Genomic DNA, 121,896 nt, shown 5'->3' on the forward strand with positions numbered 1-121,896 from the left:
TCTAGTTCTATATCCTTTAATTCTAGAGTTAAAACTGATGAATGCCGCGTACAAATTTTTTTAACCATTTTGTTTTGTTTACTCGACGGCTCCTTCCTCGTTAGCTTACATATTGCGTTTTTCTAAATAAACTTACCGGCCTAAAGGTTAAGCATGGTTAGAATACTTAAGTCGTTTCGTTTAACAAATTAGAGTAGATCACTCAGCAGTTGTTGGCTTCAGAACAATAATTTTTGATATAGTTATTAAGAGTTTTTAAAGGGTTTCAAACGTTGTTTCTCATTCTATATCCTTTAATTCTAGAGTTAAAACTGATAAATGCCGCGTACGAATTTTTTTAACCATTTTGTTTTGTTTACTCGACGGCTCCTTCCTCGTTAGCTTACATATTGCGTTTTTCTAAATAAACTTACCAGTCTAAAGGTTAAGCATGGTTAGAATACTTAAGTCTTTTCGTTCCACAAATTTGAGTAGATCACTCAGCAGTTGTTGGCTTCAGAACAATAATTTTTGATATAGTTATTAAAAGTTTTTAGAGGGTTTCAAACGTTGTTTCTTGTTCTATATCCTTTAATTCTAGAGTTAAATCTGATAAATACCGCGTACGAATTTTTTTAACCATTTTGTTTTGTTTACTCGACGGCTCCTTCCTCGTTAGCTTACATATTGCGTTGTTTCTAGTTCTGTATCCTTTAATTCTAGAGTTAAAACTGATAAATGCCGCGTACGAAATTTTTTTAACCATTTTGTTTTCTTTACTCGACGGCTCCTTCCTCGTTAGCTTACATATTGCGTTTTTCTAAATAAACTTACCGGCCTAAAGGTTAAGCATGGTTAGAATACTTAAGTCGTTTCATTTAACAAATTAGAGTAGATCACTCAGCAGTTGTTGGCTTCAGAACAAAAATTTTTGATATAGTTATTAAGAGTTTTTAAAGGGTTTCAAACGTTGTTTCTCATTCTATATCCTTTAATTCTAGAGTTAAAACTGATAAATGCCGCGTACGAATTTTTTTAACCATTTTGTTTTGTTTACTCGACGGCTCCTTCCTCGTTAGCTTACATATTGCGTTTTTCTAAATAAACTAACCAGTCTAAAGGTTAAGCATGGTTAGAATACTTAAGTCTCTTCGTTCCACAAATTTGAGTAGATCACTCAGCAGTTGTTGGGTCAGAACAATAATTTTTGATATAGTTATTAAACGTTTTTAAAGGGTTTCAAACGTTGTGTCTCATTCTATATCCTATAATTCTAGAGTTAAAGCTGATAAATACCGCATACGAATTTTTTTAACCATTTTGTTTTGTTTACTCGACCGCTCCTTCCTCGTTAGCTTACATATTGCGTTTTTCTAAATAAACTTACCGGCCTAAAGGTTAAGCATGGTTAGAATACTTAAGTCGTTTCGTTTAACAAATTAGAGTAGATCACTCAGCAGTTGTTGGCTTCAGAACAATAAATTTTGATATAGTTATTAAGAGTTTTTAAAGGGTTTCAAACGTTGTTTTTCGTTCTATATCCTTTAGTTCTAGAGTTAAAACTGATAAATACCGCGTACGAATTTTTTTAACCATTTTGTTTTGTTTACTCGACGGCTCCTTCCTCGTTAGCTTACATATTGCGTTGTTTCTAGTTCTATATCCTTTAATTCTAGAGTTAAAACTGATAAATGCCGCGTACGAATTTTTTTAACCATTTTGTTTTCTTTACTCGACGGCTCCTTCCTCGTTAGCTTACATATTGCGTTTTTCTAAATAAACTTACCGGCCTAAAGGTTAAGCATGGTTAGAATACTTAAGTCGTTTCATTTAACAAATTAGAGTAGATCACTCAGCAGTTATTGGCTTCAGAACAATAATTTTTGATATAGCTATTAAGAGTTTTTAAAGGGTTTCAAACGTTGTTTCTCGTTCTATATCCTATAATTATAGAGCTAAAACTGATAAATACCGCGTACGAATTTTTTTAACCATTTTGTTTTGTTTACTCGACGGCTCCTTCCTCGTTAGCTTACATATTGCGTTGTTTCTAGTTCTATATCCTTTAATTCTAGAGTTAAAACTGATAAATGCCGCGTACGAATTTGTTTAACCATTTTGTTTTGTTTACTCGACGGCTCCTTCCTCGTTAGCTTACATATTGCGTTTTTCCAAATAAACTTACCGGCCTAAAGGTTAAGCATAGTTAGAATACTTAAGTCGTTTCGTTTAACAAATTAGAGTAGATCACTCAGCAGTTGTTGGCTTCAGAACAATAATTTTTGATATACTTATTAAGAGTTGTTAAAGGGTTTCAAACGTTGTTTCTCATTCTATATCCTTTAATTCTAGAGTTAAAACTGATGAATGCCGCGTACGAATTTTTTTAACCATTTTGTTTTGTTTACTCGACGGCTTCTTCCTCGTTAGCGTACATATTGCGTTTTTCTAAATAAACTTACCAGTCTAAAGGTTAAGCATGGTGAGAATACTTAAGTCTTTTCGTTCCACAAATTTGAGTAGATCACTCAGCAGTTGTTGGCTTCAGAACAATAATTTTTGATATAGTTATTAAACGTTTTTAAAGGGTTTCAAAGGTTGTGTCTCGTTCTATATCCTATAATTCTAGAGTTAAAACTGATAAATACCGCATACGAATATTTTTAACCATTTTGTTTTGTTTACTCGACCGCTCCTTCCTCGTTAGCTTACATATTGCGTTTTTCTAAATAAACTTACCTGCGTTTTTCTAAATAAACTTACCGGCCTAAAGGTTAAGCATGGTTAGAATACTTAAGTCGTTTCGTTCAACAAATTTGAGTAGCAGTTGTTGGCTTCAGAACAATAATTTTTGATATAGTTATTTAAAGTTTTTAAAGGGTTTCAAACGTTGTTTCTAGTTCTATATCCTTTAATTTTATAGTTAAATATGATAAATACCGCGTACGAATTTTTTAACCATTTTGTTTTGTTTACTCGACGGCTCCTTCCTCGTTAGCTTACATATTGCGTTTTTCTAAATAAACTTACCGGCCTAAAGGTTAAGAATGGTTAGAATACTTAAGTCGTTTCGTTCAACAAATTTGAGTAGATCACTCAGCAGTTGTTGGCTTCAGAACAATAATTTTTGATATAGTTATTTAAAGTTTTTAAAGGGTTTCAAACGTTGTTTCTAGTTCTATATCCTTTAATTCTAGAGTTAAATCTGATAAATACCGCGTACGAATTTTTTTAACCATTTTGTTTTGTTTACTGGACGGCTCCTTCCTCGTTAGCTCACATATTGCGTTTTTCTAAATATACTTACCGGCCTAAAGGTTAAGCATGGTTAGAATACTTAAGTCGTTTCGTTCAACAAATTTGAGTAGATCACTCAGCAGTTGTTGGCTTCAGAACAATAATTTTTGATATAGTTATTTAAAGTTTTTAAAGGGTTTCAAACGTTGTTTCTAGTTCTATATCCTTTAATTCTAGAGTTAAATCTGATATATACCGCGTACGAAATTTTTTAACCATTTTGTTTTGTTTACTCGACGGCTCCTTCTTCGTTAGCTTACATATTGCGTTTTTCTAAATATACTTACCGGCCTAAAGGTTAAGCATGGTTAGAATACTTAAGTCGTTTCGTTCAACAAATTTGAGTAGATCACTCAGCAGTTGTTGGCTTCAGAACAATAATTTCTGATGTAGTTATTAAAAGTTTTTAAAGGGTTTTAAACGTTGTTTCTCGTTCTATATCCTTTAATTCTAGAGTTAAAACTGATAAATGCCGCGTACGAATTTTTTTAACCATTTTGTTTTGTTTACTCGACGTTAGCTTACATATTGCGTTTTTCTAAATAAACTTACCGGCCTAAAGGTTAAGCATGGTTACAATACTTAAGTCTTTTCGTTCAACAAATTTGAGTAGATCACTCAGCAGTTGTTGGCTTCAGAACAATAATTTTTGATATAGTTACTAAAAGTTTTTAAAGGGTTTCAAACGTTGTTTCTCGTTCTATATCTTATAATTCTAGAGTTAAAACTGATAAATACCGCATACGAATTTTTTTAACCATTTTGTTTTGTTTACTCGACGGCTCGTTCCTCGTTAGCTTACATATTGCGTTTTTCTAAATAAACTTACCGGCCTAAAGGTTAAGCATAGTTAGAATACTTAAGTCGTTTCGTTTAACATATTTGAGTAGATCAAACAGCAGTTGTTGGCTTCAGAACAATAATTTTTGATATAGTTATTTAAAGTTTTTAAAGGGTTTCAAACGTTGTTTCTATTTCTATATCCTTTTAATTCTAGAGTTAAATATGATAAATACCGCGAAAATACATATTCACCACTCATACAGAAACACTACCTTGCGATAACAAAGCATCAGGGTTGCTTTTTGCGATATAATTCGTACTGGGCACGCGTCATTGGAACGTAAGTAATGTGTGTGTTGCATTTGCACGTTAAATTTCTATCCGTATCTGGTTCACGTACCATTAGAACACGAGGACAATTACGCGTTGAAATTCATTTCAGCCGTTTTCCACAAATCACCTATCCAGATTGCGCATTCACGAGTTCAAAATTGCTTCGTTTTGCGCATCTACTTCCAGTTGGCTGCATGAGCGAATGAAAGAAAGAGAGAAAAAACAAGAGCTTAAAGAAAATGACGTAAGAATTGCCCATAAAAAAGAGCAGATATAATGTTTATATGCGCAATGCACAATCTTCTTTTTTGCTTTGTGGGCGTTTTCTGCTTGTGGCTAGTTCCAGTACTAGTAGGAATGTGCTTTTCTGAACGGTTCAATTGATTGAATTATCGAACAATGACACTAGTCTTCATCCAATGAGTGCCATAATACCGAATTAAAATTCTTTCGATCACCTCTTTTTGAACTCGTGAATGTGCAATCTGGGTAGGTGATTTGTGGTCGAAGATCGAATTTGTCTCATAATAGGGGCCTCAGACTTTTCCAGGTTTTCATTCAGCAACAGTATACGCTCCGATGATTCCTTAACAGCAGCAGAAAGAGACGAAATTTCTTGGATCCGTATTGTGGGCTTTGTTCCATGTCGACAATTCTCAGAAAGATACTTTCGATCAGTATCTGTTCGAGGGAGCAGGAGACCTTGGGCTCGTCCGACGAGATCAATAAAAAAATCAAAAATGTGGTATTAGCTTTCACGTTATAATATTATTTATTTAATTAATTAAATATGCAAAATTGTTTAATTAATGTCAATATGATATTGTAATGTGTTTGCGTGTATATGTATATGCATATGTGTAGATTAATGAGTATATAATTTTATTGCTACTTACGTGAATCGTGGTGGCTGGAGTTTGCTGCTTATCCTTTCTGTGATCGCAAAAGAAGTGAAAGAGCCTTCTTTTGCATAAAATCCTCTAACTCGCGAAACGGTAAGATCGAACGATTATTGTAGTTAACTGTTTGACAAAAGTAGTCAAACAGTTGCTGTTAACATAAGATTAACAGAATGCATACCAAGGCTGCCGAAAAAATTTATGTTCCTAGGGCTGCCGCAAATATTTATGTTTTAGGCCGTAGGCATAAACATGCCGGCCCCCTTGCGACAAGCAATTTCCTAGCAGGACAACAGCCAGCCACCAAGATCCAAGTTTACGAGTTTCCAATGGTACACTGTTGGAAAGAAATTCAAAAAAGAAAGAAATGTATGGACGTGTATTAAAAATTTCAAATGCACTTGTTTATTACGAAATTCAATTGGTTAGCGTATAAAATGTATAAAATTGGATGTAGTATAAGTTCAGCACTTAATATATGTATGTATATAAATTCAAAAGTTGAATGTTTGAAAAATGAACAAAAAAAAATAACGACGTATGTGGTTTTAGCAGGCCCCAGATAGCACGAACCCAAAGACGGTGTCTTGGGCTAGTAGCGGACCAAGAGTGCCTGCTGGGATTGTGCCCCTGTATATTTTAGGGAACACGTCTGATCCTAGTACTAGGCGCACCGGGGCAGGACTATGAAACCACGCGTCGGCAAGCTTTAGGTTGGAGTACGCTCTGACGATTGCACTATCAACCTCATTAGCCGGTGATCGCCTGAAAAAGTTCCGCAGAACTATAGCATGCGTTGTTACTGTACTCGCATGCCCGTAGTTGCCTCGTAATTTGATAAACCAATCTTTTTGCTTATTTTTCGCCGTCGTAGATAGGTTTAAATCTTTTACAAGGCCGTCCGCGATAATTGAGGTACTGGCGCTTGGTTCAATCAGCGCATGAACTAACTGTAATCGCCCTCCGGATTCGACCTTGACGACTGCAGTCGGTGTAATCGCAGTGGTATACTGTATGCTCATTAACGCAGCAGGTTCCTGAACACCAGATCGAAAATTATTGCGAGCCAGAGGCTGGAAAGCGTAGGGTTCCACTCTCCTCCGGGGTTTGTTTTGGTTTTGGCGATGTGCTTAGGCATTTTGTTGTCGACGGTACGGCTTAATCGCTCGTGACGCATCTTGTTGCCTTTTTTTGTGATGCAACAACGGTCTAAATCGGCGGTTGGTCATATCGCTGCTTCGTGCGATTGGGAGTGCATCTAACTCCCTTTCCTCGTTGGTGTCTCTGCGGGAAGCACTAGTTCCCGCTTGCGAGACAGATATTTCACCTTCCTCCAACTCTACAGGAGCATTATTTTCAGCTTCGACCACTGATGCTTCTAACGAAATGATGTCGTCATCGTCATCGTCTTCGTGGCGTGAATACCTTGATGGTTTGTGCGTTGTTCTTCGCGGGTTGGCAGAGGTGTCAATATGGAGAAGAGTGTGGTGGTCGTCGTTGCATCGACGACATCTTCCCTCATTTGAGTAACTCTCTGTTCGATGAGTGCCAGCCAGGCAATTTGTGCAATAGCGGTGTATGAGCACCGCACGTAAACGATCTTCCGATTTTTTTGCCCGAAAGATTGGACAAAACCGAATCGGATGATATCGGGCGCAGAATTTGCACTTGAGGCTGTATTGTCCTCCGAACTCAATGCGTTTGCGCATAGCAGAATAACGGGTCATGTTGTGCTGTAATGACATTTTTCCGCGTTGAGGTAACAATGGTATAATGGAAAATGTCATGTATATATGCTGGCGAGCAATAATTCTACCAATTACCTCGACTAGAAACTGAGGTGGTTTAAGCGGCTTTAATAATAGCGGCTGCGACTTGTGGCTAAAGTGATTATTCTGGGTGGCAAGTATGTATTTTTACCCAGAAACCAAAATTTTGTAGCTTATTAGACTCGAGCATATACATGTGTATGTTGCTTTATTGAATATGCGATCCAAAAAGAAAACTACAAGATTTCGTACGACCAGTCTGCAAATAAGTAAATTAAATCTTCAGCATTAAGACTTGACTTATTTTGGAGCGATTTTTGTTAATCTGAAGCATTTAGTATCCTCCCCCCTTTAATTTTCATTAAATTTGCCTTTATACGGAATAAAATAGTAAATTTTACAACATTTTCATACATTTCATATCGATTCCGGGATCTTACATTCAGCCCACACAACTAGCTGCATGTTTGAACGCTGCATGATCACACCAGTCGATACCTTTGATGCACTTATCGAATTGAAAAAATGCATTCACCACGCATCATGATGGCCGGGAACAAAAGAACAAAATCAAAACAAAGTGCCGTTAAGTGGTAGATTTGTATGCAAGAAAAACAGGGTGCTAGAAAATGTACCCAAGTGGAATGGCCCAAGTTCAGAAATGCGATAATTTCTGAATTTTAATGTTATTTTAATAATAGGCGACGTGTTATGCTTATTTAACTGTGCAAATAAATTGGCAAAATCAAAATGAGCATTAGAGTGGGTTGGTGCCTTTGAACAAAAAATTTCTAGAAAAAAAATTTTTTTTTTTTTTTTTTGAAGTAACGTGATAATATTTTTCACAGATGGGTTTTTATTTTGGATGTGCATTAAAGGAGGTGTATAATCCGCTGAAAGCTGCTATGAGTTTGGAGTGTGTTTTGCCAAAAACAAAAAAATTCAATTTTTTTCTTTTTTGAACTTTTCGGTATTTTTGTGAAGTTCGATTAAATTTCAATGAATGCACAAATTACATAAATCAAAAGATACGCAAACGGGGAAAGTTTATATGGAAAAAAAATTAATTTTATGGGCAAATCCAATACCATTGGTAATTTGGATTACAGCATTATTGTTGAGAAAGATCTGGTAACTCTTCATCGTGAGTGACAAGCTATGAATGACGGATAAACTTGTGTCCTGCCAACGTGTCAAGCTGCGATTGACAAGTCAGCAGTAATGGATGAACGTCAAACTTCGTGCTTCTGTCAACGTGGCAATTTCTGCTTGGGCAATGAAAGGAGTGAGAAAATTGCAATTCATGACAGTTAATATACATACGAAAGACAAAATAGCGGAGTTTTTTGGCAACTTCAGACACAGGCAAGAGAAGACAAGTTTTTTAACGTCGCTGATAACTTAATACATTATTTTTCAATGTCTTATATGTATATTATTGTTTAAATAAAATTTGAATTCAGTTGTACCGCGCGTTCAAAGAAAGTCTTCTTTTATTCGCCTCAACATCTTAAAAAACTTTTTCTTGCACAAATGTCTGACGATAAGAAAAGCAGCGGCGCAAGCCTGAAAATCTATAGCTGTGGTCTTTGCAAAGCAGTAGACAATCCGCACATGGTTCGTTGCATGAAGTGCAGCCGAAAATACCACAAAAAGTGCGCTGAGGTCGACAGAAATGTGAGTAGACGGGAATGGGTGTGCAATACCTGCTCCACCCTCGAATCTCCTAGCCAGATCACTACAGCACCAGTCACACATGATTCTAAAGCGAATCCTACCAATGGCGCATCAGCAACTCAGCCGGGACATGCAGATACAAGTCTTTCACTTACCACTACAACTGAAACAGCAGCGCACATTGAAACAACGAAGTTGTTCATAGACAACCAACACTTGGAAAAATCGCTACATAAACAAGCTAGCTTGACACATGCAGCCTCATTGCCATTATTTCCCAGTCTACCAGCATTTCAGGGCCAGGCTTCTACAGCGACATCACCATTGCGAAGCCTACTAGCGCAAATGGAAGAGCTACGTCCTCCGAGCAGAACGAGATCCGTCCGATCAAATGCATCGCGTCCTTCATCAGCCGTCAAATGTCGTTTGCTCGAAGAAGAACAGATTTTAAAAGAAGAAGCTGACATTCTAAGGCAAAGGCAAGAACTTTTGAATAGACGAAAGGAAATTTTAGAGCAAAGAGAAGAAATAAGCTCCGATAGCGACTCCGACGACGACAACTTTGAGGGAGCATTCCAACAGGGTAGACCAAATGAAATATCCCAGCGGAACCAACCACGCCAGCTAAATAATCTGACACTACCTCCACAATGGGTACGAAATTTACTCCCACCAAACTGCGAACCAGCCGTAGCCAATATAAGCAGGACTGAACCACAACCAACTCAACATCGCCGGCTAACACGTAACCAACTAGCAGCGCGCACCAGTGTAGGTAAAGAGCTTCAAAAATTTACCGGGAAACCGGAAGAGTGGCCCTTATTTTTAGCAACATACAACCAGACTACAGAAATTTGTGGGTTTTCACAAGACGAGAACCTCCTACGTCTGAGAAAAGCCCTAGATGGTCCTGCACGGCAAGCAGTTAAAAATCTGTTATTGCACGTCCAATGCGTGCCACAAATAATTGAAATTTTAAAAATGAAATTCGGCAGACCCGAACTCATCATCCACGTTTTGCTACAGCAAATTAAAAACATGCGACCTCCAACGTCTGACAACTTAGAGACCCTTGTAAACTTTGCTTTAGAGGTACAAAACGTATGCGCAACCATGAAAGCATCTGGGCTACAGTCTCATCTGAATAACCTTGAAGTGGAACAAAGGTTGGTGGGCAAGCTGCCTAGCATCTTCCAAGCGTTCTGGGGAATGCACAAATTAACATTGAACGAAAGCAATTTGGAACATTTTAGCCAATGGTTGTTCCAATTGGCACAAGGAGCCAATACCGTTATCGTACCGAGTACCCTTCATGGTGACCGCATACGCAGCTCGGTAAATATACACTCTGAAGTTTCCATGGGTTCGAACACCGGAGAGAAAAATATGGTAAGATGTATCGTTTGCAAATCAGATTCTCACTCACTTCCTAATTGTTCTACACTATGCCGCCGGTGTTTACGACCGCACAGTAACTCCTGTAGGTTAACAACCCTTTGCGGAATTAATCAATGTAAGTTGGGCCATCATCCATTGCTCCATAGAACTAACCCTGAATCCGCGGAAAACTCAGTTAATACCCATATGAGCAAAAGCAGCACAGTTTTTTTCGCATCGTACCTGTAATATTACATGGTAATGGCACCCAAGTTTCCACATACGCGTTCCTCGACGACGGCTCATCGATCACGCTTATAGACGCTGATCTACAACGCGAGTTGGGTGTGTGTGGCAGAAAACAGCTACTTTGCTTACGGTGGACTGGGGATACCCATCGGTACGAAGATGATTCGGAAGTCTGCGATATAATATTATCTTCATCAAGCGGAAAAAATTTTACACTTAAAGACGTGCATTCTATACGTGATTTGGATTTGCCAAGCCAGTCGCTTGATGTCGCGTCCCTGAAGTCCGTTCACAAACATTTGAGAGATCTTCCGCTTTATTCATACCACAACATGAAACCGAAACTCTTGATCGGTGTTAACAACAGTGCGTTACTAGCAACCACAAAGAGTCGAATAGGAGCATTATCAGAGCCAGTAGCTGAGAAAACGCGTATTGGCTGGACAATTAAAGGGCAATTGGGAAAAAATGTTTCTACAGCCCATCATCATGTTTTTCACATATGTGACTGCGAAAGTTCCGCTTGTACAGAGTTACTCGACACGCTTAAGACTTATATTTGCATGGATAATCTGGGCGTTGCTGCCAAACCCGCAGCGAATATGTCAGAAGAAGACCAAAACGCATTATACCAGCTAGATAAAAACACCAAACGTATTGGAAATCATTTTGAAACTAGCCTGCTATGGAAATACGATGAAACCGACATAAGACTTCCCGACAGCTTTCCAATGGCTAAACGTAGAGCGCTTTGCTTGCGCAACAAAATACAAAAGGACCCTCTCTTGTCTCAAATATTACAGAATAAGATTATAGACTACGTGAATAAAGGATATGTACGGAAATTACTGCCGGAAGAAGAGAAATCACAAACATATTGGTACCTACCTATATTTCCGGTCATAAATCCCAACAAACCCAACAAGGTGCGTTTAGTTTGGGATGCTGCTGCTAAGGTGAATGGAATTTCATTGAATTCATTGCTCCTAAAGGGACCGGACCAATTAACGTCTCTACTGTCAATATTGTATCGGTTCCGACAACGACGAATTGCTATCGGTGGTGACATAGCCGAAATGTTCCACCAAGTGGGCATCAGACCAGAGGATCAAAGGTTCCAGCGGTTTCTATGGTATGACCATAACGACAAAGAGCCTACAACATATGTCATGAGGGTTATGACGTTTGGTGCCACCTGTTCCCCCAGCTGTGCGCAATATATTAAAAATAAGAATGCCGAACAATACAGAAATGAGTATCCTAGGGCCGTGCAGAGTATTATTGAGAACCATTACGTCGACGATATGCTCGACAGTGTAGACACCGAGGAAGATGCATTGCACTTAGTTAAAAGCGTGCAGCATATACATGCCAACGGTGGGTTTCTAATTCGAAATTGGGTGTCAAACTCTGCAACGGTACTAAAGGCTCTCGACGCCAATATCCAAGACAACATTAATCTCGACATTGAAAATGACATGAGTACAGAAAAGGTGCTAGGAATGTGGTGGTCGACCAGAGAAGACATGCTCACATTTAAAATGTCACAACGAATGAAAGATAGCGACATACTACGCAATAACCGGCGGCCAACAAAGAGAGAGGTTCTTAGTTTGATTATGACTATATATGACCCTTTAGGCCTTATTGGACACTACGTTATGTATGCAAAAGTAATAATGCAAGAGATATGGCGAAGTGGTTGCGCTTGGGTTGAACAAGTTGGTGATGACGTATACTCAAAATGGCTACGATGGATACAACATCTTCCGAAAATGGAGTCTCTTAAAATTCCAAGATGCTATGTACAGTCGATCTGTGTGTATCCGGAATTGGAGTTACATACGTTTGTAGAAGCCAGCGAAAATGGCTATGCAGCAGTAAGCTACTTTAGATATAGAAAAGAGAGTGTGGTCAGATGTACGCTTGTTGCCTCGAAGACTAGGGTATCCCCGATGAAAATGTTAACAATTCCTCGGTTAAAATTGCAAGCCGCAGTACTGGGTGTTCGGCTTGCAAATAATATTGTTGACTCTCATTCAGTTCGTGTAATGAAGCGCTACTTCTGGACCGATTCTCGTACAGTTCTTTCATGGATCCATAGCGATCACCGCCGCTATAAGCAGTTCGTCGCTTACCGCGTCAGCGAAATATTGGAAACCACAGACTTTTCTGATTGTCGCTGGATATCCACAGACGACAATGTTGCTGACGAAGCAACCAAGTGGAAGAAGATTCCTGGCATCAGCTCAGATACTCGCTGGTTTACTGGACCATCATTCTTGGGCTGTGATACGCAAGATTAGCCAACACCGACCACACCACTGAAGGTTGTGACTACGGAAGATTCTCGAGCACAGTATATAGGCGTCCACCATGCAAAAACATTGAACGCATTTACTATATTGGAACCAAATCGTTACTCATCTTGGCGGCGTCTTCTAGCAATAACAGCAGCGGTAGTATGTTGTGCCCGTATATGGTTAAGCCGGGTCAAACAACGCGCCACGTGCACCACATCAGATATAAGTTACACTGCGCCACAAACCGAGGACTTCCGATCTGCTCAAATAAATTTGTGGAGGCTAGCACAGGCTGATGCATTCAAAGACGAGATATTTTCACTGATGGATAATAGATATGTTGAAAAGTCCAGTTCACTCTACAAGTTAACCCCTTACCTAGATGATCACAAAGTTTTACGAATCAGCTCGCGGTTACCTTCGAATGGTGAATACGACGTAGTCATTCTCCCTAAAGATCACCAAATAACACGACTTATCATTGTTGACTTTCACGAAAAATACCATCATGGTAATATGGAAACAGTCGTGAATGAACTTCGTCAACAGTATTGGGTTCCACGGTTGAGAGTTGTTGTTAGAAAGATACAACGCCAGTGTCAATGGTGTAAAGTCAACAAAGCACGACCGCATCCCCCGAGAATGGGTCCTTTGCCCACGGCCAGGGCTGCCGCCTTCCATCGGCCCTTCTCATACGTTGGAGTAGACTACTTTGGACCACTGGCGGTATCCATTAGAAGAAGCCAAGAGAAGCGTTATGGTGTATTGTTTACGTGCCTCACGACAAGGGCAGTTCATATTGAAATCGCTCACAGCCTCTCAACTGATTCCTGTATAATCGCAATAAGGAATTTCATAGCACGACGAGGCAATCCAGTGGAGATTTATAGTGACAACGGCACCAATTTTAAAGGAGCAGAAAGGGAGCTACGTACCATATTCGATTTAATGGATAAAGATAAGATCATCAAGGAGTTTACTGGTCCGGCTATGAGTTGGAAATTCATCCCACCAGCATCGTCGCACATGGGTGGTGTATGGGAAAGGCTAGTGCGCTCCGTGAAAAATGCATTATACTACGTATTAAACGGGCGTGTAACAAACGACGAGCTATTGCGGGCAGCGCTAGCAGAGGCAGAAATGGTAATTAATGCTCGGCCTTTAACATACATGCCGATAACTCATGACGAAGACGAAGCCCTTACCCCGTATCACTTCCTCCTTGGTGGTCCAATCAGTGCCAAGCCTATGTCGGAACTCTTAGCAGATGGAACCACACTTCGCAGGGGATGGCAAGCATCTCAGCAGCTGGCAAATACCTTTTGGAAGCGGTGGCTCAAAGAATATCTTCCAGTTATTACACGGCGATCGAAATGGTTCGAGAATGTGAAACCCATAGAACCTGGGGACGTTGTCTATATTGTTGACTCTAACAGTCCACGCAACTGTTGGCCTAAAGGCAAAGTTACAAACGTTCGGCTGAGCAGCGATGGACAGGTAAGGAGTGCGACTGTTCAAACGATAACCGGGCTATATGAGAGACCGGCAACCAAGTTAGCAGTTATTGAGGTAAAGGAGTTGGTGGAACCTGGTCAGGTTACACCAGGGGAGAGTGTTGAGAAAGATCTGGTAACTCTTCATCGTGAGTGACAAGCTATGAATGACGGATAAACTTTTGTCCTGCCAACGTGTCAAGCTGCGATTGACAAGTCAGCAGTAATGGATGAACGTCAAACTTCGTGCTTCTGTCAACGTTGCAATTTCTGCTTGGGCAATGAAAGAAGTGAGAAAATTGCAATTCATGACAGTTAATATACATACGAAAGAAAAAATAGCGGAGTTTTTTGGCAACTTCAGACACAGGCAAGAGAAGACAAGTTTTTTAACGTCGCTGATAACTTAATAAATTATTTTTCAATGTCTTATATGTACATTATTGTTTAAATAAAATTTGAATTCAGTTGTACCGCGCGTTCAAAGAAAGTCTTCTTTTATTCGCCTCAACAATTATAATAAAACAAAATGTTGTATTTTTAGGGTAAAATGAACGATATGCGATGAGAAAAATAATATTTTGAACAACGAAAATGCGAACGAATGTCGAGGTGGTAGTTCTAAGTAAAGGGAAAGAATTTTTTTGTTAAAATTTGCCTAACAGCTACTTTGCTGATTAGGGTTTTTCCTAGATCTAGTTTCCCTTGAAGTAGGTTCCTCATTTTCAATGGTATCTGTTGGTAGTAGTACCAACTTCACTAACGGTCGTGTAACCTGACCATATTCTGTAATAAGGTCTACGACGCGAACTCGGTTATCGGAACCGGGATATAAATTGATCACTCTGCCCATTCTCCATTCGTTAGGTGGCAAATTATCCTCTTTGATGACGGCAGGATCTCCGACCTTGTTAGTTTGAGGTTGCTTCCACTTATTCCGTTTGTGTAGTTCAGCTAAATACTCGGATTTCCATCTTCGGCAAAATTTATGGTGTATAGTTTTTAGTTTCTGCCATCGATTAACAATCGAAGCAGGCTTCTCGTTCGTATCTAATTCTGGTGGGGCTAATAGATGTCCTCCTACTAAGAAATGACTCGGGGTAAGAGGTTCTAAGTCAGAAGGTTGGTTAGAAGCAGGGCTCAAAGGTCGCGAATTGAGACACGACTCTATTCGAGTGTTAAACTCCTCAAATGTATATTTCCCCACTAATGCAATCTTTTTGAAGTGTGCCTTAAAGCTTCTAACGCCCGCTTCCCAGAGGCTGCCCATATGCGGCGCAGATGGCGGTATGAAATGCCATTCAAGTAATTGATGTGCATACTTTGATAAAGTTCTATCACGCGCATCAGCGATAAAGGCCTTAAGTTCTTTTTTAAGAGCCCTTGAGGCTCCGACAAAATTCGTTCCGTTGTCTGAATAGATATTTTTTGGACATCCTCGTCTAGCAATGAACCAGTCAAAGGCTGCTAAAAAGGATGCGGTACTTAAGTCATTTGTGGCTTCTAAATGAATAGCTTTGGTAGCAAAGCAAACAAATAGACAAACGTAACCTTTTGAAATGCGACAACCACGGCCGCGATAACTTTTAATATCAAATGGTCCTGTAAAGTCAACCCCTGTATTGGTAAACGCTCGCGAAAAGGTAGTTCGCTCCTTCGGCAATGCACCCATAAGTTGGTTTTGCGATCGTTTCCGATAGATCGTGCAGGTCTTACAATTATGAATGACAGACCTAATCATTGTTTTCACTCTAGGGATCCAATATTGCATTCTGATAAGTCGCAACATTAGTAGGTTTTCACCATGAAGTGATATGTCATGGATAAATTGAACTATCAGACGTGATAACCTACAATTATAGGGGAGAATAATTGGACAACGTTCGTTGAAAGGTAAATCTTCAGATGCCTCATTACGCCCTTTCATCCGCAAAAGATTATCTTCGTGAATAAATGGATTGAGAGAAAGTATTTCACTCTTTGAATCTATTACTTCTCCTGCTTCGAGTTTTTTGATTTCAGTACCAAAGTGTTGCCTCTGTGCAATGATTATTAATCGAGTAATCGTTAATTTAATTTCGCCTGCTGCAACTGAGCAAGACGTTGGTTTAAATGAGGCTTTTGTTTTTGGATTTGTTCTCTGAGAAAACCTAAAAATATACGAAATCACTCTCAAAGCCCTGGGTAGGCTAGAAAATCTTTCAAGAATATCACTAACATTGCCTGTGGCTGTAGTATGTACTTTGACCCTTTTTTCCTCGCTATTAGTAGTATAGTCTATATTTTGTGGCGGCCATTTTTCTTTACCTTCTTGAAGCCAAGAAGGACCCTACCACCACAAGGAAATTTTAAGCAACTCGTGTGCTAATACACCCCTACTAGCTAAGTCTGCTGGGTTAGTTGCGGAATCTACATGAGACCAACTTGAATTTCCTACTTTATCTAGGATTTTAGTAATGCGATGGGCCACAAAGGTAGACCATGAGCATGGAGGTTTGCGTATCCATGCGAGAACTATCGTAGAATCGGTCCAAAGATGCAATTTCAAGTTACCGAAATCAAGATTATTGATAACCGATTCAATAATTTCTGCGAGTAGAACGGCCCCACAAAGCTCCAAGCGCGGCAGAGAAATAGTTTTAACTGGAGCAACTCTGGTTTTAGCTAAAAGTAAGTTGACGTGTATGCCGTCTTCCCTTTCCACACGTAGATATACAGCAGCAGCATATGCTTTCTCCGATGCATCGCAAAATCCATGAATCTCGACTTTGTCCTTTGGTGAAAATAGTAACCATCGTGGAATCCTTATTTGCTCGATTGCAATGTGATTTTGCGCGAAAATGTTCCATTGATCATGCGTGGCTGGTGAAACTGGTTCATCCCAATTAGTACCTTCTAACCAGATGTTTTGCATCAAAATTTTAGCAACTATAATAATTGGTGCCAGCCACCCTAATGGATCGAAAAGCTTGGCAATAGCCGAAAGTATTTCTCTCTTACTTAGAATTTGATTAGTTTCAATAGATTTGACTTTAAAATAGAAATGATCCGCATGAGCATACCATCTAATACCAAGTGCTTTAGCACTGCTCGTATCTTCGAATTCGAGAAAATCTTCATGAAAAAGATGCGCTTTTGGAATCCCGCCTAAAATTTCACTGAAATTCGAAATCCATTTTCGTAATGGAAAACCAGCTGATTTCAAAACCTTATTAACTTGATCTCGCGCTTTAATTGTCGATTCTATGGAATGACCCCCAGCAAGGACGTCATCGACGTACATATAATTTCTCAAAATATTCGATGCGATTGGGTATACGGGTTCCGAGTCATCAGCTAGCTGTAATAAAGTTCTAATTGCTAAGTTAGGAGCACAATTAACTCCGAAAGTCACAGTCTTCAATTCATAAAGACTGATAGGTTCATTCGGACTAGAACGAAAAACTATTATCTGATATTTGGTATGGTCGCTATTGACCAGAATCTGGCGATACATCTTCTCAATATCGCTGTTGAAGACGTATTTAAAAAGTCACCAACGTAATAACAACAATGTTAAATCAGACTGAAGCACCGGCCCTGGAAGGAGAACATCGTTAAGGCTTTTGCCATTTGCTGTTGCAGACGAGGCTTTAAAAACCACCATAACCTTTGTTGTTGTACTTTCCTCTTTGATTACCGCATGATGAGGCAAGTAATAATTGTCAGTAGCATTAGCTGACTGCATTCCAGGTAATTTGGACATGTGGCCCATGGATTCATATTCCATGACCACCCTATTATATTCCTGTCGTAACTTGGGCCTTTTTGCTAGTCGTGATTCGTTTGAATAAAATTGTGAACAGGCTTTACCTAGAGAAGGGCCTAAATTAATGTTATTTGGGAAATCTGATCGGAAAGGAAGTGAAACGATATATCTTCCCTGATCATTCCGCACTGTTGTACGTTTGAAGAGCTCTTCGCATTGTTGCTAATCTTGCGTATGAATTTTTGTTTTTGGTACATCTTCCAGTTCCCAAAAGCTTCCTAATTGTTTCACTAATGAAACTTCATTGAAATAGGATGCCCGATGGTTAGATGGTTAGATGGTTTTACTGCGTCCGCTTGACCAGTTAAAATCCACCCGAACACAGTTTCTTGGGCTAAAAGTGTATTAAGCACATTTTTCCTAATACACTCTAATATTATTTGTGGGTAAACGCCTCCTCCCAAAACAAGATCAACTTGCTCGTTGATGAAGAACCGCTTATCCGCCAAGATAAGATCTGGAAAAGCTTGTTGTGTCAACACCGAAATTTGGTATGTTGGCAAGTTCCCAGTTACTTGTGGCAAAAGAAGAACCATAGCCTCGATAGCAATCAGTGGGTCGACAGGTGACCGCAGTTGGATCATGCACGCTTCCTTTACCTGCGCAGAAACCGTATTATTGATGCCCGAAACTTGAGCATGCATTTTACGTGTTGGCAGGTTTATTCTGCGTCTGAGCCTCTCCGTAATGAAGAAACACTCTGATCCTGAATCTATAAGTGCTCTGGCAGAAAAGTTTTTACCATTGTGATGTATGTTAACCCGCGCCGTACCTAATAAAATCCCTTTGCTTGTATTAGCACGATGGGATTGTACATTGCTAGCAGATGGTTTGTTACTGCTAGTGGAGTCGCGCGTTTGTTGGGCTTGTGTAGAAGTGGACTGTATATTATCCTAAGGTTTCTGTGATTTGTTAGACGCTTTCGACCGTTGATTCTGTAAATGCAATAAAGAATGATGTCGAGAGTGGCAAGTGCCGCAATTGTATGGGCTAGTACATCTCGACACCGAATGTCCCGAAGAGAGGCAATTGAGGCAGCAGCCATTGGATTTAATAAAACTAATCCTTTTGCTAACCTCTAACCTTATGAAATTGGGACATCTATGAAGTTTGTGCTCTTTTGATTTGCACATCTTGCACGCATTATTGGCAACACTAGATTGGTGTGCGCCAAAGTTCTTTTGTGAAGGTTCGGGGGAGGATTTATGTGTACTATTCGATTTCTGAACCTTTGGTTTGGCCCCTCGGAGACCTGAAACGCTTTCCAAAGTCTGAAATCTATTAGTGAGGAACTTGTCCATGTCCTCCCACTTAGATATGTCCATCTTATTTTCGACCGACTGCTCCCAAAGCGATAGTGTTAGTTCAGGTAATTTTGTTGAACATAAGTAGGTGATAATTGCATCCCAGTTAGTAATGTCAATTTTGTGACATTTAAGGGCGGATATACAATTGTTGATATCCGTCTGCAATTTTTTAATAGACGTCCCGCACTCTGACTCTTTGAATCTAAATTGAAAAGAATTTTCATACATTGCCTTAAAATCGGCTTGCTGGATTTTCAGCGCATGGATTGTATGATTTTTTGCAGGTATTTCATTAAAATCTTTGTCGAAATCTACTACTTGCCACCACAGATGTAACACGCAAAAAAAAAAAATATTTCCAGCCAGAAAAATATATGTTTTTAGACAAAGAAACGCAAAAAACTGATATTTTTAATATTTTGGTAAAGTAGTTCCTTTGGGACAAGTTTCGTACCAGTATAAGGGTGGGTGGGTGAGAGCTTTGTAATGCTGTGCTAAGATAATCGTGGTTATGGTAACCAATTTATATGTTGCCTGTACAGCCCTAAGCTGTGTCGGATATTCCTTACCAGGGTAGGGGAAATAACCGATAGCAAAGAACTTTGTTGTACGAGGTCGAAATATTAACTTGTTAACTTTTCCTTATACAGCCCTAGGCTGTGTCGAATATTTCTTACCAGAATATGGGGAAAATATTCGATAGCAAAAGGCTTTGTCGTACAAGATAATTTTTTGTGGCACTGATTTTAACAATAACTAACACAACCAGACACCCTGTTTACATAAAACATATGTTTCAGCAATCAGATGACCGCTCGTTCCTAATTGCACATATGTACATACGTATATTTATGATTGTAAATATTCAAAGTGGTGTATTGCTCGCCAGCCAGCAAAATTTTAATAATTAAAAACAAGTGCAGTGATTTTGTAAAATAATTGAAGTGACATTTAAAACTATAATAATTTAAGTGATTTCGTGAAATGAACAATCGTTAAAGTTTCTATATATGTATGTGCACGGGCCAAGTGTTAAAAAGTGAGGTTAAAAGGAAAAGTGTGATACTCCTATTCTCTAGCCTTTTCCCTAGAGGTCACTGAGGTAGAAACCCTCGGCCAACCTCTGCAGTCGAATGGCGTCAAAACCTCCAGACGAATATACTCTAAGCGCAAATGAAGTCAGAAACCTTCAGGTGTGCTCTTGGTCGGATATAATAAAGCCTTCCGACTCATATGCCTGTCTCCTGAAACTTTAAAAGCAAATTAATTTAATGTAAAAATATTTTTGACTAATTAACAAAAAATTTACCGAAATCACAAAAAAATTATTTTAACACTCTTTTTGGCCTTTGCGTGCACTATTTATGAAATCAAGAAAAAGAATGTACGTACATATGTGCGTGGGTCACAAACAAAAACAATCCTTAATTTCAATTAATTTTCAAACCACTTTAAAACACTTTTAAATAATTCTTTTAATTTGATTCACTATATTCTTTAAGAAAAGTAACCAATATATTTTTTAAAAAGTGCACTGAAATTTTTCACACGTACCTTTTATTTAAAAATCGCAGATTAGCTGATGTATGATTGTATGGGGATGGCTGCTCCAATAAAGTTCGCTGGATTGCCAAAAAATGTAAAATTTTCCAACGCTGGATAACGAATAATTATTATTTTTTCCTTGCTGGATCACCAAAATAAAGTTGAGTGAAATTATCCTCCCAAAAATTTTATATGGAAATTTGGTCGCTGAAAATAAATTTGGTTCTCATTTAAAGGCGCTGAAGGACCATGTTCGAGGGAGCAGGAGACCTTGGGCTCGTCCGACGAGATCAATAAAAAAATCAAAAATGTGGTATTAGCTTTCACGTTATAATATTATTTATTTAATTAATTAAATATGCAAAATTGTTTAATTAATTACGATATGATATTGTAATGTGTTTGCATGTATATGTATATGCATATGTGTATATTAATAAGTATATAAATTTATTGTTACTTACGTGAATCGTGGTGGCTGGAGTTTGCTGCTTATCCTTTCTGTGATCGCAAAAGAAGTGAGAGCCTTCTTTTGCATAAAATCCTCTAACTCGCGAAACGGTAAGATCGAACGATTATTGTAGTTAACTGTTTGGCAAAGGAAGTCAAACAGTTGCTGTTAACATAAGATTAACAGAATGCATACCAAGGCTGCCGAAAACATTTATGTTCCTAGGGCTGCCGCACATATTTATGTTTTAGGCCGTAGGCATAAACAGTATCCGTAACTGAGCAAGCTGTTGCTACACCTTCTATTCTACTCCCTTCAGCGTATTACGCACGGCTGTTAAATTGACAAATGTACCCCCTTCAATTTTCATAGTTTCCGGTTTGGGTGAACCTTTGCTCAAGCGACGTTTCGGAGAGGGAGAAGGAGTAGTGTAAGGCATAATATTAATTGGGTGTGACAGTATTGTTACGAATATTAGCAACACAATCAGTTTTATTTCAGACGCTATCTGGCGAGCAATAGTAATGTTATTGTGAAGAAGTTTAATAAAGGCCATTTTGCATTATTTAATAGTGGAGTTATTTATTCAACAGTTTAGTGATTCGAACGTTAGCAGAAGATTGCAAATAAGAGGAGTTGCAGCAAATTCATTACAATTGGTGTCAGAAGAGGAATTGTTGAAAAAATTCCGAGTGCAAGAAGGACATGGCAAAGTGGCGTGAATTGAAGATCCAGCAACTGAAGAAGGAGTTGGAGAGCTGTTGATTGAATAAAACCGGCATTAAACTAGAACTTCAGGCATGACTACGAGAGGCAATGGAAGCAGAAGGAATTAACGTGGAAGAGTAGTCTTTCATATTAATGCTGACGAGACAACAACAAAAATTGAAGAGAAAAACGAAACATCGCACACAGTTACGACAATTACAGTTATCGAAGCACAAGAAACGCGTATTTCAGAAATGTCGTCGCAAATGTCAACTCAACAGGAAGAACAGAAGACATATATGACATTTCAGTTGGCTGAGCAGTTGAAAGCACAGGAAGCCCGCATATCCTCGCAGGTGGAGGCGCAGGAGGTAGGGGTATCATCGAAGTTGGAGGCACAAGATACAAAAATAATGCAGTTGTTTAAGATTCAGTTTGAGAAGACCACAACAGTGAACAATTGGAATGCTGAAGATAAAGTTGCAGCTCAATTCGTAGCATTGAAGGGGCCAGCAGCCGAAATCCTACAGACGATTCCCGAAGGAGAGCGGAACAATTATGAAGCATTGATGGCCGCTCTAGAACGACGATACGGAACTGAGCATAGGAGACAGATATACCAAATGGAGTTACTGAACCGCTTCCGGAGGCCTGGTGAAACATTGCAAGAGGTTGCGTCAGATGTTGAAAGGCTGGCACATTTAGCGAATGCGGACGCACCCGTGGAATACACTGAAAGGGTAAAGATTCAGAGCTTTATAAATGGCATATAGGATATCGAAACAAAGCGAGCTACATACGCAAACCCAAAGCCAACATTCGCAGAAATGGTGTCACAAGCTCCGATTAAGGAAACAGCGTCGTTTCTGTGTAAGCCAGTTTTCAAAGCACTCCGTGTTGAAGTAGAAAGGCCAGAGTGGACAGACGCAATATTGGAGGAGCTGAAAGGATCGCAAAAGCGGAGTGAAAGAGTTACCAAATGTTTCAAATGCGGGAAGCCCGGTCACATTGCACGTCATTGCAATCTCGGTCCTAATAGTTCCAACAATTTGGGTGGCCGTAAACGCAACGGTGGAGGAGCTGAGCAAGAGCGTGTCATATGTAAAGAACGAAAAATTGTCCAAGCTATTAAATGTCCTGTGATATCTGTGTCGCAAATTGGAAGAAAATCGAGCAGTCTTGCCGTCAAAGGAAAGCTGGATGGCAAAGAGCGTGTACTGACTGTAGATACGGGCGCACCCAATTCCTTTATCCGATCTGACTTGGCCAACAGGAGAGTAAAACCGTTACCTGGAGTAAGGTTGCGTACGGTCACTGGCGAGTATAACCAAGTCCAAGGAGAATTGGTGTGTGAGGTATTAATTGGAAAGGTCATGGTTCTACACAAATTCATTGTGGCGGAGATTATTGATGAAGTCATATTGCGAGTGGACTTCTAGTTGACCATGGCATCAGGATCGATATGCCGAGAAAGATTATGCGCTATAAGAACCAGGATGTGTCACTCAGCTTCAGTTTGGAAAAGGGGTTCAGCAGTAATCGAGTACTGGTGGAGAAGGGTCGACAAATACCACGAAAGTCAAATGTAAAAGTTGATGGAACGAATAGGCCAAACAAAACAAAATAAAAGATACCTGCGAGAGAAATACTGCCATCGACAAACCCGAAAGGACGCACTAAAACGAAGGAAAGAATTTTCCAGAAAGAATGCGAGGGTAGTTTCAAGCCGGGGCGTGGGAACGATACCGATTATGCGAACCCAATCCGTCAAGCACAAGCTCTACGAAGTAGTTCATTGGCCAAACAACAGTGTGTGAAGGAACGGCCCAGGGTAATGAGTAGTAAGATGAAACACAGGTACGACAAGGAGAATAATTCGGAAGGTTTCCGGGACGGAGATTTGGTACTGCTATACAACCCTCACCGGCGGAAAGGTGTTCCATCCAAATATCGGTGCAGTTGGAAAGGCCCGTACAGAGTTGTGAAGAGGATCAGTGATGTCATCTACCGCATACAAACAATTGGGAAACCACGAAATAGAAGGGTGGTTTATTTGGAGAAGCAAGCAGCGGTTATATCGAGAGATTTGTCTGATTGGAACGATCAGACTTAGGTGGAGGGCCGTGTTACGAATATTAGCAACACCAAGGGGTACTGTCATCTCTAAGCCGATGCTAAGCAGTTACGTGTATGCACATCAATAATTCAATAATTATGTCTACACATATGTATGTACACGCAGCGGAGAAGCAACGCACAAACACACGCGTATGAGCTGTGAGAGAAGCTATAAAAATTGTGCATATGTAGTTATAGCTGAGAAACTTATAGACTAGTAGATTCTAGAACAGAACCGCCTAGAAATGTCAACGAGGAAACCAAACACTATAAAATGCAGCAACAGTAGAGGCGCGACAATCAGTTTTATTTAAGACGTTATCTGGCGAGCAATAGTAGTGTTATTGTGAAGAACGTTAATAAAGGCCATTTTGCATTATTGAATAGTGGAGTTATTTGTTCAACAGTTTAGTGATTCGAACGTTAGCAGACGATTGCAAATAAGAGGAGTTGCAGTAAATTCGTTACAGTATGATATAAAAGAAAATTTGGGTGAGCCAATTCCGGTTCATATAATGAAAGCTAGGTGCTTCAGTGGTTTATAGTTTAACACGCTCCGTAGTGGTGTGAAAATAGAAAGTAAAAGAAGTTATCATAGTGGAAGGATTTAATAGTGCTCCAACGAACTTTTTTTTGTATGTTTTCAAATCGCTACTATTTTTTATATGACTTGGAAGTTCATTTAAATACTTTAAGCCTTTATGAAATATATTTTCCTTCTTCAATTCCGTTTAAAAAAAAAGGTAGTCTAAAATTATTATTTTCGCTAACTACGCAATCGCGGATTTCATTGACATCGGCAAGTTTATCGCTCAACTACTCCGGTAGTATACCAAGCTTCATATTGAATATAAACTTCTTAATGCAATAAAATATAGACTATTTTTCTTCGATCATGTTTTTTATTGGAGTGTCATATTCCAGCTTCAGGATAAATATCATGGCTTTACCTACTTGTATATCCCTAGCTATAAATTAAGATTGGCTCCCCTGATCTGGTCAGTAGACTAAATTTTGCTGTTCCTATTAGGACTTCTAGACACTTTGTGCTATTTCATTTACCTCTTTGTTGACAAAACTTTGCCAGAAATAGTCCTATGCGGATTTGGTGCTCACGACATAATGACCTGTACAACTGTATTAGCTTCGAATGTTCATTTGCTGCTTTACATACTTGTGTTTCGCCTGATATTTTAAACGAAGTAAATAAATAATTAACTATTAACCTCGTTGCATGCAGTTCGTGTGTTCCCCCTACTGGGCATCCGGCTCCTTTATGAGCACGTCGCATCAGCCCCTTATGGGCACCGATTTCCTTTCTGAGCAACTCGCGAAAGTTCCCTTCTGAGCTCCTCACGATGGCCCCCACTGGGCACACTAATATAAAATCCTTAAATAACATTGTTACTTTCTGTATATTATAATTGAAATTGTAATGCGAATAATTATATATAATTTACTTTAATTCTTGGCTTGAAAGTTTACGTACGTTCTTTTCTTGTAACTGAATCTGTTATTCTTAGCAGTCAACTATAATTTTAAATAAATAAATAAAAAATAAAAATAAAAAATAAATGTGTATCTGCGACTTCCTTAGAATATTAATTTACAACATGGTACAACTAACAGATAAAAGCATCACAGTTGCATTTTACATGTTTTTTCATTCAAGGCTGGTGATAGATTGTCAAACTTTGCTTATATTTACATTTTTTGTTAAAATTTAATATTTCGCAGTTTTTTTCAAACATTTTACTAATTAAAACAATAGAATTTCTTATTACACGGAAACAAGTTTTAGTTTCTTAAAAACATTTTGTGTGGAAGCTCAAAATTGATTACACAAACAAATCCGAAACAATGACTAAAACAAGGAAGAATTCACTGCTGCTTGCTGTGCTGTCCTTTGCCTACTGCGCATTATTAAATCGGTTTGTACGCATACAAGGAGAATAAAGAACAATTTGTTGCAACTTGGTTGTAACGCTTGCTTGTCGTCGCCTCACACTGCATAGGAACCTGAAAGGATAATGCGTCAGCGTAGTAGTAGGTGCAGCAGGAGAAATAATTGAATGGAAAACATATCCTGCTACATAGTTAGCTTGATTTTTTATTAATCATCACTTATCTTCATACTACAAGCATATTATATATATGTACATATTTTTGTTAGATTGAAATACATCGAATAATATGTCAAACACAATTTTATTTTAAAAAAAGTTACACACGTATGTGGCATCTATCCATATTTACATACGCCACACACAATTTTTTTTTTGGCACCAACACCTTATTGATTATATCAAACTTTTAGCGAAAAGTGGTAAACCTTGCAAAGGGAAGGGAAGTGCACCCACACAACTCTAAGGCAAGGTGCACACGAGGCTACGCGTCATAGACGCTGCAGGCGATATTTGTACGCTTTGATGCCGAACACATGTATTTGAATGGAGAGCTGCATACGAGGCGTCAGCTGCATGAAAGCGACAAAGCATGAAATTTTCGTGTAGCTAATACTAGGTTCAAACACACACCAAATTGGCAATTTATACTATTTGGGCAATTTATTACGCAATTTGTCATATAATAAATTGTAATAATAAATTGCCAATTTAAAAAAATTGCGTAATAAATTGTTTCAAACTGCAAATGCAACATTGTAAAGTGTGTTTCTTGAGTATACTTAAACGTCAGTTACGCATGGCTGAACTATATGGTTGGCTCATCTAATCAGCTGATTTTATGTCTTTCATTTCACTGGAGTACGGATTTCAAAAGAAGATGGCAAAATCAAAATGAAACCAAAACATTGAACACATTTTCGTACAACACACAAAAATTTCAAAGTTTTATGTTTTCATTCCATTTCATTCGCCTAATAATGTGCGTGTTCATTTTGACAGTCTGAACAAAGGTAGGTTCTTGCTGTAGAGATGAGCCAACCAGCTATCAAATTACTATTGTGTAAGCTAAATCGAGTTGTATGAACAGCACTCAATTCAAATCAAAATTTCCTCAATTTATTTTTCTGTTTGAACATAGTATAAGCGTACAGCAATGTTGTTCACTGAGCGTACGTACGCTTGAGAAAAAGGAAGAACAAGATGTTTGTTTACATTTTTTTGTATGCAAATTTGTGTAATTAGTTAAAAAATGTTACTTTAGTTAATAAAAGTGCGTGAAAGGTATATTACCAAAGCGAAAAAGAGTATTAAACACCACAACAGCTTGATTAGACATTGTTGAAGCGTTTAAAAGGCTAAAAAGTGTTGGAAATTAGAAATCACCCTTTTCTCTAGTCCGCAGTGGTGTAAAATTGCCCTTCATAATTTACAAAGGCACGGGCATGCAAAAAACGCTTAGTACCTATCTTCCTTTGGTTTCGGGGACGGATATAGCTGAAGAAATTAAAATTTTTATTTTTTAAATAATTGTTTGCTTTTTGCAGCGACGCTCGAAAGTAGCTTCGTGTGCAGATCTTGAGGCGTAGAGAAATTGTAGCTATATGAAATATCTTGTGCGCGTCTATGACGCGTAGCCTCGTGTGCACCTTGCCTAAGAGTATGCTTACACAGCCACCGATTTTGATCGCCCGATGCCGGTCGTAATCGGTTGATAAAAATAAACGAATTGTTGTCGGCCGTTGCCGTTTTTCACTGCCGATAAATTCGCGCGTGTTTAATTTTATCGTACGATAACTTGCAGGCATTTACTGTGAAAAATTAATTATTTGTGCGATGGACTGAAAAATTGATTAATTGTGTGCAAAATAGGTGCCCTTTATGGGATAAGCGCATAAAAGCATGAACGCAAGCGTATTTTTGCGATAAAGTAAAATGTAAGAAAAAAGCTGCCGGCCGATAATCGATTGCAATTTTAACACCAGCCCGGCCGATTTCATCAGCTGATTGCAGTTTTTCGGTTTATCGGTGGCTGTGTAAGCGTACTCTAATTTGTTCTTCAGTGTATGTAGGTAATTTTGTACCCTCGTAGCCGTTTATGGTGGAAGCCAAAAATATCAAATAAGCGCCATCACTTTCCTTACCACTAATTGATCGACTGCGTTTAGAAGATGTGGGTGCTATATACTATACGTTTGGCGATTGGACCCTGAAATATTTATACGTGTTATATTATTATTACCTCATTGACATCTGCAAAACGACAAAAAGTAAATAGAATAAGAATAGAAAAGCAGCTTATTACTTTTCTTCTGCGTTTAATAAGCCTGTTTTCAGAAAACTAATATTTTTTGGTGATTTTATTTCTTCCAGCTTGTATTTTTTTTTTTTTTTTTTTTTTGACGGAAGAAATAAAGTGTAAAAATCGAAACATGATTGATATTTTATCGACGATCGGCAACAACAAAATACACATCAGGGTTGCATTTTCAATTCTGTTTCTACCTGGTTATTGTACCACGGTTTATTTATTTTATTTTATTTTTTCGAAAAGTCAAAAACAACAACGATTCTTACTGACTAAAACGAATAACTAAGCCTAGCTACAAAACAGAGTTAAGTAAATTAAGAAAAATAGACTTTGGATAAGAAAAATCAAGCATAATAGAATTAGAGAACTCATTAAGTTCATGTAGAGAGCGCGTCAATGGAGCATTTATCGCATAGTTAGTAGACTTATGTTTAATATAAAAGGGGTTATGAGAACGAAGATACCTCGCTGGAATAAGAAAATGAATCGCGTGCAGTAAAGAGGAGCAATCAATATCTCCATTAACAACTCCGAAAATGAAAGACAAGGAAAGGGTTGACCTTCTGAGCTCTAATGGTTTCAAATTAATTAGCAGCAAGCGGGAATGATAAGAAGGGACTGGGTCTTAGAAATGTAAGGATCTTAGGCAAAATTTTAGGAAGATCTTTTGTACTCGCTCAATGTTGTCGATTGCATACTTGTGATAAGGTCTCCAAATAAATGCAGCATATTCCAGTTTGGAACGCCTCACGAAACCTAAGGAAGCATACGCGCTTGAAATTACATAGTTAATATGGTTATTGAAAGAGAACGGGGAGTCAAAGATAACCCCTAAGTCTTTAATCTCATCAAGGAAGTGAAGGAGAGTACCCGAGATAGTATATGTCGTTGGTAAAACATTGCGAAATTTGGAAAATGTGACATGAAAGCACTTGTTGAGATTGAGAGATAGAATTACGGCACCAGATTGCTAATCTATCAAAGTCTTCTTGGAGACGCTGAGTGTCATCACTCTTTTTAATACTGGAGAAAACTTTTAGGTCATCAGCGTAAAGTAAGAACTCCGATGACACAAAATAATTTCCTGTATCATTGATGAATAAAATGAAAAGAAGAGGACCTAATATGCCCCCTTGGGGTACCCCAGAGGTGGCAGTAAAAGAGTTGGAAGATACACCCTCAATAGATACCATGCAGTGTCTGTTACTTAGGTAGGAATACTACCACTTGAGAAATACAGAGTGAAAACGGAGGGAAGTGAGTTTACGTGGTAGCATATTGTGAGATACCTTGTCAAAAGCTTTAGAGAAGGCGGTATAAATGCAATCTACTTAATGGCTTGAAAAGAACGCATCAATGCAATATTTACTAAACAAGGCTAAGTTTGTGACGGTAGGCCTTCCTACAACAAAGCCATGCTGGTTTGGTAGTAACAAATTTTTTGCGGAAAAATACATTTTATCCTTAACAATCCCTTCGAAAAGTTTAGAAATGATAGTTAGCTTAGATATTGGCCTATAGTTAGAATCCATTTTTGAAAATTAGGGAAATGTATGCAAGTTTCTAGGAATCTGCAAAGACACCAGAACTTAGAGATTGGTTAAACATGGCCAATAGTGGGGCTACAATAGCATGACAATTTTTGAGGAGGGCGGTACTAAGACCATCTCGATCAGTCTGAGTAGAGTGTTTCAGACTATTGATACCGTTAATAACGTCGATTGTGGTAAGCCGTAGGTCATTGAAATTCAAGTCTGATTCATGGTCAGAATGACAAACATAATTTGGTAAAACAACCTCATCAAATGTGAAGTTGGATTGAAAAAATTTGGCAAATAAGTTTGCAATGTCTACGTGGGAGGTAGCAAGTTTATCACCAAGGCGAACAGCAGCAGGCACCCCAATACCATTCTTTTTCGATTTGATAAAATGCCAGAAATTTTTGGGATTAGACTTAATACTTGATTCAACCCCAAGTATATTTCTTATAAAGAAATTGTTTAAGGCTGTTAAACTTCTTAGATAGTTGGGTATAAAGTCCAAAATGGATTTGATCCTTGGATTTCAGGAATTTTGTGTGCCACTTATTTCGCTGATTCTTTAGCCTTTTCAGACCATGAGTATACCAGGGAAGTTTATAAGTCCTCTTTTTCATAATTGGAATATTCTTCGAGCAAATACCCAACAGGCATTCAGTTTTTGGAAGTCGCAGGACTGAAACTGAAAGGATATTCTGTTGTCTAATTTAAACGTAACAAACTCGTAAAATTCGACCTTCAGACACAACGGAACATGATGATGTCGATCAGCAGGTGAAATAGGAAAAGAACATTCGGATATTGTTGTATTGATATTTGTACTAACGAAGGCGAGATCAAAAATTCTATAAAGCTTGTTAGTAAAACTATTAATTTGAATAAGATCAAGACTTAAGATATTATCGATACAATAAGATTCAGTCGCCGAAGTAATATTAGTTGGTATCAAATCCAGTTTAGAGTAGCTTCCACACGATGCTACATGGGGAAGATTGAAGTCGCCAAGAACGGATAGGTGATTTCCCGCTAACTTATTATGCACAATATTTACAATGTTATCAGTATGTGCTTTATAAATATCAGACGTACTGCCAGGAGGTATATAAGATCCAATAATATATAACGATCCGTAGGTTGACGAACCGTTGATGCATATACAGATTTGATCCAGGAAAGTATCAGGATTATTTAGATTGATTTCAAAGGATTTCAAGCCACGAGGCACAGCAATTAGTATAACGCCTCCTACAGAACGGCCTGTTTTATCAGCATCCCGGCCCTTGCGAAAGACATTGAATAACTTAGAATCAAAAATTTCATAATCATAAAAATCTGGATTGAGCCAGGTTTCGATTAAAACAAAAACATCAAAATCCAAGCTCGAACTAAAGGTACGGACTGCAACTGCCATACAGCGCATGCCACCCATATTTTGAAAATAAATCTTTAAGTTCTAAGAACGCGATGGTCAGCTAATTGCTAAACCTCCTTGGTTACAGGAACTGATCTTCGCTGATTGCGAAAGCCTTTGACTCTAACGTCAGCCGGCCAAAGCGCTGGATTTAAAACGCTGTTCAAAAGGGAAGGACTCCAAGTTTAAAGTTAATTTTCTTTAGCTTGTCAGTTTCGGCATCCTTTTTAATCAAAGGGAAACAAACAATTTGACTGGCGTCAATTTTAGCATTCTAAGCTACATAAGAAATTATAGAATCACCAGAGACTGACGGCTTAAAGGATGAGAGATGGATCCATTTCTTCGCAGTTACTACCGCAAATTCAGTAGTGGTACCCATGCGGTTCTTCGGACTGCCATTAGGGGCGGGTTTTGGATTTAGAGATGCGTCAGAAACATTATCAACCGCGGCAGACAAAGAATTGGACGATTGGCGAATACTAGTTGAAAGCGTAGTTTTCACCGTTGCAGACGGGTTATTCCCAGTATTAACCGGACCTTTAAAAATTTTCCGGTTATTCTGCTTGTTTCTTCGTACATTAGTCCACTGTGAGAAAGAGCTATTATTAACGTAAGCTGCGTCGCTAAGAGGGTTAGATGCAGCTAAGTCAGTAGAGTTCACAGGTAAAGCGACAGTTGAGACAGCCGCAGCAGAGATGTTGACAGAGTCCGTGGCAGCGGCAATGACAGCATATTGTAACGAATTTTGCGAAACTATGTTATGGTCCCCTTGCGAGGATTCGCATTTTGAGCGCACTAATTGGTTAGTTAATAGGGAAAAGGTTAGGACTCACTCTCCCTTATGTCTGCCTGGGGTGGTTAAAATGATTTTTTCCCCATTTCGTGCGGGTGGCATCGCAAAGAATTCCAGTGACATTACCGAATTTTCAGGGCATATAACTGTTTTTTTGGCGCATGCGCGATACCGACATTCCTTTTTCTTTCCCAACTGCCACGATGGCGTGGGTAAGCATGTAGAATTTTCAATAAGTAAATGGCAAGCGTGATAATCTGAGTGGTCGACCGTCCTAAGCAAGGCAATTTTTTTTTCTTATAAATTCTTCAAGCTATCTTTGGCAACTACTAAAAAGTGTTTTTTTAAGTTGCATAATCATAGTGCGCGGAACAAAGTTTTGAAAATTGTAGTGAGATTTCGTGGTTGTCTTCATATTACTTTGCGCACGGCTGCGCCATAGAAAAAAAAAACAAGAGAAGAAACAAAATCGGTACGCGCGAATAATTACGTAATTTTATAAGAGGCGCTTAGCACTTAGCTAAAAGTGTTTCGAGAACTGGGAAGAGGGTCTAGAAGCGGTAAGGTCAGGTGTGCGCTCTGAGTTCCGTGCATCCATTGGCAACCGAAGTACCTAAAATTTTAAGGATTGGACATTCCGAAACCGACCTGCCAAAGGTTGGCTATGCGGTAAGTTGTAGGAGCAACGAAGTGAATTAAACATTTTACTGACTCGCCTGAATAAAGTGTTTTTTTTTTTTCTGGAAAGAGATATTCAACTTTACCCAAAAGGTAGTGAATGTTTTATAACTTATCAGTTTTGCTTAACAAATATTCGCAACCAACAACGAACCAAAAGTCATGTTCCCTACACTACTGTCCCAAATTCAGATTGATATACCTAGTTTTGCTTAGCGCGCAGAGTATTTTTTTGTTTCCATTTTTTTAGTCATGACTGCATTGTGAGGCCTTTATCTACTTCTTTCGCTTAAACCAGCTCTGCGTTTCCATGTTTGAACAGCCCGACGGTTATCCCGTCATTATTGGGCACCACGTAGTTTTTTATTCAGTTACAAATACAACAACTCCGGAATACATTATCTTATCTCATTTGATTATGATGAATACCTTCCAAAGTTTTGGGGCGTGATAAAATGGAACTCTGAATGACGAACCAAAGCTCTGCCAACGCCCCGCATTGCGATACCTAAACCATCTTATACATACGTTCTTACACATTTATATGAATGCAATCATTAATTGATATATCACACAGGTACGCTGACGCCACGGAGAATATTAGGGCGCCAAAACCGCGCGCTATCATCACTACCACCACTATCAGCGCTATCACCACAATCAGCGCCACCAACCACTATCAGCGCCACATACCGGCAACAACAATATACCGGCAACAACTACTACCCGGATAAAACCACACTAGTTACAACAACAACAGCAGGGTCGGCTGACATAGGCCTGCTGCAAAAACCCTACTTCCACGACTAAAACAACTACCAGACTCACAACAAACATCAGCTGCAACGACAACAGAAGAGCCGCCAACCATAGGCCTGCTTCCAATCCTGAATACGACAAAAATAACTGCATTTAAAACGGGGTGAGTTCGTTCCGTGAAACGGAAAGCCAACTTTTTTATATATACAATTCTGAGCTCTCCTGTATCTACATTAGCCTAAACCTGGAAATTCTGAAAACTGTGTCCACATAAAGTTCGAGATTACAAATGGCATAATCTAAATTGTAAACCTTTACGTGCGCAGTGATTAGTGTATAGCGTTTAATTTTAGATATTCCACGCCAGTTTTTCAGGCTGACTTCAGTTTAAATTAGTCTTACAATATGGAAAAGGGAAGGCAAGCAGATTTCGGTATACACGGCATCCGGTTGTACCGGATGTCGTTTTCTTTCGAATTTTAAGTGTTTTGAAGGAGTTCTAGCTTTTTGACAGTTTGTTTTGAATAGGCATGATAGGAATTTTGCTGTTTATGGCGCAGGACAGCAGGGTTGGCAGAACCCCGCCCAGCCGACATTTCGGGTCAACTTGTGAAGTTGACCATCCCACCAGTCCAAGGTGAGCAGCCGCATGAGCAGCCACCTGCGTTGCGGTGGGATGGTTGAGTTTTTTTGTAGATTTGGGGTTTTGAGTTTCCGGATGTTGTCCGTTAGTCGGCTCTGGTTTAAAATATGTGTCCGCTAATTTGATTTGATTTTTTTTTTTGATAAATTTTATAATGTTTTTTCTCAATTCTCTTTTGCCGAATTTGTATTGTCGGGTATGTGTGTGTGAGTGTGTGTGTTAGAAGGACCCCAACTCATCCCACGTCCCAGGTAGTAATACTGAATACCACCTGAATTGCGACGGGTTGAGCTGGGATTGAAACCGGCACCTATTCCTGTCCCACCAGTCTGGGAAGCGGCTTTTGAAATCGATCCATCCATTGCGGCGGAGGCAGGAGGGTGTCCAGTTTGCGTGGACGGGAAGCCCAACACCCCAGCCAGTCCCATAGGTGAGCCGTTTAAATTATTATGAAGAGGGTATACTCGAAATATATACATATACTCTGTTACATATGTATGTTTAAATTATTCATAACAACCATCCAAGGATTCCTAGCTGGTTTTTAATGTATGCAGTGAAATGATTTTTTCCCCATTTCGTGCGGGTGACATCGCAAAGAATTCCAGTGACATTACCGAATTTTCAGGGCATATAACTGTTTTTTTGGCGCATGCGCGATACTGACATTCCTTTTTCTTTCCAACGGCCACGATGGCGTGGGTAAGCATGTAGAATTTTCAATAAGTAAATGGCAAGCGTGATAATCTGAGTGGTCGACCGTCCTAAGCAAGGCAATTTTTTTTTCTTATAAATTCTTCAAGCTATCTTTGGCAACTACTAAAAAGTGGTTTTTAAGTTGCATAATCATAGTGCGCGGAACAAAGTTTTGAAAATTGTAGTGAGATTTCGTGGTGGTCTTCATATTACTTTGCGCACGGCTGCGCCATAGAAAAAAAACAAGAGAAGAAACAAAATCGGTACGCGCGAATAATTACGTAATTTTATAAGAGGCGTTAGCACTTAGCTAAAAGTGTTTCGAGAACTGGGGAAGAGGGTCTAGAAGCGGTAAGGTCAGGATTGCGCTCTGAGTTCAGTGCATCCATTGGCAACCGAAGTATCTAAAATTTTAAGGATTGGACTTTCCGAAACCGACCTGCCAAAGGTAGGCTATGCGGTAATTTGTAGGAGCAACGAAGTGAATTAAACATTTTACTGACTCGCCTGAATAAAGTTTTTTTTTTTTTGGAAAGAGGTATTTAACTTTACCCAAAAGGTAGTGAATGTTTTATAACTTATCAGTTTTGCTTAACAAATATTCGCAACCAACAACGAACCAAAAGTCATCTTCCCTACACTACTGTCCCAAATTCAGATTGATATACCTAGTTGTGCTTAGCGCGCAGAGTATTTTTTTTTCCCCGTTTTTTTTAGTCATGACTGCATTGTGAGGCCTTTATCTACTTCTTTCGCTTAAACCAGCTCTGCGTTTCCATGTTTGAACAGCCCGACGGGTATCCCGTCATTATTTGGCACCACGTGGATTTTTATTCAGTTACAAATACAACAACTCCGGAATACATTATCTTATCTCATTTGATTATGATGCATACCTTCCAAAGTTTTGGGGCGTGATAAAATGGAACTGTGATTGACGAACCAAAGCTCTGCCAACGCCCCGCATTGCGATACCTAAACCATCTTATACATACGTTCTTACACATTTATATGAATGCAATCATTAATTGATATATAACACAGGTACGCTGACGCCACGGAAAATATTAGGGCGCCAAAACCGCGCGCTATCATCACTACCGCCACTATCAGCGCTATCACCACAATCAGCGCCACCAACCACTATCAGCGCCACATACCGGCAACAACAATATACCGGCAACAACAACTACCCGGATACAACCACACTAGTTACAACAACAACAGCAGGGCCGGCTGACATAGGCCTGCGGCAAAAACCCGACTTCCGCGACTAAACAACCAGACTCACAACAAACATCAGCTGCAACGACAACAGCAGAGCCGCCAACCATAGGCCTGCTTCCAATCCTGACTACGACAAAAATAACTGCATTTAAAACGGAGTGAGTTCGTTCCGTGAAACGGAAAGCCAACTTTTTTATATATACAATTCTGAGTTCTCCTGTAGCTACATTAGCCTAAACCTGGAAATTCTGAAAACTATGTCCACATAAAGTTCGAGATTACAAATAGCATAATCTAAATTGTAAACCTTTACGTGCGCAGTGAATAGTGTCTAGCGTTTAATTTTAGATATTCCGCGCCAGTTTTTCAGGCTGACTTCAGTTTAAATTAGTCTTGCAGTATGGAAAAGGGAAGGCAAGCAGATTTCGGTATACACGTGGGATGCATTTAACATTTTAGAATCTTATATGGCAAACCATTAAATTTCAGAACCTTTCAAGAAAAATAACACACTACGAATTATTTTAGTTTAGTTTCATTGGTTGCCATGTGTTAGTATTTAAATAACGCAGGAATCCTTTCATGACAAATCTACCACTCACTCAGATAAATAAACCCCACCATCTTAACTTATTTAAGTAACATTTGATTTCAAAGATATTAGTTACCAGAGTAAACGAACAACCAGAACAATACTTTCCTCATAATTCTATAATATATGTATACAATATAAATCGGTCGTGTGAATTTACTAGTTTTCATCATCGGCTTTTCGGCATTCAGTCAATTTCAAAAGTATTCACCTGTTGATTGCTGCATAGCTATTTCCCGAAAACTTTTCCAGGACTAATTTATATCTTGTCGGAAGGTTAAATTATCTGGAATCAGTGTAGAGTGCTCTTTTGTGGGTGCGTTTTCGCAACGAATTGTGCGAAAAGACAGGATCGTTCTTTTTTTTGATTCGGCCGTGGATTAAGTATTGAATGCTTGTTTTCACCAACAGTTTGGATACCTACATATGTAATAAACCTATTTTGGCATTATCTTCGATTTACTGCAAGACTAATTTAAACTACTTCGGATTCCAAACTTCGGACATTTTGACTAATACGGGTTCACTACGTAATTATGCTGCTCACTAACTCAGAATGTTCATGTTAAAGGGCGAATTAATGGTGACTTATAACCATAAAGCCATAACCAGATAAAACAGCTGATCACACCTACCTGATAGAAATCAATGTAATCGAGTTAGCGCTATGGTATGGCACATTTAATCGATTACATTGGTTTCCATAAGGTAGGTTCGATCAGCTGTTTTATCTGGTTATGGCTTTATGGTTATAAGTCACCATTAATTAGCCCTTAAGCACTTGAGCTCTATAGTTTGGTTACACAATATGTCTTAAGCTGGAGACATTGGTGCTTTATCGGTAACCTTATAACAGCTGATTCGACCAACCTTATGAGAATCAATGCAATCGATTATTGGTGCCGCTAAGGTCGTAACCGTCCTTACCTAACCAACCAGTTGGGTTTTGGTTTACCGTCGTAACGATAAACAGCTGATTACGTTAGGGATACGGATACAACGATACGACATACGGCACCAATGACTCCGGATTTATCTTGGTACGTCGTTTAAATTATTCTGAAGAGGGTATACTCGAAATATATACATATACTCTGCTACATATGTCTGTTTAACTTATTCATAACAACCATCCAAGGATTCCTAGCTGATTTTTAATGTATGCAGTGAAATGATTTTTTCCCCATTTCGTGCGGGTGGCATCGCAAAGAATTCCAGTGACATTACCGAATTTTCAGGGCATATAACTGTTTTTTTGGCGCATGCGCGATACTGACATTCCTTTTTCTTTCCCAACGTCCACGATGGCGTGGGTAAGCATGTAGAATTTTCAATAAGTAAATGACAAGCGTGATAATCTGAGTGGTCGACAGTCCTAAGCAAGGCAATTTTTTTTTCTTATAAATTCTTCAAGCTATCTTTGGCAACTACTAAAAAGTGGTTTTTTAAGTTGCATAATCATAGTGCGCGGAAAAAAGTTTTGAAAATTGTAGTGAGATTTCGTGGTGGTCTTCATATTACTTTGCGCACGGCTGCGCCATAGAAAAAAAAACAAGAGAAGAAACAAAATCGGTACGCGAGATTCGTTGCTTACGTCGCGGCGGGACTTTTTAAAAAGGAATATATAAACCAAAGGCAGAATACGCTTAAGAAAATCAACACGACTGACTAGGGTGTAACTCTGAATCAAACTGAACTTTCACTTTATTACCATCAATAATGAAACTTACAATTTGCTGATAATAATATTAATACTTATTGCTAACTGAATGATATTATTGCTTACTAAGTAGAATTAACTAGCTGTGTACTTAATATTTTGTTAAATAGCAGAATTCCCAGAATTGCCAGTTTGCAACTTTAATTTAGACCGGATATTAATACTTTTGTTTATTTGTGATTTTTAAAATGAATTGGTCAATATCGTCTGCTGCTGACTCTGCACTTATATAACTTGGCGAGCTATTGACCTTATTTGGTAGAGTAGCGGAATTATACGTAACTACCCTCCCTTTTAGATTGGAATTCTCCTGAATTCTACTATTTAATTTTATAATTACTTTGTTATGTTTAAAAATTGAAAATATTACAACCATTATTATTATAATAATTATGCTTACGATGCATACATATGAAACTTTGCTATGGTTATACAAGCTTGCAATACTCTGTAAATTTATTTTATTAAGTTTAGTGACATCCGTTAAAGTTATTTTTTCTGTAAAATTGCGTATCATTTCATTTTGAATGTATATCGTTTTTTCTTCAATATTTTCTTTTGAATTTGAAAAATAATAATCATTTATTTTTAGTGAACAGTTCGTATATTGTAACAAATTATTTTCTACTAGAATAACCGTGTTTTCTGTACAAGTTTGATTTATTAATAAGTTTCGGGCATTCTTAATAAGAATTGTATCTATATCAATTTCTATTATTTCTAGCTCTTTGTTTTTAGTAAATTGGCAATTTGAGTTTAAAATACAATGTGTGCTTGGTTTTAATTTTCCTAGCTGTTTATTTTCTTCAAATTTATACGTTTTGTTGTTGTATTCAAAAATTTCTTCGATTTCGTAGTCAATCTCATGATAGGAATCGTTTGGTATTGGTATAATGTATCTAACTTGAACATTTACAAAAGTTACAGGTATTTTTATACTAAGTATTAGAAATGTATTATTAAAAAATGCTGTTCCAGATTGTAGGTATTTTAGCTTATCGTAGTCAATATCATACTTCATTATTTCATTACTTGTTAAGATATTAGGGTGTATTATCTTATACTTGGCTGCCACTACGCTATCAAGTATCTGTTCTATTCTAGTTTTCAGCAGTTGAATTTTTGTTAATTGCTCTAAATATAAACTTCTTTCATATTCCTCATCAAGTGATTTTTGTATAAGGTTGAGTCCTTTTTCTATTTTAATTTTATCGTTATTTATAATCTCGTTAATCTGTTCTAGGGTGCTGCTAAAATAATCGTTTATAAGGATCTGTTTATTAATTTTTTCTCCTGTTTGTAAGAGGTGATTTTTTATATCCTGTCTATCCTCGTCGTCCATCGTAACAAATATCCATTTTGATAAGGTACCGCCTGCATTTATCAGCCCTCGTTTGTGTCGTTTGTTTTTCGGTCTTAGCTATTTCGAGTAATAAGAGGTCTTTGTATTTTGCTTTCGTTAATACTACGTTGTCCGTCATTTTGTTTAAAATGTCTTCTATCCTGGTTATGTTAATCATGTGTAAGATAATTTCAGTGTCTTTCACGATTTCTTGCGTCTTAAATTGAATGTCTGTAAATCCTGACTGATCCTTAATTTTAGTCACGACGATCTCACAATAGGATTTAGACGCCCATTGTGTCATTAATATTATCATCATTATTATCTGTAAATTTAAGAGGTCTTTTAATATTACATGGATGAATACCCTTGAGACTTTTCTTCTTATATTTTGGTTGTTCCTTGTGCCTTAATGCTTTATAATTTTTTATAAAGCCTCTTCTCCTAGTTTCTACGTAGCTTTTTCGTTTCTTGTTAAGTTTATGTATAAATTTTCCCTTAGATAACTCCATATTTTGTCTAACTTTTTCTTTACTAATCTTGCCATTTTGTAATCTACTGGGATACCTTTTATTGTTGAATGATATCTTTCATTATAAGTTCTTATTGCTTTTTGCATAATTTGATTGATTGGTAATTTCTTGTTCAAATAATATATTATCCTAAATATCTCAGCCACAGAGTTGTGCATTCTTTCAATATCTGCATTTCCTGTGTTGCTATTAGGTTTCGTCAGGTGTAGTTCGATTCCTTCTTGATCTAAAAATTCCTTCAAACGTACTGTTTTGAATTCATTATCCGCGATTATTTTCTCTGGTTTGCCTATTTTCGCAAAATGATTTTCTAACTGTTCAATTATTGTAATGTGATTTCTATCTGTTAAGGCATATACTGCTCCAAATTTGGAGAATTTGTCTATTATTGTTAGAAAATGAAACCGCTTTATAACGTAAGTGTCTATATGTATTACTTGATTTATATCCGATGGTGTTTCAGTGTAAAAAAATTTAGGTTTGATGGGATTTCGATCATACTTAACTTCTTTACAAATGTCACATTGGTTAATGACTATTTGTACCAATTCCATTAACTTTGGAAAATAAATTTTTTCTTTAATTTTATTATATGTCTCCTGGATGCCTGAATGCATACTCTCTTTTACATGGTACAGTGATATCTGTTTCACTGCCTCTACCTCCGTTTCAATGTCCCTCGCCCTCATTGTACATTTATAGAATTTTATTTGATTGTCATCTGAAAACATTTCCCTTAACTTCTGTTGGACAATGTTATATTTCGTATCGGTAAGCTCTGAGTATATTCCAACTGATCCTTTGGTGATATACTTTCTAAAGATTTCTCCCATTGTATTAAAATCGCTTTCCGCTATAAAAATTATTCTTTTTCCATGTAACTGTTTCATTTCTTCGATCTTGTTATTAGTTAAAATAATTTGTGTTTTATATTTGTTTACAATTTCTTCTTTGATAAAAAAATGATCTTGAAGATTTTCTTCGGCTGAATGCATTGTAGCCATCGTCTCATCTGCTAGGTTATTTATCGTTTCCGAATCAATTTTCATATCCTTGACTATTGGTAAATCCCTACATTTATCAATTTCTTTCACACTTTCCATTTTATCAACTTCATTATCTATTCTACTCAAAAAGTCTGCTACTTGATTTTCCTTCCCTTTTAAGTATTCTATGTTGAACTGATACTCTCCTAATTTTAGAAGCCATCGTTGATGTCTAGGTGACATGTCCTTTCCTTTATATTTAGCATGCAGGTATTTTATTGGCTGATGGTCTGTAAAAATTGTAAACTTTCTTCCGTAAAGGTATGGTCGTAAATAATTAACACTCCATAAAATCGCTAGAAATTCTTTATCTGTAGCAGAGTAATTTTTTTCGTGATCATTTAGTGTTCTGGAAATATAGCATATCGGATGCCCTTCTTGTGACAAAACAGCACCGATTGCATAGTTCGACGCATCAGTAGTTAGAGTAAATGGTTTATCAAAATTAGGATATCTCAAAATTGGGTGAGAACTAATTAGTATTTTCAATTTTTCGAATGCTTCTATATAAGTTGGATCCTTAGTATTGATCTTTACGTTTTTCTTTAAGTAATTTGTTATAGGATGTGCTACTCGTGCGTAGTCTTTTATAAATTTCCGGTAGTAACCTGTCACTCCTAGGAAACTTTTTATTTGTTTCTCCGTTTTAGGTAACTGTAACGCTTCTATTACCTTTATTTTATCCGGATTTGGTTTTAAGCCATTTTCTGTTAAAATGTGCCCCAAAAATTTAGTTTCTTTTTTCATGAAATTACATTTGTCCATTTGAACCTTTAAATTTGCTCTTTCTAGCACCTTAAAAATTTCTGTTATTGTCCTTACATGCTCCTGAAGGGATGTACTAAATATCAAAATGTCATCTAAGTACACCACACATGTTTTATTGATGAAGTCTCTTAGAGTTTCATTCATTAGACGTTGAAATGTTGCCGGGGCATTTTTCAATCCAAATGGCATTCTAATAAATTCTTACAACCCGTGAGGTGTTGCAAACGCCGTTTTCTCTCTATCTTGTTCCCTTATTAAGATTTGGTGATAACCTTTGGCTAGATCTAATGTTGTAAAGTATTGTGCTTTACCCCGTTTGTCCAAAATTGAATTAATATTAGGAAGAGGAAATTTGTCATCTATTGTTACTTCGTTCAGTTTTCTGTAATCTATCACAATTCTATATTTCCTTTTTCCCGAGTTGTCGATTTTTTTTGGTACTACAATTAAAGGACTGGAATATCGGGAGCGACTTTTCCTAATAATCCCTTGGTCTTCCATTTCCTTTATTTGCCTTCGTACTTCTACTTCATGTTGCGGAGGGTATCTATATAACTTACTGTTTATTTGCTCATTTGTCGTTGTCCTGATTTCGTGTACTACCTTCGTAGTGCTGGTTAATTGATCTCCTTCTTTAAAAAATAAATTTTTAAATCTTTTTACGATTTTTACTACTTCTTCTTTTTCTTCCTTGTTAAGATGATTCATATTAATTCTACCCCAATCGAATTCTTTTGCTTCTAATGCATGAATTTCTAAATTGGTATACGGATTACTCTCAAAATAGGTGGTTCTTTTATTTAGCATTATACAACCATCCACCAAATTTATTGTTGTGTTGAAACAGTTAAGTAAGTCAATGCCTATAATGAAACTATACTTTCGACCTCTTAGCTGAGTCATTTTCCATGTTATTTCTGCATAATGTGGAAGATTGAATTCTTTAGGTGCATCTGTAAGCACCTCATATTTAATAACATCGCTTTTAGTTATTGTGCTAAATGTAATAGCTTTTTTTAATAAAATTCTTTTGAAATCATTTATACTACTGTCAATTAAGCTTATGCTTGCTCCAGTATCTATGAGAGCTTTAAATTTTTTCTTTTTAAACGTTAAAGTTATGGTGGGAAGACAGTCCGAGCTGGTCCCTCGAAAAAATTTTGCTCTTCATCATTAACTAGGCTTTTATTTTCCTGATTTCTGCAAAATTCGCATGAATTTAATTCAACAAAATCTTCTTGTTTTTCTTTATTTATATTGTCAACTTCCATCGGTTCCTCTCGGTCTTGCCTAGGTTGATTCCAGCGATTTTGGCCGGAATTTGGCCTAGGGTTTCCTACCTTTGGGAACCTGTGAAGTTGTCCTGAATTTCCCGAGATTTGGGGATTATTTGAAGGTCCCTGCCTTCTTTGGTAAGACATATTGTCTTTATTTTGGTTTGAATATTGGTGGGGTGGCCTGTTTTGCCCTGAGCTAGCTTGCCTGTGATAAGTATTTTGATTAAAATTCTGTCTTACTTGTCCTGAAGTTTTGTCGTGATATCCTGTATTTTTATCAGTAGTATATTGAGGTTTTTGGTAGTCGTATCGGTCTGTATTTAGATTCTTCCTTGTCCATTCCCTGTAGCTTGACCTTTCATCTCTTCTATTTATTTTCCTGTATTCCGGTCTTATGCATGTATCCTCAAATCTTCTATGGTTCATAATTTTTATTATCTCCCCTAATTGTGTACACTCGTATATTTTATCTAACAAGGTACCCTGTGTCATCTCTTTTGACGTATTTACTAACAAACTTTCGATATTGGTGAGGTCGATACCTTGTCCTCCTCTATAATACACAATCAATTCATCTGCCTTATATTTTATATTTTGTAATTCTACCGCTAGTTCACTCACCGTATTTACCCGCAGGTTAGTTACTTTCCGGTATATTTCATGCGGCTCCGTGTCAGGTTTGAATCTCATTTTTAATGTGTCCTTTATCATCCCCCAGTTGTCCGGTTGAGGTATGTTAATGATGACATTTTTTGCTTCGCCTTGAACAGTTTTATAAAAAATTGTCCTTACTGCCTCCTTCTTCAGTTCTTCATCGTTGATTGTTGATAGTAAATATTCCGTACTGCAGAAGAATGAATTCACTGTTACATCGCCTTGGCCGGTGAATATAGGAAGTTGGTTGATGCTTTTAAATAGTCTATCCATTCGGTGTTGGTCCGCTGTCTGTCTTTGAGGTTGCCGTTGTTGTTGGTGTTGTTGTTGCAACTCGATATAGGCATTTCTAAGCTGCTCTATTTGCTGTTCTCGCCTGGCCAGCTCTTCCACCAGGTTTACATCTATTAGTTGAGCTGGATCCTGAGCCATTACCCTTCTTAAGTCGTATTCTAGTTGCCTTGCTGTGCCTATTTTTTTTTTTTTTATTGCACTATCACTTTTTATTTATGTCCGCTATTTGTGGGTGGTGCACTGCAATCCTGTTGCGTTCACTTCACTGCCACTTATTTCAATATTTTGTGGGTGGTGTTCTACAAGTTTATTGCGATCACTGCACTGCCACTTATTTCAATCTTTTGTGGGTGGTGTTCTACAAGTTTATTGTGATCACTGCACTGCCACTTATTTTAATCTTTTGTGGGTGGTGTTCTACAAGTTTATTGTGATCACTGCACTGCCACTTTTTGTTGCTGATAGCAAGTTTTATTTTGTTTTTATTTATTTTATATCCTAGAGGGTCCGGCCAACTCCTGAGTTGACTACGGAATCGCAGGATTGTATACGGGTGTTAATTAGTATTATATATTTTAAGGGGAACGTTTTCCGTAACCGATCCTTTTTATTTTAAAAGGACTTTTGACTGCGCCAGATTCGTTGCTTACGTCGCGGCGGGACTTTTTAAAAAGGAATATATAAACCAAAGGCAGAATACGCTTAAGAAAATCAACACGAATGACTAGGGTGTAACTCTGAATCAAACTGAACTTTCACTTTATTACCATCAATAATGAAACTTACAATTTGCTGATAATAATATTAATACTTATTGCTAACTGAATGATATTATTGCTTACTAAGTAGAATTAACTAGCTGTGTACTTAATATTTTGTTAAATAGCAGAATTCCCAGAATTGCCAGTTTGCAACTTTAATTTAGACCGGATATTAATACTTTTGTTTATTTGTGATTTTTAAAATGAATTGGTCAATATCGTCTGCTGCTGACTCTGCACTTATATAACTTGGCGAGCTATTGACCTTATTTGGTAGAGTAGCGGAATTATACGTAACTCGCGCGAATAATTACGTAATTTTATAAGAGGCGCTTAGCACTTAGCTAAAAGTGTTTCGAGAACTGGGGAAGAGGGTCTAGAAGCGGTAAGGTCAGGATTGCGCTCTGAGTTCCGTGCATCCATTGGTAACCGAAGTACCTAAAATTTTAAGGATTGGACATTCCGAAACCGACCTGCCAAAGTTGGCTATGCGGTAAGTTGTAGGAGCAACGAAGTGAATTAAACATTTTACTGACCCCTGAATAAAGTGTTTTTTTGGAAAGAGATATTTAACTTTACCCAAAAGGTAGTGAATGTTTTATAACTTATCAGTTTTGCTTAACAAATATTCGCAACCAACAACGAACCAAAAGTCATCTTCCCTACACTACTGTCCCAAATTCAGATTGATATACCTAGTTGTGCTTAGCGCGCAGAGTATTTTTTTGTTTCCGTTTTTTTTAGTCATGACTGCATTGTGAGGCCTTTATCTACTTCTTTCGCTTAAACCAGCTCTGCATTTCCATGTTTGAACAGCCCGACGGGTATCCCGTCATTATTTGGCACCACGTGGTTTTTTATTCAGTTACAAATACAACAACTCCGGAATACATTATCTTATCTCATTTGATTATGATGCATACCTTCCAAAGTTTTGGGGCGTGATAAAATGGAACTCTGAATGACGAACCAAAGCTCTGCCAACGCCCCGCATTGCGATACCTAAACCATCTTATACATACGTTCTTACACATTTATATGAATGCAATCATTAATTGATATATCACACAGGTACGCTGACGCCACGGAGAATATTAGGGCGCCAAAACCGCGCGCTATCATCACTACCGCCACTATCAGCGCTATCACCACAATCAGCGCCACCAACCACTATCAGCACCACATACTGGCAACAACAATATACCGGCAACAACAACTACCCGGATACAACCACACTAGTTACAACAACAACAGCAGGGCCGGCTGACATAGGCCTGCTGCAAAAACCCGACTTCCACGACTAAAACAACTACCAGACTCTCAACAAACATCAGCTGCAACGACAACAGCAGAGCCACCAACCATAGGCCTGCTTCCAATCCTGACTACGACAAAAATAACTGCATTTAAAACGGGGTGAGTTCGTTCCGTGAAACGGAAAGCCAACTTTTTTATATATACAATTCTGAGCTCTCCTGTAGCTACATTAGCCTAAACCTGGAAATTCTGAAAAATATGTCCACATAAAGTTCGAGATTACAAATAGCATAATCTAAATCGTAAACCTTTACGTGCGCAGTGAATAGTGTCTAGCGTTTAATTTTAGATATTCCGCGCCAGTTTTTCAGGCTGACTTCAGTTTAAATTAGTCTTGCAGTATGGAAAAGGGAAGGCAATCAGATTTCGGTATACACGTGGGATGAATTTAACATTATAGAATCTTATATGGCAAACCATTAAATTTCAGAACCTTTCAAGAAAAATAACACACTACGAATTATTTTAGTTTAGTTTCATTGGTTGCCATGTGTTAGTATTTAAATAACGCAGGAATCCTTTCATGACAAATCTACAACTCACTCAGATAAATAAACCCCACCATCTTAACTTATTTAAGTAACATTTGATTTCAAAGATATTAGTAACCAGAGTAAACGAACAACCAGAATAATACGTTCCTCATAATTCTATAATATATGTATACAATATAAATCGGTGGTGTGAATTTACTAGTTTTCATCATCGGCTCTTCGGCATTCAGTCAATTTCAAAAGTATTCACCTGTTGATTACTGCATAGCTATTTCCCGAAAACTTTTCCAGGACTAATTTATATCTTATCGAATTGTGCGAAAAGACAGGATCGTTCGTAGCCAACCAATTGGGCTTTGGTTTACCGTCGTAACGATAAACAGCTGATTACGTTAAGGATACGGATACAGCGATACGACATACGGCACCAATAACTACGGCTTTATCTTGGTACGTCGTTTAAATTATTATGAAGAGGGTATACTCGAAATATATATATATACTCTGTTACATATGTCTGTTTAACTTATTCATAACAACCATCCAAGGATTCCTAGCTGGTTTTTAATATATGCAGTAAACTGCTCATTATTGCTTTAAAACGAATTAACTCTATTTTCTAACCTGATTATAGTTTACACAACAAATTAAAATCGCGGCTGAAAACTGGCGCTTAGAGATCGTATCCAAAATAATACATAATCATAAGGAGTATAATAGAGTTCCACTATGTCCTATGGACAAGACTCTCTTTGCGTTCCTATAACGCAATAATATTAATAGGCTAAATTGACTTAAATTTAGAATATCTCCATAGCACTTATCCAATTTGATGGTTCTGATTTATTTAGCAGATGCATTAAGTAATGCAGGTGCCACCTAGAATTTAATTTATAAGAAAAGGATTTCACATTTTGTAATATTTTAATTTAGTTATTGTAAAGCCTATTCATACATTTACCTAGATTAGAGGTAACGAAGAGGGAAAGGGAAGATATAGAAAGTTTAAATCACTATTAAACTAAATAACATTACAATTAAACTAAATAAAATTAAAGTTAAATTAAAAAAATTTAATTAAGATAAAATTACCTTAAATTGATCAAATCTAACGAATAAATGAACAAGACCAATAAGCACAATAGAAGAAATAAATAAACAATTAAACTAAATAAATACCATAAAGAAATAAAATGCCTAGCTACAACAAACTCAACAAATAACTTATACAATTCATTCCGGAAGTGGATAAAACGTTACGTCCTACTTTTGGTTTGACAAAATGTCAAGTGACAAACCAATCAGTACAATTTTTACTGCGTTTGTGATAGCGGAAGTACGGCGTAAAATTTTAACTGGGGCCGCCCTTATGCCTTATATTATTTTGGGAACGTGCAAAATATCACATACAAAAAGGGAATTGTCAAAGGGCGAAATTTTCGCATAATTTCTTTTAATGGGTAGTATTTAGGCTGGGAAATTTGAAAATATATGTAGTTCTCCATAAACATTTATTTCACTTAGGAAATTAGAGCATTTAAGGGTATACTGTCTGAATTTATAAAACTTCAAACCCTTTATCAAATTCCTTTATTTGTCAACAAACATTTTTTTGCGCTTAAGTGAAACATACTATATGACCATTGCGCTTAATTATAAGACACGTGCATAATGTATTGTAATTAATAAATTTTATAAAATGGGAATGCTGTCGTCCATTTTCATTTAGAAGGCACTTATGTAATACAGGTAAGGAGCCACTGAAAATCAGGTGCGTCGGTGGCCATGGATTTGAGGGTGGGATCAAGCACCGGTCGTCGCAACAACACCCGCGGCGCCCCACAAATATATTCGGCCTTTATATTTTTCGTTTTAATTTTCAGCCGTTTTTAGTTCTCTTTTGTTTCAGCGTTTGGTAACCGGTCATTTCCGGTTCGGTAAATTTTTTTTTGCGTTAGATTTTTTTTTTTAATTTCTTTTTTTGAATTTCGTTTTGAATGTTTAACGGGTTGTCCGTGGCATCCGGTTGTACCAGATGTCGTTTTCTTTTGAATTTTAAGCGTTTTGAATGAGTTCTGCACGTTTTGACAGTTTGCTTTGAATAGGCATGATAGGAATTTTTCTGTTTATGGCGCAGGACAGCAGGGTTGGCAAGACCCCGCCCAGCCGACATGTTCGGGTCAACTTGTGAAGTTGATCATCCCACCAGTCCGAGGTGAGCAGCCGCAGGAGCAGCCACCTGCGTTGCGGTGGGATGGTTGAGTTTTTTTGTAGATTTCTGGTTTAAAATATGTGTCCGCTAATTTGATTTGACTTTTTTTCGTAAAATTTTATAATTTTTTTTCAATTCTCTTTTGCCGAATTTGTATTGTCCGGTATGTGTGTGTGAGTGTGTGTGTTAGAAGGACCCCAACTCATCCCACGTCCCAGGTGCTAATACTGAATACCACCTGCATTGCGACGGGTTGAGCTGGGATTCAAACCGGCACCCATTCCTGTCCAACCAGTCTGGGGAGCGGCTTTTGAAACCGCTCCATCCATTGCGGCGGAGGCAGGAGGGGTGTCCAGTTTGAGTGGACGGGAGGCCCCAACACCCCCAGCCAGTCCCAGAGGTGAGACCCTGGAGATCGCCCTTGCGTTGCGGCTGGGTGTGCTGGGACTAAACTGTGTGTGTCTGGAACTGACCCTAGTGGCCCCAACCAGTCCCAGAGGCGGGTCCCTAAGATCCCCTTTTGCGCGGCGGTTGGGAGCACTAGAGACAAGTATGAGTAAATTTTTTTTTTTTTTTTTGTAACAAAGTTTTTCCTATATACCAGTGCCTTCTAATGATGGGATGTCAGCATTCCCATTAACACCTAAATACACAATAGTTTTGCGAAACCTATGCTGTTTTTTATTGATTATATAACACGTATATTTCAATAAACACTTTAATTCTAGCTTTTTTATTATTTTTTTTTTTTATTCGATACGATTATCGAATTAATACTAAAATGAACTTTCGCGAATTTTTTTTCCCAATAGTATTTTTTTAAAGAAAACTAATCGTCGTCCATAATATAGGGTAAAGGGGGTGAATCCTGACCTTTTTTTAACCCCTAACTGCCTTACATTTTGCTTTAGATAGAAGTCTTTTTTTTATAACACTAATACTCAAGTTTAGCAGTTACAAATTTTTTTTTTTTTTAATAATTTGGGAAAAATTTAAACAACGTGACGTCTGGACGGACAAGGCGACAGCTGTTTCGATTATACTTTGTAAATCTCTTCAAAGTCTTTTCTCCAGGGAGTGGGATTCGAACCCGCACTCCTACGATAGTTGAAATGGTTACAAACGCATTTAGCTACGTCATGCCTTAGAGAAACTTGGTATTGTTGCTGTTTTTGTTCTATTTATAGAACTACAACGAATTAACCAGGGGAGTATATACTCCAAAATGCCCTAGGCACCATCGTAGGCAGAGAAACCAGTACCCGAGCGAGAAGATGGGGGAAACTCGTATGGTATCCTAGCCCCCATATCAGCCAGTGTTCGGGGCGTCGTCCCGTGCGCTGAACCAGAGGGTGGGTCTCTAGCAGGTACAGCGTTGCAGGGAGTTGATGAGCTTCCGGGAGTAGTGGTACCCTGGGGAAGAAGTACTCAAAGGTAAAAGTAACTTTCCCTGACAGTACAGATAATTCCAATAGTTCTGAATCCGATAGTCAAACGTCCTCATCCGCGATGGGCGAACCGACCAGAATTCTGCAACGCCAGCATAGGGATGCCGCTTTCCAGACGCATTTCCCACTTAGTCTAGAACAAAGGAAACATAGGTACCATAGGCCTCTCGTTAAGGCAAAAATCAAAGACAATTTTATTGCGGGGTTGTTCGACTCGGGAGCCAACGTCTCCATCTTGGGGAAGAATTGTGAAGAATTTCTAAAAGGTAACGGCTTTGATTATCAGCCCCTACATGCGTTCATATATACCGCGGGTGGCAACAAGCGAAAAATCTTAGGCTCGATATCTTTACCGGTCAGCTTCAAAAATACCACTAAGGTTATTCGTTTTTACCTTGTTTCTTCACTTTTCCAAGAAGCTTCCTTCGGGGTTGATTTTTGGAGAGCATTTGGGTTAGCTCCCGAAATATTCCCAAGTATAGGGCGCAGAGAGGTTAGTAATGAAAAGGACGAAGAATTTAATCTCCACGATTTGTGACCAACCCGGTAAAGAGATTTACAGAAGCTCATACAGGCGTTTCCTTCATTCTAAAAGTTAGGTCTGGAGCAAAAGAAGTTAGTGGAGCATCACATTGATACTGGTGATGCTGTTCCTATAAAAAGCAAACATTTCCCTCTCTCGCCACCGAGGAAAGGCGAAGCTTTTAGCGAGATAGACAGACTGCACGAATTGGGGGTTATAGAGGAATCGAAGTGGGAACCAGGTAAAGTTAGGTTGTGCATAAATTCCAGAAAGGTCAACGCGGTAACTAAGAAAGACTTATACTCGCTGCCTCACATTAACGGTCTATTGCGCAGAATAAAAGATACGCACTTTATTAGTGGCATTGATCTGAAGGACGCGTTCTTTCAGATCAAATTGACGGAGTCCTCCAACGAAAAAACAGCATTCGCAGTTCCGGGGAGGCCTCAGTACCACTTCAAGGTAATGAATGCCCTTTGGTCTGTGCAATGGACCGCAGACTATGAGTAGACTGATGGACAAGGCAATCCCTTCGCGTCTGCGGGGGAATATCTTCGTCTACCTGGACGACCTGGTGGTATGCAGTACGAACTTTGAGGACCACCTGAAGTTGCTGGCGGAAGTGGCAAGGAGTTTGACCGACGCAGGTCTGACAATAAACGTGAAGAAAAGCAAATTTGGTCAGAAGGAAATTCGATATTTAAGGTACTTGATAGGCAGCGGGTGCTTGAAGGTCGATCCGGGTAAAATAGAAGCGATGCAAAACTTTGCGATCCCTAAATCCCCTCAGCAGGTGCGTAGGTTTGTGGAACGATAAACCAGACCTTACCGAGTGGGATAAACATATACCCGAAATTTTATCAGTTTTGAGAAGTGATTTTCACACGGCGGTTCAGGCTCTCCATACTTTGCATTATATGGCCAGAACATGTTTCAACATGCCTCAGCGTACAATATTTTAGAGAAACTGGGCAGCCTTAGGGAAGATCAGGATACGATAGCAAATAGAGCCGACAAAAATAAATAAAAATAAATGTAAGGCGCGATAACCTCCGAAGAGATCTAAGGCCGAGCTTCTCTTCCAATTTGCGTCGTGCTCCTCTTGATTTTTCCCTACAAATTGGCCGGATGGGACCTACATGTTTTATGCCGACTCCGAACGGCATCTGCAAGGCAGATGAGTTTTCACTGAGAGCTTTTCATGGCAGAAATACAATCGGAGCGCTTGCCAGATACTGCCGAGAGGCGACCCCGCTTAGAAAAATTTTCTTCTAATTGAAAAATCTTATTTCTAAAATTTTGATGTTGCTTTGCCCGGGAGTTGAACCCAGGGCATACGGTGTGATAGGCGGAGCACGCTACCATCACACCACGGTGGCCGCCGGTAGAGCCGACAAGTTGACTAATATTCGTGAGCAGATCCGTAGGTATTTAGACCAGGCAAGTGATAGGGGAATAAACACCTATAACAAGCGCTCTAGGCAAGTCAACTACAAGGAAGGTCAGGAAGTTTTCCGAAAAAGCTTTGCTTTGAGCAACTTCAAACAGGGCATTGACGCCAAATCCCTACCCAAATACCTTAAGTGTTGAGTGCTCCGAAAAGTAGGCAATGCATTGTGTGATCTCGAGGACCTGAACGAAATTGATAGGGGGCTTCCATGCTTCGGATATTCGTCCACAATAAACCAACAAGAACGTTTTTTTTGCTAAATTTACAAACTGATTTTTTTTTTACTTACAAATTTGATTTTTTTTACCCTGTCTGGGCGTTTTGGCGGTCGGGGACATCTCGCCCAGTATCCTCCCCGAGCAACGATTTCATAGGGCGTTCAAACGCCTTCTCACCGAAAACCGTGAACAACCTGGCAGTCCAAACTTAGGTTGGACTAGCCTTACGGAGTTTTGATGAGTTCTCCTTTATCAAAATGTCTACATACATAAATTTGTTTTCTTTCTGTGGGGGCGATAGCCACTAGAAAACAGCATACGGAATTTTGACGAGTTCTCCATAATAAATATCTAGTTGCCGCAAAGCTTTTCAACTAGGAAACAAAATTAGTTTACCATGTTTTTTTTAAATTGACTTGACTTGCTTTTTTATGACGGACCTTTTGTTGCCCGGCTGGCTTCGCGGTAGAACTTTGAGACTCTTATCTTAGGGGTGAGTCGTGCCCCACGTTAACTGATATCGGAGATTCCTGGAAGTGGCTTCCCACAGGTGAACCAATTTCCTGTTCGCTTCATCGTCAGGTATTCAAAGCGAAGCAGGTTTGTTATGGTCCACTTGCGAGGCTTCACATTTTGAGCGCACTAATTGGTTATTTAATAGGGAAAACGTTAGGATTCACCCTCACTCATGTCTGCCTGGGGTGGTTAAAACGATTTTTTCCCCATTTCGTGCGGGTGGCATCGCCAAAAATTCCAGGGACATTGCCAAACTTTCAGGGCATATAACTGTTTTTTTGGCGCATGCGCGATACTGACATTCCTTTTTCTTTCCCAACAGCCACGATGGCGTGGGTAAGCATGTAGAATTTTCAATAAGTGGTCGACCGTTCTAAGCAAGACAATTTTTTTCTTATAAATTCTTGAAGCTGCTCTCTTTGGCTTAGTAGTTGCTATTGTTGCCAGTGTTTTTTTTTTTTTAAGTTGCATAATCATAGTGCGCGGAACAAAGTTTTGAAAATTGTACTGAGATTTCGTGGTGGTCTTCATATTACATTGCGCACGGCTGCGCAATAGAAAAAAACAAAAAAAGAGAAGAAACAAAATCGGTGCGCACGATTAATTACGTAATTTTTTAAGAGGCGCTTAGCACTTGGCTAAAAGTGTTTCGAGAACTGGAGAAGAGGGTCGAGAAGCGGTAAGGTCAGGATTGCGCCCTGAGTTCCGTGCATCCATTGGCAACCGAAGTACCTAAAATTTTAACTATTGGACATTCCGAAACCGACCTACCATAGGTTGACTATGAGGTAAGTTGTAGGAACAACGAAGTGAATTAAACATTTTACTGACCCCTGAATAAAGTGTTTTTTTGGAAAGAGATATTTAACTTTACCCATAAGGTAGTGAATGTTTTATAACTTATCAGTTTCGCTTAACAAATATTCGGAACCAACAACGAGCCAAAAGTCATCTTCCCTATACTAATGTTTGGTAATTTTTTTTTTTTTTTTTTTAGTCATGACTGCATTGTGAGGCCTTTACCTACTTCATTCGCTTAAACCAACTCTGCGCCTCCATGTTTGAACAGCCCGACGGGTATCTCGTCATTATTTGGCACCACGTGGTTTTTTATTCAGTTACAAATACAACAATTCCGGAATACATTATCTTAGCTAATTTGATTATGATGCATACCTTCCAAAGTTTTGGGGCGTGATAAAATGGAACTCTGAATGACGAACAAAAGCTCTACCAACGCCCCGCATTGCGATACCTAAACCATCTTATACATACGTTCTTACACATTTATATGAATGCAATCATTAATTGATCTATCACACAGGTACGCTGCCGCCGCGACGAATATTAGGGCGCCGAAACCGCGCGCTCTCACCACTACCACCACTACCAGCGCTATCACCACTATCAGCGCCACCAACCACAATATATCGGCAACAAAAGCGTACGGGCAAGAGTAGCATACCGGAAACAACGATATACCGGCAGCAATAGCATACCGGCAACAATAGCGTACCGGCAACAACAATGTACCGGCAACCATAGCATAACGACAACAACATACCGCAAACAACAACTACCCGGATACAACCACCCCAGTTACAACAACAACAGCTGGGCCGGCTGACATAGGCCTGCTGCAAAAACCCGACTTCCACGATTAAAAAAACTACCAGACTCACAACCAACATCAGCTGCAAAAAAACAGCAAAGCCGCCAACCACAGGCCTGCTTCCAATCCCGACTACGACAACAAATAACTATATTTAAAACGGGGTGAGTTCGTTCCGATAAAAGGAAAGCCAACTCTTTTATATATACAATTCTGAGCTCTCCTGTAGCTACATTAGCCTAAATCTGGAAATTCTGAAAACTATGTCCACATAAAGTTCGAGATTACAAATAGCATAATCTAAGTTGTAAACCTTTTATTTTATTTATTTTTTAAACCTTTACCTGCGCAGTGAATAGTGTCTAGCGTTTAATTTTAGATATTCCGCACCAGTTTTTCAGGCCGACTTCATCGTTGTATTGTAAGGAAAGCAGATTTCTGTATACAAGTGGGATGCATTTAACATTTTAGAATCTTACATGGCAAACCATTAAATTTCAGAACCTTTCAAGAAAAATATCACACTTCGAATTATTTTAGTTTAGTTTCATTGGTTGCCATGTGTTGGTATTTAAATAACGCAGGAATCCTTTCATGACAAATCTACCACTCACTCAGATAAATAAATCCCATCAACCCCCAACTTATTTAAGTAACATTTGATTTCACAGATATTAGTTACCAGAGTATACGAACAACCAGAGTAATACTTTCATCATAATTCTATAATATATGTATACAATATAAATCGGTCGTGTGAATTTACTAGTTTTCATCATCGGCTTTCGGCATTCAGGCAATTTCAAAAGTATTCATCTGTTGATTACTGCATAGCTATTTCCCGAAAATTTTTCCAGGACTAATTTATATCTTCTCGGAAGGTTAAATATTCTGGAATCAGATTAGAGTGCTCTTTTGTGGGTGCGTTTTCGCAATGAATTGTGCGAAAAGACAGGATTTTTTTTTTTCGATCCGGCGTGGATGAGGTATTGATTGCTTGTTTTCACCTACAGTTTGGATACCTACAGATGTAATAAGCCTATTTTGGAATTATCTTCGATTTACTGCAGAGCTAATTTAAAACTATTTTGACAAATACGGCTTCACTATGTTATTGTGCTGCTCAATAACTCAGAATGTTCACATGTTAAGCACTCGAGCTCTGAAGTTTAGTTACAGAATATGACTTATCTTGGTACGTCGTTTAAATTATTATGAAGAGGGTATACTCGAAATATATACATATACTTTGTTATATATGTCTGTTTAAAGTATTCATAACAATCATCCAAGGATTCCTAGCTGGTTTTTAATGTATGCAGTAAACTGCTCATTATTGCTTTAAAACGAATTAACTCTATTTTGTAACCTGATTTATAATATACACAAGTTAAAATCGCGGCTGAAAACTGGCGTTTAGAGATCGCATCCAAAATAATACATAATTATAAGGAGTATAATAGAGTACCGCTATGTCCTATGTACAAGACGTTCCTATAACGCAATAATATTAATAGGCTAAATTAACTTAAATTTAGAATATTTCCAAAGCACTTATCCAATTTGATGGTTCTGATTTATTTAGCAGTTGCATTAAGTAATTCAGGTGTCACCTAGAATTTGATTTATAATTATAAGAAAAGAATTTCACATTTTGTAATATTTTAATGAATAAGTTATAGGTCTAGATATTGTAAAGCCTATTCAAAAGAAAATAAGGAGAAATGAATATTTAACTAGATTAGAGGTAACGAAGAGGGAAAGGGAAGATATATAAAGTTAAAATCACTATTAAACTAAATAACATTACAATTAAACTAAATAAAATAAAAGCTAAATTAAAGCAAAATTAAATTAAGATAAAATTACCTTAAATTGAATAAATCTAACGAATAAATGAACAAGACCAATAAGCACAATAGAAGAAATAAATAAACAATTAAACTAAATAAATACCATAAAGAAATAAAATACGTAGCTACAAAAGCTCAACAAATAACTTATAAAATTCATTCCGGAAGTAGATAAAATATTACGTCCTACTTTTGGTTTGACACAATGTCAAGTGACAAACCAATCAGTAAAATTTTTACTGCGTTTGTTTCTGATAGCGGAAGTACGGCGTAAAATTTTAACTGATACCGCCCTTATGCCTTATATTATATTGGGAACGTGTAAAATATCACATATAAAAAGGGAAATTGTCAAAAGGCGAAATTCTCGCATAATTTCTTTTAATTGGTAGTATTTAGGCTGTGAAATTTGAAAATATCTGTAGTTCTCCATAAACATTTATTTTACTTAGGAAATAAGAGCATTTAAGGGTATACTGTCTGAATTTATAAAACTTCAAACCCTTTATCAAATTCCTTTATTTGTCAACAAACATTTTTTTTGCGCTTAACTTAAGCATACTATATGACCATTGCGCTTAATTATAAGACATGTGAATAATGTATTGTAATTAATAAATTTTATAAAATGGGAATGCTGTCGTCCATTTTCATTTAGAAGGCACTTAGGTAATACAGGTAAGGGGCCACTGAAAATCAGGTGCGTCGGTGGCCATGGATTTGAGGGTGGGATCAAGCACCGGTCGTCGCAACAACACCCGCGGCGCCCCACAAATATATTCGGCCTTTATATTTTTCGTTTTAATTTTCAGCCGTTTTTAGTTCTCTTTTGTTTCAGCCTTTGGTAACCGGTAATTTCCGGTTCGGTAAATTTTTTTTTGCGTTAATTTTTTTTTTGAATTTCTTTTTTTGAAATTCGTTTTGAATGTTTAACGCGTTGTCCGTGGCATCCGGTTCGACCGGATGTCGTTTTCTTTTGAATTTTAAGCGTTTTGAATGAGTTCTGCGCTTTTTGACAGTTTTTTTAAAGGCATGATATGACCTTTTTTCTGTTTATGGCGCAGGACAGCAAGGTTGGCAAGAACCCAGCCCAGCCGACATGACTAGCCACAGTGCACCACAATATCATGCCGACTGCGTTCCTTGCTGCTCCATTGAAGATGCGTTGCCATAACGCTTATTTTACACCTTCTACTAACGTCCGTATCGCTAAATTGTTCAATAAATTACTCCAATATCCAATAGTGCAAAATGGTCTATATTAGACTACTTTGAAAACACTTATACTTCGAAACCGATAGCGTGCTTATATCAAACTGATAGATTATGCCTCATCTGGTGCTGATTTTATGCTCTCCTTTTTCCTCGTTCGCAAATTTCTAGGCGTTTCTGCTTCTAGAATTTACTAGTTCGCTGAAGATTGCATACTTTTGTGAGTATCTGAGAAATATCCCTCACTAGGCTAGGCACCTTGTCGTTGGTGTGAGGGCTTAGCCGGACTCTATAGCGCCCGACTATGAGGCGGAGCTGTTTAGGACTGACATCTACGCCGTTTCGCTTCATACGAGGGCGGCGGGATGTCGGTGACCAAGAACTGCCAACCCCCTAATCCAGGGTGTTATGCGGACCGTGCCTATTGGACGATTTGCAGCCAGGGGATAAATTCGGCTGTATTCGACCGGAGCCTTCCCGATACCGGGCCACCTCGGGAAGTATTAATGGCCTTACCACAGTAAGGGGCGCTGCTGTGGCGGACGGTTCTTTCCCCGTATATAATACTGGACCGCTGACTGTAATAAGGACGATGTAAATAGGAGGACTGAGTCGCAATCCAAGGACGACAAATACGAATTAAGCGATGCGTCGGACTCGGGGAGCGAAAGTAGTGCTGATTCAATGAACTCCGTGTTGGAGAAGCACACAAATGAAAACGGAGTAGAAGAGTGGAGAAGGGTACGGAGCAGAGGAAGTAAAAGAACTCTCTCGCAGTACCGTGCAGCACTAAGAATTGTACAACGCTTGGGAGCAGTGGTCGACCCAACAGAAGTGGAGATCGAGCGCTTGGAATGGGCCCATGAAGCGGTAGAAGTAGGTCGAAGGCAGTTCAAAAGGTTTGCTGCGAGAAACCCTCGGTTCTGCAACCGGTACGAGGAGGAAGCAGCGTCGAATGGCAGAATGAAGATGCAACGTTCGGCGGAAGGCGACAAACCTGCTTTCAAGAGGCAGAAAAGACCCAGTCCTAGAGCCGCGAGGCAGGGCAGTCGCATAGACAAGACAAGTAGGCCCAAAGCTGTAAGACAGATGGGCTCCAATAGCGAGGTAGCAACTACTTCGAAAGTTGCGAGTCAGAGGGAAGTTCCAATTAAGGAAGTAGGAGATAGGCCAAAGGGAGATAACGTTAAGACTCCGGTTTTCTCGGAGGCGCTAAAGGGATTTAACGCTAAGACTCCGGCTTTCTCGGAGGTGCCAAAGGGAGATAACACTAAGACTCCTGCTTTTCCTGAGAAGATGAGTGATGTGGCAAAGCAGTCACTGACTGTGGCGCGGGTTGATCGTAGCAGGCCTTTCGGACAAATGACTACTGAAAGGTGGAGATCTGTGGAAAGGGAGCTGATTAGCTTAATGCTTAAGATGATGCGGGAACAACCAAGTAAGCCCCTTTCAACCTTTGATTCGGGGGGATGGTATAATAGTGTGAAGATGATAGCGTGCGACAACATCGCGAAATTGCGGTGGCTGGAGGAAGTGGTTCCAAACCTCCAAAGGCAAGGCACGAACGCGCGGTTTGAGGTGGTGGATAAAGCGCAAATCCCCACGGTACCCAAAGTTAAGGTATGGATACCATGCGTGATGAAGTCGGAGGATACACTGCGACTTCTGCAGAATCAGAATCCGAACATACCGACACAGAATTGGAAGGTACTTACTGTATCTCGGCCTACCGAGGATGGTCAGTTCTACATCTTCCAAATAAACAAGCCGGCGGAGGATATTTTGTACACGCAGCTTGGTAAAATGTTCTTTGGCACTGGCAAAATTTACATGCGACTCAGGAAAATAAGTCCCGAGGATAAAAACCCCAACACGCTAGAGGTGGGCGAAGTCGAAAAGGACCTCAAAAGCCTAAGGGAAAAAAGACAGGTGGAGGTCCCCGACGTCACCACGAACGTGCTAGAAGAGGACCAACCGCTAAATGGTGCTGTGACTCGCACAGAGGAACACCCTGCACAACAGTCACGAGAGGCTGAAGGGGAGTCGAATACTCTAAACCAAAAGGGCAAGGGGAGGACGACGAAGGTGCTGGAGGAGGAAAAACAGCCCAATTGTGCTGCGAGTCCTAGAGATAAACCTCCAACACAGTAAAGTGGCGTCGAGCGAACTCCTCCTAACCCTTGAGGAGGGTTCGCTTGACGTGGCGCTGATCCAGGAGCCGTGGCTCTCATCGGGAGGAAAGGTTTCTGAACTTAGCTCGCGCGGGTTTGGCGTTTACTACGCGCAAACGGAAGGACGGGTGCGAGCTGTAAAATGGTAAGGAAACACCTGCATTCATATATGCTGCCTAATTACACCACTGAGGATCTCGTAGCGGTGGCCGTTGAGCAAAAGAATAAGCAGGCATTTATCCTGGCGTCCTGCTACATGGCCCATGCTGCGGACCTTTAGAAACCCTAGGTCAACGAACTGGACTAAATTCCAGAAACATGTGGAAACAAAACTGGGACAACCCAAAGAAGTTGCTAATGTAGAGGAACTGGAGGAGTCGATTGAATTCCTAACAAGGACGCTTATGACTGCGTATAACAAAGCTTGCTCTCTAAGAAGATTCAGAGGAAAAGCAAAGCCGCCATGGTGGAGCAATGAGCTGAGTCTTCTAAGACAGTTAAAAGAAATGTTTAAGCTCGCAAAGACCGCGGAAAGCGAAGCGTGTCGGGACGAGTACAGGGATCTACTGAGGATCTACAAGCGTGAAATTACCAGGGCGAAGAGAAACTCATGGAAAAGTTTCTGTACGGACATAGAGTGCTCCAGCGAAACAGCACGGTTGAAAAAATTCCTAGCAAAGAGAAACATAGTCCAGGGACTAGTAAAGAAAGAGAACGGGGAATGGTCACGTAATAGTGAGGAATCCCTTGAGGTGCTTCTCGACACACATTTCCCATCGGGAGACGGTTTAGAGGAGCCAGCAGACATCACTCACACATCGATCACGGAGCTAGTAGTGCCGGGCTTGGTGACCGATATCAAGATCGAGTGGGCAGTGAAGACGTTTTCTAAGTTTAAATCGCCGGGCCCAGATGGTATATTCCCGGCCATGCTACAAGTCTCAAGTAGGGCGGTCGTGGAATGGCTTGAAATAATATTCGATGGGTGCATACGACTGAATCATGTACCGCACTCTTGGAGAACAGCTCGTGTAGCTTTTCTACCAAAGGCGGGGAAGATCGGTCACGTGTATCCCAAAGACTATAGACCTATTAGCTTAACATCATTTCTGCTCAAAACCTTTGAGGCTGATAGATGTGTACATAAAGTCCAACGTGGATGAAAAGCTGCTCTCCACAACACAGCATGCGTACACCAAAGGCAAGTCGGTAGACACCGCATTGCATAGGGTGGTAATAAGCATAGAGAAATCCCTGAAATATAAGGAGTCTTCTTGGACATTGCCGGGGCTTTCAATAATGTTGCAAAATGGGCGATTATGGATGGTCTTAATTACATTAAAGTACATCCTGCCTTAATCAGATGGATCGGCTGCATGTTAAGTTGCAGAAAGATTACATCACAATGGGGATTGTACGAGGCCACGAAATCAGTGGACAGGGGCACGCCGCAGGGATGGGTGCTATCACCTCTGCTGTGGACGCTGGTCATCAACCAACTGCTCAGGCAATTCGATGAGGGACCCGTAAAACTTACGGCTTACGCAGATGACGTTGCAATTGTCATAAGTGGAAAGTGCCTTCCAACGATTAGTTCTTTGATGGATCGGGCGCTTCGCGATATTCATACCTGGGCATCTAATGTCGGATTGAAAGTCAATGCGGAGAAGACGGATATGGTCTTGTTTACAAAGAGGTACAAGGCCCCAAATTGGACCAGGCCTAAGTTAGGAGGGGTGACCTTACAGGAGAAACCTCGCACAAAATATTTAGGAATCATCCTAGACAGTAAGCTGTCATGCAAGCTCAACGTGGAGGAGAGGGTCAAGAAGGCCTCAACGGCACTCTATGCATGTAAAAGAATGCTGGGAAGTACGTGGGGTCTATCGCCCTCTCTTTCTCATTGGGTTTTTACAGCGATTGTAAGCCCTATTCTATACTATGGAGTTCTTGTATGGTGGAAAGCCACACAAAAAACAACATACCTCAAAAATTAGAGGGGTATGCAGACTATCGATGCTTAGCATTACGGGAGCCCTGAAAACAACCCCGACGGCTGCACTGTATGCCATTTTGCACATCCCACCTATAGACCTGGTAGCAAAGAACAAAGCGTTAACGACCGCAACCAGGCTCGGTGCTTCGGGGCAGCTTGAGCGCCGACCATATGGCCATAGTAGTATAGCGTCATCAATCACAAGACGAACAGACTACATGATTCCCTATCTGCGCTTCGAGGGAGATCTTAAGGCCACAATAGAGGTGGACGGTTGGCGCAAGGGTGCGCAAATGGCGGACGAGGCGATACATGTGTACACCGATGGTTCCAAAGTAGTGGAAGGAGTAGGGTCTGCGGTATACTGCACTGATCCGGAAATAAGCAGATCATACAGGCTGCCGGATTACTGTAGCGTTTTCCAAGCGGAAATATTAGCCGTAACCAAAGCAGTAGAAACCCTGGAAGAGAATAGCTTAAGCTGCAACCGTGTTAACTTTTATATTGACAGTCAAGCAGCAATTAAGGCAATAAACTCGCATAGCACAGCATCTAAATGCGTGTTAGAGTGTAAGCAGTCTCTGGAGAGAATCGGGACAGGAAGAAGCATACATCTATATTGGGTCCCAGGGCATATGGGAATAGATGGGAATGAAAAAGCGGACGAACTAGCTAAAAAGGGCGCATCCTTGAAGCTTGCTACGTAGATGTCCCAATTAGATTGGGCGAGATTAAGCGAAGTCGAGAGGTGCACATGATCGACCAAGCGGGAAAGGCGTGGGTTCAAGCGCGGGGCTGTAAAGTGTCGAAGATTATGTGTAGGTCTTACAACCTTAGACTAACACAGTTGCTCCTATCATTAAAAAGAGAGGACTGTAGACTCATGACGGGTATTCTGACTGGACACTGCCTGCTGGCGTCACATGCCTTTAAACTAGGATTGGTCAGTGATAGCAGATGTAGGAAGTGCGGGTTGGAGGAGGAAACGATCGAGCACGTTCTCTGCTCGTGCCCTGCACTTGCCAGGCTAAGATTCCAGCTATTAGGAGTGATACAGCTGTCAGATCTAGAAGCAGCAAGTGGCTTAAGTCCTAGGAAGCTTCTAGTATTTGCCAAGAGGACGGAGTTATTTTATAACATATGTCCTGGTTTTTGATAGGGTTTTTCAGTTTGGTCGTTAAAACAAACTTCTGGTAACACTACGGACTCAATCAGTCTATGTGAGGTCCTCATGGACCGGCCAGTTCAACCTACCTACCTCTCAGAAATATATATGTGTATTTGTGAGAACTACTTTGCTGATTATTGCATACTTTTGTGAGTATCTCTCCCCTGCTGTATGTACATATGTGCAGACATAATGATTGATTTGTTTATGTGACTGCTTAGTATCGCCTTAGAGATGATGTTGTTGTTGTTGTTGTTGTAGCGATTAGGTTACTCCCCGAAGGCTTTGGGGAGTGTTATCGATGTGATGGTCCTTTGTCGGATACAGATCCGATACGCTCCGGTAACACAGCACCATTAAGGTGCTGGCCCGAACATCTCGGGAACGATTTATATGACCACATTATACCTTCAGGCCATCCCTCCCTCCCCACCCCCAAGTTCCATGAGAAGCTTGGGGTCGCCAGAGCCTCGTCTGTTAGTGAAACGGGATTCGCCGCTCGAAAGTGAGGTTGACAATTGGGTTGGAGAAGCCATATATTGCGCTACACAACCCCTTGAATCCCCCTTAGAGATGATAGTATCCCTTAGTGTTGCTAATATTCTTCACACTGCCTCCACCTAAGTCTGATCGTCCCGTGGTTTACCAATGGTTTGTATGCGGCAAAATACATCGTTGATCCGTTCTATAACCAGCACCGTTCTATAACTAGCACCAAATTTCCTTTCTGAAAACCTTCCGAATTAAGTGCTTTATTGTATCTTGCTTTCATCTTGTCACTCATAATCTTTGTTCGTTGCCTTATCATATCGTGTATTTCTCTCAGCTCTTCTTCCAAGGCACCAGTGGATTTCTTGACATTTCTCTCCGCATCGGCATCTATCCCAAACTTCAAATCAGCTGGAAGTCGAAGGCCAAAAATTACTTTCGCAGGGGTTTGGCCCTTTGTCTCATGCACTGCTGATCGGTAAGCCATCAGTAATAATGGCTTGCGGATATCGCACTCTTTATGGAACTTGTCCACTACTTTCCTTAAATGCTCCTCCAATGTTCTATTGAATCGTTCCACCATACCATCGGATTGAGGATGCAATGCAATTGTCCGTGTTTTTCGAATGCCCAATAATTTACACATTTCCTGGAACACAGCTGATTCGCCTGCCTTGGTCAAAATGTAACTCTATTGGTACACCGTACCTTCCAACACAATTGTTTAAAAACACTTCTGCTGTTGTTTCCGCTTCTTGATTTTGGATTGGGTATGCCTCTGGTCATTTTCTGAAATAATCCATAACCACCAGTACATATTTGTGTCCGCAGTTGCTAGTAGGAAATGGACCTGCGACATCCATAGCGATCCTTTCAAATGATACACCTGAGTTATATTGCTTCATCTGGCCATGACTTCGGGTTTTGGGCCCTTTCGCTCGGCTGCAAACCTCGCAGTTCGCAATCCACTCAGTGACCGACTGACGGCAACCAACCCAATAGAACCTCTGTTTCATCTTCTCGAGCGATTTCGCGATTCCCAGATGACATCCGCTTGGACCTTTATGCAGCTCGCTGAGCACGTCAGGAATCATTTTCCTGGGAACGGCTATCAGTTTCTTCTTGCCTTGACCATCCTCACTCTCCCATACTCGAAGCAAGCAACCGGATATCAATTCTAAACTGTTCCACTGTGCCCAATATGACTTCGCAATGGGACTCTCTGTTTGGTCTTTCGTTTCATTCGAGCCCATGCGTAACATGTGCGAGATCAGTATCTTCTAGCTGACACTTCCTTAGTTGTTCCTTGTCCTATTCTTCCGTACACGTTATAGTCATTAGCCGAACATCTATAATGTCTTCTCTAGCCTCGGCCTTTGAACAGTGCTTGCATTCCATACTACATGGTTTTTGTGACATTGCATTGGCATTCCCATGGGTACTACCTTTCCGATGCTCAATGGAAAAGTCTGCTCCTGGAATCGGATGTGCCAACATTGGGGCAGTGCACAAACGCTCTATCAATGTTTGGAAAGCTACTTCTTGCTCCTTCTTCCATTCAAAAGCTTTGTTTTTTTTTTGTTAGCTCGTGGAGGGCTACGCTGGCAAAATTTTGTACAAATCGCCGGTAATATGTGCACAGCCCAAGGAAACTTCACAATTCATGCAGATTCTATGGTCTTGGCCAATCCTTCACTGCTTCTATCTTTTCATTCGCCTTGCATATGCCCTCCCAATGACCCAAGTCAAGTAACTTGCTTCTTGAACAGAGAACACTTTTTGGGACTAAGTTTCAGGCCAGCACCAGCTATTCTCTGGAAAACTTCCTCCAAGTTCTTAAGATGTTCATTAAACTTCTTGTCCAATACGATGATGTCGTCCAGGTACACTAAGAATGTTTTCCAATGTAGTCCCTTCAGTACCCGATCCATGAGTCTTTCAAAAGTAGCTGGTGTATTACATAGTCCAAAAGGCATTACTGTAAATTGCCAAAGACCATCACCGACATTGAAGGCTGTTTTCTCTTTGTCTTCCTCCTTCACTACCACTTGCCAGTAGCCGCTTTTCAAGTCCAGTGTGGAAAACCATTTCGTTCCAGATAGCGAGTCCAAAGGGTCGTCAATTCTTGGCAATGGGTAGCTATCCTTTTTCGTAACGTCATTCAACTTCCGGTAGTCCACGCAAAACCTCATTTTTCCATCCTTTTTCTTTAGAAGTACTACCGGTGAGCTCCATGGACTAGCTGATGGTTCGATGACGCCGCTGTCGCTCATTTCTTGTATGATTTGCTTCACAACTTGCCGCCTCGCCAGTGAATCACTACGTGGAGCTTGACGGATCGGCCTCGCATCTCCAGTGTCAATTTGATGTTTCACAATGTTGGTGTGGCCTGGTTTGGAGCCATCTTGGTCAAATATGTTCTCGTACTTTAGGAGCAATTGTTTTGCCTTACTCTGATAGTCTTCCTCTAACCCCTCCGTGCATGCCGTTATGTCATTTGAAAGATCAGTATTACTAGTTGAAACGTGTTCCTGGAGCTGTTCGCAGTTAATAACTACTTCAGCCTCTCGGGATCTTCCCAATATAGCTCCTTTGGAGTTTGAGTGGTGACTTGAATTCATTGAGTACCCTTACCGCAATACGTCCATCTTGTTTTGTCATAGCCAGGGTTTTTCCTACAAGTACGTTCGCTGCTGAGTTGTTTGCTTCTTCCACAACCCACAATTTGTTTGTCCAACAATCTCCATCTACCTTCGCCCAGATGACTGCTTCTGATTTTGGCGGTATTTGCTGTCTCTCTTCCACCAGCACTCGTTTACTGCTGTAGTCTTTCTCGTAGCCGAAATTAAGTGGCACATCCATGTTCTTATATCGAATAGTCTTGCTTTGCATGTCGATCTTGATGCCTTGGTTGATTAAGAAGTCCACTCCAATTATGATTTTATCAACAATCTCTGCCACTATAACACTATGTACTACCGTGATGTTCCCAATTCCGACTTCACATGCTACTTCTCCTTGAACCGTAGTGTCTTCTCCCGTGGCTGTACGAAATCTTGCTCCATGCAATGGTCTTATCTTCTTGTGGTGGAATGAGATGCACCCGTATCTACAGTCAGTAAACGTTTCTTTACATCCACATGTCCTCCGACAGTAAGATTGATTGAGTGGGCTTGGAGATTTGTTCATCTCCTTCAGCTCTGCGTTTACGTCCAACCACATTGTTTGAACTATTAGGACCGGTGCTGCAATGACGTGCAATGTGGCCTGGGTTGCCGCACTTGAAACATTTCATAACTCCAGAGTTTTTCTGTTGTGATTCCTTCAGTGCTTCCAAAATTGTGTTCACCCAATCTGTCCTTTCTACTTGCACACGATGGGCTTTGTACGCTGGTTTACTCAAAAGTGAGGCAGTTTCTTGAGTCAGTGCATGGGATACCGTTTCAGCAAATGTTGGCTTTGGGTTCGCATATGTAGCTCGTTTCGTTTCGACATCGCGTATTCCATTTATAAAGCTCTGAATTTTAAGCCTCTCGGTGTATTCCACGGGTGCATCTGCATTTGCGAGATGAGCCAATCTTTCAACATCCGACGTAAACTCCTGCAAAGTCTCATTCGCTTTTTGGTAACGGTTTTGCAACTCAATTTGGTATATCTGTTTTCTATGCTCGCTTCCATAACGTCTCTCCACAGCGGCCATCAATGCTTCATAACTGTTCCGTTCGTACTCTGGAATCGTCTGTAAGATTTTCCCTGCAGGCCCTTTCAATGCCACGAACAGTGCAGCAACTTTACCTTCCGCATTCCAGTCGTTCACTGGCGACATCTTCTCAAACTGTAGCTTAAAGACCTGGAAAGGAAGAGAACCGTCAAACCGTGTCTTTACCTTTGGATTACTCGCTGAAACTGCTGGGCGATTTATTTGCAACTCCTGTATACGACCTCTCAAAACTTCTACCTGGTCCTCGATTTTTTCCTGTCGGCCACTGAAACCTCCATGAAACTGGGTTAGTTTCTCTTCCATGCGCGCTTCCAGCTTAGATGATATACGGACTTCCTGCTCTTCAAGTTGTGTAGAGATCTGAGATGATATCTGCGCTGAAATTTGTGCCGACATTTCGGATATATGTGCCTCCTGCGATTCCAGCCGAGATGTTATATATTTTATTTTATTTTATTTTATTTATTTTATTTATTTATTTAACATAATTGATGATTTAGCGACCTTTATATTCTAATATATGTTTTTTGCTGGCTCAAGGTCCAAATTAAAACACAAACGTTTCGTCTTTTTTGTCAATATATTTCGGTTACACTTCGGTAACCATCCTCAGGACACTATTAACAATATAAAAACATCACAATATAAAACAATGTACAATATAAAAAATTTTTGTAAACAAAAAATCACATACATGATAAATATCCGATCCGTCTAATGTGTCTACTGTTGTCGCTTGCTCTCTAACAAATGCCTGTACAAATGTGCGCTGTGGTCTATGTCCGTTTTATAATTCATTCGTATGTTTGTAGGTACGTTGATTATGTGAAGCATTTCCAATGTAAAACGTTTACCGTAGTGTTGTTCTTGTTCAAGTATAGTTGCTCTGTCAAAGTTAGGAGAATGTCCGGTGCTTTTACAGTGGGACATAAGGGCTGTTTTATGAAAGTTTGTGTTGTGGGACTGTTTGTAGTCAGACTTGTGTTGTGACAGTCTGGTTTTTAACTTTCCTTTTGTTGTACCCACATATATGCTATTACATGGCTCATCTGTTTTACCGTTACATGGAATTTTGTAAACAACGTTACTTTTTTCGGGTGTTGGAATTCTCTGTTTAGTTCTATTAAATATATTCTTTAAAGTATTAATTGGTTTATGAGCTATTATCACTTTTCCTTTATTATAACAGTCAGATCTCGCTACACGTTCTGACAATTCAGGTACATATGTTAATGATTTGAATATTTTCGCTCTTTCTGAGTTATTTTGACGGGTTTTTGTTGAAGATCGCCTTAATAGAGAATTTATAACCGATTTCGGAAAATCATTGTCTTTTAGTAATGATCTTATTTCTGTTTTTATCTCTTTGTGGTATATTTCGTCAGATCTTTGTAGCATTCGATGTATACAGGCCCTTGCTGTATTCATTATCATCGTTTTGGGGTGCTTTGAATTGAAGCTGATGATTCGTCCAGATGCGGTTGGCTTTTGATACCACTTTAATTTTAATTGATTTTGTCTTCTAATGATTATTGAATCCAGATAAGCTAATTTTCCGTTTTCTTCTAGCTCTATCGTGAACTTTATATGCTTGTCAAACGAATTTAGTGCGCTCAGTGTGTCTTGTACTTCATTTTCGTTAACTATGGCAAATAAGTCGTCAACATATTTTGTCAGTAGTCTTGGGGGACGTCGTAATCCTGTTATCGTTTTTTCTAAGAGTTCCTCCATTATGATATCTGCAATCACTGGGGATGTTGGTGATCCCATTGGTAGTCCTTTTAGCTGCGTGTATACCACATCGTTAAATTTAAAATACTTATTTTCCTGAATACAAAATGTTACAATTTCCATAAATATTTGTTTTGGTATTTTGGTGTGTTCCTTTATCGTTGACCATTTATTTCGAATTACATCTAATGCCAGCTGTATTGGTATGCTGGGAAAAAGTGAAACCACATCAAAGGAGACAAGTTTTTCGTCGTCACAAATTAGCGTGTTATTAATCCGTTCTTTAAATTCCATTGTATTTTTAACACTATAGACTGACTTTGAAGTTACATTTTTCAATATGTCGACGATGTATTTGCATAAGCTGTAAGATGGCGATCCGACAGCTGAGCAAATTGGTCTGAGTGGTGTTCCTGTTTTGTGTATTTTTGGCAGACCGTAAATTCTCGGAGCAAGAGCCGTGGTTGTCGTGAGTCTACTTCTTTCTGTTTTTGAGATTAGTTCTAATTTAAAAAGTTTGTCTACTAAGCAATTGTTTCTGTTCTGTAATCTGGATGTCGGGTCCTGTCTTTGAATTCTGTACGTAGTAAGGTCATTTAGTATATCTCCCATTTTTTGGTTATATTCATCTAATTCCATCGCTACAGTTTTGTTGCCTTTGTCCGATGTAAGTATTCGTATGTTCGGATTTTCCTTCAGAAATTTTCGTGTTTGCTTCACTGTATCTATTATTGCACAGTCTAATGCGCTTTTCTTTCTTGTTGTTGTGTGGTTCTTTATTAACAACGAAAATTTGGTACGTGATTCCTCTTGCTCTTCTTTGTTCTCAAGCGTCTGTATTAAATCTTCTCCATCCGCGATGTATTGGAAGAGGGGGAATTTGTTGTTTTCTACTGGTAAAGCGAACTTTGGACCCTTAGTCATTAGAGCTTTTATGTCTGGTGGGAACTCGACTTTGGTTTTGTTTACAAACCACTCTTCATTTTTGTTGTTGTCAGTAAACATATTGCTTCGTTCGTTTCTCAATTTTTTGTATTTTTCTTCCTGCCGCTTCTTAAGTGTTGTTGTTAAGCTGTTTGCTAAATTTTCTTCGTTTTTCAAAAAATCTGTAAAGTCTTCGTTGCTGAGTTGTTCTTTCAGGTGTTTTTTTGTTTCTTCTTTATGTTGTTGTTGTCTTTTTAATATGTTGTGTTTATGTTTAATAATTAGGCTAAGTATTTTAGTGTGGTAGTAATGTGTGTATCTGTCTAAGGTTTTGTATATATCTGAATGTATGTCAGAGTCAAATACAAATAATTGCTTACATCTGGTGGAATTTTTTATAAAGTTGGGGATTAATTTTGATTTCCTACACTTTAACAGATATTTTATACTGGACTTTAATTTTACCAACTTCTTTGAAACTCTTTGAAATTTATTGATTGATGTCTTGTTATTATAGTTGTTCTTGATTGTTGCATACTCCATCTTTTGCTGTTATATGCTATCCGGCGTGCCTTCCGTCTTTGTATAATTGATGATTTAGCGACCTTTATATTCTAATATATGTTTTTTGCTGGCTCAAGGTCCAAATTAAAACACAAACGTTTCGTCTTTTTTGTCAATATATTTCGGTTACACTTCGGTAACCATCCTCAGGACACTATTAACAATATAAAAACATCACAATATAAAACAATGTACAATATAAAAAATTTTTGTAAACAAAAAATCACATACATGATAAATATCCGATCCGTCTAATGTGTCTACTGTTGTCGCTTGCTCTCTAACAAATGCCTGTACAAATGTGCGCTGTGGTCTATGTCCGTTTTATAATTCATTCGTATGTTTGTAGGTACGTTGATTATGTGAAGCATTTCCACAGGGATGCACCTTAACGTTAAGCTAATCGTTTATCAAAAAATTTCCACCGTTTCCGTTGAAACACTTCGAAATATTATCGATAAAGAAATTATCAAGATAAATTGTATCTCGTTTTTAACCGAAACGAAAAGCTTTCGTTAGCGTTAAAAACGTTAACAGAAACGTGATACTTTATGTTTGAATTGTGCTGGCAATGCTATAGCCATGGTGAAGCCGTAAGGTGGCAACAACGAGCGCACATACACACAAGAACTCTATGTAATTTGTTTGTGTAATTCGTTGGTGGTAATGTCAAAAATACTCTGAGAAATGTTCGTACTGTCAAAATTCATGAGAAAAGTTGCAATCAGCTTGGATAATGCTTTCACCTTTAATGACTCCGCCATCAATCAGCTTTGCCAGCATAGTTTGAAATTAATAATCAACATAAACGATTTGATTTCGTTTTGATATGGCAGAAAGCGAAACGAAATCATTTCGTTAATTTGACGACGAAACGAAGTCATTTCGTTTCGTTTATTAACGTTGATTATCGTAACGAAATGATATCGTTTCGTTGGTTAAGCATGCCTGCATTTCCAATGTAAAACGTTTACCGTAGTGTTGTTCTTGTTCAAGTATAGTTGCTCTGTCAAAGTTAGGAGAATGCCCGGTGCTTTTACAGTGGGACATAAGGGCTGTTTTATGAAAGTTTGTGTTGTGGGACTGTTTGTAGTCAGACTTGTGTTGTGACAGTCTGGTTTTTAACTTTCCTTTTGTTGTACCCACATATATGCTATTACATGGCTCATCTGTTTTACCGTTACATGGAATTTTGTAAACAACGTTACTTTTTTCGGGTGTTGGAATTCTCTGTTTAGTTCTATTAAATATATTCTTTAAAGTATTAATTGGTTTATGAGCTATTCTCACTTTTCCTTTATTATAACAGTCAGATCTCGCTACACGTTCTGACAATTCAGGTACATATGTTAATGATTTGAATATTTTCGCTCTTTCTGAGTTATTTTGACGGGTTTTTGTTGAAGATCGCCTTAATAGAGAATTTATAACCGATTTCGGAAAATCATTGTCTTTTAGTAATGATCTTATTTCTGTTTTTATCTCTTTGTGGTATATTTCGTCAGATCTTTGTAGCATTCGATGTATACAGGCCCTTGCTGTATTCATTATCATCGTTTTGGGGTGCTTTGAATTGAAGCTGATGATTCGTCCAGATGCGGTTGGCTTTTGATACCACTTTAATTTTAATTGATTTTGTCTTCTAATGATTATTGAATCCAGATAAGCTAATTTTCCGTTTTCTTCTAGCTCTATCGTGAACTTTATATGCTTGTCAAACGAATTTAGTGCGCTCAGTGTGTCTTGTACTTCATTTTCGTTAACTATGGCAAATAAGTCGTCAACATATTTTGTCAGTAGTCTTGGGGGACGTCGTAATCCTGTTATCGTTTTTTCTAAGAGTTCCTCCATTATGATATCTGCAATCACTGGGGATGTTGGTGATCCCATTGGTAGTCCTTTTAGCTGCGTGTATACCACATCGTTAAATTTAAAATACTTATTTTCCTGAATACAAAATGTTACAATTTCCATAAATATTTGTTTTGGTATTTTGGTGTGTTCCTTTATCGTTGACCATTTATTTCGAATTACATCTAATGCCAGCTGTATTGGTATGCTGGGAAAAAGTGAAACCACATCAAAGGAGACAAGTTTTTCGTCGTCACAAATTAGCGTGTTATTAATCCGTTCTTTAAATTCCATTGTATTTTTAACACTATAGACTGACTTTGAAGTTACATTTTTCAATATGTCGACGATGTATTTGCATAAGCTGTAAGATGGCGATCCGACAGCTGAGCAAATTGGTCTGAGTGGTGTTCCTGTTTTGTGTATTTTTGGCAGACCGTAAATTCTCGGAGCAAGAGCCGTGGTTGTCGTGAGTCTACTTCTTTCTGTTTTTGAGATTAGTTCTAATTTAAAAAGTTTGTCTACTAAGCAATTGTTTCTGTTCTGTAATCTGGATGTCGGGTCCTGTCTTTGAATTCTGTACGTAGTAAGGTCATTTAGTATATCTCCCATTTTTTGGTTATATTCATCTAATTCCATCGCTACAGTTTTGTTGCCTTTGTCCGATGTAAGTATTCGTATGTTCGGATTTTCCTTCAGAAATTTTCGTGTTTGCTTCACTGTATCTATTATTGCACAGTCTAATGCGCTTTTCTTTCTTGTTGTTGTGTGGTTCTTTATTAACAACGAAAATTTGGTACGTGATTCCTCTTGCTCTTCTTTGTTCTCAAGCGTCTGTATTAAATCTTCTCCATCCGCGATGTATTGGAAGAGGGGGAATTTGTTGTTTTCTACTGGTAAAGCGAACTTTGGACCCTTAGTCATCAGAGCTTTTATGTCTGGTGGGAACTCGACTTTGGTTTTGTTTACAAACCACTCTTCATTTTTGTTGTTGTCAGTAAACATATTGCTTCGTTCGTTTCTCAATTTTTTGTATTTTTCTTCCTGCCGCTTCTTAAGTGTTGTTGTTAAGCTGTTTGCTAAATTGTCTTCGTTTTTCAAAAAATCTGTAAAGTCTTCGTTGCTGAGTTGTTCTTTCAGGTGTTTTTTTGTTTCTTCTTTATGTTGTTGTTGTCTTTTTAATATGTTGTGTTTATGTTTAATAATTAGGCTAAGTATTTTAGTGTGGTAGTAATGTGTGTATCTGTCTAAGGTTTTGTATATATCTGAATGTATGTCAGAGTCAAATACAAATAATTGCTTACATCTGGTGGAATTTTTTATAAAGTTGGGGATTAATTTTGATTTCCTACACTTTAACAGATATTTTATACTGGACTTTAATTTTACCAACTTCTTTGAAACTCTTTGAAATTTATTGATTGATGTCTTGTTATTATAGTTGTTCTTGATTGTTGCATACTCCATCTTTTGCTGTTATATGCTATCCGGCGTGCCTTCCGTCTTTGTATAATTGATGATTTAGCGACCTTTATATTCTAATATATGTTTTTTGCTGGCTCAAGGTCCAAATTAAAACACAAACGTTTCGTCTTTTTTGTCAATATACTTCGGTTACACTTCGGTAACCATCCTCAGGACACTATTAACAATATAAAAACATCACAATATAAAACAATGTACAATATAAAAAATTTTTGTAAACAAAAAATCACATACATGATAAATATCCGATCCGTCTAATGTGTCTACTGTTGTCGCTTGCTCTCTAACAAATGCCTGTACAAATGTGCGCTGTGGTCTATGTCCGTTTTATAATTCATTCGTATGTTTGTAGGTACGTTGATTATGTGAAGCATTTCCAATGTAAAACGTTTACCGTAGTGTTGTTCTTGTTCAAGTATAGTTGCTCTGTCAAAGTTAGGAGAATGCCCGGTGCTTTTACAGTGGGACATAAGGGCTTGTCTCCTTTGATGTGGTTTCACTTTTTCCCAGCATACCAATACAGCTGGCATTAGATGTAATTCGAAATAAATGGTCAACGATAAAGGAACACACCAAAATACCAAAACAAATATTTATGGAAATTGTAACATTTTGTATTCAGGAAAATAGGTATTTTAAATTTAACGATGTGGTATACACGCAGCTAAAAGGACTGCCAATGGGATCACCAACATCCCCAGTGATTGCAGATATCATAATGGAGGAACTCCTAGAAAAAACGATAACAGGATTACGACGTCCCCCAAGACTACTGACAAAATATGTTGACGACTTATTTGCCATAGTTAACGAAAATGAAGTACAAGACACACTGAGCGCACTAAATTCGTTTGACAAGCATATAAAGTTCACGATAGAGCTAGAAGAAAACGGAAAATTAGCTTATCTGGATTCAATAATCATTAGAAGACAAAATCAATTAAAATTAAAGTGGTATCAAAAGCCAACCGCATCTGGACGAATCATCAGCTTCAATTCAAAGCACCCCAAAACGATGATAATGAATACAGCAAGGGCCTGTATACATCGAATGTTACAAACATCTGACGAAATATACCACAAAGAGATAAAAACAGAAATAAGATCATTACTAAAAGACAATGATTTTCCGAAATCGGTTATAAATTCTCTATTAAGGCGATCTTCAACAAAAACCCGTCAAAATAACTCAGAAAGAGCGAAAATATTCAAATCATTAACATATGTACCTGAATTGTCAGAACGTGTAGCGAGATCTGACTGTTATAATAAAGGAAAAGTGAGAATAGCTCATAAACCAATTAATACTTTAAAGAATATATTTAATAGAACTAAACAGAGAATTCCAACACCCGAAAAAAGTAACGTTGTTTACAAAATTCCATGTAACGGTAAAACAGATGAGCCATGTAATAGCATATATGTGGGTACAACAAAAGGAAAGTTAAAAACCAGACTGTCACAACACAAGTCTGACTACAAACAGTCCCACAACACAAACTTTCATAAAACAGCCCTTATGTCCCACTGTAAAAGCACCGGGCATTCTCCTAACTTTGACAGAGCAACTATACTTGAACAAGAACAACACTACGGTAAACGTTTTACATTGGAAATGCAGGCATGCTTAACCAACGAAACGATATCATTTCGTTACGATAATCAACGTTAATAAACGAAACGAAGTCATTTCGTTTCGTTTATTAACGTTAAGATCGTCAAATTAACGAAATGATTTCGTTTCGCTTTCTGCCTTATCAAAACGAAATCAAATCGTTTATGTTGATTATTAATTTCAAACTATGCTGGCAAAGCTGATTGATGGCGGAGTCATTAAAGGTGAAAGCATTATCCAAGCTGATTGCAACTTTTCTCATGAATTTTGACAGTACGAACATTTCTCAGAGTATTTTTGACATTACCACCAACGAATTACACAAACAAATTACATAGAGTTCTTGTGTGTATGTGCGCTCGTTGTTGCCACCTTACGGCTTCACCATGGCTATAGCATTGCCAGCACAATTCAAACATAAAGTATCACGTTTCTGTTAACGTTTTTAACGCTAACGAAAGCTTTTCGTTTCGGTTAAAAACGAGATACAATTTATCTTGATAATTTCTTTATCGATAATATTTCGAAGTGTTTCAACGGAAACGGTGGAAATTTTTTGATAAACGATTAGCTTAACGTTAAGGTGCATCCCTGTGGAAATGCTTCACATAATCAACGTACCTACAAACATACGAATGAATTATAAAACGGACATAGACCACAGCGCACATTTGTACAGGCATTTGTTAGAGAGCAAGCGACAACAGTAGACACATTAGACGGATCGGATATTTATCATGTATGTGATTTTTTGTTTACAAAAATTTTTTATATTGTACATTGTTTTATATTGTGATGTTTTTATATTGTTAATAGTGTCCTGAGGATGGTTACCGAAGTGTAACCGAAATATATTGACAAAAAAGACGAAACGTTTGTGTTTTAATTTGGACCTTGAGCCAGCAAAAAACATATATTAGAATATAAAGGTCGCTAAATCATCAATTATACAAAGACGGAAGGCACGCCGGATAGCATATAACAGCAAAAGATGGAGTATGCAACAATCAAGAACAACTATAATAACAAGACATCAATCAATAAATTTCAAAGAGTTTCAAAGAAGTTGGTAAAATTAAAGTCCAGTATAAAATATCTGTTAAAGTGTAGGAAATCAAAATTAATCCCCAACTTTATAAAAAATTCCACCAGATGTAAGCAATTATTTGTATTTGACTCTGACATACATTCAGATATATACAAAACCTTAGACAGATACACACATTACTACCACACTAAAATACTTAGCCTAATTATTAAACATAAACACAACATATTAAAAAGACAACAACAACATAAAGAAGAAACAAAAAAACACCTGAAAGAACAACTCAGCAACGAAGACTTTACAGATTTTTTGAAAAACGAAGAAAATTTAGCAAACAGCTTAACAACAACACTTAAGAAGCGGCAGGAAGAAAAATACAAAAAATTGAGAAACGAACGAAGCAATATGTTTACTGACAACAACAAAAATGAAGAGTGGTTTGTAAACAAAACCAAAGTCGAGTTCCCACCAGACATAAAAGCTCTAATGACTAAGGGTCCAAAGTTCGCTTTACCAGTAGAAAACAACAAATTCCCCCTCTTCCAATACATCGCGGATGGAGAAGATTTAATACAGACGCTTGAGAACAAAGAAGAGCAAGAGGAATCACGTACCAAATTTTCGTTGTTAATAAAGAACCACACAACAACAAGAAAGAAAAGCGCATTAGACTGTGCAATAATAGATACAGTGAAGCAAACACGAAAATTTCTGAAGGAAAATCCGAACATACGAATACTTACATCGGACAAAGGCAACAAAACTGTAGCGATGGAATTAGATGAATATAACCAAAAAATGGGAGATATACTAAATGACCTTACTACGTACAGAATTCAAAGACAGGACCCGACATCCAGATTACAGAACAGAAACAATTGCTTAGTAGACAAACTTTTTAAATTAGAACTAATCTCAAAAACAGAAAGAAGTAGACTCACGACAACCACGGCTCTTGCTCCGAGAATTTACGGTCTGCCAAAAATACACAAAACAGGAACACCACTCAGACCAATTTGCTCAGCTGTCGGATCGCCATCTTACAGCTTATGCAAATACATCGTCGACATATTGAAAAATGTAACTTCAAAGTCAGTCTATAGTGTTAAAAATACAATGGAATTTAAAGAACGGATTAATAACACGCTAATTTGTGACGACGAAAAACTTGTCTCCTTTGATGTGGTTTCACTTTTTCCCAGCATACCAATACAGCTGGCATTAGATGTAATTCGAAATAAATGGTCAACGATAAAGGAACACACCAAAATACCAAAACAAATATTTATGGAAATTGTAACATTTTGTATTCAGGAAAATAGGTATTTTAAATTTAACGATGTGGTATACACGCAGCTAAAAGGACTACCAATGGGATCACCAACATCCCCAGTGATTGCAGATATCATAATGGAGGAACTCTTAGAAAAAACGATAACAGGATTACGACGTCCCCCAAGACTACTGACAAAATATGTTGACGACTTATTTGCCATAGTTAACGAAAATGAAGTACAAGACACACTGAGCGCACTAAATTCGTTTGACAAGCATATAAAGTTCACGATAGAGCTAGAAGAAAACGGAAAATTAGCTTATCTGGATTCAATAATCATTAGAAGACAAAATCAATTAAAATTAAAGTGGTATCAAAAGCCAACCGCATCTGGACGAATCATCAGCTTCAATTCAAAGCACCCCAAAACGATGATAATGAATACAGCAAGGGCCTGTATACATCGAATGCTACAAACATCTGACGAAATATACCACAAAGAGATAAAAACAGAAATAAGATCATTACTAAAAGACAATGATTTTCCGAAATCGGTTATAAATTCTCTATTAAGGCGATCTTCAACAAAAACTCGTCAAAATAACTCAGAAAGAGCGAAAATATTCAAATCATTAACATATGTACCTGAATTGTCAGAACGTGTAGCGAGATCTGACTGTTATAATAAAGGAAAAGTGAGAATAGCTCATAAACCAATTAATACTTTAAAGAATATATTTAATAGAACTAAACAGAGAATTCCAACACCCGAAAAAAGTAACGTTGTTTACAAAATTCCATGTAACGGTAAAACAGATGAGCCATGTAATAGCACATATGTGGGTACAACAAAAGGAAAGTTAAAAACCAGACTGTCACAACACAAGTCTGACTACAAACAGTCCCACAACACAAACTTTCATAAAACAGCCCTTATGTCCCACTGTAAAAGCACCGGGCATTCTCCTAACTTTGACAGAGCAACTATACTTGAACAAGAACAACACTACGGTAAACGTTTTACATTGGAAATGCTTCACATAATCAACGTACCTACAAACATACGAATGAATTATAAAACGGACATAGACCACAGCGCACATTTGTACAGGCATTTGTTAGAGAGCAAGCGACAACAGTAGACACATTAGACGGATCGGATATTTATCATGTATGTGATTTTTTGTTTACAAAAATTTTTTATATTGTACATTGTTTTATATTGTGATGTTTTTATATTGTTAATAGTGTCCTGAGGATGGTTACCGAAGTGTAACCGAAATATATTGACAAAAAAGACGAAACGTTTGTGTTTTAATTTGGACCTTGAGCCAGCAAAAAACATATATTATTTATTTAACAACAAACAACGGTTGTACATGTAAGACAACAGTCTTTTAAAAGTACATCAACTAACATTAATTAACATAATAAAAATTAAAAAAATGCATTAAATTTAATTTAATTGAACTTATATCTAAGTGCTTCAATCTTCAATGTTATGCGTGTCTCCTGCGATTCCCGATTCCAGTTGGGATGCCATATATGTCTTCTGTTCTTCCAGTTGAGTTTCCATCTTGGATGTAATCTGTGTAGACGTTTCTGAAATACGCGTTTCTTGTGCTTCCATCTTCGATGTTACTGTCGACGTCTGTGCAGATATTGCAGCCAATATCACGTCTGGTAACTGCCTGCATATTTCGTTTTTCTCTTCAATTTTTGTTGTTGTCTCGTCCCCGCCAGGATGAAAGACATCATCGTCAACATTAATTCCTTCCGACTCCATAGCGTCTCGTAGCCGTGCTTGAAGTTCGATCTTATTGCCGGTTGTATTCAATCCACGGGCTTCCAACTCCTTTTTCAGTTGATGGATCCTTAATTCACTTAACTTCGCCATGTCCTTCTTGTGCTCTGCAACTCTGGAATTTATTCAACATTTCCTGTTCTGACACCAATTGTAACGAACTTTGTGAAACTCCGCTTATTTTACACCTTCTACTAACGTCCGTAACTCCAATATTCAATAGTGCAAAATGGTCTTTACTAGACTACTTTGAAAACACTTATACTACGCAACTGATAGCGTGCTTACTGCCAACTGATTGATCATGCCTCAGCTGGCTGCTTTTATACTCTTCGGTTTCCTCGTTCGCATATTTCTAGGCGTTTCTCCTTTTAGAATTTACTAGTTCGCTGAAGATTGCATACTTTTGTGAGTATCTCAGAAATATGCATGTTTATGTTGAGAACTACTATGCTGATAATTGCATACTTTTTTGAGTATCTCTCCGCTGCTGTATGTACATCTGTGTAGACATAATTATTGATTTCTTTATGCAGATACAAGTGACTGCTTAGTATCGCCTTAGATATGATAGTATCCCTTAGGCCCATTTGCAGAACGGCAGGTTATCTTTTTAACTCAGAGTTAACTTGACATGAGGGGTTAAAAACATAAATTGCTTGCACAACGACGAGTTAGCATTTAAACCAGGGGTAAAAGGTTAATATTTTAACTCGCCAATGTTGAAGGTTTAATTTGCTAACTCTTTAGCAATCTGTGAAATCACAAGTAAACGAACATCAAAACAACCGCGAAAACCTCGAAATATTTTAATTTAAAAGAAATACCTTGGCAATAGCACCTCAGCCATCTACAAGAAATTAAATAATTACATTTATATATAATTCATTATATTTGCTGGTAAGCTGCTATGTACAAATGGTTCTGGCCACGATGGTGTCTTTGTGTGGTGGTCGAACTGAATAATAGTTTTTGATAATGTTCTAGTACTCGGGTCGACTGCTAATACAGTAACAATAATCTGAAAGCTAAAAACAAAAATATTCATCCCGTCAAAAGATATTCATAGAAATCTAAGAAGGTGTTGTCCTGGTATAGTGGTCGACCTGATGTAATACTTTTTGATGATGTTCTAGTACTGGGGTCGCCTGCTAATACACGTCCAAGACGCGTTTTGACAAATTACAGTCCACTTCTATGCAATAAAATCCCAAATAAAAAAAAAAACAAAAACAAAAAAGCAAATTTCTTCAAGAAATAAGTAATGCTGAGTGAAGTTGATCAATTCTGACGACGATGATCTATTCTGACGACGATGAAGAAATCATTAAGTATCTCGGAACTAATTTTTTAATAGATCGGTTGCAGAGCGAAGCAACCATTTTAACGATCTGCAGGATAAAGCATTTTATAGGAGATTTCGGCTGCAGAAAGAAACAGTGTTCGGTTTGTTGTACAAAATAAAAACGCAACTGGAAAGTTCAAAGTGGTTGGTGTTTGGTTTTTTTATATATTAAAGTGCGATATTAAGTTTTTTTCTGTTTTCTTATTTTAACAATGGAACATTGTCTCCCATGACCAAACTTTTGTGTGCGTTACGATTTTACGCAACTGGAAGCCAACTTGTGACGCGTGGGGATTTCGTTGGTGTCCACGAGTCAACAGCGTGCAGAATCGTCAACAACGTCGTTTGTACCCGGAGTATATACATACATGTACATGAAAATTATACAATTATAATGCTATAGCAGTTTGAATCTAGTAGGTCAGCGAAGTTGGGAGTGCCAATAGGATTCCTTTCGAGACTACTTGGGGTTGGTAGAGCAACAGGGTGTTCAGATTTCGAAGCAGCAATTAAGCTGGGTCCTAGAAAATTTCTAGTATTTGCTAAGAGGACGGAGTTATTTTATAACATAAGTCCTGGGCACTTAATTGGGGTTCTTGCACAACTTAAAGTTTCGGGATTATTCAATCATATAGAGTTTTCATTTATATATATGGGGGTATTGACCGAAATATAGGCATAAAATATGATTCAAACAAAAAGCGCTGATGCACTGGACGTCCACGTCGATGATGTTACGCTACCGACTGTCACTCACTGGGGAAGGCTACAGGCCTGTCAGAATACTGCACTCAGAACTGAACCGGGATGTCTCATTATGACGCCTGAGCATCATTTGCATAATTGAAATAATCGGAATTGCTCAATGTAATGGAGCGTAACGGAATGATAAGTAAGAAATTTCCAGCAAATTGTTACAAACGTGGTCATCCAATGGACTTTACTTGAGGAAAATCCGCCACCCAGGCTCATAAGGGGATATCTCCGTAAGCACTATGACGAGATCCGACAACCTTCAACACAGCCGTTTGATCTAACGGAGCTTCAACCACACATAGTCTGTAAATTCCTTTATTGAATCGCGTCCGGTGAACCCCATAATTGACATTCATGCCCCCCCCCCCTTCTCCCAGTTTCAGAAAAGGAACGCAGACTTTGCAGACAAACTCTTACATAACCAGAGTCGTACCTGGCATACCTAATGTACCACATGACACCAACCATATTATTAAATGTGATGTGGAACCAACATCTCTAACACTAATATCATTATGGTCCAGCCCTGTTCCTTTGAATCTTACTTGAATCCTGTGAATTGTCGTCGTTGGTGGATGCGATCACAATTAGTAGTGAGTACAACAAAATCGATGAATGCCGGGATTTATCATGGTAGCCGTGAATTTCCTCACCACAGGGGGAAATGGATATAAAAAGAAAGCAGCAAATGAAGACTGCAGTATACACAACTTCCATTTAGGCGGACCTAGTTCTGTCTCAATGATATAGGTATAAGGCGTTTATGAAGCCTTTGGTAAGGGGGAGCTTTTATTTCGGTATTTCAAGCGGATTGTATCAAGAATCCGAAGTCGGGAACCCAATGACTTTGTTCTATCAAAAAATATTTACAAAAAACTAGAAAATGACCCCGGACACATACAAACCTTGAACCAGGATCCATAGTATTTTTGCGCAGAAAACCTTTCTTTATTGGCAGCCCCTGGGTGGGTCAAACACCGGCTACGTGATCCAAAATATTTCCGCACAGAACATCTTTTTGCATAAGTGTGTGTGTGTGAAACAAAATCATCAAAATTACAACAACCATGCGAAAAGTTGCAACTGTTTTTTGCAAATATCTTTCGATAGAAACAAAATTAAGCATTTTCGGCACCAGATTCTTGATACCGGGGTCAAACCGCGGCTTTTGGCCCCACTTCCGATATTTTTGGACGTGTATTAACACTCAGCCCCCAATGTAAAATATTATCTAACAAAAAAATAAAATCTTTAAGGCTTACCAAAAGCAAACAGCTACTTTTTATAAATAATAGAAGCGAAATCTACAAAAAACAAAAACTAATATTAGTAAGTTAAGAATTCAAAAATGCTTGGATTTAGCTCACCTCAAAAAATGTCCAAATTCGTTGCTCGAAATATGTACTTGCAGTACCTAATTAACATAATAATAATTAGCAACAAGTAATTTCATACAAATATTTTGATACTTACGTATGTTTTAAGAATTTGTGTTGCAATATGCAAAATATTTAATTTCAATTTTACAACGATTATAATTTTTGACAAGCGGATACAGACGTTCAACGAAAGTAACAGAAAAAAATTACAGTGTGTACAACTAAACGCGAAAATACCCCTACCCAGAGTTAACTAACTCCACGTCAAAAAGATGTTCCGCAACACATTGCCTGGGTTAAAAAAATAACGTTTTAACACCGAGTTACTTAACTCTGAATTTAAGACTTAATTGGGGTTCTTGCATAACTTAAAGTTTCGGGATTATTCAATCATATAGAGTTTTCATTTATATATATGGGGGTATTGACCGAAATATAGGCATAAAATATGATTCAAACAAAAAGCGCTGATGCGCTGGACGCCCACGTCGATGATGCTACGCTACCGACTGTCACTCACTGGGGAAGGCTACAGGCCTGTCAGAATACTGCACTCAGAACTGACACGGGATGTCTCATTATGACGCCTGAGCATCATTTGCATAATTGAAATAATCGGAATTGCTCAATGTAATGGAGCGTAACGGAATGATAAGTAAGAAATTTCCAACAAATTGTTACAAACGTGGTCATTCAATGGACTTTACTTGAGGAAAACCCGCCACCCAGGCTCATAAGGGGATATCTCCGTAAGCACTATGACGAGATCCGACAACCTTCAACACAGCCGTTTGATCTAACGGAGCTTCAACCACACATAGTCTGTAAATTCCTTTATTGAATCGCGTCCGGTGAACCCCATAATTGACATTCATGCCCCCCCCCCCCTTCTCCCAGTTGCAGAAAAGGAACGCAGACTTTGCTGGGAAACACGCGTCGCTCTGGACAAACTCTTACCTAACCAGAGTCATACCTGGCATACCTAATGTACCACATGACACCAACCATATTATTAAATGTGATGAGGAACCAACATCTCTAACACTAATATTATTATGGTCCAGCCCTGTTCCTTTGAATCTTACTTGAATCCTGTGAATTGTCGTTGTTGGTGGATGCGATCACAATTAGTAGTGAGTACAACAAAATCGATGAATGCCGTGATTTATCATGGTAGCCGTGAATTTCCTCACCACAGGGGGAAATGGATATCAAAAGAAAACAGCAAATGAATACTGCAGTATACACAACTTCCATTTAGGCGGACCTAGTTCTGTCTCAATGATATAGGTATAAGGCGTTTATGAAGGCTTTGGTAAGGGGGAGCTTTTATTTCGGTATGTCAAGCGGATTGTATCAAGAATCCGAAGTCGGGAACCCAATCACTTTGATAATGTTCTAGTACTCGGGTCGACTGCTAATACACGTCCAAAACGCATTTTGACCTCTGTAACAATAATCAGTAACAATATTCATAGAAATCTAAGATGTTGTTGTCCTGGTGTAGTGGTCGATCTGATGTGATACTTTTTGATGATGTTCTAGTACTGGGGTCGACTGCTAATACCCGTGCAAGACGCGTTTTGACAAATTACAGTCCACTTCTATGCAATAAAATCCCAAATAAAAAAAAAAAAAAGCAAATTTCTTCAAGAAATAAGTAATGCTGAGTGAGGTTGATCAATTCTGGCGACGATGATCTATTCTGACACCGATGAAGAAATCATTGAGTATATCGGAACTGATTTTTTAATAGATCGGTTGCAGAGCGAAGCGACCATTTTAACGATCTGCAGGATAAAGCATTTTATAGGAGATTTCGGCTGCAGAAAGAAACAGTTTTCGGTTTGTTGGACAAAATAAAAACGCAACTGGAAAGTTCAAAGTGGTTGGTATTTGGTTTTTTTATATATTATAGTGCGATATAAAGTTTTTTTATGTTTTATTATTTTAACAGTGGAGCATTGTCTCCCATGACCACACTTTTGTGTGCGTTACGATTTTACGCAACTGGAAGCCAACTTGTGACGCGTGGGGATTTCGTTGGTTTCCACGAGTCAACAGCGTGCAGAATCGTCCACAAGGTAACATATGCTATTGCTCGTTTGTACCCGGAGTACATACATACATGTACATGAAAATTATACAATTATTATAATAATAATAATAATTTATTTATTTACGGTCTTTAAGACCTAGTTCAAGGTAAAAAAAAAAATATATATATATAAATAAATTGTATACATTACATGCTTAATGACTTACAGTATAAAAATAATTTTGCTTTAAACTTATTAATATTTTCACAGTCTTTTATCGCATTTGGTAATTCATTGTACATTTTATAACCTATATATTCTAAAGTCTTCTTCGCGAACTCCGTTCTTACTCTAGGCAGTCTTATATTTCCGCTGCTTCTAGTTCCATAGTTATGTATTTCATGATTAAAATGTATTCTCCCGTTGAGATAATTCGGTGTTATTCCTAATTTCATATGATGTATAAATTTCAATGTGAAATAATATATCGACTGTTTTACACTGAGCCAGTTTAACATATTTAGCATTGTAGTTTTTGGTGTTCTAAGCGAACATTTTAAAATTAATCGCATTGCCTTGTTTTGTTGTATCTGCAGTTTTTTTATTTGTGTGTCATTTGCTAATAGCAGGATTGTTGGACAATAGATAAAGTGCGGTTCAATAATTGATCGATACACTAATAATTTGTGTCGTTGACTAATATATTTACAAGTTCTGTACATAAAACCAATTTTTTTTGCAATTTTGTTTTCTAAATAACTTATGTGTTCTCCAAATCTAAGGTTTTTGTCGATCCAGACTCCTAGGTATTTGATCTTGTCTACTTGCTGAATTTCAACATTTCTTATCTTCAGAGTAATATTGCTAAGGTTATTGGCACCCATAATGCTTTGATTTTTGCAAAATATCATACTTTTGGTTTTATCCACGTTCACTTTCAACTTTCTATGGCATAGCCATTTGTAGAGGGAGTCTAAGTCTTCTTGCATTTTCGATACCGCAAAGCCCGCACTTCTTTCACTAATGGTTATCAATGCATCATCCGCAAATAGTCGAATATTGCAATATTTCAAGCATTCTTTAATATCGTTAATATATATTGTAAACAATAGCGGTGCCAATACTGAACCTTGCGGTAGCCCAATATGTACATCAGCAACCGGTGAAACTGCACTTCCAATTATCGTCTTCTGTTTTCTATTACTCAAATAGCTTCTGAACCATTCCAAGGATTTTCCTCTTATCCCATTATTAAACATAACATTCAGCAGTTCCTCTCTATCCACAGTTTCAAAAGCACGTTTTAAGTCTAAAAAGACTGAGATCACAACTTTCTTATCAGTTATATCCTCTTTCCATTCCGCAATAACCATATTCAGTGCGGTTTCGCAAGAATGGCTTTTCCTAAACCCAGATTGTTCAGGTATAATAATTTGGTATTTATCTAGATATGCCACTAATTGATTTTTAACCACCGTTTCCATAATTTTTTCATCTGCGGGTAGCGTATTAATTGGGCGCAGTTCCTCTGGCCTTACTGTATTTTTGACTTTTTCCGCAGGTACTATAGTTGATACTTTCCAGCAATTTGGAACAATGCTACTGTTTATTGATTCATTTATTATATCTTTGTAGAAGTGAGCAATGTAAATCATGGCATCTTTAAATACCCCCTCCGACAAAAGCTTTTTTCCACCATATTTGTTTCTAAAAGATTTAGTAATGTTCATTATATCATCTAACTCTACGTCGGTGAATTGAAAAGTTTCAATTGCATTATTTACACTTGTTTCTGCCGCAATTGGAATTATTTCAATGCTATCATTAATTTCAGCTATGCTCTGTACAAAAAATGTATTTAGGGCATTGGCTATATCGTATTCCTTCTCGAGGCATTCACCGTTAATTACTATTTTGCTAACGACCTTTCTGTCATCGGTGAGCTCAGCAAGATGTTTTAAGGACTTCCACATCCGCTTCATGTCTCCTGCACTATCGAGCACTTTATCTTCCATATATTTCTTCTTTTTATACATAACAGTTTTTTTATATATTTTTTTTATGCCATTATAATCCACCCAGTTGCCAGTATTTCTAGCAATATTATAGAATTCAAATTTTCTTTTGTGCAGTTCCTTTAGCTCACGGTCATACCACTTATTCCTCAGTTGTATTTGGATCCTCTTCTCATACGTCAATGCTTGCATAGCTTCAGTTAAAATATTGTTCAGGATCTCAGTTCTACGTTCTATGCCTACATGAGACACAGAGCTAAAGTCGCACGTTCGCAGCAGATTTAAAAGATTTTCTGCGCTATAGTACTCCCAGTTGGTGACAGTAGCAACTTTTCTCATTTTGCAATATTTAGCTGTTGGTACTTTGAAATGAATTGTTTCATGATCGGAAATTTTATATCCATTTACATGTTCAGTTTTAACTTGCTCATTATTGCTGAAGAGTAAGTCTATTTTCGTAGAGGAGTGCTCAGTTATTCTTGTGTTGAAATTTATTCTTTGTACCATAGCCATTTGTGCAAATAAACTTATAAGCTGGTTTGAGTATGTTGATGATATATTCATATTAATGTTAAAATCTCCAACTATTATAATGTTGTCAGATTCCCTGAGGTGTTCATTGATGACATTGTTTAAGTATGTCATGAAGTCAGCATCACTGCTATTTGGTGAGTGATAGAGTACACCAATTTGCCATTTTAACGCATATTTTTTAAGTTTTATGACAATGCACCACACATTCCTGTCAATAGCTTTATTACACACTATGCTATATTGTAAATTTTCATGTACATACATTAGAACACCACCTGTATGTCTACTGTGGGAATCGCAGCGGATGAATTTATATGTGGAAATGCATAGCTCAGAATCCATGATTTTATCTGTTGTACATGTTTCCGCGCATAAAACAATGCTGGGTTTTTTTATTTCTATAAGATGTTCCAGCTCTAGCTTATTTGCTGTAATACTATTAATATTAAGATATATACAGTCCAAGTTGAGCTCTTTGTTACGCAGGTTTGTTTTAGTTTTTGACTTGTGCTTTGTGGTTACAGATTCCCTCGTTGGTTGCTAATAGCCAATCTTCCTCTTCCTTGCTATGAGCTTTTGTTGATACACAGGACACATTCTGTCCATGGAATCGTGATTTTCGTCCAGTCCCAAATTTAATTCTTTATTTGCCCTGATGCAGTTGATGCATTTATTTATTGCTTCTTTATTGCATACCACATATTTATGCTCACCCAAGCATTTTGTGCATACTTCTTTTTCTTTGCAGTCACTGGCTTTGTGATTGAAGCCTTTGCATTTGAAACAACATAGTACTTGCACTGCATCATATACTCTGCACCGCTCCCAGCCTACATTGAGCCTTTCTCCGGCTAGTATATTCATAAAAGCTTCAACCTCCACTTCAATTACGGCATTATAGTAAATTTTCTAATTTTTTTTAACTTCATACTGCTTGACAATTTTTATATCTGTTTCGGATAGACAATTATTCTGACGTTTAATTCTCTGGGTAAGCTCATCATTATCATACTTGAAATTTATACCAGTTACAATAACGGTTGGTTTCACTTTCATAGGAATCTTCACATTGTAGTTATTTCCGAGGCTGTTCTCAATAGCATTTTTTATTTTCTCACGATCATGGTCATTTGCACTCTCTACAATCACTACACCGCTTTGTCTTGCTACTATATTTGTAATTTGTAGCTCCTTTGGATCGACATTCAAGTTTAGATCATTTTTGGTTTTTTCAGCACCTTGCTTTGTATTTGGCTTAACTATTAAGGGAACAACTTTTCTAATCTCTGGCAACGCTTTTGTTACAGCTGCATACGATGCCTTGGCTTCAACATTGCCGTTTCTCTTTATTTCTGTGCATATTTTTTTATTTTCATTACTAATTGTTTCAATCATTTTCTTATTGTCATTTTTATTGCTTTTTAACTCTTCGCATACTTGCTCACTGCTTCGCTTGAACCCTTCTGCTATTTCACGGATTTTGTTTACTTCTTTCACACTTCTTTCGCAAGACTCTTGAGCTTTTTGCATTGCTTTGATTCTTTCACTAAATGCAACTTCCACTGCTTTAAGTACTTGTTTAATCTCTCGCTCATTTTTCTTTAGTGAATTATCAAACTCACTTCTATACTCTGCTAATTGTTGTCCATTCTGCTTTACCACCATTTGCATATCTTTAAGGATGTCATCAACGTTATGTACATACTGCACACAGTCAGTACACATAAACCTAAGCATCTCACATTCTTCAAGTTTGGTGACGCTGTATTGATCCAAGCCTGAGCATTTTGTTGTTAGGTGGTAATATTTACCACACACCCCTTCACACCGAATTTTTGACGCTTCTCCTCGTATATTACTTTTGCATTTGTCACATTTTTTCTCCATTCTTCTTTACACATATACAAAATTTATTATAAAAGTAGTTTACAATGTTTTTGCATCAAATAACTGCAGAACATATATGTCCGCTAATTGTAGTTGAATTTTAGAGTTTTTATGTATATTTTTCACAAATATTTAGTGCGTATAACTAATTTAAAAAGATTTTAGAATATGCGCATATTTTTCACCGCTTTCTTTCACCGCTTTCTTATGCTATAGCAGTTTGAATCTAGTAGGAGGTCAGCGAAGTTGGGAGTGCCAATAGGATTCCTTTCGAGACTACTTGGGGTTGGTAGAGCAACAGGGTGTTCAGATTTCGAAGCAGCAATTAAGCTGGGTCCTAGAAAATTTCTAGTATTTGCTAAGAGGACGGAGTTATTTTATAACATAAGTCCTGGGCACTTAATTGGGGTTCTTGCACAACTTAAAGTTTCGGGATTATTCAATCATATAGAGTTTTCATTTATATATATGGGGGTATTGACCCAAATATAGGCATAAAATATGCTTCAAACAGAAAGCGCTGGTGCGCTGGACGTCCACGTCGATGGTGTTACGCTACCGGCTGTCACTCACTGGGGAAGGCTACAGGCCTGTCAGAATACTGCACTCAGAACTGACACGGGATGTCTCATTATGACGCCTGGGCATCATTTGCATAATTGAAATAATCGGAATTGCTCAATGTAAGGGAGCGTAACGGAATGATAAGTAAGAAATTTCCAGCAAATTCTTACAAACGTGGTCATCCAATGGACTCTACTTGAGGAAAACCCGCCACCTAGGCTCATAAGGGGACATCTCCGTAAGCACTATGACGAGATCCGACCACCTTCAACACAGCCGTTTGATCTAACGGAGCTTCAACCACACAGTCTGTAAATACCTTTATTGAATCGCGTCCGGTGAACGCCATTATTGACATTCATACCCCTCCCCCCCCCCCTCTCCCCTTCTCCCCAGTTGCAGAAAAGGAACGCAGACTTTGCTGGGAAACATGCGTCGCTCTGGACAAACTCTTACCTAACCAGAGTTGTGCCTGGCGTACCTAATTTACCACATGACACCAACCATATTATTAAATGTGATGTGGAACCAACATCTCTAACACCAATATCATTATGGTACAACCCCGTTCCTTTGACTCTTACTTGAATCCTGTGAATTGTTGTCGTTGGTGGATACGATCACAATTAGTAGGGTCGGTGAGTACAACAAAATCGATCAATGCCGTGATTTATTATGGTAGCCGTGAATTTCCTCACCACAGGGGGAAATGGATATCAAAAGAAAACAGCAAATGAAAACTGCAGTATACACAACTTCCATTTAGGCAGACCTAGTTCTGTATCAATGATATAGGTATAAGGCGTTTATGAAGGCTTTGGTAAGGGGGAACTTTTATTTCGGTATTTCAAGCAAATGGTATCAAGAATCCGAAGTCGGGAACCCAATCACTTTGTTCCATCAAAAAATATTTACAAAAAACCAGAAAATGACCCCGGACACATACAAACCTTGAACCAGGATCCATAGTATTTTTGCGCAGAACACCTTTCTTTATTGGCAGCCCCTGGGTGGGTCAAACACCGGCTACGTGATCCAAAATATTTCCGCACAGAACATCTTTTTGCATAAGTGTGTGTGTGTGTGCAACAAAATCATCAAAATTACAACAACCATGCGAAAAGTTGCAACTGTTTTTTGCAAATATCTTTCGATAGAAACAAAGTTAAGCATTTTCGGCACCAGATTCTTGATACAAGGGTCAAACCGCGGCTTTTGGCCCCACTTCCGATATTTTTGGACGTGTATTAACACTCAGCCCCCAATGTAAAATATTACCTAACAAAAAAATAAAATCTTTAAGGCTTACCAAAAGCAAACAGCTACTTTTTATAAATAATAGAAGCGAAATCTACAAAAAACAAAAACTAATATTAGTAAGTGAAGAATTCAAAAATGCTTGGATTTAGCTCACCTCAAAAAATGTCCAAATTCGTTGCTCGAAATATGTACTTGCAGTACCTAATTAACATAATAATAATTAGCAACAAGTAATTTCATACAAATATTTTGATACTTACGTATGTTTTAAGAATTTGTGTTGCAATATGCAAAATATTTAATTTCAATTTTACAAAGATTATAATTTTTGACAAGCGGATACGGATGTTCAACGAAAGTAACAGAAAAAAATTACAGTGTGTACAACTAAACGCGAAAATACCCCTACCCAGAGTTAACTAACTCCACGTCAAAAAGATGTTCCGCAACACATTGCCTGGGTTAAAAAAATAACGTTTTAACACCGAGTTACTTAACTCTGAATTTATATATTTAACCTTGGATGTTCTGCAAGTCGGCCTTAGTGTTGCTAATATTCGTCACAATATGAAAGAGGGCCAATTGGGGAAGGGAGGAACGATGGCGAGAAATTAGTTGATGTTTTATCAGTAGCATTGACATCTACAGAGGCGAGAGCGTTTTTATTACTCTTAGATGAAGATATGTGCGTATGTACGACTGATATAGGGGAATCCCTGGCAGTGGCATCAGTTGAGCCAAGAGAATTTGTAGCACTAATAGATGTATTGGCATGTGGGAGTACATTGGTACAAGAACAATTTTTGTATTTGCGAATTGCATCTATTTCTTTGCATAGGGAGGAGACAGTTAAACGTAAGTCATCATTACAATGCTTACTATGCATGGAGCGTACTTCAGCAAGAATTGACTCTTATTGGACAGTATTTTGTATTTGTATTGTAACGAATTTTACTTCCTCTTATTTGCCCTTTTGCTAGGTTCGTATCGCTAAACTGTTGAATAAATAACTCCAATATTGAATAATGGAAAAATGGCCTGTTGGCGGGTGGAGAAATAACACGTATTTTATGCTATATTACCTTGTAAAATTCATTTAATTCAGGTGTAATTCTGTACAAAGGAAATGATTAACTTATATTGCAATTATATGATTGTAAATCTAATTATAAGCGTGGTCGTGGTCGCTAAAATACTTGTGCTGCTTGTCCTCCTTGTTCAACACCGCCAACGAAAAGAAAGGGAAAAGGCAAATGATCCAATGCAATGCCTTAACGTCAGTTGAACTCGTGTAGGCGATTTACTTGACATACAGACACAAGGTTGCATTTTGAAGTAGAATAAATTTGTAACTTTAGGTACTCAAGGGTGTACTGGTTTGTTGCGCGCTAACATTCCCCCTTCCGTGAACTTCATGCTCTGGCGTGGGGTTCACCGATTTCAGATCGAGGCGCGCAAGTTTCACCACTGGGCGGGTGACCAAGCTGCTGGAGGTTTTGACCACTGCACTCCTGACTTGCCCGTCAGCGCTGCGTATGACATCTAGTACCCTTCCTCTTACCCATGTGTTCCGCTTTGTGTTCTCGTCTACGATTATGACGATGTCATCTGGAGCGATTGGTATTTCGGGGGTATCGAACCATTTTGCGCGTCTGGTTAGACCCGGTAAGTATTCACGGAGCCATCTTCTCCAAAATCGTTCCGCTAAGTCGCCGGCATTGCGAAAGCTTTCGTTCAGCTGTGTAGGAAGACCTACGTCGATGTCATCCTTTTCTCTTATGCCGCTGGAATTGCCGAGAAGGAAATGATTTGGCGTCAGAGCCTCGCTTTCGTGTGAGTCAAGCGGAATATATGTTAGTGGTCGCATATTGATGATGCTCTCAACGTCAGCTAGGGCAGCTCTCAGCACTTCTTCGCGCAAACCACCTTTTGGTAATATGTCCATCAAGACTGATTTCACCGAGCGAACCATGCGCTCCCGTGCCCCACCCATATGTGGCGCTGCTGGTGGTATAAAAGACCATTCGATTTCAGGATATTTTTGCATAATAGCGTCAGACGATATTTTCTCGATCTCTTCCGCCAGTATTCGACTGGCGCCTCTAAAATTGGTCCCGTTGTCGGATAGAATTCGCCTGGGAATGCCTCTTCTGGCAATAAACAATTTCAGAATGAGTAGGAATGAGTCAGTCGAGAGTGATGGCGCAAGCTCAATGTGAACAGCTCGAATGGTCATACACGTAAATAAAACGCCCCACCGTTTCTCATGCCTTCTTCCTGCCTTCACGTCAAAGGGTCCAAAATAGTCAACCCCTGTGTATGCGAAGGGGTGAGTAAATGCTGCAAGACGATCTACCGGAAGTCTGCCCATTTCTGGTGGATTTGGCGTGGCCCGTTGGTTGCGACATTGTTGACAGACCTTTGCAACCGCTCTCACTAATGCACGTAATCCCGGAATGCAGAATCGCTGCCTCATCTCATTTACCACTATCTCGTTGTGATGGTGATGGAATTTGCGGTGGTAGAAGTCTGCGATGAGATTTGTAACGCTGTGATGCCACGGGAGAATTATCGGTTGTTTTAGATCTGATGGCACTCCCCTTGCTTCGTCGATTCGTCCCTTTACGCGCAGCAGACCGTACTTATCTGTGAATGGAGAAAGTTTGTAAATTGAGCTTTAACGACTTACCCCGCCGGTTCTCAGTTGATTGAGTTCTTCGCTGTAACATTCGCGCTGGCACATACGAAATATCAGAAGCTCGGCACTTGTGCAAGTCGTATCGTACAGCAGCATCTGAGTTATAGGGTTTTTAATCGGAGCTCTTATAGTCAATCGAAGAAATCGGAGAACGCACATCTGTGCTGAACGTAGTTTCTCCCATTTGATGAATCTTTTGGGATCTGGTGATGCACCCTCTTCAACCGAGATGTCAGCTGCTATGTGCTGTATCGTTTCCAGGGTGGATTGCGATTGTTGTATTTCGGATGTGTGCCAGGAAGTGTCCGGTAGTCTCAGAAACTCCGGTCCCGTAAACCATCTGTCGGCGCTGTTAACGTCGAGTTTGGGATTCCACTTAGTAGCGTCGTCCGCGACGTTGTGCTTTGATGGCACCCACCGCCATTCGTTGACTTGTGATTCTTCTAAGATTTCGCCGACGCGTACGGCCACAAATTGGTGGAACTTTCTGGTGTCAGACCTTATCCAGCATAACACGTCCTTCGAATCGGACCAGAAGATACGACGGCTAATATGTATAGAGATCTCTTGTTGTATAAATTTAGCAAGCCGAAGCCCAAGAATTGCAGCCATCAGCTCAAGGCTCGGAACAGACAGCGGCTTCAATGGGGCGACTCTGGTTTTTGATGCTACTAGCCTGCACTGAACTTCGCCGATTACATTGGAACGCAGGAATGCTACAGCCGCGTATGCTGATATACCGGCGTCTACAAAAACGTGCAGCTGGTTGTCGTCACTACGGCTCGCCAGGAGATAGCAGCGTGGAATTTGGATGTCGTTAATGTATTTCAGCTTACGCACCCATTGCCACCACGCCGATCGTTCTTTGTTATGCACGGCCTCGTCCCAAGCCACCCCTGACCGCCAAACATCTTGCAGAACTGCCTTGGCCTCGATCACAAAAAAGCCTAGCAGACCCAAGGGGTCGAATATCGTCATCACCACTCGGAGCATTTGCCTCTTTGTTGGTATGCTTGATTCATCAAAAATATCCGGCTTGAAATTATGTTTGAAGGTTAACTCGTCATTGTTCGGCAGCCACCACATTCCGAGAACCTTTTGGGATTCGAACCTGGCTCGTCAAAGCACTTGTTAATGGACTCTGATCCTCCCATGAGTGCCTGCACAACTCGCGCAGAATTCGACAGCCAACTCCGCATCTCGAACCCGCCTTCACCGTGGATGTGGCGGACATCATTAGCTAAGCGAATCATCTCATCTTCGTCGTCTACGCTATGCAGCCAATCGTCTACAAATGTATTTTGAACGATTGCTGCCACTGCTTGAGGAAGCTCTTTCTCGAAACGTTGCGCATTTTTGTCTTTTATATAGTTGGTTAAAGATGGGGAGCAAGACGCTCCAAACGTCATAACAGTCATAGTCAATACATCAGGCCGCCGGCTGGTATCGCCATCCCTCCAAAGAAACTGTTGCGCCACCTGGTCCTCTTTCCTTACATGTATTTGGTGGAACATTTCACGGATGTCCCCGCATATAGCCACCGGTCGTTCACGAAACCTCATTAAAACACCCACCATCGATCGTAAGAGGTCAGGGCCTGTAAGCAATACGTCGTTCAGGCTTGTGTTTTGCACCTTGGCCGCCGCATCCCATACGATTCGTCTCTTATTTTTGTTAACATTCATGACGGTGAACATTGGTATGAACCAGGACTTACCTCCTTTAGTGACTTCGTCGGCGGAAAGCTTTCGTACGTACCCTTTGTCGATGTAGTGATTAATTTTCTCCATGACGAATTCTTTCAATTCGGCGCATTTTTCCATCTTTCTTTCAAGACATTGAAGTCGATGATAAGCCATTTGGAATGAGTCGGGTAAATCAATTTTGTCGTATCTCCATAAGAGGCCAGTTTCCCACCTTTTTTCGTATGGTTTATATTTGACTGTATTCTGCATTATGGTATATGCGCGTTCGTCTGCCATTGACCTGTGCGTGGTGGGACTGGTACCTATCGATTCTATGGAAAAATATGTTCTCATCAAGCTGTCCACTTGATTATCTCGCGTACAGGGGCATACGTGCAACAAACTTTCCTCTACTGGATGATCGGAATTTTTATGGCCATATACCGACCAGCCTAACTTGCAACGCGCAGCTACTAGATCGTCACCCTCGACTTCGTGTACTTCTATCGGAATGGAGAGCTTTGTGTTATCCAAACCTATCAACAAACGTGCTCTGCAATTAGTGTATGGTACAATAGGCAGTGGTCTCAAGTGATGGTGCTCTGCCAGCTCTTCGGCGTTTAGAGATTGTTGCGGTAGTTCTAGGTTAGTGATGGTGCGCACGTTACGCATACGGTATCTCGTTGAGTTTTCTCCTCTGCCAGATATTTCGCAGCCTACAAACTTCGATTTAGCCTCTTGTTGAGTGATATCGCCTGTCCATCTCAAACAAAGTTCTTCGCTGGGTCCGTCAAGCCCCAAGTGCTCGGCCAAGCTATTATCCATCAGCGTGCACGATGCTCCTTCGTCGATGAGGGCAAACGTCTCTAAAGCTGATTTCGGTCCATAAAGAGTCACCGGAATGTAGCGGAAGATTGTTCTCTTGAATTTGCGCTGATGGAATAGGACTGTGGGCCCGTCATTATTGTTCACCTTGCTGTTGTCAGCTCCAGATGATCGACTATGTAATAGTGGGTTGTGGGCCATTCTACAACCGTCAATTCAGCACTCTTTCTTGGATGCACAGCGCCGAAGCAAATGCGTTTCGAAGCAACGGATGCATAGTTGTTTTTTGTCCTTCACCACCTGCCAACGTTCATTTCTGCTCTTTGCCTTGAAGTTTTGACACTCGGAGAGATTATGGTCGTTGCCACACAGATGACAGAGGTTTTGTTCTAGCATGCTCTTTGGAATTACTGTCGTGAATGAGGACTCTTTCTTTGTTGCCCCTTCGTCCCGCTTTTTCTTCCCAAGTCGTATAAGTGGGAGAGCTAAGTGGTGTCACTTGGCTGGCGCACGATGCTAGGCCGAAAAGCCAATCATCAAATGCTATAATGTCGACGCGAGCCGTGGTCATTCGACGGCGACCCCAATCTAGTTTCATATCCCCTGGAAGTTTGGCCAGCAATTCATTTATCAACATTGGATCATTAAGATAATCGCTAAGACCCAACGCCTGCATCGTTGCCTTATAATTTTGAACGGCCAGAGCGAGATCGATTAGGGTGTGCAACCGATCAGTTTTTACTGTTGGCATTTGCCTCAACTTGCGCTGAAGTGTATCGTGGATTACATCGGGTCGCCCGAAAAGCATGCGCCATGTAGCAATGGCAAGGTGAACGGTGGAGGGCATCATTAGTTTCCCTCTCACAGCTTCTAGAGCCGCCCCGCGTAGTGACTTTTGAAGTCGAATTAGATTTTCCTGTTCAGTAAACCCACAGCGTTCAGTTGATTGCTCGTAGTTCGTGATGAAGAGCGGCCACTCCTCTGCTTTTCCAGAGAAGAGTGGCAGATCTTTACTAAGCACGTGTCGTGCTGCCGCTTGCGATGGTGTCAGGCTTACGTCCAGATTGTACCGAGGCTGCGTGTATAGACCACCCACGTGCTGTCGCTGACGGGCGCTAAACCTCCATGTGGTTGCCCGGAACAGCCGTGCACTGGTGAGACGGGTTGGTATGGTGCGGCAGCGCCATATGTTCCTATATATGCAGTGCCCACGTTAGCCTGTGATGTATCGAATGGCAATTGCGATGCATGCTGGTCGTTGCCCCTTTGAATGGATGTGAAAATGGTACTATTCGGTCCGTGACGACTCTGACCGTACACGCATCCAGGGTGAGCAAACGTTGAGTTTAGCTGAGGTTTACCAATATAAGAGGGTACACCATTATAAAGATATTGGTTATGAATCATATGTGTGCTAGTATAACATGGCTGTTGACTTATGGGTACACCCAGGCCTCCAAGCCCGGCATGTAGCGATGTGTATGGTGACATTTGGTAAGCACTATTCGTGGAAAATATTCCGGGCACACTCCCTGGGAGTTGTGGTAGCAGGTGTTCCAATTGATAAATTACCCCCCGTAACATGTGATTGCGGATTACTGCTGCATGCACCAATAAGCGGAGGTGCATCACTAACAAGGGAAACTTCGGAATTTTGCAAGTCATTCATGGCGTGTTAGCAAATGGCGAATGCGTAGAAACAATATATTTTCCACAACGTGCTTTCGTTTGTCGTTTTCCACAAGTATTTTAGAATGTTGGCGGGTGGAGAAATAACACGTATTTTAAGCTGTATTACCTTGTAAAATTCATTTAATTCAGGTGTAATTCTGTACAAAGGAAATGATTAACTTATATTGCAATTATATGATTGTAAATCTAATTATAAGCGTGGTCGTGGTCGCTAAAATACTTGTGCTGCTGGTCCTCCTTGTTCAACACCGCCAACGAAAAGAAAGGGAAAAGGCAAATGATCCAATGCAATGCCTTAACGTCAGTTGAACTCGTATAGGCGATTTACTTGACATACAGACACAAGGTTGCATTTTGAAGTAGAATAAATTTGTAACTTTAGGTACTCAAGGGTGTACTGGTTTGTTGCGCGCTAACATGGCCTTTATTAAAATACTTCACAATAACACTCAAACTGTGCAACGAATAGCTTAATAACCAAACTGATAGCTCAAATGAAACTCCACTATTCAAAATAATACTGCTATTGCTCGCTAGATATCGTCTTAATCGAAACTGCTTGACAGCTCAAATCAAACTGAATTACAGCGCCTCTACATCTGTCGCCTTTTATACCCATTGATTTTAACATTCGCATCTTCTAGTCGCTTTGAGAATGTACTAGTCCAGCAGCTCTCAAACTTCTCAGCTGTAACTACAATTGCACAATTTTATACATCTTCTAGGCGCTTCCAGAATCTACTAGTCCAGTAGCTCTCAAACTTCTTAGCCGTAACTACAATTGCACAATTTTTATAGTTTTTCTCATTGCATACTTATAGGTATCTCAGATATATGCATTGACTCTCCGCTGCTCGTATTCGTACATGGTACATATGTATGTGTAGACGCAATTATTTATTCGTTTATGTAGATACATAATGATTGAATTATTGATGTGAATGTTTGTAGTTTACAGTCTCTCGCGCACACATAGGCGTATAAGAGAATGCATCTGTGTGTGACATCTCTCGGCTGCCTTATATATGTGTATACATGATTTGATTATTGACGTAAATATCGCTTAGCATGCCTTAGCATCGCCTTAGTGATGGTATAGCTTAGTGATGCTAATATCCGTGACACTGCCCTCCACCTAAGTCTGATCGTCCCGATCAGACAAATCTCTCGATCTACACGCTGCTAATCTCTCCAAATGAACCACTTTCATTTTGCTTCGTGGTTTGGTAGTGGTTTGTATGCGGTATACTACATCGTTGTTCCGTTTTACAACTTGGTATGGGCCTTCCCAGTTACACTGCAATTTCGGGGACAAACTTTTTTTCGTTGTGGGTTGTATAACAGCACCAAATCTTCTTCCTGAAACCCTTCCGAATTGCTTTATCGTACCTCGCTTTCATCTTGTTACTCATAATCTTTGCTCGTTGCCTTACCAGATCGTGTATCTCTCCCAGCTGTTCTTCCAAGACCCCAGTGGATTTCTTGACATTCCTCTCCGCATCGCATCTATCCCATACTTCAAATCAGCTGGCAGTCGAAGGTCATTGCCAAAAATTACCTTTGCGGGAGTTTGGCCCGTTGTGTCATGTACTGCCGATCGGTAGGCCATCAAGAATAATGATATGTGTGTATCCCAGTCCTTATGGTACTTGTCTACTACTTTCCTTAAATGCTCCTCTAATGTTCTATTGAAACATTCCACCATACCATCGGACTGAGGATGCAATGCAGTTGTCCGTGTTTTTCGAATGCCCAACTTCTTGCACATTTCTTGGAACACAGCTGATTCAAAATTCCTGCCTTGGTCAGAATGTAACTCCATTGGTACACCATACCTTGCAAACCATTCGTTTTTAACCACTTCTGCTACTGTTTCTGCTTCTTGGTTTGGGATTGGGTATACCTCTGGCCATTTGCTGAAATAATCCATAACCACCAGTACGTATTTGTTTCCGCGGTTGCTAGTAGGAAATGGACCTGCGACATCCATGGCTATCCTTTCAAATGGTGCACCTGAAATATAGTGCTTCATCTGGCCATGACTTCGGGTTTTGGGCCCTTTCGCTCTGTTGCATACCTCGCAATTGGCAATCCACTCGGTGACCGACTGACGGCAACCCAATAGAATCTCTGCTTAATTTTCTCGATTGTCTTCGTGATTCCAAGATGACCTCCACTTGGACCATTGTGCAGCTCGCTGAGCACGTCAGGAATCTTCTTCCTGGGAACAACTATCAGTTTCTTCTTGCATTGACCATCCTCACTCTCCCATACTCGATGCAAGCAACCGGATATCAATTCTAAACTGTTCCACTGTGCCCAATATGACTTCGCAATGGGACTCTCTGCTGACATCTCCTCTCTGCTTGGTCTTTCGTTTCGTTCGAGCCCTTGCATAACATGTGACAGATCTGTATCCTCTAGCTGACACTTTCTTAGTTGTTCCTTGTCCCATTCATCCGTACACGTTATAGTCATTAGCCGGATATCTATAATGTTTTCTTTAGCCTCGGTCTTTGAACAGTTTTTGCATTCCAAACTACATGGCCTTCGTGGCATTGCATCGGAATTTCCATGGGTACTACCTTTTCGATGCTCAATGGAAAAGTCATAGCTTTGTAGTCGCTCGATCCACCGTGCCAATTGTCCTTCCGGATTACGGAACTGCAGAAGCCATTTCAACGCTGCGTGATCTGTCCTGACACGGAATCGCTGGCCGTAGAGGTATTTGTGAAAATGTTTAATGCACTCTACCAATGACAACAGCTCTCTCCGCGTAACACAGTAGTTCCTCTCTGGTTTTCCAATCGAACGGCTGTAATATGCAACTACCTTCTCCTGTCCATCGACCAGTTGTGATAAAATGCCTCCTATAGCATATCCACTCGCATCTGTATCTAGAATAAATGTTGCTCCTGGAATCGGATATGCTAACATTGGGGCAGTGCACAAATGCTCCTTCAATGTTTGGAAAGCCACTTCTTGCTCCTTCTTCCATTCAAAAGCTTTGTTTTTTCTTGTAAGCTCATGGAGGCTATGGGCTACGCTGGAAAAATTTGGTACAAATCGGCGGTAATATGTGCACAGCCCAAGGAAACTTCTCAATTCATGTTGGTTCTGTGGTCTTGGCCAATCCTTTACAGCCTCTATTTTTTCGTTCGCAGTGCAGATGCCCTCTGTCGTTACCTTGTGACCCAAATAATTGACTTCCTTTTTATACAGCGCACACTTTTTGGGACTTAACTTCAGACCAGCGCCAGCTATTCTCTGGAAAACTTCCTCCAAGTTCCTAAGATGTTCATCAAAATTCTTGCCCAATACGATGATGTCGTCCAGGTACACCAAGCATGTTTTCCAATGTAGTCCTTTCAGTACCTCGTCCATGAGTCTCTCAAAAGTAGCTGGTGCATTACAAAGTCCAAAGGGCATTACTGTAAATTGCCAAAGACCATCTCCGACGCTGAAGGCTGTTTTCTCTTTGTCTTCCTCCTTCACCTCCACTTGCCAGTAGCCGCTTTTCAAGTCCAGTGTGGAAAACCATTTCGTACCAGAGAGCGAGTCCAGAGTGTCGTCGATTCTTGGCAATGGGTAGCTATCCTTTTTCGTAACGTCATTCAACTTCCGGTAGCCCACGCAAAACCTCATTTTTCCATCCTTCTTCCTTACAAGTACTACCGGTGAGCTGCATGGACTAGCTGATGGTTCGATGACGCCGCTGTCACTCATTTCTTGTATGATTTGACTCACAACTTCCCGCTTCGCCAGTGGAACACTACGTGGAGGTTGACGGATCGGCCTCGCATCTCCAGTGTCAATTTGATGTTTCACAACATTGGTGCGGCCTGGTTTGGAACCATCCTGGTAAAATATGTTCGCGTACTTTATGAGCAGTTGTTTTGCCTTACTCTGATAGGCTTCCTCTAGCCCATGCGTCCATGCCGTGATATCATTTGAAAGATCAGCATTACTATATGAAACGTGTTCCTGGAGCTGTTCACAGTTAATAACTATTTCGGCCTCTTGGCATCTTCCCAAAATAGATCCTTTAGTCAGTTTGAGTGGTGACTTGAACTCATTGAGTACGCTTACCGGAATACGTCCATCTTGTTTTGTCATAGCCAGGGTTTTTCCTACAAGTATTTTTAGTGCTGATTTGTTTGCTGCTTCGACAACCCACAATTTGTTTGTCCCACAATCTCCATCAACCTTTGCCCAGATGACTGCTTCGGATTTTGGTGGTATTTGCTGACTCTCTTCCACCAGCACTCGTTTACTGCTGTAGTCTCTCTCGTAGCCGAAATTAAGTGGTACATCCATGTTTTTATATCGCATCGTCTTGATTTGCATGTCGATCTTGATGCCCTGGTCGATTAAGAAGTCCACTCCAATTATGATTTCATCAACAATTTCTGCCACTATAAAATTGCGTACTACCGTGACGTTCCCAATTGCGACTTCACATTCTACTTCTCCAATTACCTGGGTGTCCTCTCCCGTGGCTGTACGTAATCTTGCTCCAAGCAATGGTCTTATCTTTTTGTTGACTAAATCCGCTCGAATGATGGAATGAGATGCACCCGTATCTACAGTCAGTAAACGTTCCTTTCCGTCCACATGTCCTCCAACAGTAAGATTGCTCGATCTTCTTCCAATCTGCGCGATAGAGATTATGGGGCATTCAATTGCGGGAGCCAGCTGTCGCCCCTTGCGGCTGACTCGATTTAGTTTAACGATTGAGTGGTCTTGGAGATTTGCTCATCACCTTCTGCTCTGCGTTTACGACCACCCACATTGTTGGAGCTATTGGAACCGCTGCTGCAATGTCGTGCAATATGAACTGGGTTGCCGCACTTGAAACATTTAATAACTCCGTCATTTTTCTGTTGTGATCCCTTCAGTGCTTCCTTAATTGTGTCTACCCAATCTGGTCTTTCCACTTCCACACGATGAGCTTTGTATTCTGGTTTACTCAATAGTGAGGCCGTTTCCTGAGTCAATGCATGTGATACCGTTTCAGCAAATGTCAGCTTTGGGTTTGCGTATGTAGCTCGCTTCGTTTCCACGTCCCGTATGCCATTTATGAAACTCTGGATTTTTACCCTTTCAGTGTATTCCACGGGTGCGTCCGCATTTGCCAAATGAGCCAACCTTTCAACATCCGAAGCAAACTCTTGGAAAGTTTCATTAGCTTTTTGGTAACGGTTTTGCAGTTCTATTTGAAATATCTGTTTCCTGTGTTCGCTTGCGTACCGCCGTTCTACAGCAGCCATCAATGCGTCATAACTGTTCCGTTCGTACTCTGGAATAGTCTGTAAGATTTCGGCACCTGGTCCTTTCAATGCTACGAAGAGTGCGGCAACTTTATCTTCCACATTCCAGTTGTTCACTGCTGCGGTCTTCTCAAACTGTAGCTTAAAGACCTGGAAAGGAACAGAACCGTCAAAGGATGGTGTTTTTACCTTCGTATTGCTTGCTGAAATAACTGGGCGATTTAGTTGCAGCTCCTGTATACGACCTTTTAAAGCATCTACCTCAGCCTCGATTTTGTTCTCAAACTCCATTATTTTTTCGTCCATACGGGCTTCTAGTTGTACAGAGATCTGCGATGATACCTGTGCTGAAATTTGTCCCGACATTTCGGATATACGTGCCTCCTGTGCTTCAATCCTGGATGCTATTTGTGACGACATTTCGGATATACGTGCCTCCTGTGTTTCAATCCTGGATGTTATTTGTGACGACATTTCGGATATACGTATCTCGTGTGATTCCATTTGGGATAACATCTGTTCTGCCAGTTGAGTTTCCATCTTGAATGTAATACGTGTCTCTTGGGATTCCATCTGTGATGAACTATATGTTTTATGTTCTTCTAGTTGAGATGACATATACGTTTTCTGTTCTTCTAGTTGAGATGACATTGTCGATGTTTGAGCAGATATTGCAGCTAAAATCATGTTCAAGTCTGTGATCGTAACTGTCTGCGATGTTTCGTTTTTCTCTTCAATTTTTGTTGTTGTCTCGTCCCCATCAGGATAAAAGACATACTCGTCCACATCAATTCCTTCTGCTTCCATTGCCTCTCATAGCCGTGCCTGAAGTTCGAGTTTAACGCCACTTGTATTCAATCCACGGCTCTCCAGCTCCTTCTTCAGTTGCTGAGTAGATTCTCTAAGCGACTAGAAGATGCGAATGTTAAAATCAAAGAGTATAAAAGGCGACAGATGTAGGCGCTGTAATTCAGTTTGATTTGAGCTGTCAAGCAGTTTCGATTAAGACGATATCTAGCGAGCAATAGCAGTATTATTTTGAATAGTGGAGTTTCATTTGAGCTATCAGTTTGGTTATTAAGCTATTCGTTGCACAGTTTGAGTAAAGTATTTTAATGAAGTATTTTAATAAAGGCCATTTTTCCATTATTCAATATTGGAGTTATTTATTCAACAGTTTAGCGATACGAACCTAGCAAAAGGGCAAAAAAGAGGATTTGCAAGTAAAATTCGTTACAATTGGTGTCAGAAGAGGAATTGTTGAATAAATTCCAGAGGACAACAAGGGCATGGCAAAGTTCAGTGAATTGAAGATCCAGCAACTGAAGAAGGAGCTGGAGAGCCGTGGACTGAATACAAGCGGCGTTAAACTTGTGGGACGCCTCTTAAAACACTGACGAAATCAGACTTTCTGCTACCAACACTTACTGCCTGAGTTCGGTCGGCCAAATACGATCTGATTAGGGCTGTTGCACAGTTGGAGAAATTAAATAGGTTGTCCAGCTTCTTGCAGAGAACGGTGTGGTCGACTGTCAACTTGTTCTCGAATATCCTCTATCACCGATAGGAGCGCCGTTTTACAGCTTCGATTTGACTTAATCCAGACTGGGAATCTGGGAGGTTATTATCCTGCACATAAGTATTTATCTGGCAGTGCAAAATTGTTTCGACCCTGGAAAGGAAAGGCAGAATAGCTATAGGTCTATACTCCTTGTTTTGCTTGGGGATTGGGATTACCTTAGCAGCTTTCCAATATTTGGGAAATACACGGGACGTCAGCACAGAGTTAACCAAGTAGGTTAAGTGAGGAAGGATTTTAGGAGGAATTATTTTTAAAAATTTCGGACATATACCATCGAACCCCATAGCATTAGACTTTACTGAAAGAATGGCTAGAACGACATCACAATCATCGACACTAGCAAACTCAAGAGGATCAAAATCAACATTAGCTCGAATACTATAATTGTCAGCACATATATTGTCAGTTGAGATTGGCAGATTTACAAAATTTATATTAATCTCGTTAATGTCTACATCAGGGAGGACAGAAATATCACATTTGGATTTTCCGATACCAATATCTTTAATCGACTTCCAGATTTCCTTCGAACTCAAAGCAGCACTAAACTTGTTATTATAAAATTTCTGCTTAGCTGACCTAATGGCTTTGTTTGCAGCGATCCTAGCTGCTTTGAAGCAGTTGTGAGCCTCCAGGGTTTTGTATCTTTTCCATCGTGAGTAAGCAAGGTTACGCTGGTGAATTAAGTGTTTTAGATTGGCACTAAACCAAGGGGTATTATTGTGTGTAGCAGCTTTGAGTTTCACTGGCACATGGTTGTCGAAAAGCCTAATAATATGGTTCTGTAGGAATGATGCATGATCATCGACCGATGTCAGCGTACGAATCAAGCTCCACTTAAGTGGCTAAATGTCGACGCGAAGAGGATTAACGACTGCAACAAGTTTGTTGTTTTCCTCTTTAATAGCGGCGATTTCATCAATAGCGTCTCTATTAATGTGGGCATTGCCTATTGATGGTTGAGCAGACATGTTGTTGGTGCTAGTAGGAACAACCGCAATGGCAGCACTATTAAAGTTAGAATCATCCAAATTGATGGTGAGTGGTGGTGAGCGGAGAGAATTTCGACGGGCATTAACACAGCCAAAACAAATGAAATGTTGACTGCTCTTGAGTACCTAATCAAGATCAGCTGGGCGGATTTTAACACATTCTAGGTGGTAGAGTTCATTGCACTTGGCACACTGCCCTTTTGAATGCGTTCTCTCAACCTTATTCGCACACAAACATGGCATTGTTGGTTGGGAGTATTTATTTGGGAGTATTTATTTAAATCTAGAAATCATCAACATCTACATCCCTCCTGTCACCTGTTGCCCCAGTGGATACCGCCCTAATATCGAGGCCTTACTCACTGGCAACAATCGCATTATCTTAGGCGATTTCAATGCCCATCACGACCTATGGCATCCAAACTTGCGGGCGGACAGTAGGGGTGAGATGTTGGCGGATCAAATAGACGAAACGACGTTCTGCACAATAAACGGAGACGCCCCCACACGTATGGTAGGAAGCTGTCATAGCTCGCCAGATATCTCAATCGTGAGCGCACAACTCGTAAACTGCGTCAACTGGCAGCCGATGGTAACATTGGCATCCGACCACCTGCCCATACTTATTTCGTTCGAGCGTACCGCCAACTTCATCGTCACCGAAAAACGCACTTTCATAAACTTCAAAAAAGGAAAGTGGGAAGAATATAAATCTGCAACAGACAGCAGCTTTGCTGCCCTCCCTATCCCGACTGATGCCCGCCAAGGGGAGCGTGCCTTCCGTAAGGTCATTGAATCCGCCTCGGCACATTTCATTCCCGCCGGGAGAATTCCCGAAATCCGGCCCACTTCCCGGCGGAGGCCGCGAGCTTAGCGAGGGAACGCGACCTTATAAGACAGCTTGATCCAGGCGACCCCCAAATAAGGGATATAAACCAACGTATCAGATTGCTTGTGGACGAACACAAGCGGGCGAAATGGGAAGAGCACCTAAGAGGTTGTAACCTCTCTACCGGTGTAGGTAAACTTTGGTCCACCGTAAAGTCCCTATCGAATCCGACTAAGCACAAAGACAAAGTTTCCATCGCCTTTGGCGATAAGGTGCTGTCGGATGCGAAAAAATGCGCGAGCGCTTTCTGCCGACAATATATAATGCATCCTACGGTCGACAAAGATAGACGGAGAGCCAATAGACACGCACATAAACACAAATTCAGCGCGTCACCAATTGCCATCACCGCTAGAGAGGTTGAGAACGCCATTGGTCGCGCTAAACCATCCAAAGCAGTGGGCCCAGACGGCATAGCCATGCCGATGCTTAAAAACCTAGGGAAAGAGGGTTTCAAATATTTAGCGCATGTCTTCAACCTGTCTCTTCCCACCTTTGTCATACCCGAGAAATGGAAAATGGCCAAGGTGGTCCCGCTACTAAAGCCTGGGAAACCAGGTAACGTAGGTGAGTCATATCGTCCGATATCTCTCCTATCGCCAGTGGCAAAGACGCTTGAAGCCATTCTGCTCCCTTAGTTCCAAGCACATTTGCAGCTAGCCCCTCATCAGCATGGCTTCAGAAAACTCCATAGCACTACCTCCGCGCTAAATGTCATTAGCACCCAGATAAATTGCGGTTTAAATCAATACCCCCACCATAGAACAGTACTCGTGGCGCTAGACCTATCAAAAGCTTTCGATACGGTCAACCATGGCTCGTTACTGCAGGACCTGGAAGGGTCTACCCTTCCCCCATGTCTTAAAAGGTGGACCGCTAATTATCTGGGTGGTCGGCAGGCATCGGTGCAATTTAAAACGAAACATCAAAACCAAGGAGAATTAAAGAAGGGGTGCCACAGGGTGGTGTCCTATCCCCGCTTTTGTTTAATTTCTACATATCTAAGCTACCTTCACCACCGGAAGGAGTCACAATCGTTTCCTACGCCGATGACTGCACAATAATGGCCACAGGCCCAGGCCCAGAGATCGATGAGCTATGCAATAAAATAAACGGCTATCTCCCTGATCTCTCCAGTTTTTTCGCCTCGCGAAACCTGGCATTGTCACCGACTAAATCTGCAGCGACCTTATTTACAACATGGACACCGCAAATGTCGACCATATTGAACATCCACGTCGATGGCACTACGCTACCGACTGTCCTACTCCCCAAAATCTTGGGTGTGACGTTTGATCAGGATCTACATTTTGGTGCGCACGCAACCGCAATTGTTCCAAGAATTCAGAGCCGTCATAAAATCCTCAAATCCCTTGCTGGCAGTACCTGGGGAAAAGATAAAGAAACGCTCTTGACCACATACAAAGCAATTAGCAAGCCGATTACGTGCTACGCGTCACCCATATGGTCGCCAAGCCTAAAAATCACCCACTGGAAGAAACTACAGGCCTGCCAAAATACTGCTCTCAGAATCGCCACGGGCTGTCTTCTTATGTCCCCAGAACACCATCTGCATAATGAGGCGAGAATACTCCCCATCAGGGAGAGAAATGAGATGCTGACCAAACAGTTTCTGTTGAATACCCAGAAACCTGGGCATCCCAACAGACATCTGATTGACGAACCAGCACCGCCTAGGGGCCTAAGGAGTCATCTCCGTAAGCATTTTGAGGAAATACGGCACCTGAGAACCCACCCGTATGAAGCGAAAAAACACAAGCAGGTCCTTGGTGAACTCCATAGACAGGCGTCGGACCTTTATGTCGGGAATTGCCCGGTGAATCCAGTACTTGAAGAAAAATATCCAGAACTCGCGGAAGAGGAACGCATACTCCCCAGGGAAACGTGTGTCACTCTTGCTCAACTTCGTTCTGGATACTGTAACAGGTTAAACTCTAACCTATCCAGAATCAACCCCGACATACAAAATGTATGCTCCGCTTGCAATGTGTCCCAACATGACACGAACCATCTCTTTAATTGTGTTGTGGAACCAACGCCTCTAACACCCCTTTCCTTATGGTCCACCCCTGTTGAAACGGCAAGTTCCCTTGGACTCCCGTTAGAGGATATTGATGACAATTTGTGATCGGTCGCGGCTATTAGGTGGGGCGAGCATTGCTACAACAACAACAACAACAACCAAGTTGACCAATTAAGGTTCATGCACAATATATGACGCGACATGTACTGACACCAGCAAGACACGTTCCGACAGAATTTGTCAATGCACACTAAGCGAGAGTAACGCGACACTTTCCGACGAAAATAATTTTATCATGTGTTAAGAATAAGGCAATCTATTATTACCATTTCCTATATATTATATTATACATTGTTTATTTCATATTGTAGCACCAACTGGAAATCCCGTATATAGAGCATAAACAGCAAGGCATTGGAAGCCTCACCCACGAAGAAATTTTATTCATACAGAAATTTTGTACATGCTAGGTATCGAATCCACATACATATTTTCCACCAAATAAACAACTGGCGTATCTGTAAGTGTTATTTGTTGTTATCTATGGGTTGGATTGAGTTTTATTTATTCTAATGAATATTTGATGATTCACAATTTATATTATTCTTATTCATGAATTTATCGAAACTCTGTTTGCCAATAGCCCACAAGACAGGTACTCGTTACCTAATCGATTACTTAATCGTCATCGATAACTTGGTCACCAATTATCGTCTTAAGCGCCAAATACACGACACGAACATTTCCGCGAACATTCCCGTTATGTCATGTTTCTGCGACCTTTTCTGTCGTGTTTGGCGGTGTTTGCCAGTTCGCGCAAATGTTCGCCAAAAATCAAAATATTTTAATTTTTGGCGAACATTTGCGCGAACTGTTCGTGCGTGTATGGCGAAATAGCTCATAATCGTAGTAATTTCTGAACGGAACAGACGTGCGCGGAAAAGTAAAATGGACAATAAAAAATTTCTGGGTGAATTTATTGAAATGTATAAATCTTTGCCATCATTGTGGCAAGTAAAAAGCAAAGATTATTGTAATAGAATTAAAAAGAATAATGATTATGCGACTTTAATCGAGCACATATTGCAATATTAGGCGCCTTCTATTCTAAGCGAGCACGAAAAGAACACTCGCTTATTCATCGAATTACATTCAAAGCAACAACACTAACTCGGTTATTTTATTCAGTCCTCGCGAAGTCGGCTAATCAATAACCGAGTTGAGAGGTAGTGTTGAAAATAGAAAAAATTGCGCTAATGTGAATGAAGTTTAAAATACACCAAGGAAATTTTTTGACATATAGAACTATCGCAGCCAACTTCAGTCAAAAAGAGCAAAACAAAACAAAAGAAAATAAATCTTTTGTTATTATATATATTTTATGCTGCATAATGCCACAACAGCCGGGCTATCCACCACAACCTGGTCCACCTGGTTATCCTCCACAACTTCAGCAGCCAGGTTATCCTCTACAACAACCAGGTGCACCAGGTGATTACATGGGTCAAATCATGCCACCAACACAACCTGGACAGGCGCCAATGCCCAGGCAGCCACCCATGCCGGGTCAACCCCCAATACCCAGACGTCCTGGTTATAAGGTATGCTAATACAACTAATATATTTCAAATATTGCTGATGATTGTTTTTCTATTATTTTCTTTAGCAACCACCTGCACCTGGTACTGGTATATATCAACACCCGCAACAGTATGATGAAGCCCAACGCCATTTAGATCCCGATCAGATGCCAAATCCGATAAGCGTTATCTTTGAAAATCAAAATGGCGCTGGTTGTGCTTTCATTACTTATCAACAGGGTTTATTACCACCACTGGTGACCACAAAATATGTGGTAGAAGATCAGGGTAACTCCTCGCCACGTTACGTTAGGTATTGATATTCGAAATTAATGTTTTGTTTGGCAATTACATTGATCTTTCTCGTTTGCAGGTCCTCTTTGTATTGCATACTTGCAACAGCTGATTTATTAAAAACAACAGCTTTGCCCTTTACACTTACCATCTCACCAATGGCACGCACGGTTGAGGGTGAATATGAGCCACTCATGTCCAACATCAATGCCTCGCAATCAATTGTGGACGCTGTACGCACTACATTGGGTCCACGCAGTATGGACAAGCATATTATTGATTGCAGTGGTAAGACCACAATTTCAAATGATGGTGCAAACATTATGAAACTATTGGATATCCAGCCCTAAAACTCTAGTCGACATCGCCAAATCTCAAGATGCTGAGGTAAGTTTTTTGTTATATTAGAATGTGTAGAATAAAAATGTTTCTCTTATCAGGTCGGCGATGGCACCACTTCAATAGTACTTGAAGCAGGTGAAATCTTAAAACAAGTTAAGCCATATGTGGAGGAAGGCGTGCATGCATTAAAGCTATACGTAAAGTATTACAATTATGCATGACCAAAATATGACATGGCTGTACATGTCGAAGCGCCAATCAAAGGAACAACAACGTGCTTTATTGGAAAAATACGTTGCCACAGCAATGTCCTCCAAACTTATTCATCAACAAAAAGATTTCTTTTCTAAAATAGTTGTGGACGCTGTTCTTTTCTTAGTTGGACCCAATGTCATACAAAAAATTTAAATCGCATTATTAAATATAGAATAGGAATTCAAGGCTGAGCGTGATAAATCTGAAGTACGTATTGATAATAGCCGTGTTTTTTAACACGCGCGTATACGTTTCGTTTGCGCGTGTTAAAAAACGCCTATCTTCGCTTAGATAATGCTTAGGAGACCCATCTAGCGGCTGTGGTAAAACAACTAGCTACAGCAACAGGGTGTACCGAAAAGCGGAGACGCAACGCTCTGATGGCCATAGGGTATAACATATAGCTGAATCAGTTGCGATGAATTGTGGACACACATATAATACATAGAATTAGTGTACAGGGTGAAACAAAGACACATATTTCAGTTACATCTGAGTATAATGCGTATTGAAATTTAGTAGGACAAAATTTATGCGCAGCAATTTCAGAGGTGTATTTATAGTTTGTCTCTTAGCAGTCAATATAAAGTTTAAGCGTAAACGGATATACGCGTGTTAAAAAACACGGCTAATGTTGAAGAATGCTGAATGGCGTATTCTGTACAATAAACTAGCTAAGTAAGGCGCCATTGTTGTGTTATCTAAACTACCAATTGGTGATGTTGGTACACAGTATTTTTCAGGTTGTGATGTGTTCTGTGCTGTTCGTGTACCAGAAAAGGTTTGGAACGTACAATGAAAGCTTGTGGTGGTCCTGTTATGACTACAGCTAATAATATTAATTCAAGGGTTTTGGGTCACTGTGATTACTTTGAAGAACGTCAAGTTGGTGGTGAACGCTTCAACATTTTCCAAGGTTTGATTTTGGGTTTGACATTGATTTTATTTTCATATAGTTTATAATTATTTAAGGGTTGCGTTAATGCTAGAACATATACATTGATTTTACGTGGCGGTGCCGAACAATTTTTGGAAGAAACTGAGCTTCGTTACATGATGCTATATTGATTGTGCGGTGTACAATTAAACATGATTCTGTTGTTGCTGGTAAGTCAAAATACAAATTGAAAAAATGTCTAATCTTAGGGCCTCATTCTCTATTACGAAACGAACTTTCGTTGTGGATCAGAGACGAATCGCTAGTGTATTTGCACTATGTTAAACAATGGCAACTTATCACTTGACAATTACTTTTGCCTTCCTGTTGGTTAGAAACGTAAAGACCGAACAAAAATGATAGAGAATACCATTGCTAGACGAAATCGTTTGGAGGCGAATCGTTTGTCTGTGCTATCGTTCGCAATACAGAATGAAGCCTTTAAATTGTTAAGTAATATAATGAAAAGGTTGTTCCAACTCTCGAAGTAAAAAACTATTAAATTTGTGTCAGTGAAATGATAATTATTGCTTTTGGTTGTTAGTTTTGAGGCATCGTCTTTGAGTGCCTTCTGATTGTATATGCCGGTTCTTTTGCATTCTTTTACATGCATAAAGTGCCGTTGAAACCTTCCTCACCCTCTCCCCCACGTTGAGCTTCCATGACAGCTTACTGTCTAGGATGATTCCTAGATATTTTGTGCACAGTTTCTCCCGTAGGGTCGCCCCTCCTAACTTAGGGACTTTGTACCTCTTTGTAAACAAGACCATATGCAACGTCATCTGCGTAAACCGTAAGTTTTGCTGCTCCCTCGTAGAATCCCCTGAGCAGTTGGTTAATGACCAGAGTCCACAGCAGAGGTGATAGCACCCCTCCCTGAGTGCCCCTGTCCTCTAATTTCGTGGCCGCGTACAATCCCCATTGCGATGTAATCTTACTGCAGTTTAACATGCAGTGGATCCATCTGGGTATGGCTGGATTTACTTCAACGTAATTAAGACCACCCATAATCGCCCATTTAGAAACACTGTTGAAAGCCCCGGCAATGCTTAAGAAGACTTCTAGAGCATATTCCTTATATTCCAGGGCCTTTCCTATGCTTATTACCACCCTATGCAATGCGGTGTCTACTGACTTGCCTTTGGTGTACGCCTGTTGTGTTGTGGAGAGCAGCTTTTCATCCACGTTGGACTTTATGTACACATCTATCAGCAAAGGTTTTGAGCAGAAATCATGTTAAGCTATTGGGTCTATAATCTTTGGGATACACGTGACCGATCTTTCCCGCCTTTGGTAGGAAAGCTACACGAGCAGTTCTCCAAGAGTGCGGTACATGATTCAGTTTATGCACCCATCGAATATTATTTTGAGCCATCCCACGACCGCCCTACTTGAAACTTGTAGCATGGCCGGACATATACCATCTGACCCCGGCGATTTCACCACCACTACGAGGTCCTCAGTAATGTAATTAGGCAGCATATATGAATGCAGCTGTTTCCTTACCATTACTACAGCTCGCACCCGTCTTTCCGTTTGCGCATAGTAAACGCCAAATCCGCGCGCGCTAAGTCCAGAAACCTTTGCTCCCGATGAGTGCCACGGCTCCTGGATCAGCGCCACGTCAAACGAACCCTCCTAAAGGTTTAGGAGTTCGCTCGACGCCACTTTACTGTGTTGGAGGTTTATCTGTAGGACTCGCAGCACTAATGGGCTGCTTGTCCCCCTCCAGCACCTTCATCGTGACGTCGTCGTCCTCCCTTGCCCTTTTGGTTTACAGTGTTCGAAGCCCCCTTCAGCCTCTTGTAACTGTTGTGCCGGGTGTTCCTATGTGCGACTCACAGCACGCTATCATCTTCACACCATTATACCATCTCCCAATCAAAGGTTGGAGGGCGCTTACTTGGTTATCCCTGCATCATCTTAAGCATTAAGCTAATAAGCTCTCTTTCTACAGATCTTCACCTTTCACTAGTCATCTGTTCGAAAGGACTGCTACGATCAACCAGCGCCACAGTCAGTGACTGCTTTGCCACATCACTCATCTTCTCGGGAAAAGCCGGCGTCTTAGTGTTATTCCCTTTGGCACCTCCGAGAAAGCCGGAGTCTTAGCTTTAACTCCCTTTAGCACCTCCGAGAAAGTCGGAGTCTTAGCGTTATCTCCCTTTGGCTTATCTCCTACTTCCGTAGTTGGAACTTCCCTCTGACTCGCAGCCTTCGAGGCTATTAGGGCCCATCTGTCTTACAGCTTTGGGCCTACTTGTCTTGTCTATGCGACTGCCCTGCCTCTCGGCTCTGGGACTGGGTTCTTTCTGCCTCTTAAAGAAGGCTTGTTGCCTTCCGCCGAACGTTGCCTCTTCATTCTACAATTCGACGCTTCTTCCACGTACCGGTTGCAGAACCGAGGGTTTCTAACAGCAAACCTTTTGAACTGCCTTCGACTTACTTCTACCGGCTGAAAAGCGTCCAATAGGCACGGTCCGCATAACACCCTGGATTAGGGGGTTGGCAGTTCTTGGTCACCGACATCCCGCCGCCCTCCTATGAGGCGAAACGGCGTAGATGCCAGTCCTAAACAGCTCCGCCTCATAGTCGGGCGCTATGGAGATCGGCTAAGCCCTTACACCAACGACAAGGTGCCTACCCTAGTGAGGGAGAGATTGGGGAGATAGCTGTTTATTTTATTACAAAGCTCATCGATGTAGGAAACAATAGCATAGGCGTAGAAGCAATAGTGACTCCTCCTGGTGGTAAAGGTAGCTATTGATATGAAGAAGTTAAACAGAAATTTGAATATGAGTTTTTTTTTAAGTTATTGCAAAAAAGCGTTAAGGATTTTTAATATCTTACGAGGCACCTTCGTACATGTTTCTAAGAATGAAGAATGAGACCTATTCAAACTTCGCTATACTTTAACATACAATAATTTATCCCATTTTAACACAATTATCATTTTTCGATTTTATTAAATTTTATAAAATGTTTCTTCCTCTACAGTGCAATTTACTTATTAGATGGTAAAGATGGCTTCGCATTATCTCCGTCAGTAACTGTGACAAGGTGGCCACAGCGTGACTCGGAGCGTCTCTTCAATAGCTCTCTAGTGGTGATGGTGACAGCAGAGAAACCCAACTGTTTACAAATGTTACACTTCAAAAAGAATCAAAATATCTGCCATTGCGTTTACGGCTCAAATACCCACAGTATAGGAATGAATCGAACGCACCTAATTGTCTGCCTAATCGAAAATATTGCACCAAACCAACTGGGTCTGAATACTGAAACAGTACGCATATTCAAAATCGATGAGAAGGCTGTGATGATGGTTAAGGGTGAGTTGTTGAATACCCTACGAAAACCACTGTAACTCATCTATATATTTGCAATACAGCTAAAGCTTTACAAACAGCAAAAATTGCTAGCGCCAAGCAATTGGAAAGGCAGTAAAGCATTCATCACACTGTACGGATGGTGCTCTCCACAACTGCTGTTGTAACTGCTGCCACTGACACAACGGTCATCTCTACTTCGCCGAGTAGCGGCTCGTCCGACTATCGAAGACAGTATAATCATATATTTTGCCAACACAGGTTAGCGATGTGCTTGCACAGGAAAATATTTCAATTGGAAAACAAAAACCAATTAAGATAGTTTATTTATTATTAAAGTACTTACTTTTCTTTATATCAACTGTATTAATTTAAGTTACAATTTCATGTGCATATATAATAAGGGATGGAATGATTGCTGTCGGAATTAGATTTGAAACCAATCAATACTCCTGCTAAGGGTGCAGAATTATTGCTTGAATGATTAGATTTAGAACAATAATAAGTCTGACTCAATTACTAGTCGTACATTTTTACGTTCACCAATTACGACAGCAATCGAATTCCACGACACCTTTGAATATGCTTGATCTGAAAAAGAGAAAATCTCATCAAAATTTCTACTTAGCTTTAAGTTGTAGGCTTAAATTGATTCAAATAATCAAATTTTTTATTCGAAACCATGGAAACAACTCAAATTTTACATGAATATAACACACTTCTGAATTGTCCAAATATAAAGTTAGCTGCTGCAGCAATATAGCTCAAAGCAATTGATATATATTTATGTTATTATTAAAGTATTTACTTCTTTTTTATATTAAATGTATTAATTTAAGTTGCAGTTTCATGTATATATGAGGCTCCAAGATGCAAAACCAGATGAATCCATGATATATATAAATTTAGAAAAGCACAAAAAAATTTTAAATTTGTTATGAATGAGAATTGTTATGTATTTTCAATACGGGTTTTTAGAATGTTGGTAGGCGATGCAATATTGTCGCAATTTAAATATTATTTTAAAATATCTGGTTTTGCATCTAGGCGCCTCATACATATATAATATTCTTTATTTGGAAAAAAATTACTAAATCTAATAATATATTTTAAATAAATTTGTTGGACTGAATACCCTTTCCTTAAGTTTAGTTTTACTTTCAAAAAAGTTGAATCAAATTTTTAATACTTGCGATAAACATATAAACCTGTGAAGAGAAAAATAGCAGTGTCAATTTTCAACAAATTTCGTCAATTAAATACTTCTTTTTTTATTTCCGATATTTGAAGAAAAGCTTCTATGAACTTTGCAAACCCATCTCAAAAACGTTTTCAAAAATTTGAGAAAATTTTACCTAAATTTTAACTTTTTATTTGGGGTTCTTAAACTTTTTTGAGTATACAATTTTGTCAATTTTAGTATAACAAAGTACAAGTTTTATTTTGAGTATTTTTTTTACCGAAAAGTCTTTCAGATTTTCTTTCATAAAAAAACTGTTCCACAATTTGTACAGAAGAAAATCTCAAACACCCTTCAAAAAACCTCAAAAATCAACGAGAATTTTTAGAGACCTATAGCATGCATGTCCTTTGTTATACTAAAACTGATTTTGCTACAAAATTGTATACTCTAAAAATGCATAGAACCATAAATAAGAAGTTGAAAATTTCGGTAAATTTTTGCGTTTTTCGAAAACACTTTCGATATTGTTCTTCATAGCTTCAGTTAAAAAAAAATTAAGGAAGTTTTTTCGTGTAGTATCGGAAATAAAAAAAGTATTTAATTGACGAAATTTATTAAGAATTGAGACCGCTATTTTCTGTTCGCAGGTGTAAGTTCATTATTAAAATGTTTGATGTTCATTAAGCAAGGAGCTACTCCGTAAACCTCTAATCCACATATACTTACGTAGTTGCTAACTAATTTGAATCTCTTATTTAAGTAATTATATGGGACTGTATTTATTACAGTTTATATAATGTTATTTAATTTTATTTTCTGCTTATAAATTTTGGTTCATAACCCATTAGTTTAACAGCAAGATAACTTTAAAATACACTTGACGAATGCGTTAAGGGCTGGTGAAAACTGGCAGGATTTTCAAAATTATAAAATATATTGTTGCAACTCTTACATATTAAATGTTGCTGTGTTTCAACCCAAGTACATACCACAATCCCAGGTATGGCTTTGTACGTTTCTTGAACTAAACAAGTATCCATTTGGTTATCGTAGCTGAAATGCAATTGCGACACCTGCTCTTCATCTGTAAAATACAAGCAACGCCTACGTGGTGCATATACGTAATGACTACTGTGCTCCTGTATGGTGTTGCATACGTTGCAATCCATACGTTAGTTGTGAATGATACAAAATATCAATGCTACCACATTGTAGAAATATAAGACAACGGCGCTCTTCGCAATCCAACTGTATGCAATCTATATTAGTCGCATATGCGCATAGCTGGTGTATACCGTACTCACAATTATTAGCCTTTTCAAGCTCAGTTGTATTCGATTCCGATAAAGCTATAAGTAGGAAAATATACTCGTCATATATATAAAAAACTTTATTTTAATATAGCGTACCAAGTACCTACAACCAAAGCAAAGATAATTGTGGATACCGTGAAGATATGCAGCCATTGTCCTGTAGTTAACTCCATTTCGCCCTTTAATAAATGGTGCAAAAAGTTCAAATTATCCACTGTTACTTGTTCAGATACGAGGGTATAACGTTCACTTTCCCACGAGCAGTTGAATATATTTCTATCATCAAATGTTATATCACAACGCTGTAAAAGTATGGGTACACTTCGACCTATATCTGGCACATCGCAATACATTTCCATTGTAAGTGCCTTTTCACTTGCTACGTAACTTATACAGCTAAATCCTACATTGGGTGCATGAGCCATACAACGTACACCACCTCCAGCATCATTTAGCCAGTCAACTGCATGTATTGATTTTACCGAACTAAAATAATAAACCTGACCGCTTCGCATAATAACAAAGATTTCATTTCTAGTATGAATATATCGTTCACAATTTCTCCCAATGGCAACGGCAAGCGCACCTTGATCAAATTGATTTTCTTTGTACGTCGGGCTCTTTTGAATAAAAGTTAAGCAAATATTCATCATTCCATGTTACAAAAAGCGTCTTTCCAGCATCTGTACCATGATTGGTTAAGCCAAGCGGCTGGAATAATGTATCATCGTCAATAGACCACAGCAGCTTTTCGAATTCCTTGTCATCAGCATCTTCCCCAACAACCTCTACCTCATCTATGTCCATTGCCACTATGGGTGGCCCCTGTGATGTGCTTTCACATTCTGCTATTACCAAACGTTGAGAATCACTCATTATTTACTAAAATTCGTCGTCTTCGCATATAAAATCATCTTCATTATCGGACATTACAGTAATATAAATAACAAAGAAAACGTCAATAATAAACAACAGATGATTTTGACAGCTGAAATGTTACCAGTGTTGTTAAATACATGCAGGGAAATTTTAACCGAGTTTGGCGTTCTTTTCGCGCTCGCTTAGAATAGAACGCGGCTATTACTGCAGCACAATTGTTGTCCGTTTTCATCGCTGTCTGAAAGAGAACTAATGTTCGGCCAAAAGTTCGTATGGTGCATGGCCAAAGTTGCGAACAAGATCGCGGAAATGTTCGTGTCGTGTATTTGGCGCTTTAATGACTTTTACATTGCTGTCGTGAAAAAAGTAACGCACACGCTCTCTCAAAATAGTGTACGTGTGACTCGCTTTCTCGCTCTTACCTATTGTGTTTTCGACATTCCTTCTCGCTCGATGTTACTTACATTTTGAAGTTACTTCATTTGGTATGTTTTCGTTATCGCTAACCAAAACATACGAAACAACAACAACACGGGTAACTGGCTTGCCGGTTACCCGTACCGGTTACCTTCTGTCAAATCGCTTTTTGGATGAATGAAACGCGTACTTTTTGTTTAAATAATATTTAATTATCAATAATTCATATTGGTAATTGTGCAGTTTAGGGGCCCCACCCTAAAATATGGCCCTTTTTTTTTTGAGTGAGGTATCAAAAGACACGTATTCACGTCTAGATCAAGAATCCGAAAGCGGAAGTTAAATTTTACCTGTTTAAAAGTTATGCGCGAAAAACTGGTTCGTCTTGTACATATGTTCCCGCACATTTACAATCTTTTAAGCGCACAAATCACATCCTGTTTTCTTTCTCGATAGATTAGTACACTTTGATATTCACGAATTAGTGAAAAAAATTTGTCTAATTTCTCTAATTAATAAGCAATTTGGTAATAAAAATACAGAAAATCCACTCTAAACACTTGATTCGTTGTTGAAGAAAAACACCTGATGGTGAAGAGTGCTGCCAGATGAGCAATAATAGAAATTAACTGAACAAGAAATTACTCTTGCTTTTTTCAAGTCAGAATAATGGAAGGTGATAAATAGAGATAAACAATCACGCTCTATGTATTTTGTTTTTGTAATTGTCTGAACGGTTAGCAGTTCAAGGCTTAACTAAACATGCACAGTAATTCTGCGTATAACACCCTTAGCCTATCCAAAACCGGCTGCGCCATGCACAGTAATTCTGCGTAGAACACTTTTCTGCTTAGGCGGCCTTCGGCCGCGCTTTTACAAAATAACCCTGGGCTACGCCATGCCAAGTCCGAGTGTGTGGTATAACCGTGGCTACCGCCGGTGTTGGATCGGCTAAGTGTGTTCTACGCAGAATTACTGTGCATGTTTAGTTAAGCTTTTTTTGAAAAAAATTAAATTAAATTATTTTGTTAATAACACATTTTTTCGACTTATTATTCGATTTATGATAAGTTAGCAATCATTTTCCCATAAAAACATAATTTATTTATAGAATTTTTTTCTAAATATAGATGTTTTATATATAAAACGAACCCTTGTTTTATTACCTGCTGAGCTGGCAACACTGTTCACTTTGATATGTTTTCATTTGGACAGAAATTGTTTGCAATATTGTGTTAATATTTTATAAGTAAATTAGTGAAATTTAACATAATTTTTTCGTTAATGCGTGCAAGTTAGATTATGTTAATATACCAAGTATAAAAAGTAAAGTGATATGTACGCTTAAAAGATTGCAAAAATGCGGGAACAATATGTATCACACAAACCTGTTTTCCGATAACTTTTGAACGGGTGAAAAAAGTTAACTTCCGCTTTCAAATTCTTAATCTAGACGTAAATGCGCGTCTTTTGATACCTCACCCGTAAATCTTGGCCCAAATTTTGTGTGGGACCCCTAAGCTACACTACTACCTTCATAATTACAATGTTTTTTTACAATTTAAATTATTTCCTTATTACTCTAGTAAGCTTTACATATGTGCATAATGATATATGCAAGCTACATAAATACATAAACGTCTATTTATAGTCGTGCCCTTTTTGCTACCTTTTTTCGAAGCTCAGAGTGATGCTGCTCAATTTTCCCTACGCTGGTGGTGTCATTCAACATCAGTTTGCAGAGCAATATGAGTTTTGTAGGTATAATAGCGGTGATGTTGAGCCTTTGGTCTTGACCCTATCCCATAATATACTTGTTAGGGCCTTATTGTGGTACTAAAAAGTCGGATGGATAGTTGTCGCAGTTTTCGTGTAATTTGAGCAAAAATATGCTTTTCTTACAGCCACAGCTTGAATATTTGGGATATTGCTATGCGCACATCGTCAAAATCAATTTAACTAGAATGAGAAAGAAAATAATATCAGTAAGGACAGGTTAAACGTTTTTAATATATGTAACCCGAAAAGTTTTCTATAAATAGGGCTCCACAATTAGGTATTTGCTGAGAAACCAATGGCACAAGGGACTCAAGGTGATTTCAGATAACCAGAATCAGGGGTACCCGAAGATACTTCGCTATTGCATTTATAGAGAACATAAAATTAT

The 121,896-nt window shown here is 39.3% G+C and overlaps 6 protein-coding genes, 1 long non-coding RNA gene and 1 pseudogene across 16 annotated transcripts; 2 read left to right on the plus strand and 6 right to left on the minus strand.

The window, feature by feature from the left end:
- The first annotated feature begins 32,671 nt into the window (after positions 1-32,671).
- LOC137236995 (protein transport protein Sec24C-like) lies at positions 32,672-117,032 on the plus strand. 4 transcript variants are annotated; one of them, XR_010948742.1, is made up of 10 exons: positions 32,672-32,725; positions 109,572-109,720; positions 110,130-110,801; positions 111,020-111,093; positions 111,154-111,461; positions 111,515-111,878; positions 112,405-112,587; positions 112,644-112,778; positions 115,606-115,940; positions 116,000-117,032. XR_010948742.1 is itself a non-coding variant. In XM_067760119.1 (5 exons), the coding sequence occupies exons 2-4, from the start codon at positions 110,463-110,465 to the stop codon at positions 111,422-111,424; spliced, it is 684 nt and encodes a 227-aa protein (XP_067616220.1). In that variant the 5' UTR covers positions 109,251-109,720; positions 110,130-110,462; the 3' UTR covers positions 111,425-111,461; positions 111,515-111,885. The 4 variants fall into 4 exon arrangements, 1 of the variants encoding a protein (XP_067616220.1); XR_010948743.1 differs by lacking the exon at positions 32,672-32,725 and having other exon boundaries at positions 109,251-109,720; positions 112,628-112,778; XR_010948741.1 differs by lacking the exon at positions 32,672-32,725 and having other exon boundaries at positions 109,251-109,720.
- LOC137236993 (uncharacterized) lies at positions 39,455-45,690 on the minus strand. Its single transcript, XM_067760112.1, has 2 exons — positions 43,959-45,690; positions 39,455-40,038 (listed from the first exon to the last, which is right to left on the minus strand). The coding sequence occupies exons 1-2, from the start codon at positions 44,421-44,423 to the stop codon at positions 39,697-39,699; spliced, it is 807 nt and encodes a 268-aa protein (XP_067616213.1). The 5' UTR covers positions 44,424-45,690; the 3' UTR covers positions 39,455-39,696.
- On the minus strand, positions 67,939-71,034 carry LOC137240746 (uncharacterized). Its single transcript, XM_067767423.1, has 3 exons — positions 70,897-71,034; positions 68,141-70,819; positions 67,939-68,063 (listed from the first exon to the last, which is right to left on the minus strand). Exon 2 carries the CDS (start codon positions 70,642-70,644, stop codon positions 68,170-68,172), a length of 2,475 nt encoding a protein of 824 aa, XP_067623524.1. The 5' UTR covers positions 70,645-70,819; positions 70,897-71,034; the 3' UTR covers positions 67,939-68,063; positions 68,141-68,169.
- Positions 70,654-74,492, minus strand: LOC137239555 (uncharacterized). The gene is made up of 2 exons (XM_067764986.1): positions 71,614-74,492; positions 70,654-70,680 (listed from the first exon to the last, which is right to left on the minus strand). The coding sequence occupies exons 1-2, from the start codon at positions 73,981-73,983 to the stop codon at positions 70,654-70,656; spliced, it is 2,397 nt and encodes a 798-aa protein (XP_067621087.1). The 5' UTR covers positions 73,984-74,492.
- On the plus strand, positions 76,218-79,291 carry LOC137240754 (uncharacterized). Of its 2 annotated transcripts, XM_067767441.1 has the most exons (3): positions 76,218-76,355; positions 76,433-79,111; positions 79,189-79,291. In XM_067767441.1, the coding sequence occupies exon 2, from the start codon at positions 76,608-76,610 to the stop codon at positions 79,080-79,082; it is 2,475 nt and encodes an 824-aa protein (XP_067623542.1). In that variant the 5' UTR covers positions 76,218-76,355; positions 76,433-76,607; the 3' UTR covers positions 79,083-79,111; positions 79,189-79,291. The 2 variants fall into 2 exon arrangements, with proteins under 2 accessions (XP_067623542.1, XP_067623535.1); XM_067767434.1 differs by having other exon boundaries at positions 76,433-79,270.
- Positions 83,106-83,372, minus strand: LOC137236997 (uncharacterized). The gene is made up of 3 exons (XR_010948744.1): positions 83,319-83,372; positions 83,213-83,259; positions 83,106-83,149 (listed from the first exon to the last, which is right to left on the minus strand). It is a non-coding gene; the product is annotated as an uncharacterized lncRNA (long non-coding RNA).
- LOC137236994 (uncharacterized) lies at positions 103,106-109,939 on the minus strand. Of its 6 annotated transcripts, XM_067760117.1 has the most exons (3): positions 109,688-109,939; positions 105,122-105,726; positions 103,106-104,518 (listed from the first exon to the last, which is right to left on the minus strand). In XM_067760117.1, the coding sequence occupies exon 3, from the start codon at positions 104,498-104,500 to the stop codon at positions 103,145-103,147; it is 1,356 nt and encodes a 451-aa protein (XP_067616218.1). In that variant the 5' UTR covers positions 104,501-104,518; positions 105,122-105,726; positions 109,688-109,939; the 3' UTR covers positions 103,106-103,144. The 6 variants fall into 6 exon arrangements, with proteins under 6 accessions (XP_067616218.1, XP_067616219.1, XP_067616214.1 ...); XM_067760118.1 differs by lacking the exon at positions 105,122-105,726 and having other exon boundaries at positions 103,106-104,602; XM_067760113.1 differs by having other exon boundaries at positions 103,106-105,726.
- Positions 117,033-117,896: 864 nt separating the features above from the next.
- LOC137240765 (uncharacterized) lies at positions 117,897-119,509 on the minus strand (annotated as a pseudogene).
- Positions 119,510-121,896: the final 2,387 nt, after the last annotated feature.

This window comes from Eurosta solidaginis, chromosome 1, assembly GCF_040869045.1.
Source record: "Eurosta solidaginis isolate ZX-2024a chromosome 1, ASM4086904v1, whole genome shotgun sequence".
Classification (NCBI taxonomy): domain Eukaryota; kingdom Metazoa; phylum Arthropoda; class Insecta; order Diptera; family Tephritidae; genus Eurosta; species Eurosta solidaginis.

Excerpts from the sequence above, each read along its gene's own strand:
- LOC137239555 (XM_067764986.1), bottom strand. The coding sequence starts at position 73,983 with ATGGAGTATGCAACAATCAAGAACAACTATAATAACAAGACATCAATC. Across the intron at positions 70,681-71,613 it reads GTTTTACATTGGAAATGCAG|ACGGAAGGCACGCCGGATAG; the intron begins GCATGCTTAACC and ends AATTATACAAAG.
- LOC137236994 (XM_067760118.1), bottom strand. The coding sequence starts at position 104,500 with ATGGAAGCAGAAGGAATTGATGTGGACGAGTATGTCTTTTATCCTGAT.
- LOC137240754 (XM_067767441.1), top strand. The coding sequence starts at position 76,608 with ATGGAGTATGCAACAATCAAGAACAACTATAATAACAAGACATCAATC.
- LOC137236993 (XM_067760112.1), bottom strand. The coding sequence starts at position 44,423 with ATGGCTCAGGATCCAGCTCAACTAATAGATGTAAACCTGGTGGAAGAG. Across the intron at positions 40,039-43,958 it reads CTAACCTGCGGGTAAATACG|ATAATAATGATGATAATATT; the intron begins GTGAGTGAACTA and ends TTAAATTTACAG.
- LOC137240746 (XM_067767423.1), bottom strand. The coding sequence starts at position 70,644 with ATGGAGTATGCAACAATCAAGAACAACTATAATAACAAGACATCAATC.
- LOC137236995 (XM_067760119.1), top strand. The coding sequence starts at position 110,463 with ATGAAGTTTAAAATACACCAAGGAAATTTTTTGACATATAGAACTATC. Across the intron at positions 110,802-111,019 it reads CCAGACGTCCTGGTTATAAG|GGTTTATTACCACCACTGGT; the intron begins GTATGCTAATAC and ends ACTTATCAACAG. Across the intron at positions 111,094-111,153 it reads TCCTCGCCACGTTACGTTAG|GTCCTCTTTGTATTGCATAC; the intron begins GTATTGATATTC and ends TCTCGTTTGCAG.